General features: G+C 36.7%; 9 protein-coding genes, 2 long non-coding RNA genes, 1 other non-coding gene and 4 pseudogenes across 16 annotated transcripts; 6 read left to right on the top strand and 10 right to left on the bottom strand.

Moving 5' to 3' along the window:
* Window positions 1-498: 498 nt before the first annotated feature.
* On the bottom strand, window positions 499-10,069 carry LOC121754748 (annotated as a pseudogene).
* On the top strand, window positions 5,445-5,532 carry TRNAS-GCU. The gene has a single exon. It is a non-coding gene; the product is annotated as a tRNA-Ser (tRNA).
* Window positions 10,070-13,142: 3,073 nt separating the features above from the next.
* LOC121755350 (cytochrome c-like) lies at window positions 13,143-14,401 on the bottom strand. The gene is made up of 3 exons (XM_042150673.1): window positions 14,075-14,401; window positions 13,540-13,673; window positions 13,143-13,420 (listed from the first exon to the last, which is right to left on the bottom strand). The coding sequence occupies exons 1-3, from the start codon at window positions 14,184-14,186 to the stop codon at window positions 13,328-13,330; spliced, it is 339 nt and encodes a 112-aa protein (XP_042006607.1). The 5' UTR covers window positions 14,187-14,401; the 3' UTR covers window positions 13,143-13,327.
* Window positions 14,402-14,888: 487 nt separating this feature from the next.
* Window positions 14,889-25,674, bottom strand: LOC121755311. 3 transcript variants are annotated; one of them, XM_042150623.1, is made up of 3 exons: window positions 25,522-25,674; window positions 16,526-16,625; window positions 14,889-16,404 (listed from the first exon to the last, which is right to left on the bottom strand). In XM_042150623.1, exon 3 carries the CDS (start codon window positions 16,298-16,300, stop codon window positions 15,125-15,127), a length of 1,176 nt encoding a protein of 391 aa, XP_042006557.1. In that variant the 5' UTR covers window positions 16,301-16,404; window positions 16,526-16,625; window positions 25,522-25,674; the 3' UTR covers window positions 14,889-15,124. The 3 variants fall into 3 exon arrangements, with proteins under 3 accessions (XP_042006557.1, XP_042006556.1, XP_042006555.1); XM_042150622.1 differs by having other exon boundaries at window positions 16,526-16,618; window positions 25,522-25,673; XM_042150621.1 differs by having other exon boundaries at window positions 14,889-16,625.
* Window positions 25,675-30,593: 4,919 nt separating this feature from the next.
* On the top strand, window positions 30,594-33,832 carry LOC121755342 (ras-related protein RABD1-like). Its single transcript, XM_042150664.1, has 8 exons — window positions 30,594-30,752; window positions 30,834-30,906; window positions 31,152-31,199; window positions 31,301-31,348; window positions 32,149-32,220; window positions 32,808-32,963; window positions 33,142-33,245; window positions 33,617-33,832. The coding sequence occupies exons 1-8, from the start codon at window positions 30,739-30,741 to the stop codon at window positions 33,705-33,707; spliced, it is 606 nt and encodes a 201-aa protein (XP_042006598.1). The 5' UTR covers window positions 30,594-30,738; the 3' UTR covers window positions 33,708-33,832.
* A 467-nt stretch (window positions 33,833-34,299) lies between these two features.
* On the bottom strand, window positions 34,300-36,746 carry LOC121755340 (ras-related protein RABA2a). Its single transcript, XM_042150663.1, has 2 exons — window positions 36,467-36,746; window positions 34,300-34,954 (listed from the first exon to the last, which is right to left on the bottom strand). Exons 1-2 carry the CDS (start codon window positions 36,629-36,631, stop codon window positions 34,475-34,477), a joined length of 645 nt encoding a protein of 214 aa, XP_042006597.1. The 5' UTR covers window positions 36,632-36,746; the 3' UTR covers window positions 34,300-34,474.
* Window positions 36,747-37,836: 1,090 nt separating this feature from the next.
* On the bottom strand, window positions 37,837-39,971 carry LOC121755317 (12-oxophytodienoate reductase 1-like). Its single transcript, XM_042150630.1, has 5 exons — window positions 39,803-39,971; window positions 39,579-39,719; window positions 39,336-39,466; window positions 38,939-39,100; window positions 37,837-38,556 (listed from the first exon to the last, which is right to left on the bottom strand). The coding sequence occupies exons 1-5, from the start codon at window positions 39,874-39,876 to the stop codon at window positions 37,964-37,966; spliced, it is 1,101 nt and encodes a 366-aa protein (XP_042006564.1). The 5' UTR covers window positions 39,877-39,971; the 3' UTR covers window positions 37,837-37,963.
* An 8,066-nt stretch (window positions 39,972-48,037) lies between these two features.
* Window positions 48,038-50,265, bottom strand: LOC121755307 (annotated as a pseudogene).
* A 4,117-nt stretch (window positions 50,266-54,382) lies between these two features.
* Window positions 54,383-55,705, bottom strand: LOC121755330 (annotated as a pseudogene).
* A 1,979-nt stretch (window positions 55,706-57,684) lies between these two features.
* LOC121755356 lies at window positions 57,685-59,180 on the bottom strand (annotated as a pseudogene).
* Window positions 59,181-60,165: 985 nt separating this feature from the next.
* LOC121755361 lies at window positions 60,166-63,667 on the top strand. The gene is made up of 3 exons (XR_006040695.1): window positions 60,166-60,377; window positions 62,297-62,564; window positions 63,405-63,667. It is a non-coding gene; the product is annotated as an uncharacterized LOC121755361 (long non-coding RNA).
* Window positions 63,668-68,628: 4,961 nt separating this feature from the next.
* On the top strand, window positions 68,629-76,759 carry LOC121755296 (regulator of nonsense transcripts UPF3-like). 2 transcript variants are annotated; one of them, XM_042150601.1, is made up of 13 exons: window positions 68,629-69,092; window positions 70,573-70,679; window positions 70,881-70,976; window positions 71,047-71,145; window positions 71,272-71,351; window positions 72,181-72,291; window positions 72,449-72,596; window positions 73,445-73,518; window positions 74,506-74,950; window positions 75,156-75,254; window positions 75,333-75,466; window positions 75,552-75,604; window positions 76,100-76,759. In XM_042150601.1, the coding sequence occupies exons 1-12, from the start codon at window positions 68,953-68,955 to the stop codon at window positions 75,588-75,590; spliced, it is 1,572 nt and encodes a 523-aa protein (XP_042006535.1). In that variant the 5' UTR covers window positions 68,629-68,952; the 3' UTR covers window positions 75,591-75,604; window positions 76,100-76,759. The 2 variants fall into 2 exon arrangements, with proteins under 2 accessions (XP_042006535.1, XP_042006536.1); XM_042150602.1 differs by having other exon boundaries at window positions 75,345-75,466.
* A 3,276-nt stretch (window positions 76,760-80,035) lies between these two features.
* LOC121755291 (prolycopene isomerase, chloroplastic-like) lies at window positions 80,036-84,327 on the top strand. Its single transcript, XM_042150593.1, has 9 exons — window positions 80,036-80,294; window positions 81,022-81,245; window positions 81,428-81,538; window positions 82,002-82,055; window positions 82,177-82,464; window positions 83,014-83,205; window positions 83,305-83,463; window positions 83,583-83,819; window positions 83,905-84,327. Exons 1-9 carry the CDS (start codon window positions 80,141-80,143, stop codon window positions 84,217-84,219), a joined length of 1,734 nt encoding a protein of 577 aa, XP_042006527.1. The 5' UTR covers window positions 80,036-80,140; the 3' UTR covers window positions 84,220-84,327.
* A 424-nt stretch (window positions 84,328-84,751) lies between these two features.
* Window positions 84,752-90,160, bottom strand: LOC121755295 (coatomer subunit delta-2-like). The gene is made up of 12 exons (XM_042150599.1): window positions 90,035-90,160; window positions 89,647-89,724; window positions 89,523-89,562; window positions 88,627-88,850; window positions 88,159-88,401; window positions 87,905-88,076; window positions 86,935-87,239; window positions 86,641-86,830; window positions 86,356-86,506; window positions 85,363-85,425; window positions 85,176-85,272; window positions 84,752-85,035 (listed from the first exon to the last, which is right to left on the bottom strand). Exons 2-12 carry the CDS (start codon window positions 89,647-89,649, stop codon window positions 84,946-84,948), a joined length of 1,578 nt encoding a protein of 525 aa, XP_042006533.1. The 5' UTR covers window positions 89,650-89,724; window positions 90,035-90,160; the 3' UTR covers window positions 84,752-84,945.
* A 9,582-nt stretch (window positions 90,161-99,742) lies between these two features.
* On the top strand, window positions 99,743-107,508 carry LOC121755289 (MACPF domain-containing protein At4g24290-like). The gene is made up of 8 exons (XM_042150589.1): window positions 99,743-99,846; window positions 99,942-100,679; window positions 101,535-101,773; window positions 102,489-102,690; window positions 103,815-103,889; window positions 103,989-104,175; window positions 104,858-105,024; window positions 106,395-107,508. Exons 2-8 carry the CDS (start codon window positions 100,428-100,430, stop codon window positions 107,076-107,078), a joined length of 1,806 nt encoding a protein of 601 aa, XP_042006523.1. The 5' UTR covers window positions 99,743-99,846; window positions 99,942-100,427; the 3' UTR covers window positions 107,079-107,508.
* Window positions 107,479-109,736, bottom strand: LOC121755360. 2 transcript variants are annotated; one of them, XR_006040693.1, is made up of 5 exons: window positions 109,611-109,711; window positions 109,223-109,300; window positions 108,325-109,138; window positions 107,772-108,057; window positions 107,479-107,691 (listed from the first exon to the last, which is right to left on the bottom strand). It is a non-coding gene; the product is annotated as an uncharacterized LOC121755360 (long non-coding RNA). The 2 variants fall into 2 exon arrangements; XR_006040694.1 differs by having other exon boundaries at window positions 107,772-109,138; window positions 109,611-109,736.
* Window positions 109,737-117,734: the final 7,998 nt, after the last annotated feature.

A 117,734-nucleotide genomic window follows, 5' to 3' on the forward strand; every position in this document is an offset into this window, starting at 1 on the left:
TCTTAAATTACCCCGCACATGACACAGATCGGTCTTATTATGACCCATAAAAAATAAGGAATCACTCCAAATCTTAGCCATTAATCTCCAGATCCGACGGTATAGATATAGTCTGTATTTCTATACTTAAGGACTTATTTTGGTAGATGAAGACCCTATATATATATATATATATATATATATATATATATATATAAGAATATTTCTTTACTGTTTTTAGAAATGCTTATGTTTTTAATTTTCACTACAATTAAATTGCACAAAGAAAAAATAATTGATCTCGTGAGTCATTTGATTATATATGAATATTTTCAAATATTGTTGACTAGATTAACGAGTTAAAAATCATTCTAGTTATAAAATTAAAAAAATGTTGCCGGTCAAGGAAAAAATAAGTTATAGTAGCTGATTTTTGGTATCATTATTGTGAATACCCGAAGGAATAATGGTTTATACTGTATATTGAAGTGATAAAAGAGCTTTGAGGAGTTGCATTTTTCAGGCCAACATCCTTTTGCAAGTGTAATCAAAGACGACCTGGAAAAGGCTCCTGGAATCGGGTTCCTCGGACTGCTTGAGCAGACGAGCCACTCTGGTGAATCCATCATGTTGCTTCACCACAGCTTCTTCGGTGATCTCTTCCTTCAGTTCCGGCAATGGCAACTTATTCTGTCGTGTTAGTGCACATTGCATCGCCCAGATCGTTAGAGGTCGCATGTAACCAAGAGATCTGTACCGCCCTTCAAAGTCCCAACCCTCGGGCGTCTGGAATGCATATCTATCAAAAGAATAAACTGTTAGATCGATACTTACTCAGGATAGATAGAGTTCAGTGTAGTTACTTTATAGGTCGGATGTAGTTCTCAAAATAAAAAGGTTTTACAGAAGCGCACGTGCACACAAATGCACACATAAATAGGTATCTTAGTTTCTTGGTCAAGGACAACTCAACGTACCCTTTACCCTCATCTGCCCAGGCTACTTCATGGACACCCACTGCAGTTTTGAATGCTGTTTCTACCATATTTTCGTGGATCATGCCTGCCGCAACAGCATATGTAATCCCACTCCATATTTCTCTCGACTGCAATGTACACATATCAGCTTCTCCATTTGGAAGCATCCCGTTTGCTGCCCCTACCTGCCCATTTTTCACCTTCAATACATTGAAGTTGTATACTGTCTCAAGAGCTTTTTTTGCCTTTATTTCATCAACAATGGGTAAAAGACCACACGCTCGAGCATACCTATAAAACGTGTAAAAAAATGTGATGGAAATGAAAAAGATTACAACAGATTCTGTTTCTACAGGTGAATCACAAAATATGAGGAAACCTTTAAACAAAATTAACATACCATTGTCCAGCCAATTGATCAGCCTGGATGGATGAGCTTGTACTGCTGCCGCTGTTATCATAAATAAAATAAGATCCGTTCCACAACTTTTCATACACCTTCTTTGCTTTCTCAAACCGAAACCAATAGTAGTCTTCAGAACCCTTGTCCCCAACCACGTGTGCAATTGCTGAAGCAGCCTGCAAAGCTGCAACCCATAGGCCACCACAGTATGCACTCACACCAGTTACAGACCATGTATCGTATGTTTGATCTGGAAACCCTTCATTTTCTATCATGCCATCTCCGTCCTTGTCAAACTGTTCCATGTAAGCCAGTGCAACATAGACTGATGGCCACACTGCTCGAGCAAACTCTTTATTGCCTGTGGCAACCACATCTCGGTAAACTTGGAGGACAAACTTCGGATTCAAGTCTTTCCACCTATCTGTATTGTGAAGGTTGTAAAAGTTTAATTCAATCCATGGATCTCTCATTCCAATATCATGAGGAACAGCACCAAGAACTTTTCTCTGGACACATGTTCCGTCCTGTAAAAGTATCATCCTACTAGGATCATGCATCATCACTGCGGCAGCAAAGTCTCTTTGTATGCTGAGTTCAAGTTTGGGAAACAACATGGTTAATGCAAATGAAACATAAAAGTGGACATCATATGTATTACACATGTGATATTCAATCCCCTTCAAGGTAGAGGAACTGGCCCACATTTTCCTCTCCTTTCTGGAGCAAGTTTGTTCCGAGAGCAGAACTCATTGATGCAGAAGTATGAACATCCTGAAGCATTGATGTCATTCTTTCAAGGATGTCTATTGCTGTGTCATTTCCCTCAGTGGTATTGACTGTACGACTACTATTTGAGCCTAATCTGTCAAGTGAAAACTTTCTTTCACCAACAGTACGTATACTATGTATTGGTGGAGTTCCATCTGAAGAGGAGAAAGAAAGAGAAAATATCAAGACTTAAAGTCTATCACCCTCACAACACATACTCCATTACCCAATCACCTGTCCAAATTGTTCCCCCTGAGTTAAGATAGTACAGTTCATTGAAAAGTGTGGGCGGGTACCTGCAATAGACCATTGAAAAAAATGCCACCTTTCAAACTGTACTAACAAGTAGGAGTATCAATCAATGAAACAATAAGACCTACCATTCAGGAAGTCTCTTGTCTTCGAGAATAGGTCTTTGCCATGCTTCAATTTCTGACTCCCAACGAAAACGTTCTATGGTTTGTTGATACAACAGATAAGTGAGAAAAAGTTAGAAAATAAATATATAAACACATTAATATGATTCTTTTGACGTTTTTGCCCTTAAAAAATTTCTTAGACTGAAGGATCATAAATGAAGTTGCTGAGAGTTTACCAACAATAGCATCATGAGAAATGCTTGATGCCATGTTACCATGGGTGCCATAGAATTCAGTATAACGCCTGATAGCAAAGTTGATGTACTCAGTCAAAGTTGAAAAGCAGCATATATAAATAGGAGTATAATCAAATTAAACGAACATTTGTTTGCATGCCTGTGATAGGTTCTTCCTGCTTGAAAGTTTATTTCTAAGCAAGCCCATGCCACAGAAAATGTAACACTTTGTACAGTTCCTGCAGGAATAGTCAAAGAAGCTGTCACGGCTGCCCCAATAAGTGAACCTGGTTCAGAAGGTGTTGATACGTGTTCGGAATTTAGGTGGTCAAACGATCCACGCTAATTAGACAGGACCAGGTTAGTCTGGAAAGAATGATGATACTGAAAACTTTGAAGCTCATAATTATTTATAATCAACAAAAATACTAATGTATCTAGTCTCTTAGCTATATCAAGGTTTTGTCCTATGGCATGCGAAGTAAATTAAGACTACTTTAAGAGATGTATTAGTCACTAAAACATGATTGACTACACCACTGTATATAAGGAAACCATTGATACTGTTGATGCATGGTTTAAAAACTGTGAAAGTTCTGCAATCCTACCTCTTTGATTTCACACCACATGTCCCTTGCTGTAATACCTTGTGAGTTTCCGGATATCACAAAACACGGGCACTCTGATATAATTTGAGAATATAAATTAGTGTTTCGCGCCAAAAATGGATTTTTGTTAGAATCATTAGAAGAAATAATGAAATGATTCTGTTGATACATTCGAGTAATTAACCGTTTCACAATCCGTAAACTGGATTTATTGTCATAACCTAGATTTTCCGATAAAATAGATCTATTCAAAGCATGATTATGAGCAAACACATAAATATACTCCTGAAATATAAGTGGATATAGGAAGTCGTGTTGTTGAGATCTCTTTAGCTGTAAAGATCTTTGGATTTTCTCCATTTGAATTTCCATTTGAATTAAAGGTAGAAGATTCGGGGGTTATCAAATGATACATAGTGCGATACAGTCAAAACAAAGTATTCTAGTAAAAAGAGATACCTCGGAGACAAGTAAACTTATCAACAGATTCTCTACCCTCTCTTTTTCCATTCATTTCATTTAATCCGTACGTGTTAATGTTATAGGATAACAAGATGGTTAGAAATCTTTTATTTTTTCGACCCAATCGCTCTTTTGATTTCGGAAAAAAACTTTCTTTATCAATATACTGCTTCTTTATACACACACATCTTCATTCCATAATAGAGAATGGGAATAATTAGGATTCATTAAAAAAATAGAATCCACTTAAGTGCTTCCCGTATCGGGAACTAATTTTTTTTAACATCTAATTAGATCGGGAAATTGTTCAAATTAAGAACAGAAGCCGGTTGCTTTTTCTTTCTAAGAATTAACTGAAGCCGCAGGGCCCCTATCCATTTATTCATTCGACCCAACTTTCTTTTGTTCTGTTCCAAGAATTCGAAGAAGGTTTTGTACCAATCGGATAAGAATTAAATATCCTCGGAACTTTCCATTGATACGACATGCTATTTTTTCCATTTATTCCCTTTCAGGGTCAGTCGTGGTCTTCCAAAGTTTACCAATGGTATGGACGAATTCGTCACTTCATCCAAATGTGTAAAAGATTCTAGCCGCACTTAAAAGCCGAGTACTCTACCATTGAGTTAGCAACCCCGAGAAAATATCGATTAAACAAAACTTCAGCTCAACAAGGGGTATATAGACATGGATACAATCCGAACCAAAAGCAATTAAATTGAATTAAAACAAAGAGAAAAGCTATTTTTCGAGCTAATCAAACCGTTGAACTAACAAATCTAAAAAAAAAAGATATGCTAATCGATTCGAAACATAAAAATAAATTGATTAGATGAAAATACAAGAAATTATCAGATAAAAGAAAAAAATAGACAGAATTTTCAAAATTGATAAAACATCTCCTATCCCTTTTTCAATCAAAAAAGCACCCTCTTGTATCAAAAAAAGCATCATATGATTATTGTATACAAATGGACCTTTTGTCGAGCAAGCTAATTGAACATAATCAAGATAGGATTATCAAAGAATCATCAAAAGGAGCGTGCTGAACTTTTTCACAAGTAGATCAAAATTTAATGAGATTCGGAAAAGAGGCTCCAAAAAAGAATTTAATTGAAATTATTAAATAACTAAAGTTTTCACTGAAGAAGTTAGATATGGATTAAAAAAACATTAAAATCATAACACAAAAAATGTATTGTAGAATAATCGATAGTTTTTTTTTAGTTCGGGTAAAATATAACAAGAAAATAATTTAAATAGTATTTTTTCTTTTTGTCGTTGCTTGAATATTTTATATTCAATTGAATATAATTATAATAATAAAAGTCTTTTTTTGTTTTCAAAAAAGAGAAATCATTATTTCTCTATAATTTTTTGGAACAAAAAAAAGAGCCCGGCTAGGTACTGACCATGCCGGGTCGTGAGAATAAGAAGGACCTTTCGAACAAAATCAACACAAAGAGGTCTTGCTTCTTTTTTTTTTTTGTTCGAGTGTTGGCGCGGTCGAGTCCATCTTTTCGATTTTAGATAAAGGAAATTCCTGATTTGTGGATCTCTCTATATAGAAATAATAGAATAGAGAAAGAAACGAGAAAAAGAAAAACTCCTTAGATTATGTGTAATGTAGTAATTCTCTTTTTCATTTGGGAGAGATGGCTGAGTGGACTAAAGCGTCGGATTGCTAATCCGTTGTACGAGTTATTCGTACCGAGGGTTCGAATCCCTCTCTTTCCGTTTCCGTTGGTTACTTTATTTATTTATATTTTATATATTAATATTCTATTTTATTATTTATTTTCAATTTTTGAAAATCTTAGTGAAACGTGTGAATAGATAAAATCCTAAGAAAATTTGAAAATGAATCAAGAAACCTTTTGTATTTTATTCTTCACGTCCAGGATTACGCCCCGGATCATTAGATAGGAATCCAAAGATAAAGAGAGAAACAAAAAATATCACTACGGTATAAACGAAGAGTCTCAGAGTAAGCATTACACAATCTCCAAGATTTTTTTTTTAGAAAAAAAAGAGAATAGATCTTCTATTTTTCTACCACATATCCTATTTTGATACCAAGGAATGAGGTTTTTTCAAGAAATGTATTGTCACAAATTCATTTTTTTTTTCATTAACAAAAAAAATCTAATTTGCGCCTATAATCCAAATTTAGATATTGTGGGAGACCCTAATAGGGTTAGGGTCTTTGACTGGATGACTGGAAAAGGCTCAAAAACGAGGAAATGGGGGTAAGTCCGGTTTATGTTAACTATTCACGAATCAATGTGTGAATCGAAGGTTCATACTCTAAAATTTATCTGATTTTGTCAATTGTTAGAATTTTTTCTCGAGGAAATCATGCATTTTCTAGGATATTATTATTCCGGATCTTATCGAAAACTTACAGCAGCCTGCCAAACAAAAGCTAAGAGAAAAAAAACAGAGGTATGACTGGCATAACATCTACGATTGGATTCAAAAAAGCATAGGCTTCGGGCAATTTGCCGAAGAAAAAACTACTCGAATAAAGGGGCGAATTAATACAAATACAGATCAAACTAACGATATTAAGCATAACAGACATTTTGTTCTTGGAGATAATTGCATTTTGGTTGCATTTTTTATATCAGGAAAAAGAAAGAAAGAAAGTAAATAAGGTAGACAAAAATCCTTCTTTTTCTTTGAATCCATCCAACCAAAAATCCTCCAATTCTCAAAGGAGAATAGAAGAAACGATACTTTCATACAATATCTTAATTGAATTCTATGTAATGATCAATAAATTAAGTTGAATTCTGTATCTATATGTATCAAAATTAGAATACCGGTCTATTCTATTATTCTATAGATATATAAGATCTATATTCTATAGATATGGAATCTTTCTAGATATTTATTTGGTCTGGAGTTGACAAACAACCAATAACAATATTATTGTTTCTTAGTGTCAATTAGAAATTGAAATGGGGCGTGGCCAAGTGGTAAGGCAACGGGTTTTGGTCCCGCCATTCGGAGGTTCGAATCCTTCCGTCCCAGCACGGATACATTTCTCCATTATTCCCATATAAACCCTATCATAATATAAAAAGGAAGTGGGGGGGTGGGTAGCAGTTAATCTATATTACTTTAAATATCTGTGTCTGTTCGAATTTCATTAACAAATGATCAAGTCTCATATTATATAGTTATAGTATAGTAGATATAAAACATCTATAACAAACAACAAATAGTGACAACAGTTCCGTCTATCTGATAGATTAGGAGAAACCTTACCTATTTTTTTTCAATTTTGATTTTCGTAATCTGATTAAAAGAATCAAAATTCAAATATTAACTTACATTATTTTTTGATACATCTCATGAAAAAAAATACCTGGACAGAGAAAATGCTAAAATTATATCCAAGCCCTTGGATATAATGCATGGTATGTTGAGTTTATCCCATCAAGATTCCAGTCCCAAGACCCTATCCCAGAAGCTGAAGTTTCCCTATTTGTCCACATTTTTTACAGCAGAATATGAACTTTTGTCTTACAATTTTATTGTTTATAAGATACAATTACCACTATCTCATACGATCCTACAAGAATATTTTTAAATGCATATTCTCTATAAACAACATCTTAGGATGGTAGAATAACTTTGTACTCACTTCAATTTTTCTGGGTTCTTCGGGCACAGTACACTAGAAAACCTCTCACCATTTGTTCTCGAAACAAATACCTGTACAGAGAAAATGCTAAAATTAAATCATCATTTATAAGCATATCAAGATCAGTTTTATACTTAATAATAAAATATTAAGGTGACAGGAATGGTTTGCAGTTCATGTTTCAAGTTTTTGACATCAGTAAATTATAGCAAACACTATTAGTTTCGTAGACAGGAAATCATATCAAGATCATTTATAATCATCATTTTTCTGGGTTCTTCGGGCACAGTACACTAGAAAACAGAGAAAAGGTTTGCATTTCATGTTTCAAGTTTTTGACATCAGTAAATTATAGCAAACACTATTAATTTCGTAGACTGGTAATGAATGAAAATGCTATGATAGTTTTACATATTTCAATCTTGAGTTGTAATACAGCCCATTAATAACATCTATAATTGCAGGGATATCGCTCAAATTAATGATTAGATTATATATTAGCTCTACTGTTATAAAAAATGTAATGAATCTTCTAAATGTAAATTTAATGTAACATCAATTGTGTTAAACAGTGTATAAGCATAATTTAAGTATAACACTTACAGAAAACTGGTTTGCCAAGACAGGTTCATCTTCACAGACCCGAGGAAACAGCTGTCAATGCTGAAACTCGCCCTTGTAGTTTCTTCCAATGCTTCCAGCACTGAAAAATGTGTCAACTCATAGAAAATTAGACAACTCAGGTAAGTAGGCAGCAACAACTCAACAAAATAGTGTGATGGACCTAGCTCCACTACTGGAGATTGGGTCCATCTTTCAACAAGTGTGTGACTATGTAAAGGAGTATCACGTTCTTGTCGACAATAAATCAGAGAAGAAGCAACCTTGAGAAAGCGGACTCGGAATGTTTCTTAACGTTTAGGAAGTTATCTGACAATTCGAAAAGGTTGGCATGACGTAAAGCCTGTAAGACAATTCTTACACCCATGACTTCCAACCAATTCAAACTTCAAACATAGCAGATGGTACTTCATAGCTAGAATATAAAGGAATTGGGATGGGACAGAAGGCCACAATAAAATAAAAGTAGACACACATTGCACTTCAAAACGTTGAAAACAGACTCATAGTTAAAGGTATCATCTCATTGACATCTTTATTACCAAAAAATATCACTGATCAGAAATGAGTCAGGAATTTATCTACGATGTTATAATATAAAGAATGAGAAATAATGACAGGTATTACCCTATACCACCTAGCGGAACTCTATGGAAAGATGGAGTCGGGCGCTTTGTAAAAGGATCAAGAAATACCTCCTGCAAGAACAGTTAGGAAATACCACATTCTTCATAAATCATAACCAACATTGAACCATTTCAAGTTTTATTTCAGTTATGGGGAAACTTTACGCTGTCTCTGGATTTTTCCTCACGAAGGTGCCTCCATAGCCTATAACCTATAGGGGCCTACATAAAATAAAAGGAAATATTATTTGAAATACAAAAAGGAACTAAATTCACACATAAAGAGAGCAATGAAGCATATGCTTCCACAACTATGCACAGAAAATGAGATGCATGAAAAAGAATAAGTTCACAATAGTACCAATACGACCGATGTAGGAAAATTATGATGTAAGTTCAAAAAAAGTAGTACCATACTGATTTTCTATTTTAAGGTAAGGTCGACAGAATCTTTAGTGTTTAGTTTCCTTGTCAAAGTCAGAGATGGAGGTGTCCCAGGATCAACATTGACCTGGAAAGATAAAACAAACTGAGAATGAATCTCAATAGTAGGAAACAAAAATGAACTTGAATCAGATAAAAAAAATAACAATCATAAGAGCCCAAGTTGCAAAAGGCCTATATGGTGAGCTAAGGCAGCACAACCAGAACAAATTGGTAAATACAGTACTTGGATATGTTTAGTGCAGACATCCAACTAAAAGGTATGGTGAAACTACATCAAATGAGCAAGAACATGGATATAACAATTGTTGTAATCAAAATGAAGAGTGGAAATTAACTTAGGGTATAAATTTCCATGAGATTAAGGAATGTAATAACTTGTGCAATAAATTTCCATTAGATTAAGGCATTGCTACTTCTATTTTTCGACCCCTATCAGCACTGCCATAGCCATAGATGGAATTCTATATTTGCATATCAAAACCGTGAAGGAACTCAACAGCCAGAATTATATAGTGGATCAGGGACGTAACTTGTCATCACGCGAAACTGGCTCTCCCTCTCCAACAGCAGCACCATTTTCTGGCATATTTCCTGCAAGTATGAGCCGAAACAGTAAACTTTTACTTCGAATGCAGTAGATAACATGACCAAATACCATAACGCAGGTATTGACTGCATAAATTCATCTCTTCTGATCTCCAAAAATATCTAGTCTCTAATTAAAACCACAACAAAATATCCTAAAGCATCCTTAATTTTTTTTCGAAATTGAAGCAAACGCTGAATCTACATAACATACTCACAATGAAAACAACAACACTACAATTCCAACAACTATGGGTCGAGAATCAAACGGAAATGATTGCCGAAGCAGAACAACAGATTCAGATTGACGAATGATGAATAAAGAATGCGATGAACAGAAAATCAGAAACGCATGACTAACCAGATTGATTGGGGAAGTGCAGATGTTATTTTGCAGGCAAGCGGATTGTTTGTTGTGTTGTTGTTAGTGAGTTTCGACAGTTACAAAGTCAACATTTCTTTTGGAATTTTTATTCTCAGTGAATATTATTTGAGCAATTTTTTTTATGATTTGGAAAAATAGCAGTAGTAAAATTTGTGAGGGTGTGCCGACCAAAATTTTTACCGTAAAATAAATTGTTAATTGCCAAATGGCACACCATCTTTGACTAATTTGTAATTTCAATTCAATTTATAATACCTTTTAATGAAATTATCTTATGATTAGTAGCAAATTAGACATTCTTAATCTACTTTTTGTCATAATATATCAAATTATATACACTCTTGCACCAAAATTTGGATAAAATACATTAATAAGGAGTTCATACTTTGCTCCACAATTTAGGAAAATTAGTTAGAAGTTAATTATCAAGTTAAAGTTTGTGCATTCTTTAATCAATCATCCCATTGTTTTGACTTGGCCATTAGAGTGACTTTAACAATCACTCATTAATTAACAATCACCCAACTAATAAATTATGTTGATCTCATAAAAAAAATTTATTTTGATCTCATGAATTTATGTTTGTTAGATGGTTTGTCAATTGTCCACAACAAAATAGTTGCTAGATCCATCAATGTAATTTGCAAGAGATTATTTAGACAACAATGTAATATATACAGTATGTGATAATTAAATATTCTAATATAAATTTGTATTACTCCCTCCGTTCTCTTATAGTTAAGTCATTTTTCCATTTCGTGAAGTTTCCTCATAGTTGAATCATTTCCATATATAGTACTGCATCCGTCCCCAAATAATATGCACTTTAGGTTCGGCACGGATTTTAATGTAAAATTGGTAAAGTAAGAGAGAGGTAGAGAGAAAAAGTAATTAAAGTATTATTAGTGGAGATTGGGTCCCACTTCATTAGAGAAAAAAGAGTTTCTAAAATTAGAAAGTGCATATTCTTGTGGGACGGACTAAAAAGAAAATAATGCATATTCTTGTGGGACGGAGGGAGTAACATTTTTCTCTTTCTTACTTTACTCTCTCTTATTTTATTCTCTATGCTTTATTCACTTTTTACTTTATTCTCTCTACTTTTTTCCTTAGCTTAATTTTTTATCTATTTATTTAACACATTTATCAATCTCTTTTTTAAATTCCGTGCCGAAATGTTTCGCTTCAACTACGAGGGAAAGGAGAAGGGAGGGAGTATTAAATAGGAAGTGCAAATGTACACAATAATGCCGTCATGCCGACCTTGGGATGCCATTGGTGCATTCTAAATGGAAGTATCGAAATGCCAACATTCTCCACGTCAGGATTCATAAAGTTAATGCTTACAATAAACTACTCCCTCGACTCCGGCGGAATATTAAAATATTAACAAATCAATGAATAAATATAAATAGTAGTAAGAATCTTCCATATTAACTTAAGTACTCCGTAATTGATTAAATACAATACTGTTTCTATCTCTATGTAGTTTAGGGATATTGATTTATTTTATTATTATCATAAATAAAACACATTTAATTTCTCATCATTTATTTTATAAACGCGCATATCAAATTAATAAGTTGATTAGCAGAGCTGATAAAATAAAAAAAATTAATGTCGAATATATTTTTTAAAGTATTCATTAGTTAGGAAAACAATCGAGAAAACTGCAGAACCTACCACACCTCTGCAAAAAATGTGAATTAGCAGCTGAACATTCCGTTGCTAAAGAGAAACACTCATGTGCTCTCACCTGTTTTGAGCGCATAATTAACTTGCAATTAATCATCTACTTAACACTTAATTGTCCAAATTATAATAGTACAATTATTATCATTAATATCTTAAGTGGTTGTTTGGTTCATGAGATTAAATAATAGGTAGATACAACATGAGATAAGTTATGATGAGCCTTGTCTAGGATAGAATTAGTATTGGATGTGATGTTTGGTTGACTAGATTATGTGTAAGATAACTTTAGTATAGTGTTTGATAGATAAGATTTAATACTAGCACTAATATTTATCTCATTTTAATAAAATATTAAAATTTGATTAATTATAATTATATTTTAATAAATTATGAATTAATTTTTTTTATTTAATTAAGTAAGTAATTAGCAAATTATTATTGTTGAGTTCATTGATAAAAAAGTATGGAGGAAAAATTCAGAAGCATAAAAATTGAATGGAAAAGGATTACTGCATATACAGAACATAAAAGCATAATTATAGCATAGGCATTAGTACTTATTTAATTTTCAGCACCTCCTCCATCACCATTTCCCAAACTTATATATTTAATTTAATTTAATTAACATGACTACCCATTTTCCCAATTTTTTCAGAGCCCTTCTTCTCAAACAAGGAAACAGTGCACATTGGCTGCCGATAACAATTCACACCGACAGAATAAATCGACCAAAATAATTCGCTGCATGCTGGCGGTGCACGGCGGGGTGAAGCAGAGGTGGGAGTGAAGAGAGGTGCGACAATTTTAGTCGCAGGGGTTGGGTCCAGATGAATAGTCGCGAGATTAGGGAAAAAAACAATCAGTCAACGCGGGCCGTGATAAAAGAGACGCAGGCCGGCGGGCCAAGAGATAACTCTATAATAATAATCGAACACTGGATAATCCAGTAACTGAGACTGAGTCAGGTGGAGTAGCTGCATCCAAACCTAAGTTTGTAAATAATGGAAGTAGTGGCGACATGATCATGCGCACCTCCACAGTTTTTTTTCCCTTTTCAATGGGCTTTTGGTCTATTATAAAAAATAGTAAAGATTAGTGAACTATTGACAATATAGATTACACATTTTAGTATTGGATTAAAAAATATATCACCAGATATCTCTGGATAAATACTTAATTTTATTTAAGGTATTTTTACATTATTTTCGAACATTTTTTTTTTGCCTTTGAGCTCTTTTTAATTATGGAGTAATACATATTCTAGTCATTATATTTTATTTCTCTCCTCCATTCTCACTATTTTCACATTTTCTTCTCTTGTTATTGAAGTGCACGTGAGAGATAAATAACATAAAGAAACCAACCAACCCCTGCGATTCATGGGCAACAAACTGTTTAGCCTTATGCTCTTATTACCGAATTACTATCTAACTACTTTCCTCAAAAAAAATCCCGAATCAGGATGAAAAAGTGATGAATCTCTTAGCTATCAAAAAACGATAATCATATATGTCAGAGTAGTCAAGCAGTAGCCTCCTTGAGATATGCAACCAGATCTGCACGCTCTTGAGGTTTCTTCAGCCCCGGGAAAACCATCTTAGTTCCAGGAATGTACTGCATTAATCATCCAGAGTAGCAATCAAACAAAAACCCCAAAACAGGAACATAGTCATGTAAGGCGTAAATAAGGAGGAAGAGAGCAGATCACGTATGAAGAATCAGTGAGATAATACCTTCTTGGGATTGAGCAAGTAGTCATAAAGAGTGTTCTCTCCCCAGGTGACGGCCATGTTCTTGTTAGCAGCAGAGTAAGAATAGCCAGGGGTGGTGCCAGATTGTCTCCCAAAGAGCCCGTTCAAATTAGGACCTGGAGTTCCAACCAGGCTTGTAAATTTTACGAGTTCATAATTCATAACACAACCCCAACACACACCCATTTTCCAGCAGCTTCCATTGACACATATTTGCACATACGCTTTCGAAATCCAATGTCAAGGAGAAATGAAAAAACTGAAGCGAGCCTAATACCGGGAACGGCGTACAATAGTAATGGATTAATGCAAATCACATTCCACATACGAAATGAGGATACAGAATCATCAAATTGAATTGTGTTTAGAGGCCAGGGAATGAAACAACAAAAATATGAAACAAATGAGAGAGATGCTGACGCCAATGCCAAGACGATCCTCACAAAAAAGGCATGAGCAGCATGAGCATATATGCGTATGCAGACAATGTATGAATGAGGGGATGGTGGTGAGAAACCTTGTTTGTGGCCGGCGCCTTTCTCGGCAGTGTGGCACTGAGCGCACTTAGTTTTGAAGATCTTCTCGCCAGATTTGGCGTCGCCGGCCGGTGCTTCGCTGAATGTCGCCATTGACGAAAATCCCAACACTTTTTTTTTCTTTCTTTTCTTTACTTTTTTGTTTCTCCGGATCTAAATATAATAGCAGTAGTACTAATGTGTGGAACGTGGCTTTAGGCGGCGGCCACGCGACTTCGCGACTGAATCCACATCTATTTCTAACCGTATCTTTCTAATTTAGAATCAGAATTACATAAATGAGAAAAAGAACGAATAAGTATTCAATGTTCTTTTAATACTAGTATTATATGTTAGTAGCAAAATAAATCTGTTTGATGTGTTTAGGCTGTTAAATTTATGTAAAAAGAAAATTTCCACACAAAATAGTGCACAATGTGTCAATCCTAGAGCATTTCAAAATAATGTGTATACTTCTTAGTTCTTACACATTCCTTATTGGACATGATTCATTCAAACTTTAACAGAGTACTACTATATTTACAAAATAAGATAAACATGATTCACTATCATCTACATTGATAACATAAAAAATACTAACAAAATTCTTTCTCCACTTTTATTCCACACTTTAGTTGTGCACTATTTTGATGGATCAAAGAATATATTTTTAGAATAAATAATCAACTTTGAAGCAGTAATTAGTGTGGTGTCTTACGTTGAGATATAGTACTGTATAACAAACTCCAGAAGGTGAACAAATTTCAACACCAATGCAAAAAGAACGAAACAGAAACTTGAGAAGCATTCCAGTGGTTAGTAAAGCTGTGAAATCGTCATAACCAACCAAACTTGAAGAGATACAGATTAACAGCGCCACCAAGAAAAATACGGTGGATAAAATACAAAAAAAAGCAAACAACTATCTCAAAACCAGAAAGCAGCAAAATTAGCAATCATTATTAAACAGCTAAATCCTTTACAGACAGTACTGAGTTCTGAGTTGAGCGCAAAAATGTTTGGCACCCTGGCCCGGCCTCTCTGCAGCTAACTTAACCTTGTGCGGGAACCACCATAGACCACCCGACAAGTCTAGGCGACCCAGGTGGACTTGAATGCTGGCTAGGATTGAATAGGCTTAGTTCCACAAAAGCTGCTCCAGAGGTTTCATCTTTCTCACTAGCATGGAAAGAAATCGATCCACGTTTTCCTGAGGCAGATGAATTTCTACTTACAAGACTTCCTTCAACTGGGCTCTGATAAGCAATTAACGAACTCGTATCGTTACACTCATTACCAGCCCACCTCCTCCTAGCTTCTGTATCTATTTGCAGACTCCTCAAAGATAAAGAATCTGATATAGGAAGGTATGCAAGCATGCACATACCCACCCCTGCACAACATAAAAGGGAAATGAAAGACAGGAATACTATGACATCAAACAAAGGTGTTCCTGGATCAGCTAGGACCGACAAACCAAGCAGAACAACTCTTAACGGGAAAAAACTAGAGATAAAAAAGATCAACGTGTACACTCTCTTCTGCAAACCCTTATTGATCACCAAATGAAGAATTCTCCTACCAAGCCAAAACAAGTAGACAGTTACGATGGTAGCAAAAACACCGAGAAAGATGGTACTGAATAGAGGGTAAGTGCAGAAGGCAGTATCATGATTTGCATCGGAAGAAGCTGCTCTGATGAAATAAGAACGCAGTTTCGGATTATGGTCCTTCTTATACTTTGGTCCAATTAAGATAACTACTAGCTGAAGAATGAACAATGGAATGCAATAAACAAGAACAAAACTGGCCGTTTTCACATTCCACTTGTGACCTAACGTTCCAGACCTTTGTAGAGATGCACGGAGAAGAAAAATGAGTGTGAGAAACAGGCATGGTTCTGCGAATCCCAGGTTCGAAATGATGTATCCTTTGCAGACTTTTTCCTGCCATTCCAAAGTGAGACCATCCAATACTCTTCCGTGGTGCCTCAACAAATTCAACCGTATAATTTCACCAACGCCCAACCAAACTGCAAAGAAGATGTATGTGATTCTGATTATCCAAGGACCACTAAAATAACTAAGCTGACTGAAACCTTGCCCGAGGATCCGACTGCGGAAGTAAAATGAATATATGATACAGAACAACCCCAGAACAACCAATACAGTAACAAGACAAATCGTCACCACACCAAGTGCATCAGCGACTAATCTCGACTGGGGCATTACCCAAACCACAGATTCCACGCATGCTCTCCGCCAGCATGGACACAATAAAATCTTCTATTCAGTAAGGTATTCCACAGGACCAGCAAACAAGCCAAAAATACCTGAGAGAAATAGTTGAACACTCCAATTGACTCCAAAAAGATCATATACGTCCAGGTTAGAGATAGATTAAATGCAACTCAAGCAAAGAACAGAATATAGCAACAAAAGTTGCTTAATGACCTCAGGCAAAAAATATGTTCCAACTTCCTCCGCTACTCAGTTTAAATCCACAAGTCCAAAAGGTAATCTTTAAAGATCAAGCAGTCTGACTATCTGCAGCCTGAGCAGGAAACACAAAATCACTTACCCACAGATTATACAATAATAATAGTATAATAATGATAACAATTACTATTTTATTAAAAAAGGTGATAACAATAATGAGAATGACGCCAAAGTTAATCAAACAAAAAGAAGCCACCAACTGGAAATCAACTAGAAGAAAATACAAGCAAAGAGGAAAACAGAACCAATTGTCAATTGTAACAGTGAGATTAAGCAGCATAAGGTCTCAGGTGTCTCAGAGCAACCAACTCAGTAAAGACAGCATATGAAATTCCAATACACAGTAACGCAAATAGCAACACCTTATATGCTGAACTAACATCTGTAAAAATAAATATGAGAGTAATCAGGCATGTAATCAGACAATTGAGGACGGATATTGCAACTTATTCAATCACTAGGTTATCACATGCCCTAGAAACATTAACATACAAATCCTAGCCCTTTGTTACAAGTGAATTAGACAAAATTCTGCAACCAGATTTTCTTGCAACTTGCAAAGCCTAGGTATACTCTAGGTGGAAGATTGACAGAGCATGGAAACCTTTATATAGAGCCATCCATATAAAACAGTAATCCAGCACTTCAGCTATCAGCACAGCAAACACCATAGATGGGTTGTTTAACGGATTGCATAGGAAATTGGGGTTTTTTTTTACTGACGGGAACTCTTGTCAATAGTTAGACTCAGGAACTGCGTCTCTCGATACGATTAAGTTTGCTTTCCAGTTTCTACCCATACTTTTTATTAAAATACCTTTCACTAATCAACATAGATGTTTTAATGACAAAGACTACATTAATTTGACCACTTCCTTTGAATCTTATAATAATGTGTTTAAGATAAATTTCTGCTGCATAATATTAAGCACGAAACGATGGATGGTCCAGAAACTTCACAAAGGAATTCCACATCCCTCATTGTTATCGACATTTCATGAGGCCAAATCTGACTAAGTATCAAGTGAAATTATCCATTAAGCATCGGCTGATGTTTTAACAATTTAAACCAGGCACATAAATCTGAACTACTTCCTAAATCTGAGATAATATCCAACAATATGGTCAAAATAAATTACAAATCGACAACTCACTCATTAAGACGATTTACAAAATTCACTTTAAAATCCCTTATTTATCCTGCAGGTGCAATTCCAAGCACATCAACATGCATGTACAATCTAATAAATTACTAGTATTAAAAAGAAATAAAAAAGGAACTCAGTCTCTCAATTGTTAAGTACCAGCTTCTTTAAACAACGGATTTACCAACTAACTGTTGGTTTCTGGGATTACAAGATAACAAAACCGGGCGTAATACAACCCAAAAGAAGGAATACAAAAAAGAACTGAAGTTACAACGAAAATGAAACAACTAAACCAGTATGCTATGACAGCCGAGTCGAGGAGGCCTCTTCCCGCAAGACGAGATACGCCCCGGTAGTGCTCTCGGTTTGGCGTGTCGTCCCCAAAGGTAAAACGGCTACGTCTCTTCTGATGCAGCACCGCAATCAGCAGAGCTCCGGCGAACGGGATGGAGGAGAGGGCAGAGCTTCGACAGAAAGACAATGCAGGGAGAGGGAGAGAGCTTATGCAGAGAATGCTTGTAGGTGTGTATCCTAATGCAGTGGTATGGCTAGCCTATTTATAGGCCAACCACCATGCAGGGTCAACCAGCCATTGAAGGCTCATCATGGCAAAAACGTAACCGACGTCGGTTACAGGCGTGTGGCTGTAATGTGCCACCCGTGTGTGGAGCGTGTGGATTTCTCACGTGGCAACCGTGACTGTGCCTCGCTTGACGACGTGTCAAGCCACTTGGATTGCTGACTCGGCGGTGGTCTAAAAAGAATAGTTTGGGCCAAGCACCAAGCCCAAAGACCACCCAAAGACCAATTGTCAAGTCCAAGTCCAAGTCCAAGATTAAGATCGAGATCGAGGGCCCGGGCCCGAGGCCCGAGGCCCGCGGCCGCGAGCGCGTGCACAGGCTCGGGCTCGGGCTCGGGCGGGCGGGCGGCGGCGGCGGCGCGCGCGTGTGCGCGCGTGTGGGCTCTTTCACCCATCTTGGTCCACTATAATTATTAAGTAACATAAAGTCACTTAATTTATACACATTAAAGATGTGTTAATCCTCCAATGTGGGATAATTAACACTAGTTAATTATTCCCTAAGCTCCATCTCCAAGCTTTAATTAAAAGCTAATTATGCCCAACTTTAATCCACTATTTCTCACTCACCGGAAATCGGATTTGAGAAAGTGAATATACTACATTTACCTACGTAAAATGTAGATCGACGCTATGTCATTTAATTTCACAAAATTAAATGTCTCGTCACATTTATTATTTGGTCAAAATCCATTGACCGGGCATATTTAATCCATGATTTTTACAATCCCCCACATGAGTGGAAATAGCCGAATGCATATGCATGCAGACACAAGCTCAACCCTCGCGAGGTATATAAGCATAAGGATAGGTAGTTGTTGACTTTGAACCCTCCATAGTCGACACCATCGGATACACAGGCGGCTTAGTAGCGCGATGCTTTGAACTAATCCCCCACGGCGTGCACCGAGACAATGGTGTTAACACTTAAACACCTCAACCTCATCCGTTCTCACGTTTTGTGTCCATTGCGGTCTTGGACACCACTTTGGATTCATAAGTGCGTTTTTTATGAAGCGACCACACTTCGCACTTACGTAGGTGATTCTTAGTCAAGTACCTTGCCATACTTGGTCTCTTTGAGAATTCCATCTCTTTGAGATCCTTAAGAACCATTAAAAGTCATAGACTTAGCCTTTACCACGAGGCAAGTTCTCCAACACTCTATTGCTCTCTAGGGAATAGATATAGTTTGAGTGTTTTTCCATGAACTCTCATAGCTTAGTTGTCCCTTTGAACCAAGTTCTTGGGATCTCCAGTCATCATGGTTGGGTTACCACTATGACAATTCTTTAGTTTGTGGATTTCAAACCCATTCCCTCTAGCAACTTATTCATTTGATCACGGTTTAACCCTTTGGTTAGCGGATCCGCTAGATTATCTATTGACTTCACATAGTCAATTGTAATCACCCCTGTTGTGATCAAATGTCTCACGGTGTTATGTCGTCGACGTATATGTCGAGACTTACCGTTATAGAAACCATTTTTTGCCCTTCCAATAGCCGCTTGGCTATCGCAGTGAATCAGCACTGGTGGCACTGGCTTAGACCAACATGGAATGTCTTCAAGGAAGTTCTTAAGCCACTCGGCTTCCTCACCAGCCTTATCCAAGGCAATGAACTCCGATTCCATTGTTGATCGGGCTATACAGGTCTGTTTTGTGGATTTCCACGATACAGCACCACCCCCAATAGTAAAGACATATCCACTTGTTGAAAGTGAGTCTCTATTATCGGATATCCAATTGGCATCACAGTACCCTTCAAGCACCGGGGGGTATCTCGAGAAGTGTAGCCCAAGATTTTGAGTGTGTTTTAAATATCTCAAAACCCTCACAAGAGCTCTCCAATGCTCTTTGCTTGGATTGCTCGTGTAACGACTTAACTTGTTCACGGCACAAGCAATGTCAGGTCGAGTGCAATTAGTCAAGTACATAATGCACCCGATGACCCGTGCATACTCTTCTTGCGCAACGGGCTCGCCTTTGTTTTTGCTCAAGTGAACGTCGAGTTCAATTGGAGTCTTAACCGGCGCGCCATCATAGGCTTTGAATTTATTCAATATCTTCTCAACATAATGTGATTGTGTTAAGATGATTCCATCATTCGTTCTTAGAATCTTCATTCCAAGAATTACATCGGCTAGACCCATGTCTTTCATGTCAAAGTTTCTCTTTAACATGGCCTTTGTATCGTTAATTACTTGAGTGTTGCTACCCAAGATTAACATATCATCAACGTAGAGACACACTATAACATGACCGTTATTAGTGCTCTTGATGTAGACACATTTGTCGCACTCGTTGATTTTAAACCCATTTGATAACATCACATTATCAAACTTCAAGTGCCATTGCAATGGCGTTTGTTTCAATCCATATAGGGATTTCACGAGCTTGCATACCTTTTTCTCTTGTCCAGGTACTACAAACCCTTCGGGTTGTTCCATGTAGATTTCGTCTTCTAGTTCACCATTCAGAAACGCGGTCTTTACATCCATTTGATGAATCTCGAGATTGTGCAATGCAGCAATAGCGAGAAGCACCCGGATAGATGTAATCCTTGTTACAGGTGAATAGGTATCGAAGAAGTCATGTCCTTCTTTTTGTTTAAAACCCTTTACTACTAATCGGGCTTTATACTTATCAACTGTTCCATCGGCCTTAAACTTTCTTTTAAGAACCCATTTGCATCCTAAAGGTTTAGCACCTTCGGGCAAATCAACCAACACCCATGTGTGGTTTAGCAAAATTGAATCAATTTCGCTTTGAACAGCTTCTCTCCAATGCAGCCCGTCTGGGCCAGCAAAGGCTACTTTTATCGATGTTGGTTCTTCATCCAACATGAAAGCAATGTAGTCAGGACCAAAAGTTTTTGGTGTTCTGACTCTATTACCACGTCTTAGTACTGTATCTTTTGGATCGGGCCTTGCACGCTTGCGCGATTCAGGTTCCGCATCTGTTGATTTAGAACTAGTGGCTTCTTCTTCCACTTGTTTAGAACTAGTGGCTTCTTCAATTCTTGTCTCAGAATTGGTTGATACCTTTTCCTTATCTTTGCAAGGAAAGGTATTTTCGAGAAATACAGCATTCCTCGACTCAATTGTTGTTCCTACTGTGATAGTCGATATTTCAGACTTGTGAACAACAAATCGATATGTACTACTGTTAAGTGCATATCCAATGAAGATGCAATCAACCGTCTTAGGTCCGATTGTAACTTCTTTGGGCGGAGGAACCATCACCTTTGCCAAACACCCCCACACTTTGAGGTATTTGTAGGATGGCTTCCTTCCCTTCCACAACTCATAAGGAGTAACATCTTTTCCTTTGAGAGGGATTTTATTCAAGATATAGTTTGCTGTCAAAACAGCTTCCCCCCACATGTTATGTGGTAATCCTGAACTGAGTAGCAGTGCATTCATCATCTCTTTTAGAGTTCGATTCTTGCGTTCTGCAACACCATTAGATTGTGGTGAATATGGAGCAGTTGTTTGATGAATTATACCACTTGCGTTGCATAACTCCTCAAACGGGGCTACATATTCGCCTCCTCTATCGCTTCGAATCATTTTGATTTTACAACCAAGTTGATTCTCAACTTCGTTCTTATAATTTTTGAACGCCTCTATTGCTTCATCTTTGCTTCTTAAAAGATAAATGTAGCAATATCTTGTGCAATCATCTATGAAAGTGATAAAGTACTTTTTACCACCTCTAGTTTGCAACATCTTTAAATCACATACATCCGTGTGAATTAATTCAAGGGGTTTTGTGCTTCGTTCAACCGAGTGAAACGGCAACTTAGTCATTTTTGCTTCAATACAAATTTCACATTTATCTTGGATATCCAATTCATTAGCCTTTAGTAAATCTAAATTTACTAATCTTTTAATGGCTTTTGAATTTACATGTCCCAATCTACAATGCCACAAATTTGAAGACTCAATCAAATAAGAGGAAGTAGATGCTTTATTCTTATTGGCCAATGGCTTCGCAACACTTCGAGTTGCTACACTAAGCTTGAAAAGCCCATCGGTTACATAACCTTTTCCGATGGATTTTCCAAACTTATACAAGACAAACCTATCGGACTCAAATACAAGTTTAAACCCTTTATTAACTAGTATTGATCCTGACACTAGGTTCTTGCGGATGTCCGGGACATGCAGCACATCCTTCAAAGTGATAGTTAGGCCAGACGTCATCATGAGAATCACGTTGCCAACGCCGAGGACTTCTGACGATGCTTGATTCCCCATGTTGATCTTTCTCCCTTCAACAGCAGTGTAGGAGGCAAACTTGCTCCTGTCGGAGCAAACATGAGCAGTAGCGCCGGTGTCGATGTACCAGCCTCCCTTGTTATCAACAAGGTTAACCTCTTCAGTGACCACTGCAATGAGGTCGTTCTCATCCCAGTCCTTGAACTCCTTCTCAACGACGTGGGCTGCCGGCTTCTTCTTCTTGCTGCGGCAGTCTTTGGCAAAGTGGCCCGGTTTGCCACATTTGTAGCAGTCGCCTTCAAACTTCTTTGAAGGCTGCTTTCCCTTCCCTTTGTCGTTTGGACGGTTTGGGCGAGGGCATTTGTTGGAGGGACCGCCCCGCTCCAACAGGTTGGCTTTGGCTTCATTTGGGGTGAAGCCCTTAGCCTTTTGATCACTTTTGCGCACGTCGGCCTCAATGCGCAACTTCACGATCAAGTCTTCAAGGGTCATCTGCTTTCGCTTGTGCTTGAGATAACTCTTGAAGTCCTTCCAACTTGGAGGGAGCTTGTCAATGATCGTGCACCTTAGGAACTTATCGGGCAAGGTCATCCCTTCAGCCACTAAGGAGTGGATGATCATTTGGAGCTCTTGGACTTGCTCCATGATGGGTCGAGAGTCGACCATCTTGTAGTCCATAAACTTGGATGCTACAACCTGTTCAGTCCCTGCAGCATTGTCTATGCTATATTTCTTCTCTAGGCTTTCCCACATTTGTTTAGATGTGGTTACATTGGAGTATACATTATAGAGGCTATCATCTAATGCACTTAAAATAAAGTTTTTACATAGATAATCCCCTTTTCTCCAAGCTTCATAGTCCGCCATGACTTCGAGCCTAGTCTCTTGGTCGCTTGGCGCGGGCGGCTCGTTTTCCGTGAGGAAGTTGGCGACGCCCAATGTTGTCAGATAGAACAACATCTTTTGATACCACCTCTTGAAGTCTGATCCTCCAAACTTGGGTGGTTTCTCGGCAGGTGGCATCATTCTTGGTGCCAAAGGTGCCGCAGTTGGTCCTTGGAAGGAACCAATTCCGTTGCCCCCGAAGGAGCCAACAACTTGGTTGGGCATAGAGCCCCCACCATTCATGTTGGGCATAGAGCCCGCCATGGTCGTACCAGCCCCGAAGGGACTAGCACCCGCATGAAACCCGAAGGCCCCAGCATTCGTGTTGATCCCGAAAGATCCAACACTAGTATTGAGCCCGAAGGCACCAACACTCGATCCATTAAAGGATCCGAAGGAACCACTAAAAGTGGAACCAACCGAACCACCAAAGGTGGAACCAGTGGACGCCCCGAAGGGGTTGTCCCAAACCCAAGGGACGGTGGATGAGGCAGCTGGGAAGCCGGGAGTTGGCATCATCGAGGGAGCCGATGAAGTGTTGACCGGTCCAGTGGTCGCCATGGTGGAGGGAATGGCGGCGGTGGCGTTGGCAGCAGCAGTGTTGGATTCCGTCGACATCTCCAGCAAAAGGTGTTAATGTTTCGGAAGTTTTAGTTCAGTTTAGAAGTTCAAATTCCTTCAAAGGCAAGCTATCTCGTCTTGCGATTGTTGGTTTCTGGGATTACAAGATAACAAAACCGGGCGTAATACAACCCAAAAGAAGGAATACAAAAAAGAACTGAAGTTACAACGAAAATGAAACAACTAAACCAGTATGCTATGACAGCCGAGTCGAGGAGGCCTCTTCCCGCAAGACGAGATACGCCCCGGTAGTGCTCTCGGTTTGGCGTGTCGTCCCCAAAGGTAAAACGGCTACGTCTCTTCTGATGCAGCACCGCAATCAGCAGAGCTCCGGCGAACGGGATGGAGGAGAGGGCAGAGCTTCGACAGAAAGACAATGCAGGGAGAGGGAGAGAGCTTATGCAGAGAATGCTTGTAGGTGTGTATCCTAATGCAGTGGTATGGCTAGCCTATTTATAGGCCAACCACCATGCAGGGTCAACCAGCCATTGAAGGCTCATCATGGCAAAAACGTAACCGACGTCGGTTACAGGCGTGTGGCTGTAATGTGCCACCCGTGTGTGGAGCGTGTGGATTTCTCACGTGGCAACCGTGACTGTGCCTCGCTTGACGACGTGTCAAGCCACTTGGATTGCTGACTCGGCGGTGGTCCAAAAAGAATAGTTTGGGCCAAGCACCAAGCCCAAAGACCAATTGCCAAGATCAAGATCGAGATCGAGATCGAGATCGGGATCGGGATCGGGATCGGGATCGGGATCGGGATCGGGCTCGGGCCCGAGGCCCGCGGCCGCGAGCGCGCTCGGGCTCGGGCTCGGGCTCGGGCGGGCGGGCGGCGGCGGCGGCGCGCGCGCGTGCGCGTGTGGGCTCTTTCACCCATCTTGGTCCACTATAATTATTAAGTAACATAAAGTCACTTAATTTATACACATTAAAGATGTGTTAATCCTCCAATGTGGGATAATTAACACTAGTTAATTATTCCCTAAGCTCCATCTCCAAGCTTTAATTAAAAGCTAATTATGCCCAACTTTAATCCACTATTTCTCACTCACCGGAAATCGGATTTGAGAAAGTGAATATACTACATTTACCTACGTAAAATGTAGATCGACGCTATGTCATTTAATTTCACAAAATTAAATGTCTCGTCACATTTATTATTTGGTCAAAATCCATTGACCGGGCATATTTAATCCATGATTTTTACACTAACAAACTCCAAGCCATAAATTTGATCTGAATTAACAACATATCTACAAAACAGCGTCTAAGAGATCAAAGACCAGACCATGCAGAGAAAAAGAAAATGAAACCAACAATTAAGACGATAGTTATAAATTCGAGAACGCAGGCACAAAAGCATCCGCACATTCGTATGAAAAATTGCTAAACCTAGAAATAACCACTTCAATTCCAGAAAAAGAAGAAATTATGTAGAAAACGGACGAGAAAGCAACATAGAAACGGAAAACAGAGGAGGTGCAGGAAGCTTACGACTTGTGAATCAACGATCCAGCAAAGTAGGACGTTGAATCTGAAATTCCGTAGAAATGCGAGAAAACCCCTAGTGTGAGAGAAAACAAAATGCAAGGCAAGAGAAGGAGAAGAGAGAAGAAAACAATGTAAGGTAGGGGAGAGTAGTCTTTCAAGAGAGAGTGGGACTTTTGTTGCTGACAGGCTGTCGCCAGCCAATAAATCCAAAAATCAGGAGACAACAATTAAATAATAAGATATATACGTATAATTATAATCATAATTATAATTATAATTATGATAATAATAATCATAATCGAATCGTATATTAAAGTTACGGTGCACCTGTAATATACTACATATGATTTCCAGTTTTCTTTTTGCATAATAATTTTGCAGTATTGAAGTACTACTATTTGAATATCATAGTACTACTATAGCATATCATTTATGCAGCAAATTTGAATGGCAGGCTGTACACAGCAGACGTGTGACATGTTATATTTTCCTCTCTTAATGTAAGACACTCTTATATTTTTATAAATATATGTATCTGGTCAATATTTATTTTGTTCATTTTGCAAAAAAAACCTAGATAAAAAGTAATTTTATCACAAAAAAAAACCTAAATGAAAATATATCTATTGATCCACAAAATTGTGATGAATAGTGAAAAAGTATCATGAATATGATTACACCTTACTTTAGAGACGACCCATGATATTTTTAAAATTCAGGAACCGTTTGCTTGCGAAGCGCGTAGTTCATGGACAATTTGCGTAGTTAACTCTTTTTTCTATTGCACGATTCCACCGAGTGGGGTAGTACAAAAAATTGAATAAAGTGTTTACTAAATATCCTCATCTTTTTCTATTGCAGTGTTTATCCAACATATTTTTCTATTGCATAGTGTTATCCAACATGTTGATGATTCCCTATTTTCTATAGCATAGTGTTTATCCAACATGTTGATGATTCCACTAAATGGGGTAGTAAAAAGACTGAATAAAGCGTTTACAAATTATCCTCGTCCTTTTATATTGCAGTGTTTATCCAACATGTTGATGATTCTACCGAGTGGGGTAGTAAAAAAATATAGTAATAAAGTTTTTATAAAAGATCCTCGATAGTGAAGTAACCAAATAAGAGTTCGGGTCGATAGTGGTTAGTTTTTTTACCCTTTCCATTGGTCGATTAACCAATGGGTTGGTAAAGTCCTTATAATTGTACAAATTTTTTGCATAGTGTTTATCCAACTTGTTGATGATTCCATTGAGTGGGTAGTAAAAAAATTGAACAAAGCATTTACAAATGAACCATTTACCTCAGCAAATAACACCGTGTCTTTATATTTTACCATTTAAGTTTGAACATCACTTCAGATATGTTGATTCACAGGGACTTTGTGGTGTGTTGGCCGTCGGTGTGGAAAGACGATGAGCGCGATGAGTGATGAAAGCAAGTAAGATCAAAAAGTTTTGTTCATCAAATTTTATATTTTCAATAGTATATTTTTAGTTGATGCGTTTATCGAATTAATTGATTTACTATTTCTAAGTAATTTGATAATTGATTTAATGAGGCCAATTCGAAGTTCACCATATGCATGACTTATTTTTTTCTGACAACGAAAATATAATTAAGCCTACCACCTTTTACACTTTTTTTTTCAAATATTTATTTGGTGGTTATTGAGATCCAATTTTATATATTTAGGAAAGATTTGAAAATAGAGAGTGAGTTTGAAAATTTGTAAGATTTTAGTTCTTATTTGATGAATTTTGTTGAGACGAATACAGACGTGACTTTTCTTATTGTATTTATGCTTATCGAATTGATTTTGATTACAAGGGTTGCAAGAGACATGAAAAGAGTTTCCTAGAATGACATGAAGACTAAGTTATAAAATAATACTACTGATTTTATCATTTGGGACCATCCATTAAAATTAGACCAATTCTAATTACAAAATTATTTTACCAATTGCGCATTAACACATGTTATTTACAACTTTGTCAATTTTTTTTTACGGAGGTAGTATGAGAGATTAAATGATAGTTTTATCATTTTTAATGAAAATTTTATATTTCTACAAATTTATGATGAGCAAATAGCCAATGGCTAAAAAAATAAGGTTTGTTGACAAGTTTTAAAATAAACTCTCAGGCGTAATACTATTTTTAATATTATTTTACTTTGTCGTAGGTATAATTTTGTATAAAATGATTGGGTACAAAAATAAACTGTCGGATGTAATACAATCCAAAGGAAAACGAAGATGTATTACAAAAAAATGGAATTGCCAAATTGAATTAATAAAATAATAGAACCGTAGCATTCAACCGAGTAGAGGAAGACCTCTTTCTGCAAGATAAGATACACTCTAGTAGTGCTCTTGGTGTAGACGTGTTGTCCCCAAAGATAAAATTTTGCAGCACCGCAGATGAAACAAACTTCGACGAAATGGAGGAGACAATGACTGTGAGGATGCACAAAGACATGGAGAGTGTATATACTATGTAGAGACTTGGTGTCTTTCTGTAGAATGAATTAGTACAACTCTTTATTTATAGGTCAAGCCACTGTAGAAGGAGCCTACGAGAATCAATGTCGCCTTCATGATTGATGGATAACGACTGGGAGTTACAAAGGTCTCTCATGGAGTTTGACGGACTAATGAATCTGGACATCATGCCAAGAAAGTTCTCGATGCATCTGGATTTATATTGGTCACATGGGAAACCGACAAGAGACGTCTCCCCACATGGGAAGGAAGGGAGATGTCCCGGGCAAGCCTCCACCGTTGGTTTAAAAGAATTAAGTTGGTCTGAGACCAATACCAACGACCATGCCCAAAGAACATCCAAACACCAATTGCCAAGACTAGAGTATATGGTGCACGACGCCCGACACCCGGCACAAGGCGAGGCTAGCGGCGGTAGCACGTGTGGGCTTGACAACACTAATCACTATTCCATCTTATTCTTTCAAATTTAAGTGACAATCTATAATTCACTATTTCTCCATCACCGAAAATTGATTTATCAAGAATATATATATATATATATATATATATATATATATATATATATATATATATAGGGTTGCGTTAAAGATAGAACCATTCTTAAGTGTAGAACCTAGAACTCTACATATTTTATTCATTGGAAGAGGAAAAAATGACGGTCAAGATTAAAAACCATACATATTAGACTATGTTTTCACGACATTCCGGACTCAACATGTGAAAAAACTCACATGTTGATGGAAGAATGAATGAAACGAAGAAGAGTCCATGCATGCTTTATTTTTTCACTTATCTGCATTCACCCATTAATAATAGTTTTGGTTGTAATGGGAAGTTGTTGTGCAAATCAACACCATTGGATTAAAAGATCTAACGACCTCCGTTTGGCATTTGTTCTACGTTTAAGAATGGTTCTACGTTTAAGAATGGTTCTATCTTGATCACAATCCTATATATATATATAGGGATGTATTCATTTCCTTTTTGCATATTTTCTCCTTTTTCCTTCTTGTTCTCAGCCCCACGATTTTGTCATCCGACGGTTAGATTAGTGTCACGTGTCATTTAATAATGCAGATTTTCCTTTGAATAATGCTCATCAACTAATAATGCACCATTATAGTGTAATAATGCAGATTTTCAGTTGAATAATGCACACCGACTAATAATGCACCATTATAGTGTAATAATGCAAATCATTTGGACCGTTGATGAATGAGATCTAACGGCTCATATTAAGAAGAATAAATGATCTAAGGGATGAATAGGAGAATAACGCTCCCCTATATATATAAAAGAATCATCTAGATAGATTATTTAATTTCACAAAAATTAAATCATTTGTTATTTTTACGATCCAGTCAAACTTGGACAAGATTTCAACATATAATCTGTCACACAACTCACAATCTCACATAGGAGTGACGAAATGGGTGGCGGGTAACGGGTAGTTACCATCCCGACCCGATACCCAGCGGGTACAGGGTACCCGCTAGCTGATGATAGCAAAAAACGGGGTGGGATCGGATAGTAGGTTTTAAAGTTTTTTGGGTATGAGTGTACCCGATACCCATATGGGTATACCCGATATTTTTAGGATTAAGGTTTTGCAATTTTTTTTATTTCAATTAATTAGGTTCAAATATTTAATGCCCGATAAACTTCATTTCTACTTTTTTTTATCATATATTATAATATTATATGGATAGCACATGTACATGTACTATGTAGACTCCCACATATATAATATCCGCCATCAGAAAACTTCTCTACATTATTTTCTCTCTTACTTTACCATTTATCCATTTTAACTATTTATTATTATTTTCATAAAACGAGTGCAGAAAAGTCAAAGTGACTCCTAATGTGGGATGAAGAGAGTATTAGTTTTATAATAAAATGTGAGTGGAATGAGTTATTATAATTGAGAGTCTACCTACCATTTATAGTAAAAGTGAATCGGGACTCCTAATTACGGACATACTAAAATGGTAAATCAGGACTTCTAATGGCGGACGAAGAAAATACTATTTATATACAATTGTAACGATGAATTGTTATACACACATATATTATATACTTACACATAGTAGTGACACACATATATTAACTCAAATGATGTCAGCTGGTTTGGGTACCCGCAACTGTGGGTTCCGGATACCCGTATAATCATATGGGTCAGGAATGAGTAGTAAAATATTGAGCTTTTCGGGTTCGGATACCCGCAAAATCGGGTTCGGATACCCGTAGTACCTGTTTCGACACCCCTAGTCTCACACTAGATTAAAATTTTGGAATATAGTACTAAATATTCAGCAAATTCACCAAGTAAGATTCGGACTTTGGTATTCCAACATTTTATTATTTCTCTCTCTGTATGAATATGTGTCACGAATTGAGACCATATTTTCAAATTTTATTACGTGTTGTATACAATACAAACCTTATTTATATATTCGGTGGTCCTTAATCCAATCAGATTGCATTTTCTACAAACGATGCATCATAAAGTAAAGGATAAATTTGAGAACATATAGTATTATAGGAGTATAATAAAGTGGTAGAAAATAAAGTATAAAATCACGCATTAATGAATAATAAGTGTTTCCTTTATTACAACCAAACTAGCGAGTCCTTCTCTCAAATACTTCTTCTGACCAAACACTCAAAGCTAAGAAAGCTCAACACTTTTCGTATTCTCTCAAGAAATCATGAGTAACGAATAGTAAGACCGCCCTAAATTTTGTTTCTTGTTAGTTTTCGGTATTTTTCTTCTTAAAATTGCCTTTCCTCCCATTTTATGCAGCGATTACTTGTTCAAGCTTCTCTTAATCGGTGACTCCTCTGTCGGCAAGTCTTGTCTTCTTCTCAGATTCGCGGTATGCTGACTTTATTTGCTTGTTTGATTTGTGTAATATTGTGTGTATTAATTGCTAATTTGTAGAGAAAGATCAGTAACTGGTGTTTGTTTTGATGATTTTTTGGGGTTTTTATTTTTAATTTTATGTTGGAAAATTATTAGACCATGTTTATAGGGGCTTTCTGTGTCTTGTTATGAAATGCGTGTTTTTTCCCCATGAGATCTGTTTGCTTATGGAAATGAGTTTTGTTGGTTGATTTTTAGGATGATTCGTATGTGGACAGTTACATCAGCACCATTGGAGTTGACTTTGTAAGTTCACTTCCTATTTGATTAACTTTCTTGATTGTTGTTGCCATGAACTACTACTTAATTTGGGGTTTCGCGTGATTACGTTGTTGTTAATTTTGTAGAAAATAAGGACGGTGGAGCAGGATGGGAAGACAATCAAGCTTCAGATTGTGAGTTAAATAACATGTACAATTGTCAATGCTTGTGATTTCTCTCATTGATGAAATTTTATTCTGTTCAGCTCATTTTGGCTACTCCATGTTCTTTTTGTGTTTTATGCATCTAAGATTATCCTAAATGACTAAGCAGAAATGTGTCTGGCTTGATACTTTTTCATCCTCCATTTATAAGAAACTTGGGTGTTTATTGGTTATGTTTCTATTGGAAACTATCCTTTTACATATTATAGCCACTATTTTTAGCATTCTGTTTTTTTCTTCTTCTTTTAGAATGATATTTTGTTTAGTCATGTGAGTTTGCATAAGGTTCAATAGGTTTAAAAGAGAAAATGTTTGGTTTTGAATGTTTTATTGGTGGGTTCTCTTGAAAGAATGCAATAAATATGCCATTTTTCATAAGATGATGCATATAAATACATAAGCAGTGAGCTATGCTGAATGTGTACTGTTTCCTGAAAATTACTAGATAGACCATAGATGAAAGTGGTAGTGATGGCGCCTACTCTATTGGTCAACCTGGATATGATAATCTATTAAGATGATTTATTATACATAGTTGGTTTTGGTGTAATATTGTTTGAAAATAATACTAATAATGTATCTATTGGAGAAGGAGGCCTTGGGGCTCGCTTCTAATATCTTGTTTCCTGTATGATTATATACTAGGTTTCTTGAAAAAGGTGAATGCTAAGCAATTTAGTTTGAAAGTTCTTATACATTGTGTAGATACCCCATATAAGCTCAATTTTTTGACTCACTATGATATTTTTTCTTTATTTATGTTTATCCAGTGGGACACTGCTGGACAGGAACGGTTCCGGACTATCACCAGCAGTTATTATCGAGGAGCTCATGGGATCATTGTAAGAAAGATCTTGATATAATTATTTGTGTATTTTGTGTTTAGTCATTGTATGCAGTCATGATTCCTTCAAAGTTATATTGTATGAATGGAATGTGCTGAGTAGTCAGGTATATTGAATATAACTTTGTTTTTCCACACTGCTGGTGCATTCTGCATTTATTTTCTTCCTATTCTTGGCCCAATATGGTTTCTGACTACCTTCCAGGACTCATTGCTCCTATTATTTCTGACTCAATCCTTTACTTTGAGTGATGGTCTATTGTGTTCACTTGTTCTGATAATTGAGTGATGGTCTATTGTGTTCACTTGTTCTGTTAATATTCTGCTATCCCACTGTATTCTTGAATGTTATTATTAATCTCCACATTACCGTTTGTGACTGACTGACTTCAGTTTATATCCAGTCTATTATCAGACTTGATACGGACTCTTCTAGCTTGCTTATTTTTCCCATCAGTTGGGACTTTACAAATTTGAGCCATCTGTAGTTCTATTATTTATTCCTGTGAGATGACTGACCTACTTAGTTTATATTGAATTCTGATTTTGCTACTCAAATAATGCCTCATGTCTGAATTGTAATAGATTGTGTATGATGTTACCGAGATGGAGAGCTTCAACAATGTCAAGCAGTGGCTTAACGAAATCGATAGATATGCAAATGACAGTGTTTGCAAGCTTTTGGTGGGTAACAAATGTGATTTGGTTGAGAACAAAGTTGTGGACACACAAACCGCAAAGGTGATTATTTTATGTTAACTATATCAATTATCACATCAGCTTTCAACAAATTAGAAATGAGCACGTCAATATTGATTATAGCAAAGGCTAGTTAATCTCTTTTGAATTTATGTGATTTGTAGATCTTTCTTAGTATTTCATGTATTAACTTGCCCTGGATTGGACGGACGACTTACAGGCATTTGCAGATGAGCTAGGGATTCCTTTCCTTGAGACAAGTGCAAAAGATTCAATTAATGTGGAGCAGGCTTTCTTGACTATGGCTGCGGAGATTAAGAAAAAGTAAAGCTTCTAACTATTGATAAATAGAATTATTCTTGATCTAGCTCTTCACTGCAAGTATATGACATTATTATATGCTTTTAGATTGCTTAACGTAACTTTTTAATTCAATAGACTTGTACTTTTCGAACTTGAGGGTCTTTGGGGTTCTTAATTTATTAACCGACTTTATGCATGAAACAAAAGTGTTTTTGTGATGGGTGAAGTATTTGAAGTTGTTTCTTTTGGGGTTGGTGGCGATGGTTGTTTTTTACACTGGTCTTGTGTCAGCCGCAATTTGAACATAAAACCCCCCCGCCTATTCCATTGCGATGCCGATGTTATCTTTTTGCAATTTGTTCATTGCTTGCCTAACATACAAGTAATTACAGGATGGGTAACCAGCCAACAGCAAAGTCATCAGCGAATACAGTCCGGATCAAGGGAGAGCCAATTGAGCAGAAGAGCAACTGCTGCGGTTAAAGTGTAATATTTGTTTACTGTAAGACTGTAAAAAACTGATGACAGATAACCGTTCGAATTGTCCTTTCAGCTACTTGAAACTCAACTGCAGACCGTTACTATATCCTAACTCTTTTGTTTGTTTATTTTCTTCACCTAGTTTGTGTGCACAACTGCAAATCATTTTTTTATGTGGTAGAAATGCTCATGCCATGGAAACGGCGAGCATAGTACCAATATAGAAGCAACTCAGAATAGAAATGATAACAAAAATATTATACTACTAGTTCAAAACATAAATAAGCATACTATCTATATTCACTATAGAAGGAAATGATGAAAACACAAGAAAAAAGACAAGTAGCTCACTTCCTATTATCCGTCATTAAATGTCTAAATTTCACATATTGTTTTCATGTGGGTATAAACAGATCTATCGTTAAATATAACTCTCAACAACATTTTGAAGCACTAGAGAACATACTAAATCCTAAGAGAAGGAATGCATAGAGATCACTTCTTACTCAGTTCAAAGAAGAAAAAGTCATGGCTACATCAGTTAAAAGACTTGGGTTCATTTGAAGTTTTAAACTAAACATAACGCCTCTCGGAATAAAGAAATACTACTAATAAATATAATAACAATTTCAAAAGAAACAAAATAATCATCCACTGACATTTCTTAAGAAAGCCTCAAATATATCTGCAAGGTGTTCAATGGAGAAATATAAAAAACAATCAAAATCACAACAGAAATCGACAAATGCCAAAACAGAGAAGACGATAAATCAGGACGTCGAGCAGCAGGTCTTCTTCACGTCGGTGTCTTGTGGACCAACAACAAGAGTCTTTCCCTCTTTGATATTTGCTGCAGGCTCCTCTGAAGATAGCGGTTTCTTGCTGATTATACGGTATATTTCTGAAAGGATGGTCTGGAAGGCCTTCTCCACATTAGTGGCCTCCAGAGCAGAGGTCTCGATGAATGAGAGCCCCTCTTTTTCGGCAAAACTTTGAGCATCCTCTGTCGCAACAGCTCTGAGATGCTTGAGATCAGTCTTATTTCCTATGAGCATAATAACAATGTTGGAGTCTGCATGGTCCCTCAGCTCCTTCAACCAACGACTTACGTTCTCAAATGTGGTAGGTTTTGTGACATCATACACAAGAAGAGCACCTAGAGCACCACGATAATACGCACTGGTTATAGCTCTGTATCTCTCTTGCCCAGCTGTGTCCCATATCTGAGCCTTCACTGTTCTTCCCTCAACCTGTAAATTCGATGCTAAATGAATTCTTACTTTCTGGTCTCACTGAATTTGATGTGATAAGCAGACAGAAACCAACTAAAATTCAGTAAACAACAGCTCTACACAGAACCAAAATTCAATGTAATATTTTGAAACTGATAACACCTTGAAAGAGCTGAGTTTCATACTTATTGTTTGTCAAAAGTCCTGCGTTCTCTCTCAAGTTAAAATAACTTTTACATCTAACATCTCAGCATTAATTTTGATGCATATCATGCATCAAAGTTCAAAACAAGTTGAGGAACTGGAGTGCCCAACTACCAGACTTTGTGTAGGGACTGTTTTATTCTTGAATATACAGCAAGATAGCCTTGATTATTCAATAAGATAAGTGTGTGCCTTAATGTTAGCTACAGTTCATACAATTCATAAACATCTTTTGCTAACTTTTCTATGCAATCTGATAGTCAACCAAAACAACAGTGAGGAACAGACACAACATGATTATCAAATTGATGCCCTCTATAATTACCGCATGCATGTCGTAGCATTTTATAAATTGACAACACCATAGAGGAACATCCTCCTCCATTTTGTTTGTTTCACCCAAGGCAGAATACTGCTATGCAGCCAAAAAAAGTAACATGTCTACATCTCTTATGCCATAAAACCGAACCAAAACCTGGATTCTATATTTTACACCATGTGATATTTGTCAATTAGAGTAATGGCACAAGATTCATCATATGCAGAAGGATGTGGCTATATCTCTCCTCCCAAAATCATGTATGCACAAACATGGTCATGCGACGAGAGTTCAGAAAGAATATGATTCAATTAATTGCAGGTCTAGCTAGTTAGTGTGAGGAAATTGACATTCTTCTCCTCACACTCATCAATCTTTAAGCAATTGTTCTATTTCCTTTAACAGACCTTATGAATAATTACAAAGATCACATAACAAAAATATAAAGGCCCTTCAATCTGTCGACAATGTCATTCTTCTACTCACACTCATCAGTCTTTAAGCAATTGTTCTATTTCCTTTAACATACCTTATGAATAATTACAAAGATCACATAACAAAAATATAAAGGCCCTTCAATCTGTCGACAATGTCGAAAATCACGAGAACTTACAGACTCATTTTCCACACCCTCCCTTATATCTTATAATCCAGACAAAGCATGGAATTTGTTATATGGAACACACTTTTGATTACCATTTTCAATAAGATCATAACTTCACACAAACATTTAAACCCATAATTATTCCCAACAACACCGCACAATCGCCACATCAAGTTATGAATAAACAATACACAAACAGATCAAACCTTGTACAAATAGATAGATCTACAGGTCGAAAAACCCCCAAACAAAAATAAAGAATTCGATTCAAAAAGACGAAAATTCACTCAATTCAGCTATCAACTGACACGAGCCCTCAAGAACGCAGTTTCTTTCTCCCCTAAAATCCGAAATTAGAACTAATTACATTCTAAGAATAGAAAAATAATTGAATTTTGAAAACCTGAAGAGTGCGGGTAGCGAATTCGACTCCAATCGTTGATTTAGATTCCAAACAAAACTCGTTGCGCGTGAATCGGGACAGCAAGTTCGATTTGCCGACGCCTGAATCGCCGATTAATACTACTTTGAACAAGTAATCGTACTCGTCATCGGCTCTCCGACCCATTTCTCAGGTCAAAAACAAAACAAATCAAATCAAATCAAATCAAATCTACTGAAATTATCAAATGTTTTCCTGCCTTCGGTTTTTGGAAGTAATTTAGAGTCAGTTGTAGTGTATAAAATGGCTAAAACGCCCCAGTATTTTCTGATAATATCTAAATATGATGTTAGTAAATTTAGCAACTTTTGAAATTTAATTAATAGATTCTGATAATATATTTGTTTTGTTTTGGAATTTAATTAGGGTTCATTGCCCTGATTATGAAGTGATTATTACTCTTACTCTACCCATTTACAAAGTAATTTGGAATTATTTATATTAAATCATCCAATTTTCAGCAAATTCTTTGTTTGTACATCACCTCAAAATTTTAATTCTATCTTTGCAAACAAAAGCCTGTTTCTGGCCGAACAAAAAAATACTATATGAAATTGTGTCGCTAATGTCACATAATTGTGACTGCCTGGCACACACATGACATTAGATATAGGATCATAATAGACTGTAAATTGTTACTTTTTTTTATTAAATTATAATTCTGTACACCAAATTAACAATCTTTTAGTGATTTAGTCTATGTCTTAACTTTCAATTTCTATCAAATTTTGGTAATGAGATTAGTTACATTTAAAGTTTTAAACCACGATATGAAAATTATGCATACAAATTTTTTTATATATTTGAGCATGGGCATTTAGAGCAATTTGATACATATATTTCAAAATTTATAATAAACATATAAAGTAAAGAAGAAATGAGGAGGGGCATTTGCCCAACCTTCTAAGGGCTGGTTAGATCTTCACCATATAGGCAATCATCAATCTTTATTTTCAAAAACCAAAACTTTATCCATCAAACTTCTTGATCGAAATATTTCCATCGCTCATCGTAGTAAATTTCTCACTTCGAACTAAGAGCTCTAGATATTGTTGTTAAAAAATAAACACACAAATTACGAAAAACAATAAAGAGCACAAGAATTAGTTACCTAATTAGTTTAAACTAGATTATGCCAAGCCAGAGACAATTCACAAAATAATTTCTTATTAAAATACCATCACATTGAGAGTGTTTTTTTATGAACATGGCAAAATCCTAATATGACTCATCCCAGTACAACTCCTGATTCGACTTAATAAAAGTCATGTTGTTTGTAACATATGTAATGCAATACAGAACTCAGTAAAGTAATTTCCGTAGAGAAATGGTTTACAAACTCAGTAAAGTAATTTGTAGCATATAAATATCGAAATCCATTTGGAAAAGTACAACACATGCGTAACATATTTTCCCAAATAATCCTTTATTGATCAGTGCTAAAAAGAAGCAGGCAGGCTATGCTTGTTGAAGAAACGGATAGTCAGTATATCCAACAATAGGATCACAAGTGTAGAATGTGTTCCTGTCGTACTTGTTGAGAGGAGCATCCAAGCTATACCTCATTGGCAAATCCGGATTGGCCAAGAACAGGCGCCCGAACGCTACCAAATCCGCGCCATCTCCAGCCACAGCTGTGCTCCCCGTAGTCCTGTTGAAGCCGCCAGCAGCGATGAAGGTATTTTTAAATGCCTTCCTCATGGGGAGGAGCTGATCCTCAGCGCACCCTTCAATAACCGTTGAACCAACAGCTCGTGGCTCGATCACGTGGAGGTACACAAGGTCCCGCTTGCTCAGTGCATTGGCCATGTAGAGGCCAAGCCCATCTGGGTCAGAGTCCCCTGCCTCGTTGAAATCTGAATACGGAGACAGTCTCATCCCAACTCTTTTCGCTCCTATCTCGTCGATCACGGCTTCCGCCACTTCTAGAGCAAAGCGGCACCTGTTCTCTAGGCTTCCTCCATATTCGTCCGTCCTGTCGTTGACTTGATCCTTCATGAACTGCTCGATCACGTAGCCGTTGGCACCATGTATCTCGACTCCGTCGAATCCTACACAAGTTGTGGATCAATAAATATGAGGGTCGTTCTCTTTGGCTGCAAAATGTATCTCACGAAAGACAAGGGATATAAAAGATGATATTTTATCGCATACTATTCTTTAGGATGGAGAAAATAGGAAAATCTTATCACATCAACAATTCGTCAATTCCGTAATAATATTGTGATAAATTCAAATGAAAAAAGGGCCGCCTGGAAATTTTCTCTCAAGGAAAACTATCCAACTTATAGACATGTGAAAGAGTGGGAAAATGTCGAAAATATATGTTTTCCATCAAAGAAAACGATATGCCCCGACTGGAAATCATGTCAATCCAAGTGTTTATGTATGTATTTCATTTCAAGAGCATGATAGGCAGGGGATGACACCAACCTGCTTCAATAGCATTGCGTGCAGCCAATCTGAAATCATTGACAATACCACGAATTTCATCTGTGGCTAGTGGTCTAGGAGGAGACCAGTCTACTCCATATAGGCCAGGGGTCAGTCCTTTGTCTGTCGATGAGAGTGGAGCTTGCCCACCTGGCTGGTAATCTGCACAATCCACATTTAATTGTCATCAATCTGAACTTGCTAGGTTTAGCCACAACAAAACAAGTAACAAGGAATGCCACTATATAACCGATACAGTGTTATGCATTTCTTACTCTATTAAAATTAATGGGATATTACTCTATTAGTTAACTCATCAATATGCAAGTTACTCAAAAAGGTACTGATCAAATGGAAACAATACTATGTGCAAGCTATAAATTTTAGATCGGGATACCATTCGTAGAGACACGACCAACGTGCCACAACTGCACGAAGAAAACACCACCCTTTTGATGAACTGCATCCACTATAGGTTTCCATGCCTCCACATGCTCCTTTGTCCAAATTCCAGGTGTGTCAGGGTACCTGCATATATAAAAATTGACAGAAATTTCAAATAAATCTGAACAGCAATTCAATCATAACTAACTACTATATAAAGTCAAAATGAGTAGTATTAAAAGAAATGTATGGGTACCCTTGAGCAGTGTCCGATACACCGGTTGCTTCAGTGATAAGGAGGCCGCCTTTGGTTGCTCGCTGAGAGTAGTACACGGCGGCATGTGGCTGTGGAACGTTGTTGTATGACCGATCCCGGGTTAAGGGTGCTAATACTATCCTGTTTGTCGACACAACACCACCCAAATAATGAGAAACACACACACTGACACAAAAAAAAAGTAATTAATGAAGGAATGAAACCTGTGGGAGAGGGCGAATTCTCCCATTTTGTATGGGGTGAGCAAAGGAATAACATCAGTATTTTCAGCTGCCATAACTCTGATTTGATCTCTTAGCTTTGTTTTTGTTTATGTTTATGTTTTGTTTGTGAAAAAACACAGGACTATTTATAGTAGATGCATGAAGCTAGTGGGAAATGCGTAGGCCATTACATCATTGGTGTTGTATGTTAGTTTTCCCAATTATTAGAGGGTGCCATTTTTAAAGTCAAAGGGAAAGGGAAAGTGAGGATGAGACTCCACCTACAAATTAAAAACAGAGGCGGCGGATCAAATCAGATTCGGAATTTCAATTCTGGGAACATGGGAGCCCATTAATTAATAATTATGCATTCTAATTTATCTTATTAGCAATTTTTCATTAGAGCAGTATGCATCATCGACTTGTACAGTTTTGTAGTAGTATACTGGAGTATCTAACATTTATTATGAGGGATTGAGGGTAAAATACAAATTGGTTTTCAACTTGTATTCGTCATTGCTAGCGGCAGCATATAGGAGTATGAGTCCATATATATTATTGGGTTTTCACTGTTTTCATTTTAAGTTTGTTTTATGTCTATTTTTTCGTTTGAGGAATTTCCCTGTTTTCATTTTAAGTTTGTTTTAAGTCTAGTTTTTTGTTTGAGGAATTTCGTCGAGCATGTTGTGTGCCTGAATTGGGATTAAGAATATATGGAGAGGATTACCATCGTCTATAGGATTTTCATCAGTTTCAGTTTTCAAAATTTAACCTACCTTAATGAATTGATCTGAGTCGTCTGGCGTTGATGGCCCTCTAGAACAAGGCGGCGGGGGCAACTGCGGACTGTAGAGAGGGGGCGGAACGTTTAAGCCTTTAAGGAGGCTGGACGGAGGCCGGGGGTAGCGTCGCCGATGCTCCGCCGGACTGGCCGACAGAGGCAAAGAGTGAGAGTACTAAATAAATCAAAAACCATAAGTCTATAATTATAAATATATTTAAATTTAAATAGAGTAAAATTCTTTGTACTGGGTTATTAGCTATATGGAGTATATACCTTTTAAAATAGGGATATTGGTTAGAAAAAAAATAAATTATGGGTGTACTTCATAATTTTCAAAGTTTGTTGTAAAATTTATGAACATCATCCTATAATTTTTGGCGGAAATTTAATAGACGTGACTCTCCAATAAATCTATATCTTATTGGCGTGTTTGGCGGGAAACACCATTGTTTTTTTCTAAACGACGATGTTTCATGATTTTAGGCTGAATTGCGATTCATGGTTGTTGTTTCACAATTGATGTATTTTTTGTTTTATTTTATCGAATCAATTACTCTATTTGTTCTTTGTTAATAGAGACATTTAATTTCAGGATAAAATTTAATAATAGTGTGTTAAATGGATGGTGAATAAAGTAAGAGAGATGAAAAGAAAATAAAATGAAAAAAAAAGTTATATTTTATCAAAAATAGAAATGATTCAATTATTTATAGAAAAAATGATTTTATTAACATGGAGCGGATTGATTATTAGCTACATGTATCAAGGTCAAATTCTTCATCGTTTTTCATGGGGCATTCGATTTATGCAATTTGAATTGTTTTTTTAACCTTCATTTGATTGATGCTTTTCTTCTTCTTTTGACTTAAAACATGCATGCTATGAGTCAAATATTCATTATCGAATCCTCACAACATCAAACTAACAAATTGTAATTTGCGCAAACACAACATTTCTAGTATATAAACTAAAAAATTCATTTAGAATACTACTATAACACATGCGAAACATATTTTTCCAAAATAAATGACGGATCCAGGTGGGGTCGGGTAGGGTCGGCCGGTCCTTGAGTACCTCCGAGAGGCTCCCAAATTCGGCCGTCGACCCAGGCCTGCTCCAGCTCCGACCCCACCCTGTAGCTGCTTCGTCTTCATAGAGAAGAAATAAGGAAGAGAATTAGAGGAATAGAGTGTAGGAGGTGTGTTAGAGAACCTAGCAAAGACCAGTCGAAGGATCTTGCTAAGGTTGAATGCAATGTTCAGCAACATGAGGTGGATGGAGCTGATGGTCACGTGAGGACAGCTGGAGCACGAGAGGTGGTCGGATCAGTACAAGTGCCAGCTAGATACATAAGGAATCTACTGCTCAATCAACAAACAAGAATGAGGACCACAAAGATTCTTAGAGAGACGTGGCAATGAGAGGAGTTGTGAAGAAGAAAGATTAGTGTTTCAGTTATGTTTAGAATTATGTAATCACGTTGTACAATAGATTAGGAATGGATTCTAGATCCTTCTTAGTGTATCTATATAATCAGTTTGTATTGCAGATACATCTCAATCAATGAAACAGCAAGTTTTGCAATATGCTATTAATGGAAATCTCTTATTCAACTTTCTTCTTCACAAGTTCTCTTGTTCCTTTTCATGGTATCAGGATCTTTTTGATCCTGTCTCTCCTACCCTTTATATTCAACTTTTGTATTTTCCCTAAAATGGCAGAATCAAACGATTCAAACGCCTCATTTCCTCTATCTGCATTACCCATCTTCTCTCAAATACCACCCATCTAAGCTCACTGAAGGAAACTTTTTAATATGGCAACAACATGTGGATGTTGCAGTGTATGGCTATGGTCTCGAGGGATTCATCACTGGAGAAGCAAGTCCACCTCCACAGATGATCACAGATCCAGCCAAAGGATCGCAGATGTTAAATCCAGCATTTGTAACATGGCAAAGACATGACAGAAGAGTAGCTGGTTGGCTGTTTTCTTCACTGTCAGAGGGAGCCCTTCTTGTTGTTGTAGGCCTCAGATACGCAAAGGATATCTGGAGAGCACTGGAGACAAATTTTGTCAGTCGCTCAACTGCCAAAGTTATGCAGTATAGGCAGCAACTACAAAATCTGAAGAAAGATGGCCTCACCATGAGTGAGTATTTGGGATAAATGAGAAACTATTTTGATCTTCTTAGATCTGTTGGTTGCAGGATCTCAGATGGAGAGCAGATATTGCACATTATTGAAGGTTTAGGACAAGATTATGATCCTGCAGTATGTGTTGTGACCTCCAGATCTGAGCCTTGGTCTATTGGGGATGTTAGTTTCTTCCTGCTCAGCTTTGAATCTAGAATGGAAACAACAAGGGCACACTCCATCGGTATTGAGGGATCTCAACCTTCACTCAATTTGGTGCAGCAGCAACAGTCAGGGCAGAAGAAGGAATCGTCTCCATACTACAACAAGTTTGATTCCGGTGGAGGAAGAGGAGGTTCCAGAAACCAAAGAGGAGGCATAGGTTGAAGAGGTTTTGGCAGAGGTGGAGAAACAAAATTATTTGCCAACTGTTTGAGAAGCCATGTCACTCGGCAGCAAAGTGTTGGCATAGGTTTGAACAGAACTACACCCCACCTAAAATGCAGTTTAGAGGAAATGCTCCGCAGCAACAACAAAATTATCCTTTTGCCCACTTGGTTCAGTCGGTTCCAAGATCACCTTCTGTCAATTTTTCGGCTGGGAATCAATCTGAGTTTGGCTATGATTCTAATACTTCAACAAGCTGGTATCCGGATTCTGTAGCTACTCACCATGTCTCCAATGACCTGAGCAATTTGAACATCAGCTCGGAGTACACAGGAGGTAAAAATCTCATACTTGGAAATTGAAAATCTATTGATATTGCTAATATTGGTGAATATGTTCTTAGACCTCATTCCTCTAATTTTTCCAGAAAACTTCATCTTAAGAACCTCTTACATGTCCCTAACATCACCAAAAATCTCCTCAGTGTCTCACAGTTTGCTAAAGATAATTCAGTTTTCTTTGAGTTTCATCCCACTTTTTGTTTTGTCAAGGATCTTTGCACCAAGGAAATCGTGCTCAAGGGAACACTTCCTAGTAGACCATTCCCCAATCAAGAGAATTAATGGCTCCAATCTCCTTCCTATCCAAGAAGTCCCAGCTGTTCACACAGTCAGTCTTCCTAATGACTCTTCTAGCAGTAGTTCCAGTTCCTCTTCTAGTCTAGATATAGCCTTGTGGTACAATAGACTAGGACATCCTACTCTAGATGTTGTGAAACATGCTTTAAAGAGTTGTAATATTCATTTTGTCTAAATGAAAAATCAGTCTCTGTGTCACCCATGCTGTGTCTCAAAAGCTTATAGGCTTCCCTATTCTCAGTCAAACTCAAAATCTATTTCTCCTCTTGAGTTGATACATAGTGATTTGTGGGGACCATCTCCTTTGGTTTCCAGAAATGGATTCTCTTATTACATTTCCTATCTCTTAAAACACAAAAATGAGGTTCTTTCTGTCTTCAAGCAGTTCAAAGCCTTAAGTGAAAACCTTTTTGGTTCCAAAATTAAGATCCTTCAATCTAACTGGGGTGGTGAGTTTCAAGGCTTAACTTCTTTTTTCAGAAAGTGGAATTTCTCATAGAATTTCTTGCCCATATACACCACAACAGAATGGTTTAGCTGAGAGGAAACATAGACATATTGTGGAAACAGGCCTTGCACTCTTGGCTCAAGCCTCTCTTCCTCGGGAATTCTGGGATGATGATTTCCTCACTGTTGTTCACTCGATAAACCGAATGCCTTCAAAAACCATAAATCATCTTTCCCCTTATGAGAAACTTCACTCTCACAAACCAGACTATTCTGCTCTTAAAGTCTTCGGGTGTCTGTGCTATCCCCTCACTCGTCCCTATAATAAGCATAAGCTTAATTTCAGATCGGCTAAGGCCACATTCTTGGGGTATAGCCCTTCACACAAGGGATATAAAGCCATTCTTCCTGGTGGAAAAGTGATCATCACAAGAGATATAATCTATGATGAATCGATTTTTCTTTTCAGAATTCATCTGCTGCTCCTGAAAATACATTTTCTACCCTCTCAACACCTCATATTCCCTTTCATACTCCTAATATGCCATATCAGCATCTTCCACCACCACCATCACCACCACCACCACCACCACCACCACCTACTTCTCCTCACTCTGACCATTATGCCTCACCTTCACCACCTCATCACTCAGAACACAATGATCACCAGCATTCTCATATTGATCACTCCAACACTCTACCCTCTTCAGACAATTCAGACCCTACCATTTCTACACAGTCAAGTCAGCCTACTCATCACATGACCACTATATCCAAGTCTGGAATTTACAAACCAAAGGTTTTCTCTTTAGCTATTTCTCCATTTTTGTTCCCCAGATCTACTCTTGAGGCTTTGCTTATACCTATTTGGAAAGATGCTATGTTATCTGAGTTTTTAGCACTTCTCAAGAACAAAACCTGGATCTTGACCACACTACCTCCTGGCAAGAACTTGATTGGTTGTACTTGGATTTTTAAACTCAAGTTCCATCTTTCTGGTGTCATTGCTCGACATAAGGCTAGATTGGTGGCTCAAGGCTTCTCTCAACAGCCTGGTTTTAACTTCAATGAAACCTTCTACCCTGTAGTCAAGCCTACAACCATTAGACTGATCTTAAGTTTGGCTGTTAGTCTTGGATGGTCCATCACTCATCTAGATGTGAATAATGCCTTTTTAAATGATGATTTGGAGGAGGATATTTAGATGAAGCAACCCATCAGTTTTGAACAAGGTGGCCCACACCTAGTTTGTAAGTTGAAGAAGGCTATATATGGCCTAAAACAGGCTTCAAGGGCCTGGTTCTACACTGTTCACTCGGTTCTCATTTCTCTTGGATTTTCTCAGTCAAGGGCGGATGCCTCTATGTTTTACAGACAAAAAGGGGATGAAGTGATATACTTGCTTATCTATGTTGACGACATGGTAATAACAGGTAACTCATCTACTTCCATACAGAAGATCATCTCTCAATTAAATTCTCATTTTTCTTTAAAAGATCTCGGGGAAGTAAGCTTGTTTCTAGGAGTGGAGGTAGTAAGGACTGATCAAGGTGGTCTTCATCTATGTCAGTCCAATTATATTAAAGATCTTTTGAAGAAAGCTAACATGACGGGGGCAAAGAGATGTCCAACTCCAATGATTTCTGGTTGTGAATTGAGCAAAAGTGTTGGAGAACCAGTTTCTGGTCCGAAGTTGTATAGAAGCATTGTAGGAGCTTTACAATATACTACTATTACAAGACCTGACATCAATTTTGCTGTTAACAAGGTGTGCCAATATTCACTTTGTGAGAGATAAAGTTCTTGCAAAGGAAATCGAGTTGAGACATGTGCCTACTGCAGATCAGATTGCGGACATATTTACAAAGCCTCTGAGTAGGCAATTCCTTCGTGAAGCTAAGGGGCAGACTTGGAGTCATATCCTTAGCCTCCCTCGGATTGAGGGGAGATGTTAGAGAACCTAGCAAAGACCATTCGAAGGATCTTGCTAAGGTTGAATGCAATGTTCAACTACATGAGTTTACAATCCCTATATATACTAGACAAAAATAGAACCCCAGTTTGAAAAAATTAATACAGAGATAAATAGAATGAAATATAAGATCAAGTAACTGAATTAATCAAATCGAGAACTGTTTCAGCACATCAAAACGACACCGATGAAGCATGCTTGCGGTGAGGCATGAGGGGGGAGAGCCGGAGAGAGAGGATCAGGTGGGCGGCAAAGCGACGAGGCAAGGCAGAAAGAAAGCCGGTGCTGGAGGAGATTGTTAACTGTGACTATCTCTTCCATTCACTATCCGTCTATTAATGGATCTCAAACTATTTTTTACCCCAACTTTAAGAAACGATACATCCATTCCAGTTATTATTTATGGATCTCACTATTTTATTCTTTTTCATTTTATTTTTTCAACCAATTTAATTTAAATTGAAATTATATTTAAATGATTAAAATGACATTTTCATTGATAAAATTGAAATTCCACAATCGAAATCCTAAAATTACAATTTACAAGTGACAAGATCCTAAATCCTAAAATCGAAGGCTTTGTGGAGAATGAGAATGTTTTAGAGACAAATAAGTGAAACATACTCCCTCTGTCCCTTAAATTTTGTCACATTTTGATCGGTCACGGGTTTTAAGAAATGTAATGGAAAGTGAGTTTAAAAGTTAGTGGAGAGTGGGTCCTACTTTTATATACTATTAGTTTTATTTTATAATAAAATGTGAGTTGGAACGAATTAGTGGAATATGGGGTCCACTACCAGAAATAGTAAAAAGTGAATGTGACAAATTTTGTGGGACGGGCGGAAATAGAAAAATGTGACAAAATTTAAGGGACGAGGAGAATGGTTTTTTGGTGTAAAAAATGTGATGAATGAGATATTTATAGATGATCGTGGGATGTATTGGATGATTGAAACATGAAAAAAAATAAAAAGAAAAAAATGGTTAGTCACACATTTTCCTTTATTTGTTATACTCCCTCCATCCCAAGATAAAGGAAGCGTTTCTTTTGGGCACGAGATTTAATGAATTGATATTTAAAGAGTAGTATATCTTATTCTAACTAAACCATAATCTTTGATCTTTATTAACACACCTCCCCTTTGTCATTTGTTTTATTTTATTTTATTTCACTCATATCATAAATTAAAGTCTTATAAAATCGTTTGCCAAATGTGGAATATTTCATTTATAATGGGCTGGGAAGAGTACATTTCTTTTTTTGTTAATATGTTTATAATGTTATTAGGTGTTTATAGTTTTGTGAATACTTATTGTAATTAACAAATATTCTTAAGTATCTATATCATTATATTCTTATTATCCTCAATTTTTTAATTTACTTATTTTATAATTTATCTTCATTATTTGAAAATCTTATGTTCCGTGCATAACACGAGTGATAACACTAGTTTAGTAAACCTTGCGGTTTAGTTGTGGTTTATTATTAGCATGACTAATTAATTTATTTAAGATATTTAACATGTGCTTGTTTAGTTTAGTTGTGTTTTATTATTAGTATGATTCATTAATTTAACTTGATTATGAGTTTTATTTTATTCGTAGATCAAAAAGAGTAATACTAGTAATATTTTTTAAAGTACAAATAAATTAAATGGTATTCTTAAAAGTTAACAAAAGCATACTTAAAATAATAAAAATGATAGAAAAAACTGCATAACATATCACTAATTTAAAATAAAATATTTTAAGATATTAAAATTATTATATAAGTCTAAACAAAATATTGTGTGACGTGTTATTTATATTTTCAAAATATGGATGATCACATCAATTAATTACCATGCCTAAAAATATAATATTTAAATTGTAAGTATATAGTATTTATTTAAATATTACTTTATTCAGTATATTATTAATTATTTTTCGACCCACGAGTTCGGATTTCTGGTTCCGTCATTGATAATACTTTAGTAGTACATATTTTCTCAAAATAATCCTTTAGTAAACAGGCAAAAAAAGCATGCAGCCTATGCTCGCTGAAGAAATGGATATAGTCAGTATAACCAACAACAGGATCGGAAATGTAGAATGTGTTCCTGTCATACTTGTTTAGCGGAGCATCCAAGCGGAACCTCGTTGGCAAATCCGGATTCGCCAAGAACAGGCGACCGTACGCTACCAAATCCGCGCCACCTCCAGCCACAACTTCGCTCCCCGTAGTCCTGTCAAAGCCACCAGCAGCGATGAAGGTATTTTTAAATGCCTTCCTCATGGGGAGGAGCTGACCCTCCGCGCACCCTTCAATCACCATTGAACCAACAGCTCGTGGCTCGATCACGTGGAGGTGTGGTCCAGCTTGCTGAGTGCATTGGCCATGTAGAGGCCAAGCCCATCTGGATCAGAGTCCCTTGCCTCGTTGATATCTGAATATGGAGACAGTCTCATCCCAACTCTTTCGGCTCCTATCTCGTCGATCACGGCTTCCGCCACTTCCAGAGCGAAGCGACACCTGTTCTCTAGGCTCCCGCCATATTTGTCTGTCCTGTTGTTGACTTGATCCTTCATGAACTGCTCGATAATGTAGCCGCTGGCGCCATGTATCTCGACTCCGTCGAATCCTACACAAGTTGTGGATCAATAAACGTGAGGGTTGTTCTCTTCGGTTGCAAATTTATCACAAAGAAAAACAAGGGATATAAAGGATGGTTTTTTAGCATCTATAAGTGGTCCCCACTTTTTATGCACATTCGTTAGGATGGAGAAAATTGGAAAATACTATCACATCAAGAGTTCCATGATATGTTATGAATTTAAGTGAAAAAAGGATGTCATGGAAATTTTCTCAAGGAAAACTATTCAGCTTATAGAACATGTGAAAACAGTGGAAAATCGATGAAAATATATGTTTTCTATTCTTTTTCATCATAGTAAACGATATGCCCCGACTTGAAATATTGCCAATGTAAATGTTTATGTACTAGTACTATTTTATTTCTAAAGCATGGCAGGCAAGGGGATGAGACGAACCTGCTTCAATAGCGTTGCGTGCAGCCAATCTGAAATCATTGACAATACCACGAATTTCATCCGTGGCTAGTTGTCTAGGAGGAGACCAGTTTAGTCCATATAGGTCAGGGGTCAGTCCTTTGTCTGTCGATGAGAGTGGAGCTCGACCACCTGGCTGGTAATCTACACAACGAACATTTTATTGTCATGAAAAGAACTAGCTAGCTTCAGCCGCAGAAAAACAAGTAACAACAGCCAACAGTTAGTTTATTTATTGACTTACTGTATTTTTGAGTAGGGATCAAGGTCTCCAGCAATTACAAAGGAAAGGAATAGGACTATATGACCGACGCAGAGTTATGCTTTTCTTAGTCTATTAAAATTAATGGGATATTACTCTATTATATAACTCATCAATAGAAACAATACTATGTGCAAACGATAAATTTTAGATCGGGATACCATTATTAGAGACACGACCAACGTGCCACAACTGCACGAAGAAAACACCACCCTTTTGATGTACTGCATCCACTATAGGTTTCCATGCCTCAACATGCTCCTTTGTCCAAATTCCAGGTGTATCAGGTAATCTACATACATAAAAATTGAAACAAATTATACTGCAATTCAATCATAACCAACTATTATATAAAGTCAAAATGAGTAGTATTAAAAGAAATGTATGGGTACCCTTGAGCAGTGTCCGATACACCGGTTGCTTCAGTGATAAGGAGGCCGCCTTTGGTTGCTCGCTGAGAGTAGTACACGGCGGCATGTGGCTGTGGAACGTTGTTGTATGACCGATCCCGGGTTAAGGGTGCTAATACTATCCTGTTTGTCGACACAACACCACCCAAATAATGAGAAACACACACTGACACACAGACACAAAAAAAAAAGTAATTAATGAAGGAATGAAACCTGTGGGAGAGGGCGAATTCTCCCATTTTGTATGGGGTGAGCAAAGGAATAACATCAGTATTTTCAGCTGCCATAACTCTGATTTGATCTCTTAGCTTTGTTTTTGTTTATGTTTATGTTTTGTTTGTGAAAAAACACAGGACTATTTATAGTAGATGCATGAAGCTGGTGGGAATTGCGTAGGCCATTACATCATTGGTGTTGTATGTTAGGTTTCCCAATTATTAGAGGGTGCCATTTTTAAAGGATGAGACTCCACCTACAAATTAATATAGAGGAGGCGGATCAAATTAGATTCGTAATTCAATTCTGGGGACATGGGAGCCCATTAATTAATTTACTGTTTTTAATTTAAGTTTGTGTTATGTCTAGTTTTTCGTTTGAGGAATTTCGTCGATCATATTGTGCGCCTGAATTTGGATTAATGAGGATAAACGGAAACCAATCGGCGATTGGCAATTTCCATTTAAGAACAACACACACAAGCTACAACATCCAGATTTTAAAAAATAAAGCAACAGTAAAGACAAGATGAAATCTACATCGAATTTTCATCAGTTTCACTTTTCAAAATTCACCTACCTTAATGGCTTGATCTGAGGGCGGCGCAGTGGTGGACCGCTTAAGCCTTAAAGGTAGCGTCGCCGAAACTGCGCCGAACTGGACCAGAGATGGAGAGTGATATTAAAACTAAGAGTAATAATGGTCCATTTTATGATTTTGAACAAAAGAAAACGGACCGAATTTGGTCCATTTTAGTAATCGTTTATTTTTTTTTACAATCAACACCTATTAAATGCAATTTCAAATTGAGGATTTTTCTTCATTTGATTTAAAACATGCATTTATTATTTGAATTAGGGTGGATAAACGGTTCTCGATTATTCGGTTAATCGAGAACCGAACCGGAATCGATCGGTTATACGGTTAAACGGTTCTCGGAACCGAACCGAGAACCCTAAACCCTTAACCGATAACCGAAATTTACGCTGTTCAGGTCAGTTCCGATTTGGCATTTTTCTCGAAGTCGGTTATCGGTTATAACCGACCGGTTTGTTATCACTTAAATTCAATTTTAATTGAATTATATTTTTAATTAATAAACTTCTATAATATTTTTATACTTTTAAAAATTCATATCTATATTACATTGATTTTGCACTGTTTTATGTGACGTCACAATAGAAGAAAAATGTAATTTACTTCTAAACTTTGTCAAAGTTTATTTTAATGTGTTTCTATCATTTATAGTATCTCAAAGTTAATAAAGTGCCGAAACATTATTTTAAAATCAAGATCTCTCAAAGCCAATAAGGTGCCTAAACATTATTTTAAAAGTAAGATCTGTCATAGTCATAGCATCTCCAAGGGGAGAAGGTATATAAAAAAAGTATATTATGTATTTACCTTCTTAAAAAGTGAAATATACCATTTTAAAAAGTAACATATTCCAAAGAGAAAAGGTATATAGAAAGATAAATTATTTTTAAAAAATAAAATAATAGTACAAAATGTATTAAAAAAAACATAAAGTGTAATACCTTCTCGAATACTTTTCCCCATTTACCTCTCCCCTTATAGATGCTCTCAATAAGTGTCTAAACATTATTTTAAAAGAGAAATGATTTAGAGACATAATGGCAATGTCATAATAGCGACTATAGTAATTGTATACCAGATTTTGTTTTAGTAGTTAAATTAATATTTTGTATATTTACTTTACTATCCTTTACATTATACTCCTATTGTACTACTATATTAATTAGATCTAATTAAGGAGTATTTGTTAATGGGGTCCGTATATTTATGATGGACAATCTTCATTTTGTTTCTCTACTTTTATTGCATTTATTTATGGGTATATTTTTAAATATAAAATATTAGTATAAATTTGTTGTCTTTATATATTAACATACGTGAGTTTCTAATCAAATTAGTCTTTATAAATTTTAGTGAAAATAATTTAATAAAAAAATAGTTTTTAGTGTGCTCAATTTTTCACTTCCAATTTGATTTTATTAACTATTTACAAAAAAAATTGATTTTTCTCTCCAATATTACTATAAAAACTGTTACTAGTTTATACTAATTGATTAATTAGGGTAATTTAAATTTATATTAAGCTATTTAATCAATATTAGTTATCACATTTTATTTATCTATAAGAACAATAACTTTGATATACTCCATTATGATAAAAAAAAATATATCTATAAGAAAGTAAACGTTTTTCACAAAAATCACAAAAAAATTTATTCGCAAAAGCAATGGCTTTTACTTATTACAACTTTTATGCATAAAAATAAAATTTTCTATTCACAAAAATAGTAATTTTTATTCTCACAAACTTGTATTCACTAGAATTGTGGAATAACTTTTTATTCATTCGCAAAAAAGTTAACTTTCATCCGAAACTTTTATTTAAAAATATAACTCCATCCATTAGAACAAAATTATTTATTAATTAAAATAATACTAACTTTTATCTATTAAACTTATAGTAACTTTTGTTAGAAAATAATATTACTAAATTTTATTTACAATAACAGTATTTTACTCGCAAAAAGTAGTATTTTATTTACAAGAATAATAGAGTTTATTCATAAGCATAAAAACTTTTATTTATTGGAGTAATAATTTTTATTTCTTAGAGTTATAACTTTCAATTTAAAGAAAAATAATTTTTTATTACAATAATTCTTTTATTGACAACTATAGTAAATACATTTTATTCATCAAATGATTATTTTTTTCACAATTGTACTAACTCTTGTACAATAGAAAATTTAAATAACTTTTGTCCACAATAAACAAAAACTTTTGTTCGCAATAAAAAATAGTAGTAGTAAATTTTATTCGTTGAAAGAAATTATGTTTATTATTATTCAAAACAATAATAACTTTGTGTTTTAAACTGTACTTTAGTTTTGCATAAACAATAATTTAGTACCAACTTTTTATTCTCATGAATAATAACTTATATTTAAAAAAATGAAAGTACTAAATTTTATTCAAAAGAATAATAATTTTATATAATAGAGTAATAAATTTTATATTTTAAAAAGTTATGAGTTTTCATAATAATATATAACTTTTATTTGAAAATTAAATTTTTTTATTCGATGATGAAGTTTAGTTCAATTGGTAAAAAAATCCCCATCTATCTGATAAATCAAATGGTTTGAGTCATCATCTATCCGATGAAGTTTAATTCAATTGGTAATAAGCTTCTCATCTATCAGATAAATCAAAAGGTTCTATGATGAAAAACGACTATTGATGCTTTAAAAATAATTAAATTTATTATTTACAATAATGATATTTATTCATAATTTTTTTAAATAACAATATATTTTATTTATTACGACAATTTTTTTTTATTAATGGCTAGAATAACTTTTATTATTAAAATAGTATTATTATCTTTTACTCACAAAAATTATGATTATTATTTATAAAATTAATAATTTTTATTCATAAAAACAATTATTTTTATTTATAAGAACAATCATTTTTAATTTTATATTTTAAAAATTTTATGAGCATTTCCCATAAAATTATCCAACGTACATTTAATAATACTCTAATTAAGATTTTAAACAGGCTAGTTAAAATTATGAATATATTAATGCCAGCATGTGTTAATTAAATTTCATAATTTAAGATTTGTCTTTCTAAAACAACAATAGGGAAAATTAGTCGCAATATAAAATATGATTATAGCAAAATGACATAGGAGTATTATGGCATGTAGACATTATGTCTCTAAATCACTACCCATTTTAAAAATAAGACATCCTTCATTTAATTATCGTAGAAAAGTTTTTAGATCATTTAAAGTTTCAACTTTTGAAATGTCTAAACAAATTTATGTATTACTAGGAAATAGGAATAATATAATAATAAAAATAATAATAAAAGTAGATGAAATGTAAAATTTTAAAAGGTGAATTGTTGGACTTTAAATTATTCGGTTATTTCGGTTATAACCGATAACTGACCGGTTCTAACCGAGTCGGTTAGTTAAGTAACCGAACTAGAGATCGGGTCGATTCTGGTTAGTTTTTGGACCAATTTTTAAGGTCGGTTAACCGACTAGTCAGTTTGGTTATTAATCGAACTGACCGTTTACCCACCCCTAATTATGCCCCTCACAACAACAAATTAGTAACAAACTGTAATCTTGCGAAACACAACATTTCTAGTATTTGAAGAACTACTCCCTCCGTCCCATTAAAGATGACATACTTTCATTTTTTGTTTGTCCCAACTAAAATGACTCACTAGTAATAAACGGAAACACCTTTTTGTCTACTTTATTCCTTCTCTCTTACTTTATTCTCCACTTCACACATAAAATAAAGTTGCATAAATTCTCATGCCACCCAAGAAAGAGGTCATCTTGCTTGGGATGGCAGGGGACGGTAGGAGTACAACACATGCGCAACATGTTTTCCCAAAAGAACAGTCAAAAAATAGAAGCTATGCTTGTTGGAGAAATGGATAGTCAGTATAGCCAACAACAGGATCGAAAGTGTAGAATGTGTTCCTGTCATACTTGTTGAGCGGAGCATCCAAGCGGAACCTTGTTGGCAAATCCGGATTCCCCAAGAACAGGCGACCGTGCGCTACCAAATTCGCGCCATCTCCCACAACTTCGTTCCCCGTAGTCCTATTGAAGCCGCCAGCAATGATGAAGGTGTTTTTAAATGCCTTCCGCATGGGGAGGAGCTGACCCTCCGCTCACCCTTCGATCACCATTGGACCAACAGCTCGTGGCTCGATTACTTGCAGGTACACGAGGTCCAGCTTGCTGAGTGCATTGGCCATGTAGAGGCAAAGCCTGCCCGGATCAGAGTCCCCTGCCTCGTTGAAATCTGAATACGGAGACAGTCTCATCCCAACTCTTTCCGCTCCTATCTCGTCGATCATTGCTTCTGCCACTTCCAGAGCGAAACAACACCTGTTCTCTAGGGTCCCGCCAAATTCGTCTGTCCTGTCGTTGACTTGATCCTTCATGAACTGCTCGATCAAGTAGCTGTTGGCGCCATGTATCTCGACTCCATCAAATCCTATACAAGTTGTGGATCAATAAATATGAGTCTATTCTCTTTTTATTCCACATTCTCTAGGCCAAGTCCTACAACCTGATAAGCAGGGGGAATTGCACGAACCTGCTCCAAATAAGTTCAATCAAAATTAATTATATAAAGTCTGGATCGATGAGTAGTATCAGAAGAAATGTATAGTAGGTTAGGTACCCTTGAGCAATGTCCGAGACACCGGTTGTTTCAGTGATAAGGAGGCCGCCTTTGGTTGCTCGCTGAGAGTAGTACAAGGCCGCATGTGGCTGTGGAATGTTGTTGTATGACCGATCTCGGGTTAATGGTGCTAATACTATTCTGTTCATCAACACAACACCACCCAAATAATGAGAAAAAGTAGAAGAACTAGAAAGAAAGATGAAATTGAGGAATGAAACCTGTGGGAAGGGCGAATTCTCCCATTTTGTATGGGGTGAGCAAAGGAATAACATTAGTATTCTCAGCTGCCATTACTCTGATTTGATCTCTCAACTTTGTCTTTGTTTTTGAACACATGTAGGAATATGACATTATATAAAGGGAATTGCGTAGGCCATTTAGATCATTGTTGTTGTTACTTTTGTATGTTAGTAGTTTATTAGAGGGAGTCATTTTTGAAAGGGAAAGCGACGGAGAGACTCGACCACCAATTTAAATTCTTTTCTTCAAATGTTAGCCACAAAAAAAAAATACTCCACATGCATAAAGACATGTCCACACATTTGAACAACTAAATTTGAAAGCAACCCAGAATTACATATTGTTGTGCATTACTTTCGTTGTTTTATTGAATTTTCTTTCCATGGTTCATATTTCTTCATGAAAAAAACATGCGAATTGTGCCATAGTACTGTGAAAGACCAAACCATAGATACATAAGTAAAAAAGATAACTAGTCATTGATGCTTGCATGAAAATCCCAACCTCACTGTACCTGAACTCTATTTAGTACCAGATGCTTAATTTAGGAGTCAAATTTTATGGTGACAAAATGTAACACGATTTATTAATCAAATATGCGAACATAATAAATTGTGATCCTAATATGAAAAAGATGGATGATTGTTTGATATTGTCAAAAGTCAACAAAAAATTAGTTACGATTTAAATGAGAATAATATTGCAAGGTTATGAAGGAATATTTATTGTAAAGATTTAATAGATTATTGGATGATTGAGAAAAATAACTAAAAGTTGATATATAATTAAAAAAAACCTAAAATTTCAATTAATAAAATGGTTTCACATAAAACTTTAAATAAATGATAGAATTGATTGATATTCTAAGGTAATAGTAGTATATAATTTTGTTAGAAAGGTTCGCAAACTTATTTTTTTATAGAGAATTTACATTTTAAATAATTAAACGGATTCCACCTTTGTTTTGAATTTCAGTTTTGTTTATTGATTTTGAAAAAAAAGGTATTCGTATATTGGGTCAACAAATGAGCAGTAAAAACCGTTATTGCAAGCTGCTCTAATCATTTCACAGCAGCATTCTTTGCTTCGATTGCTCACCTTTTTTTGCTTGACCACGTATTGAAGTGCGCTACAACCCGTTGGTCGAATTGCTCATTTTTTTTCAGGTTTCCTCTCTTTAGATCTCAATGTCATAGTATTCTTGATTTTTCAAAGTTATTTGTGATTATTTCAGATTCCTTCTATGATTTTTTTCTCTTCTACTTCTCGCGTTTTTTGCTTGGGTTCATTTGTAACTTATTGTACTATCTTATTCCGTTAACTCGTTTTCTGGGTTCATTTGTCAGGTTGTTAGTAATACTGAATTTTGGTACGATGGCGGGAATTGTTTGATCATCGTGCTTTGTTGCATTTTTATTTTAAATCTGCGGGTTTGGGAATATAATTTAGTGTCATGGTGGTGCACATTTGAGAAAATAGAAGAGAGAGAAGATTAATGGAACCACTTTATGAAGATAGATTTCTCCTAAATTTATGAACTTAACTATTTGTGTCAATATCCCAATTTGGTCCGATCCTATGTGGCTCTTGCTACACGTCTCATTGTCAGATGTGGTGTGAAACAATCAAACAACGTCGTTTTTGTAATTCTAAATTTAAAGCTGAATCGTGATTCAGGGTTATTCTTTCATAATTGATGTCATTTTTTTGCTTTTGTTCTAACGAATAAATTAATTAGCTATATGAATCGACGTAAAAAATTCTTCATCGTTGTTCATTGGGCATTCGATTTATGCATTTGGTTTATGTCTTTTCTGGCTTCATCGTTTGATTTAGTATGTCTTCTCTGGCTTGCATATAAATCACAAAATACGTTTGTAAAACTACAACACACGCTAACACATTTTCTCAATTTAATCCTTTATTAATCATGCTACAAAAGCATGCATGCTATGCTGGTAAATGAAAGAAAACAAATACTATCTCACATCAGCGTAAACAGAATTGCATAATATAAATTCGTAGGCCTCTTCTCCCATTACGAATTGGTATTAGGAATGGACCCTGTGGATTTCTAACACGCTATGCTTGTTGAAGAAATGGATGGTCAGTTTAACCAACAACGGGATCAGAAGTATAGAATGTGTTCCTGTCATACTTGTTGAGCGGAGCATCCAAGCGGAACCTCATTGGCAAATCCGGATTCGCCAAGAACAGGCGACCGTACGCTACCAAATCCGCGCCACCTCCAGCCACAACTTCGCTCCCCGTAGTCCTGTCGAAGCCACCAGCCATGATGAAGGTGTTTTTAAATGCCTTCCTCATGGGGAGGAGCTGACCCTCCGCGCACCCTTGTATCACCGTTGGACCAACAGCTTGTGGCTCAATCGCATGCAGGTACACGACGTCCAGCTTGCTCAGTGCATTGGCCATGTAGAGGCCAAGACTGTCCGGATCAAAGTCCTCTGCCTCGTTGAAATCTGAATATGGTGACAGTCTCATCCCAACTCTTTCCGCTCCTATCTCGTCGATAATTGCTTCCACCACTTCCAGAGAGAAGCGACACCTGTTCTCTAGGCTCCCCCCATATTCGTCTGCCCTGTCGTTGACTTGATCCTTCATGAACTGCTCGATCAAGAAGCCGTTGGCGCCATGTATCTTGACTCCATCAAATCCTACACAAGTTGTGGATCAATAAATACCTTTAGGCCTAGTCCTACAACCTGATAGGCAGGGGGAATTACACGAACCTGCTTCAATAGCGTTGCGTGCAGCCAGCCTGAAATCATTGATGATACCACAGGTTTCGTCTATGGTTAGTTGTCTAGGAGGAGACCAATCTACTCCATATAGGCCAGGGGTCAGTCCTTTGTCTGTTGATGAGAGTGGAGCTTTCCCACCTGGCTGGTAATCTGTACATTGCACATTATCAACATTTTATTGCGTAATTATCGGTTATTATTTCCATTGATTTTGAGAATATGTAATTAATAAATGAAAATTATATGCTCGTGCATAGCATGGGTGATGATATTAGTTTATTCATTATGAGCAACAATAGTATTGGGATACCATAAGTAGAGACGCGACCGGCATGTACCAACTGCACGAAGAAAACACCGCCCTTTTGATGTATTGCATCGACTATAGGTTTCCATGCCTCCACATGCTCCTTTGTCCAAATTCCAGGAATATCAGGGTACCTACATACAAAAATATTCAATTAAATTCAATCAGAACTAAGTCTGAATGAGTGGTATTAAAAGAAGAGTATAGTTAGGTACCCATGAGCAGTGTCTGAGTTGCTTCAGCGATAAGGAGACCGCCATTGGTTGCTCGCTGAGAGTAGTACAAGGCGGCATGTGGCTGTGGGACGTTGTTGTATGACCTATCCCGAGTTAATGGTGCTAATACTATCCTGTTCGTCAACACAACACCACCCAAATAATGAAAAACACACACATAGAGAGACAAAAAAAAAAGTAATTAATGAAGAAATGAATCCTGTGGGAGAGGGTGAATTCTCCCATTTTGTATGGGGTGAGCAAAGGAATAACATCAGTATTTTCAGCTGCCATAACTCTGATTTGATCTCTTAGCTTTGTTTGTGTAAAATAAATGCATGAATGAGTATTTATATATATGCACGAGGACGAGGTTGAGGGAATTGCGTAGGCCATTACATCATTGGTGTTGTTAGGGAGCCATATTTGAAGTCATAAAGGAAAGTGAAAGCGACGGATAGACTAACTACTACGCCAAATTACACGTAGAATATTTAAGAGCTGCCGATATTTACTTTCGTTTCTTAAAATATTAGTCTGGGGTAAAAATTATGAACTCATCCAACCTAATCACGTTGTGGGTTAATCGGATGCGGACTAATCGTGTAATTCTTTTTCGGGCCAACCCCAATCAGAGTAAATTAACTAGTTAATCTGATTTAAGGAGCATACATTACATTATTTTGTTGATTTTTCTTTCCATGGTTCTTTTTCTTCCTGAAACAAACATTTACATTGTGATTTGTGTCATATGAAAGACCAAACCTTGGATGCAAAATAAACAGGTAGTAATTAACCAGTTATTGATCATGAGTTCTGGAGAATATTTTAAAGTTGGACTTTTGTACGATTTCAAGAAAATCCCAACCTCATTGTACCTAGACTCTATTTAGAACCATATTCTAGTAATTAACTAGAATATGGTAATAAAATGCAACACGATTAATCAATATGTATTTCTCTTTCCCTCTATTTAATTCCTTCTTTGTAGATGTTCGAAGGAATATTATTTCTCTCAGTACAACTGCTACAAGATTAAATATACGGATTACAGATTACTACTGGATAAATATAAAGTAACGAAGAATTGAGAAAAATAACTAAAATTCAATGTACATTAAAAAATAATCCTAGCCTCTAACAAATTTCAATTAATCAATTGATTTCACACAAAACTTTACATAAATAGAATTAATTAATTTGTAATACCACAAATACTAGAAAGGTTCCTAAATAGAAATAAGATTTGAATTTGAGTTGTTTTATTGATTTTGAAAAAAAGATAAAAAAAAAAGGGTATTCGTATATTGGGTCATCAAATCAGCAGTAAAAACCGTAATTGCAGGCTGCTCTAATCATTCCCCAGCAGGAACAAGATATTTCTCGATTAGAGAGAGAATTCAACTGAGAGAGATATGAGCGAGATCTGTAGCGACAGAGTATTCCGGCTCCTGGCATTCTTTGCTTCGATTGCTCATTTTTTTGTTTCAGGTTTCCTCTTCTTTAGATCTCAATGTCAGAGTATACTTGACTTTTTTTTGAAGTTATGTGTGATTATATCAGATTCCTTCTATGCTTTTTTTTTCTTCTACTTCTAGCGTTTAAGCTTGGCGTTAATCTGTATTTTATTTGGTATTACTATTGTTCCGTTCTGTCGTTTTCTGGCTTCATGTATCAGGTTGTTATTTCTACTGAATTTTGGTCGGTGGTGGGAATTGTTTGATTATTCTGTTTTGTTGCATTTTTTCATTCTAAATTTGTAGGCTTTCCGGATATAATTTGGTGTTGTGTTGGTGCAAATTTGAGAAAACAAAAAGGGGAGAAGATTAAAGGAATTACTTTATGAAGATAAATTTCTCCTAAAATGCTAATATCTTTCTGTTCAATATCATCCTGGACCTGGAGAGGAGTGAGATCTAAAGGATAAAATTTTATTAGATGCAAAAGTTTCATTCAGCTGTGAACAGATGAATGACATAGGAAAGGAATAGTATAGTTTTTTTTCTCATGTGTAGTTATCTGTGTAGAATATTGTTTCAGGTAGAATTTTTTGCATAATGGCAATAATTATGCATCTTATGTGTTCTGCTAGCTGGGATTGTAGATTTTTGGTTGTGAAAAATGGAATGGAAACTTTCGAGGGAGTACTGAAGCAATAGGCATTGATTTTCTCCAAATATCGCCCCCTTGTCCTAAGAGCTGTTGAAATATTCTCCAGAAGTTGGTCGGTTTGGCTAGTGCATGGACATCATTAAAGACCCTGATATCCGACCTGGAATGAGATTGGCATGACATATCTCACTTTTTTATGTGAAAGAAGTACAATAGGTTATCAAACTAAATTCCTTGTATTTGAGATCCAAGATAGTCAAATGTACAATGTACAGCAGTTTAAGCTTTATGATTTGAGGGTAGCTGTCATGGAAGTGTGTGACTGTTGGAGGTGATACACCAGTTGTTGAAGAGGTGTTTGAGATTCAGTTTCAAGAAAACTAACTAGAAAAACATGTAAGCAAAGGAATGTGAGTGTGAATCGTGATATAGTGACTACTAGTGAGTGAATGGTTGAAGATATTGATGGAGTTGATGGTCTTTCTGAGATGATGAATGTCGGGCTAAGGAAAGATGATGATGCTCATATTTATCTATCTCATTATATTTGTAGATGAAATTCATCATTAGTTCTCAGTTGTGGGGTGAATGAAACCCGACACATAAACCAATTAGTAAAAGAATCGGGAAGGCTTTTGCTGTATCACTCGAATTATATAAGCACACATGAATGGTTGAAGTGAGGCTATGTGGAACAAAAGGGCGTGCGAGAGGGATTGATGGAAGTGATTGTGATTAAGCATTTCGAGACTGAGCGAACTATTTTCTACTTTAAATAACCTTAGGTTGTATTTGATCTTTCCAACATTTGCCAGACATAAGATTAAACCAATCATCCATGCCTTGTTATGGACATTTGGTGTGTAGGGAACTGTTCGTTAAGGGTTTAGAACATGATGTCAAAGAAAGGTGAACCCTATGTAAGTTTGGCTTCAGACATGAATGGATCAGAGGAAGACAATGTCCTCTGACGGAGGCAATAATGTTCCTTTACTGGAATTGCTTATCAATCAATGTTTGATGCTTTATTTGACTACATGGCTGTCCTTGTGATATTTTAATTGAATTTTCTGAACAATCTGTTGCCTAAATAAGAATTTGATAGATATGAAGGTATAGATGTTAATTCTTAAAACATGATGGGTTTTTTTTTTCACTTCAATTTTCCCAAGTGTTTCTTCATAAAAAGTTTATTTATTTATTTATTTATTTATTTATTTTTCTTTCTTTATAGCAATCAAAAAAGTCTTGTCCTTTTAGTTATTGATTCGGAACTGAATGATAAATCTTCTATGCAGCCTATTCTGATGACTTTTCGTCTTCAAAAAATGAAACAAAAGCAGAACATCCTCGTGGTAGCAAGGGATCAAGAATAGCGATTATAAGTTTGGTGCTAGTAGTAGCTGCTCTCATATCTTATCTTCTTTTCAAATTTTGGCAAAGAAAGAAACGCGATGAGCAGTATGCTCGTTTACTCAAGTTGTTTGAGGAGGATGATGAGTTAGAGCTTGAGCTTGGTCTTCGAGATTGAGCGTCTTTTGCTTTTGTATTTTTATGTTTAATGAGGTGAGTATGATTTCTTATTTGAGCTTCTGTTGTTTAAAAACTTGTTTTGTTGTGCTTTTCTTGTGTGGATTATTGTTGCTGCTACATACCCTCGTCCAGGAAGCTGGTAGTTGTCATTCAGATTTGTTTGGATAAATGCTCGATTTGGAAAATGCTATTTGGTTTTATTAATTGCTACTAGTCTACTTCTATAAGTAACTGCCTACAAAGTTTGTATATTATTCTGTTTTTATGACACTTTGTCCAGAGCTGTTTCTAATTATCATTCCAAAATTAAGGCATATGGATGTTTATATCTTTTGTTTCTTCTCTTTGTTTTTAATTTGTGGTGGATGCATAAAGGATTCTAGATTATATTGCCGCTCTAGAATTTCAAGGACATTTTTCTACTTGTTAGCTGACAATCTACATTCCTAATTGGCATGACATATGGTGGCTAAATCTACTTGGCTGCAACTTGGTTTTCTGAGGAATACTACCTGATCATAAGTTGATGCTAGGTTTTAGGGCAAAATAATGCACTGGTTGTTAGGAGTAATTGCATGTTATGTGTGTGTGTGTCTGTTTTCTTAGTGGATTATATTTTGTTGTGTGGAAAATATTTAAATGCTAAGTTCTAACAATCTTTACCAGAAGAAAGATATGCAGATTTTGCTAGTGGCTGATTCACGCACCTAGACATATTAAATGATCATGAATTAGGTGATAGGTTTTTACCTTAGCCTCTCACAGCATGTTCCATTCTTTGGGAACTTATAAGCAGAGTGATGTTGACTGTATATTTTTTGGTCTATTTCCTTTCTATTATTGGTTTTGATTTTGTTTGCACGACTTCATCAGCAAAAATTCATGAGATACTTTTGGAGCTGAGAGGAGGGGAATGCGAACACGAATTATTGTGAAGACAGATAGTAAGATATCCCAAACACATTTGTAAAGAGTTGTATCAGAATGTCTGGGGCAGAAATTGGAAGTATTCTTTTATATAGACTGTTATACATATGATGATATACATTGTGCATATCTATCACTAGTTTGTAACTGAAAATCCTGAGTGTATATTTTTTTAACTCTTATCCTTGTGGAAAGCCTAGTTTTTGCGACTGTGGTGTTTATAATTATGGTCATAATTTTCTTATATGTCCATTCAGTGCTACCATTCCATTGCCCTTGTGTAGAGAGAGGCTATGGATCCAAATTTCATATTTACTCAATGTATATTTGTTAAAATCACAATCTATTGGTAGTAGTAGTATTTTGCAATTAGAACATAAATTACTGTTGGTAATGTTATTGAATGGAGTATTTCTTCGACATGTACAAATATGTGTGAACCCGGCATACTGGTTCTGTCAATCTGGTCCCATTTCCAAATTTTGTTACTGTACTAATGGTTTCGGCCTAAAATCTGAAAAATTAGGAAAATATATGGAGAATTTGATGATAATTAGGAAATAAACCAAAAACTCAACCATTTTGAACTGGAACTGGAACTGCCATTTTGTTTGTAGGCCGATTATGGTTCCAAGTTTTTGGGAACCGGAGCTGGCGGCATCCGTAGATCACAACAAAGAAAGTGATGCTCGTCCATGGCTCGTTGTATTCATACTCATGTCTCACTTTCGGAAACTACTTAATAGCCCTCTCATTCTTCAAATGAAAAATAGCGAAATCAAGAAATGAAAAATGGATTATATTTCAAATGTTATTATAATAAAGTATGCACGAGGGGTTAATCGATTATCTTTATTGCTGATCATTTATTTAATTTAATTTATGGATTGGGTAATAGAAAATTAATGATCGAATTTCTGGCCCCACCTTACCCCATGTGTATGAGTTGATATTGTTGAAGCATTAGACTCGTGCTAATTAATGTATAGTACAGTACTTTTCAAGGAAATAAATGGAAATACAAATTATGGAATGGAAATGAATTCACAACTTACATCATCCGCAATGGCGCCCGTCCCGGTGGACGTCCGCCATTGTGTAAAGGTGACGCGGATACGGACGTCCGCTGCGGCCTCTGGGTGATGACCTACCTACGTACGTATACATCCAAATGGCAAGTATCCATGCCCTAATTTTATTAGGAGGTCTCATTCTACCAGACACCACGGGATGTAAGGTTCCATTTATGTGGTTGAATGCGCTTGGGGATCCGGAAGAGGTGAAGACGATTAGTTGGGGAAGTGCGGCATTGGCCTACCTTTATCATTATCTGTGCGAGGCTTCCATGGATAAGAGGAAAGAGTTGGGCGGGCCTATGATCCTTCTGCAGCTATGGGCGTGGGAAAGAATGCCCACATTGAGGCATTCGTTCATAGGATCAGTTGTGCACGAGCCATATACACCATGTGGCGCCAGGTATATATCTAAGTATTTATTTATTTATGCATATTGGGTAATTTTCTTACATCAATTTTATGTATAGGTGGAAAGGAACAACGCATATAGGAAATGCTCCTAGACACTCGGTTGAGCATTACCGTGACCAAATATCTCTGATTAGACCTGACCAGGTGAATATTATTTCGGTTTAGACTTCATTTATGAACTTATTATGGAATTAATTTGGCATTTGCATTGTTGTTTTGTAGTTTATCTGGACGCCATACGCACATTGCATACTGGCTGACTACTGCAATGATGTGAATGGATGCTCTTTGTGCGAACCTACTTGGTATGTTAGGCCTATGTCGAGGCACATGAGCCTGGACGAGTGCGGCGACAGTTCAATCGGTATTAGGATATACCTCAGTATGTAGACAGGATGCTAAGGAACGCCGATCATTTGGGCAAAAATGATCGGCGTGGTAAGAAGGGCAACAAGTAATAGAAGACTTTAGTACGGCCATGGCTCAACAACTCGTTATACCTCCACTCAACGATTGTGCCTGGATTCCTATACTGCCGTTCAAGCATGTAGCTTGGCAAATCCCTAAATGACTCCTCCCATCCACCAAATACAATCTCTAAAGCCCTTCTCCGTGCATACCATGCCTTCTTATAACTGATTACCACATGAAATTTGTCATGAACAAAATTTCTTACGGCTGCGGCACTAAACTCGGCATTTTTTAGCAACTGGTGGCGAATACACAAAGCAATCATTGGTGATGAAAAGTTAGCATGTCCTCTATCATTACGATGGCCTTCACAACTATGGCGTCCCCACCACTTCCTAATCTCCCACATATCATCATGGGTAGGGCTGGCAAATCGTGCGGATTGGGTCGTTATCAGGTCAACCTGATAATGACCCAACCCAATAAGGCCTAATCTGAACCCGACTTGTTAAGGAAACTGTAAATCCGAACACGAACCCGACCTGCTACCTTCAAATCCGAACACGACCCGCACCCGACACGAACCCGTTATCGACACGATATAATATGGGTTGACACGACACGATAACAACCCGAACCTGATATTACATGATTATAACCTAATATTAAACGATTAAACCTTAATTTTTAACCTAATTTACACAATTAAAATTCGTTTTATATTATTTAAACCTAATTTATAAGAAATTAAAAAATTAAAGTAATATATATTTTTTTAAATAATAATAAAAATAATATTATTATTTCTTAATGGGTTACCAGTATCCGACCCGCATCCGACCCGAACCCAACCCGATAAGGACACAGATCCAATAAGACTTGACCCCAACCCAATAATTTCGTGCGGATTCGTGTCAGATTATCGTGTCGTATCGAAAATTGCCAGCCCTAATCATGGGCCATGTGTGTAACAGAAACTTCCCACCGACATTCATTTGTTTTTTCAGCGTCGGTCTCGCTGATAATAGTTGTCCCATCTCCTGTCCTCCCTGCTGGATATTTGCACACGGCATGCCACATTCTTAATTTGCTCTCAACCACCCTAAATTACCGGTGTTGCCTCATACTCCACATAGTAATAGCAGTCTTCACATGCAGCTTGCTATCAAATTTTGTTCTCGCATTAATCCGATATGGGTGTTCTTCATCCCAGTACATGGTACTGCGTTCATTACCAACTTCAGGTACCTCATAAGGACCACTCGGCAGTCTGCGAAAATATTTCAACGCAGTGTGAACGTATTCTGGAAGTGGTTGTTCACCTTGCACGACGAGTTTATACACTACCTCCTCATCACTAGAGTCAGCACCAGAATCATCACTTAAAATATCATCAGACGATGATGACGACAATGGTGGATCAAGGTCTCCTCGTACAACATGAACATCAGCATGCTCTTGTACATTCTCTTGAGTATTCAATCCAACATCAGCAGCTTCTGCAACATCTGTTTGCTAATTCATACCGCAATCAATGCTCATAGGTTCAAACCTCGTAGATGATCCAACACCATGCTCGACAATTGGTGGGATGAAGGCATTTCCAGCAGGCAAATACTCAATAAATAATTCAATATCCTGAGTAGAATTTAGAGCCGCATTGAACATAAACAACACACTTTCATCACTGTCAACCCCAGTACATACATAACTCGTACCAGTACCCAAGAAACAATGCCTCCATGATATATCGATGGAATGTTGATTTGAATCTATCCTTATCTTAGCATATATCATTGCAACTAATTCAGAGAATGAAACGCACGAATTCAATACGATGGAGGCTCTCGCACGAGGTGGATCATACCCAATGCCCACTTGAGGAAGTTGAACTATTCTACCACCCCAATATAAACTCGCGAATACTGGCATGATTTCTGCAAAAATATATATACAAACCAACAACAATTAAAGACAATTTTTTTCAATAAACCCTAATTTAGTAAGTTTAAAATAAATTTATCAAAACCCCTAATAATATGTAAATAAACAACAAATAAGGGAGCAATGTTGAAAGATTGAAGGAAACTTACCTAAATATGAAGGGAATCGCCAAGAAATCGAGGAAATCGCTGAGTTTTGTCTGCCTCTCTTTCTCTTTCTCTCACGTATTCTGCATATTCTGCCTTCCTGCTACTGATTTAAGCAAGTTAGAGACGCATGAGCCTCATGCGTCTCTCCCTAAGACGCATGAGCCTCATGCGTCTCTCCCTAAGACGCATGAGCCTCATGCGTCGTCTATTAAAATTTTAAAAAAATAAAAGACGCATGAGGGAGATGCGTCTCTACCTAAGACGCATGACCCTCATGCGTCGTCTATTAAAATTTTAAAAAAATAAAAGACGCATGAGGGAGATGCGTCTCTACCTAAGACGCATGACCCTCATGCGTCGTTAAAAAAAAGCGACAAAAAGAGAGACACGTGACCCTCATGCGTCTTTATGAAAGACGCATAATAGTCATGCGTCTCATTAAAAGGAGACGCATGAGGGTCATGCGTCTCTCCCAAACCCGGAACAAAAAAAAGTTCAGTACAAACACGAAATCTAAGTTCTATTCTAGAAAAAAAAGAAAAAACCCAGAGTGAAATTAAAAGAAAGAGATCATTTTCATTTCAAATCATGCATATTAAAGTTGGTGTTGTTCCACGTTTGACAATTCGCCAGCACAAATAATCAAAAGTTGTGAATAGTTTATAAGTCGTTATAAAAAAATCATATCTGCACAATTTATAATTTTTTGTGTATATACATATCCACAAACACGAGTTTAAACATAGAATTATTAAATTATGAGAAAGAAAAAAATGATCTAAGTAGTAGTATTATAATATTAGAAGTGAATGAAGTACGTACAAGAGTTTATAGTGTCGATGGAATATCAATATATCATAAGTTTTAATATAAAATTAATTGTGAGCATTATAAATTTTGATACGAAATTGTTTAAGTAATTTAAAAACTGGGACAAAATATACTCCCTCTGTCTCGCACTACTCGCACGTATTTCCTTTTTGGGCGTCCCAAGTTACTTGCACTCTTTCCATTTTTAGTAAAAATTTTCACCTACAGCCGTCATTTTTGACTTTCCTATACACTCATTCCTTAATATCCGTGCCGAAAAGGAAATGAGTTTTTAAGTTATTATTAATGGATAATTAGCCTAAGGTAATTAATAATACAACTAAACATGGGTTAAGTATTCATACAAAGTGCAGAGAAAGGAAAAAGTCTAGACTTTGCATACACGCACAAAATCCTCTTTCGTCACTCCTCTCCTAGGTTTCTTCTTCTCTCTCTAACTTTCTTCTCTGCTCTCATTCTTCATCACTCTTTCTCTCTCCTGCAATGGCTGTTCCGAAATACGAATTTTACAATTAGGGCTCATGTGGGGAAATATAATTGATCGCTGCTGAAAACCGCGTTAAGATGTAATTTTAGGGCTTTCAAGGGTTATCTTGACGGGAAATCGAGTTTGTTGCGGACTGCTTTTTTCTTGTAATTAAATCTAGAATCGGTGTTAGGGTTTTGTCGCGCATGAAGGGTCCGCTGGATCGAACGAAGGTGGTGCTGCGGCACTTGCCGCCCACGATTTCTCAGTCAAACCTCGTCGACCATATTGATTCTCACTTCTCCGGCCGCTACCATTGGCTTTCTTTTCGCCCCGGAAAATCTAGGTAAGGCTTTACTTGCGTATATGAGCATGGGCAATGCGTTGATTGGACTTGCCTTTTTCGTGGTTTGATTAGTGATTTGTGTTTAGCTCTTGTTAGGTGTGTATGCATATGTATTTTTGTGGAGGTTGTCTGTTAGGTATCTGTTGCTTAGTTAAGCAGGAATGGGGGTGGGTATTCGATTGGTTGTGTGATATCTGCAAACTTTCTGGTTCAGGTGTAGGAACTTTAGAACTTCAGATTATTGGTTCTTGTGCCATTTATGAATTTTTTTTTGGAATCAAGTTTAGTTTGTTTTCTGTCTGTTTTGCCTCTATTTAACGTTTATGTTCTGTACAATGCTGTGAGTTTGCTAATAGAAGAACTGTTGTTAACTCTGAGTAGTACTCTGCAACCACAGAAAAATATTTGGTGAGTTAAATAAAATGTGGAGGGTTCTGGTATAATTTGGTATGCAACTTTATTAGCGTTTTTCTTTCTTAGGGTGTTGTGCATTGATGAGAGATTTTATATTTCTTTGATATTTTGCTTTTGATGACCATTTAGATTTCGGAATTTAGTGCCTGTTGGTGCATTCTTTTAATGTTTCTGGGAAGGAAGCTGTCTGACTTGTTTACTGTTGGATATGGTTGTCATGGAAGGGTTATTTTAGGACTTAGGGGTCAGTGGGACCCTTGGCAATTTAAAAGTCACCACTTATTGCACATGGACAATCTTTTACCTTTTTTTTCTGCTTGTATTGTACTATGGTAAAGACTATTCTCTAGCAGTGTTATCAATCTCGTATGGCGGCTTATGGCGGTTCGCCTAAAAACCGCCACAGGGATATGGCGTATTAGTATGGCGGATATGACGGTCAATAATTAAATAAATAAAATAATACTTATTATTTATACATAATTCAAAAATTGGAAAATAACAAAAATATAACATCTAAAAATCTTAAAACAATTAATAAAGCATAAAATACAGCTCTAACATCCATGTTTCTTGCATAATACCCATTCCTAAATGCAGTACACACGCAATGTTGTCAAATGGCGTATATGGCGGTGCTATGGCAGCGCCATGTTGCTATAGCATTTCCACCACAGAATGCCATGCCATAGCGTCATGGCGCCGCCATATCCGCTATTTGATAACATTGTTCTCTAGTGAGGCTATGTTGTATTTTGTTATCATTGACCTCCACAAGTTGGGACTTGGGTGCTTGTAAGTTGTAACTAACGGGCTATAGGGAAGTGGAGGTATCAGGATTCTTAGGTTAAAAATTTATTCTCTTGGAATTTATGTTTGTCTCTTTAGTGGTCTGACTTGCATTTGGTACATAGAGAAAATTGTTTGATACGTAAGCTAGTCTCAGTCGTCGATTCATATTTGAGATGTGCCTCCGAAGCATTATTTCTGACTAATGTTCCATGTCTCACAAATAATGACTGAGTACTTAATTTCCTCTCTGAACGTTTACATTTCTTATCTGCAGCCCAAAGCATCTAAAATATGCCAGAGCTTACATTGACTTTAACAAGCCAGATGATGTGATTGAGTTTGCTGAGGTTTTTAAGGGGCATGTCTTTGTCAATGAGAAAGGTAATGTTCAGAACATTAACTAAAAAGCAGTACCCATGGTGATCTGTTTTTTTGCTATTTAGGATTTTTCCCACCTTCGCTTCTTATGCTTTGTTACTCCTATTTTTGGTTTGTTTTGACGAGTAAGACCCAGCCTTTTACCTTCGTTATGAGAATCTAAATATTTTTTTCTGACTGGGTGACCTTAATTTATCTCCCTAGGAACACAGTTTAGAACAATTGTTGAATATGCCCCTTCACAACGTGTTCCGAAACAGTGGTCCAAGAAGGATGGCCGTGAAGGGACTATATTGAAAGGTAATAATGTCTGATCATCACCTGCTACTGTATGCTATCCAATATGTTTTAATTGTAAACCAATATGTAGATCCTGAATACTTGGAGTTCCTTGAATTTCTTGCAAAGCCTGTTGAGAATCTTCCCAGTGCAGAGATACAGCTGGAGAGGAAGGAAGCAGAACGAGCTGGTCAGACTTAATTAGATGTTATTCCATGTTGTTAATGCAACAAGCTTATATAGAATAAAAATGAGCTAGTGTTGCTGGTAATATTTGTTTTTTACATGAAATCATTTGGCCTTTTTTTTCTTTTAGGTGCTCCAAAGGATGGTCATATAGTCACCCCGTTAATGGACTTTGTTCGTCAGAAAAGAGCAGCAAAGGGTGGACCTCGGGTAGGTCTTGCTACAGGCTTTTCCTTCTCCCCTTGAGAAATATTGAAGTAGAAAAATCTGTTGGAAGTAAATTATTTATTTTCCCCTTTCTGGGAGAATATGACACGATTATGTGGTGCGATTTTTGTTTTGGTGGGAAATTTTGTTATGCTTTTCCGGTTGCCCCGATCAAGGTTGTCTGATACTTCTTTTGCAGTGTGCAAGCGAAACTTGCTTTTGTAGTGTGAATAGACCCTTGTCCAGCCCTGACTAGCATGTTGTATGTTAGCTCTTAGAGGATGGAAGAAGCATCTGTGAATGCTGTGATTGATAGAATATGAAAGTTACTTAGGCAAAAAATACCCTGAAGAATAATTCCTGACCTAATAAGTTGGTTCTTGTGATTATGATGCCATAGCAACTGTAATTAGGACTTGTCATTGTTCTCAAGTTCTTTAAATACTTAAATGCTTTCACTTGAGGCAATGTTTTAGTCAAACTATTTCCTTTTTATTTGTTGATATGCTTACATTTTGTTTCTTATATACTGTCCTTCATACATTATACTTGAGATTAATGTTTCGGCTTAGATAGAGTTTTGTTGCGACTTTTCTTATTTTCATCCTTTTCTGCTCTATGTGGTGGCTTATACCCTCTGGACCGAATCCCTTGTATCTCTCATCCACAGCATTTCACTGAAATAATTTCTCGGTTGCTATCAGTTATTTTTAAATTTTTATCACTAGGTGTATGGTCACTAACTTTGTTTCTGTCACCTCTCCTTTTAGTAGGCGTGTTACTTTTTTGGTATAATTTGTATGTATGTCTGATTTGTCTTAAAATTTGATAGAGGACCGTGTTGAATGGGAAGTCATCTAGAAGAGTTGGCGGAATGCCATCTAGAAATCAAGTCTCTGGTTCTTCAAAACGAGGTTCAGAGAAGAGGACATCTACTACCATGGTAAATAGATTCTTAGATGCGATTCCTGAGACTGCTATTGATCGTAGTGTTGAGTTTCACACCCATTAACAGACATTATGGACAGTAATCCAGTTTTTGTCTTATACTGGATTTGGTATTTTACCCCTAACATCTCACTCTGTTATATATTGCACAGTATGTATTAAGGGACAGTTCCAAGATTCTGGGAAACAAAGATAAATCAACTTATTCATTGGCTCGCAAACAGGATGTTCAACAACTGAATGATAAGCCTATCAATTCAGGATCTATAACCGGAAATGAATCATTAGAAGGGGAAAATGGTATGTTCCTAGTTGCTGTACCTGGATTTCATTGACGATGACATGCTCCTTTTATGTCCTAGATTATCCAATCTCATCTTGATTTTAAATTTCTTACTGTGTAACGTAGTGAGGGATTTCACATTATCTATTTGAGTACTGAAACGCATTCTTTGTCATGGTTCCTGGTATGGTTTAATTCTTCTGATTGTAATGTTTGATTCTATAATGATTATTATGGAAAGTCTAGCATTGAGTATTAGAATACAAACGGATACCAATCATGTGCAGATAATATATCAATTCTTGCTTGATCTTACAGTGTTTTTTCCTGGCATATTTGAAAGCACTACATTCTTGGTTACTTGGTTTTTGCTTGTGAAAAGACTACGAACATATATGCTCTGTCAAAAGACTAGGAACATAAATATATACAAATGGAGCATGAATGCTACAGATTGTCTTGAACCTATTGAGTAGGAAATGAAGCCTCTTTAATATTTTTTTGCTATTTTTGATCAGTAATGTTGATTGGCTTAATTCATGTTCAAACCTGTTTGATTTAATTTTAGTGAATTGAATGCGTAACTGTTAGTGTTGGAGTTCTACTTTTCCATTGAAACGTCTTTTTAGCGTGTTTTTTATATTTCTATTTGTTTCTGGTTGGTTGGTTGATATTTTTGTTTGTAATGTCTTGTGTGTGGTGAAAGTTGATCTTCGTAGTACTTTGAGTTTTGCTCAATCAAGTTACTGGACTCTTCCAGACTATAAGAAAGATGATCTCTTTCCACTTCTAACTTCTTTGCTATTCTTGTGTTTATCACCATCTCTTGCAGTCCCTTCATGGTATGCTATTTAATTTGTTTTAGGAGGTACAGGATCCACTGGTTCTTTGAAGAAGAAAATCCTACTTCTAAAAGGAAAAGAAAAGGAAATTCCTAATGTAAGTCTTTTATGGTTTTGTATTATGGTTTGTGATTCGAGTACCTAGGAAGAGGAAATAAGTTTCTCAAGTTAGCTAGGAATTGCATATCCAGCGCAGTAGTTCTCGCATGGTTCATAATTGTATGTCCTCAACTATCACACGCACTTTACCTTTGGCTAGATACGCTGAAGTTTTAGTTCTTTTTGTGGAAACCTATTTGTATACAGGTTGCAAAGTTAGCTTTTAGGAGTACCATTAACCATTATATACTCCATTCTATACACTTTAGAACAAATTGTATCATCATGAGTAGCTTCGGTGCTTTCATTCTTATAAAATCTCATGTTACAATCTTGTATTCTCTATTTAAGGATTCTTGTCGGGACTAGGGAATGTTTCGAACTGGTCCCGGTTATTATGTTTCTAATTTCACCGAGTTCTGATTTAGATGAACTCCATTACAGGGGAGAAAATGAAATTGCTATGCGAATTGGGTATTGGCATTGCCTTTGGCTCTATTTCCTTTGATATATCTGTTTGGTTTCTTTTACACAACATTAAAGGATGGACTCATTCTGAACTTCTATTGTTTGTAGGTATAAAAGTTTAGGGTCTAGGGCTCTATTTTCAATCTTACATTAATGATAGGATAATGGTATCATGTCACGTGCCTTGCTTTTATCTTCACATTAGGAGCTCTTCCAAATTGTTAATCAAATTAAAAGTGCTATGTCTTATCATGTTAAGAGTTAATGTTGCTGTTTTCATAAAAACATTACTGTGCTTTTTCTGCTTTGATGATTCATGAATGATTGGTTTATCTTTCAAAGCACATTAATATGGATGCACCTTCAATTATGTTTGCCAATACCACTATAATGAGAATTTGCATGTTACTTTTGTCTTCTGGAGGCAAGCTTACATCTTGGATATCTGTTCTGGCCTTAGCATATCTGAAATAATAATGGATTAAAAGACATGATTTCACTTGTGTGCCTTCTGTAGGTTTCTGGCGGTTCTTTAATGCGACAGAACACAGCCTCTCCTGACAAAGCTGCTGCCCTGAAACATAATCAGCAGCGTGAAGCTAGTGGAAAGATAATCAGGAGCATTCTTCTTAGCAGGGATACTCGTCAAAATCAAACATCTTTGGGACCACAATCAGAACTGCCTATCCAGTCTTCTAATCAAGAAAGTGCTAAGAAACCTCCTCGACCCCCGAGTCTGCAATCACTTCAGAAGGATACGAATGGGGCTCCTGAGGACAAGTTAGGCTCCAATGATTTGCATGTTGTACCCACCGAGAAGCAGGAGAGACGGGGAAGGAACAAGGATAGACCTGATCGTGGTGTTTGGACTCCACTTCGACGTGCGGATGGATTACATTCAAGTGATGAATCATTATCCTTGTCTGCTTCGCAAACATCTGAAACAGGGGATCCTGCAGAAGGTGTATAATATGTGATACTATTTAATTGGATAGTTTTTTCATTTATTCAAGTGATTATTTAACATCAAACCGCTAATAAGATTTGCTTTCGGTGGTTTACTATGCACTATCCTGTCTAAAGTGATAATGATGTGTGTTCTGCTCAAGGTGCTTAGGTCTCAATTTTATCTAATATCAGGTTTATGTGATTGTTTATGCCTTTCAGGAACTCATGTAGAATCAAAACAAGATATGCTGGTCACACGTGGTGGTGAATTCAGACCCCTAGGAGGTGGCCGTGGTAGGCATTTCTCATCTGACAATGGTGAGTTTTACGTTTAAAGTTTGGGGAAGAAGTGTATATATAATTCTTACATTTGTAAGTTTCACGCTGATAGTTTAGGAATTACTGTAGGGCCTTATACGCATGGGATTCGACGTGGGTCAGCTTATGACGTGAAGGAAGCAGATGGCTCTTCCGTTGTAGAGGGGAAATCCCCAAAAAGGGGAGGTTCTTCTGGCTATGGTTCTAATGAGGTTTGTAGATTGCTATACTTGAACAACTTTTAGTCTCATCATTCAGTTGTATTGCATGCTTATATATATTTCCATAAAATTACAGAAACAAGTGTGGGTCCAAAAGTCCAGGTCAGCTACATAGTTTGGTTGCATACGGTGAGCTTCATTTTTAATAACTGCATTTCCCTTTGATTTTGGTTCTCGTCTCTTTTTTGTCAAAAACAAGACACTACTGACTCCAGATTACATAATAGTAAGTAATACCGGTTAATCTTAAATTCTAGCTAGTGTTGGGACGGGTTTTGTCTAGTTTCATGCAGAGAATCACCATCCAGTGTATACTTTTTTTTATCACAACTAATAGTTTCTGGTAGGTAATTGTGTATCAAGAATTAGCATTCTTGATCTCTGTGTCCATGAAACTAGATATGAATATGATGATTGCAGCCATATGGTATGCTGTATTATTTATGCACAATATTTTCCCAAATATGTTTTTTTGCGTAACTATCAAATATTGCAATTGCAACATCACCTTTCAAATTTTGTCTGGCTTGTACTGGGAAAATGACATTACAACTATATGTTCTTCTGGGGCCTAGCACTGAATCTTTGGTGACTGCAGTAGTTAAAAATTTGCAATTTTTGCAGTGAAATGCTTTTGTGAATTGCCATTTTGAAGCATAAATCAGGATGCCCGAGAGAATATCCTGCAAATGCAGGGTATGTGGAGAGACAGATGTGTTTTGCTTGGAAGACCATAGAGGCCTTCAGTTTTGCCTGAATGCTGCAGATGGTATTTACTGCTTGGTTGATTAAGAAATTATGATCCTAAGTTGAAGATGGTCAGGGAAAAGAGCAAGAAGTTGAGAAAGTGAATATGTCAAGCATATAACACCACCATATTGATCGGTGTCCCTTTGGTAGGTTTATACTAATTGACAAGGCTATGCATCTCCAGTTCTTGCCGTTGATTTACTGGCTATCAGGGATGATGATGACTTTCATTCGCTGAACTGTAAATACAAATCTGAAGTGGGTGTACTGCTACTGCTATATAGTATGTGGTTTTGTTCAGCGGTCTTCTATCCGGTTTCAGTAAATTTACGATTGTAGACCCTGGTTAGTACCGGGATTTACTACTGTATCCAGCTTTGTTTAAACCCAGTTGTAAGTGGTTTTAGTTGTATGACACCCAACTATAAACTTTGTATGTTGAGGAAAAGGGAATTAGGAATGACTGCCAGTGCTGGACAGTGCTTTGACCTCATTGCTTCTTGGTTTGAATGGGAAATAGAATGAGCTTTTTCCTTTTTGGGGTCAATATCAGCAATGCAGTTCATCCAACGATAAACCTAATCCCGAATTATAGAGCTATGACACAACATACTTGAATGAGTTTGTCGGTTTTGATTAGAAATAGAATGAGATTTTCATGGCATCCCTCTTATTTTTGAATCTCATAAATCAATATTTGATGGGCTTAAATAGCTTTAGAATGAGAGATCGTGCTGGAATCTTATGAAGTGACATGGAAGTATAATCCTATATTATGAATATATGTTTATACAGACTGCTTCTATACGATGCACTATGAATTATTTAGAGAAATATGCAACACTTTGTACAAAATTTTACTCAATAAAGTTTATTCCTTATAAAATAAAAGTATTGTTTAGACGTGAATGTTATCAAAACATGTCTCATTTCCAAAAAAAAAAATTTACTGTTAACGATCGTATACCTAAATGTTTGAACTAAAAATTAACAAAAAAAAATCAGAATTTGAATTTGATTAGTTATGTGGTTAGGCGTAGCTGTTGATTTTAAATCTAAACTATTTGAACATTAACATGTACTGTAGTTGAAAGGACGCAGTTTGATGGTTCGAAATTATAGGTTCCGAGAATAAAAAATTGCTAGACTGTATGAATGATCAAACCAATATTAGCTACACGCCTACATTCATCAATAGAAAATAGATAGTATCAATTTTTATTAGGATAAAAACTACACCGCTATCCACACCTACTAACAAGATTGATGACATTTATGTTACTACTAAATTATCCAAGGTATATAATAGTTTGAGTACGCTTATTAGTTACTAGTACTAATTAAGATTATATAATTACACTTTGTGGAAGATTTCCGAACTTAAATGTTTTATATACGTAACATTTTCTTTGTCTTACTTAAATGAATCGCGTTTCCCTTTTTAATACCCTCACTTAAACAGTTAAACTAATACTCTCTGCGAAAAAAAGTATGATTGTATGAATTATTTTAGTTTCAATCCCACCCTCCACTAACACTACCTGCATTATCCTCTCTTATTTATCTTATTTTACTAATTTTGTATTAAAATTCATGTCCAACCCAAAGTTTAATTTAGGAAATGTAGGGAGTGTTATATTTTCTAAATCAGAACCATCACATTTTCTATTTTATTATTTCTCCTACTTTATTTTCTCTTAATTTTATTCACAAAATAATAGTAGTAGTATTATAGTAGTAAAATTTTGTGCCGGGAGAAAATCCGTCGCTTTAAGCGGGGGTGGAGGGATTATGTACTTATCTTCAATGAAATGGCGAGAATATTGAATCAGTATGCACTATGAACCAAAAAAATCAATCAGTTTTATGAATTTTCATGTTCCCTTCATCTTTTATGATATCATATTTTGGATTGGAAAATTTTCATTTAAATCATAATTTTTCGTTGATTTGTAGCCTATCCCATAACTTATAAAGTAGGCTATTAAATCAACATTTTTGTACATTTCACTATTTTCTTATACAATTAAATGTTGGCAAAATTTATTGTGACTTTTATACTTTTCATAATTATATCTTCTTCAATTACATAATAACATCTAAAATGGACCATCATAATATTTTTATAAGTTATGGGATCGACCAGAAATCAAGCAAAATTTGTAATTTGATGTATTTTGGATTTATAACTTTCAATTTGTTTTTGCGCATTTCTTTTTAGCTTGTAATGTAAGAAAGTAATGTTTGTTAGTAACTTTTTTTTATCAAAAAGATAAATGACGTGTTTTAATTAATTTATAAACTTGTAATGTGTCATTGAATGAGATTATGATTCAAGACTTTTATTGCATTGTGTTTAATTCAATGGCGGATCCAGGAATAAAATGCCGTGGGGTCGAAAGAAATAATAAAATATACTAATATATATACTTATAAAGATACATTATAAATGAAATATCTCTATTTTATATGTACTTCTACGATATTATGAAACTGTCAAAATTAGTTGCGAAAATATCTTCTAGTTGCTGTTGTTTTTGTTCGCCATTAGCATTAGAAGAGTTGATGGAAACTCGAGATTTTTTAAAAAATGAATACTCTATCCGTCCCATAATATGAGTCACATTTGATGTAGACATGAGTTTTAAGAAATGTAAAGAATAGTGGGTAGGAAAAGTGAGTGGAACATGAGGCCCGCTTTTTTATATTGATTTTTTATAATAAAATGTGAGTGAAGTGAGTTAGTGGAATGTGAGACCTATTTACCATTTATGACAAAAGTGAAATGTGACTCTTATTGTATGACAGACCGAAATGACAAAATATGACTTTTACTGTGGGACGAATGGAGTATCTATTAATCTAAAATAGAAGGTAACTAAAATCAATAACTAAAAGTAAAAGATAGATATTACTCCATCCGTCCCATAAAAATAAATACATTTTCATTTTGGAATGTCACATAAAATTATCTCCTTTTATAGTATTTCGTAACTTCCTTTTCTAGTAGATGAGCCACATTCTCCACTAACAATACTATAATTACTTTTTCTTTCCATTTATCTCTTATTTTAACAATTGTACATTAATTTCCATTTCATTCTAAATATTCATATTTTTATCGGACGGAAGGAATATCTATTAAAATTAGGTTAAAATTTATCGGTTACTACGATAATAAAATAAATTAATTAATAAAACATGACTACAAGATGTTCAATAAACTATACTCCTATAATATAATGCACCGAATCTTTTTTTGCACAGCCTATGCTCTACGCCTCAAACCCTTAATTTGAATTAAAATTAATTTAGATTACGAGCAATCTTAGTTGTAATTTGTAAAGAAAGTATTAACCATTATAATAGAGATAAATTATTTATGAAGAAAGTATTCCCTGCATGTTTTAATTAAAATAAATGAAAAGGCCCAAACCTAAACCCACGCATAAAAGATTTAGCAGTATAAGAAATAACAATGAAGGTGCAAAAGCTGCGCGCAGCTTGAAGATGAATCATGGGGCAGAGTTCCGAACGCCGTAGGGTCGGGGGCCGTTGGGAGGAGTATTCCGGCAGTTCACCAGGGATGGCGGTGGGGTCGGCCGACCCCACTCGACCCCACCTCCATCCGCCGCTGGTGTTTATTGTTTATATACTAGACCTACACACAAATATTCAACTAATGGTGTAACGGGGTAAGTTCAATTGATTTACAAACTGATATAGCTTCGCGGAATCATTTATCAGTCTATTTTTAATTATTTTTTTTATGAGTGTGAGAAAGTGAAATGAAAGTGGAGCCAAAATTTGCATTGATTAGAAATGAGAGCATCTTGTAAAGTGGAGCACCACAAATGTATATAGCGCTTACGTTGAAGCAAGCTTCACCTCTTCATTCCCACCTTCATCTCATCCATGGCGTTGGCTACTGCTACTGCTACCGCTACCTTGCCTCTAAGGCCTTCTTCTTTCACCTCCAATTCCAATTCCAAATGCAGCACAACTAGGATCAGAATTTCAGCGCAAATTTCAACCAATGGCTCCCCACCTCTCGCCAAAACCTTCTCAGGTTCCCTCCCTCGCTCTATCTCTCTGATAAACCAATACAAATTAGTTGATTTATGTTTTCTAGTTTAGGTGAATCGTGTAAGTAACGTTTTAGCTTTACATTGAATGATTTAACCTTCATAATAGATATCTGGAAATATGATTTTGATTACTGATAAATATCCTGAAAATCTCATCATGAAATGTATTTGGAATTACTTGGACATGTATGAGAATAGAAATTTGAACGCTGAGGTACCTTGATAAGCTAGATTCCTGCAGCTCTCACAAATTGTAGGCCTGCCGATTCTTATCTTGAATTACCTTCACAAATTCACTTTTTAAGAGGAAAAACATCTTAGGATATTGATACATGACATTTGACCTATGAGGGATGGGTTGCAATTGCTAAGCAATAAAGAGCTAGAATCAGTTCAGGTTTCTTTAATCATAGAATATGAGATGATATTCTGTCTAAATTCTTGTTGAGTTATGGTCATCAAGGACCTATGATTGTCTATCATGGTTATATCTGGAGTTCCTTGGGATCCTGCTCACCCATAAGTTTGACCAGTTACTGTATCTACAAAGGTAGGTAGAACCTCGTAAACATAGTATTTATTGTAGTTGTCCTCCATTGGAAAAGTGTTACCAGCTAAGGTAGTCTTTCGTATGATTCTGTCCAAGATAAATTAGACAGGTCCTAAGTCCATGGAGACATTTTAATATTTCTGCAGATTGAATCGCAGGGAAGCCAGAGGCAGATGTCATAGTTATAGGAAGTGGTATTGGCGGACTGTGTTGTGGTGCACTCTTAGCTAGATACGATCAAGATGTTTTGGTATTGGAAAGCCACGATTTACCTGGGGGTGCTGCTCATTCATTTACAATCAAAGATTACAAGTTTGATTCTGGTCCTTCTCTATTCTCCGGTTTTCAGTCAAGAGGTCCTCAGGCAAACCCTCTAGCTCAGGTATGTTGAATTTTTTTCTCATTATTTTTTTTGTGTGAGTAATAAATAGTAGGCCCCATAATTAACAAATATATACTGGCAGTATCTAGAATGGTTAAATGTTGTGTTTGCCATGAGGTCAGGTGTCTCATAGATTTGGTTATGCTTGTAAAGTTACACTCATATTATTGGATAATTTGAAGGTCCTCGATGCATTGGGTGAATCACCTCCCTGTGCAACCTATGACTCGTGGAAGGTAATCATACCCGAAGGTGAATTCCTGTCTCGCATTGGCCCAACTGAATTTTTCAAGGTAAACATTTTTTGCCATTTTTCGAGGCATTAGTTATCTCCCTTTCCTAATTTTACTTTTTACTATCAAGAACCCTAAAAACTACTCCATCAATATTGGGATAGAGATGAGAGAAAAGCTTGTTAAGACTTCCACAATCTCTGGAAGATACCATCACGATGAAATATTGATATAAGAGATATTCTGTTTGTTTTTTGAGATAATATAAAAGCAATGATACCTTTCAGATATTTTTGCATGGCATTTATAACTTCAGAACTATCCTGAGGTTACAGGAATCAAGGTTATAATGAAAACAAATGACAAAGATGATAAAGAAAATGAGCCACACTAGAGAAAGTGAACTGTATAACCACATCTTGTCTTTAATCTTTATAATGATTACAAAATGATGTTCCCATGACCAGATCGTCAAAGTTCTGATTACAGAAATATATATGTTCACTCTTGTATTATTTTTCAGGATCTACAAACGTATGGTGGTCCAAATGCTGTACAAGAATGGAGAAAACTTCTTGTGAGTACAAGTTTTTCCCATTAATCTTTAATAAAATTTGGAAATTCAAAAGATGCTTACAGTTATGTTATACTCCTAAGTTGCCTGTGGTCCCTATATATAAACTCTATACTCTTTGTAGGATACAATACTACCATTATCAGCAGCTGCCATGGCGCTTCCTCCATTATCCATTCGAGGTGACTTGGGTGTTCTTTCAACTGCTGGTGCTAGATATGCCCCCTCTCTCTTCAAGTCTTTTCTTCAAATGGGACCTCAGGGAGCCCTAGGGGCTACAAAGCTTGTCAGGCCATTTGTGGAGATACTTGACTCGTTGGAGCTAAAAGATCCCTTTGTACGAAACTGGGTGGATCTTCTTTCCTTTTTGCTAGCAGGAGTGAAATCTGACGGTGTACTATCTGCAGAGATGGTAACTTTCGTTTTTTGTTTTTTTGTGCATTCTTAAAAGACAAGTTCTGTGCTCTTCCTTAATCTGCTCTATGTTTAGTTGAGTGGTTTTTCTGCATAACTTATTATATTGATTTTGAATAGTATGTAGTTTACTGATTCAAAATTTGGCACCGTGATCTCTGATGCTGTTTAGGGCTGGATTTTCTGGAACATACTCTGACTACTCCCTTTATGTTCTCAGAATAATATTTTCTTGAAACATCTCTTATATAGTTACGTATGATGCTAGAGTAATCTTGAATATTCATTTCTTCTAGTGTGCAATTTTCTCTTTCATGTCGTTAGCGTAGAATTACTGTGTTTTGTCGTACGTTTTCAGAGAGGAGTATTTGCAAATTATCTTCTAGCATCTCTAACATTTCATGAGAAAACTTTAGTGTTTGTTTACAACTTAAGTTCAGCTAACTATCACTAGACAATGAAGTATGGGTTAGTTGACAAGACACTTCTTCAAATTGGCATAGCATTTCTGATCATACGGACTCCCCTTGTGCTGCCCTTTTTGTAGATATACATGTTTGCAGAATGGTACAAACCTGGCAGCTGCTTAGAGTATCCTTTAGGAGGCAGTGGGGCTATTATTGATGCTCTCGTACGAGGTCTAAAGAAATTTAATGGCCGCCTGTCTCTTAGAAGTCATGTGGAGAGTATTGTCGTTGAAGATGGCCGAGCAATAGGAGTGAAGCTAAGAGGGGGACAAGTGAGTAAAAGTCAGAAAAACAAAAGTGACTGTATATTTGATGAATAGATTCTCAAATGTGAACTCATGCATTGATTCAAAATGATTTCACTTGTTTAGTTTGTTCGCGCTAGAAAGGCTGTTGTGAGCAATGCATCTATGTGGGACACGCTGAATCTGTTGCCGAAGGAAGTCCTTCCACAAGCTTACCAGGAGAGGATCAAAACGACCCCACAATGTGAATCATTTATGCATCTACATTTGGGCTTTGATGCAGAGGTGAGTTTTGCTTGATCTAGGTAAAATGTTACAGAACTTGCTTGTGAAAATGTGATAAACCATCTCCCTTACTTTTCTGTACATTGTTTTGGTTGTATACAATTGCGATGGTTGATTAGGGAATCAGCGAAGACGTAGGGATCCATCACATAGTCGTGAATGAATGGGAAAGAGGAGTTGATGCCGATCAGAATGTTGTTCTTATCTCGATACCTAGTATGCTAAGCCCCGATCTGGCACCCCCTGGGAAGCACTTATTGCATGCCTATACACCAGGAACTGAGCCTTTCGAGCTCTGGGAAGGTCTTGATCGCAAAAGTGACGAGTACAAGCAACTAAAAGTTGAAAGAAGCGAGGTAATAATGCTTTATGAAGTGTTGAAACATCGATACCTTTAATGAAGTGATAAAATGGTTGATAAATATTGATATGCAATAACAGGTAATGTGGAAAGCTGTGGAGCGAGCTCTAGGGCCAAATTTCGATCGTGGCAAGTGCGCGGTTAAGTTGGTGGGGACTCCATTAACACACCAGAGGTTTCTGAGGCGGAATAGAGGGACGTATGGTCCGGCTATAAAGGCCGGGAAGGCTTCATTTCCTGGCCACTCGACTCCCATCTCACAACTTTTATGCTGTGGGGATTCTACTTTTCCGGGCATTGGTGTGCCTGCAGTTGCCGCCAGTGGTGCCATTGTTGCAAACTCACTAGTTTCAGTGTCTCAACACTCCCAGTTACTTGATGCTGTAGGATTGTAACATTCTTATTGCTTAATTAAATTATGACCGCTATATTTATGTTTGGCTAAGATTACAAGTGAAACCAAATAAATTTAATGTTCTACAGTGACTGGAAAATTTGCATTACTTCCTGATTCGGTGCAGTCGTGGCATCAATATCAAACTTGACCTCAATCTGTTGGATACCGCCGTCAAGACGGAAGTTCTTTTAGATTTGTTGCCCCGAACACTCCCTTTCACCTTGAAGGACACTGATCTCAACACTAGTCTGACCGACTGCCACCGCGACATTCCAAATGAATATGAATATGAATATGAATATGAAGATGAAGATGAAGATGAATATGAATATAAATATGAAGATGAAGATGAAGATGAAGATGAATATGAATATGAATATGAATATGAATATGAATATGAATATGAATATGAATATGAATATGAATATGAAGATGAAGATGAAGATGAAGATGAATATGAATATATGATTATGACCAAACTTCACATCAGTAAAAACTGGGTTGTCTTCGCTGATACTGCAAGGTGCAAATTATGGACTATGCAGTGAAACTGCCATTGAAATTCCCTAATCAAAAATCTGAGTCAAATTTCACAACGAATCAACAATTAAACCTCTCTTTACTTGTATGTAGTAAATACGCAAGGGATAAAATAAAAGAGACAAATTCTTCGGAAAAAACACAGAACCCAGCAGTGTGTTTGTAGAAACCAACAGTGCAACAATCAAACCACTTGATAGTTTTCAGCAGCGAGCAGCATTCTCTGAGCATACCTAGGAGGATTACCTCCTTTCAGAGGCAAGACATTAACCACCTGCAATGGATGAAATACGTAAGAAACGGCCACAAATATTTAATAGGATCATTACAGCTATAGCTATCCTCTTCCATGAAAAATACTCAGCAAGAGATCTAAAAGATGTAGCGTGTGATGCACAGAGGACTGAAGAGAACCTGTAGATTACTGAAAGTTCTTGTAGAAGTAAAGCGCACAGAAATTGGGAAAAGATCTGATGTGTCGATTGCAGGAATAACAAATTCCATAGATCCACTGCAGGCACAACATAAGAATAATAAACCAAATCAGAAACACAATGGAATCAGATTGAAAACAAGCAGAAAAAATTCAGTGCCAATTAACCTGCGATTGGAGTTATCGATCAGCAAAATAGACCATTCCAAAATTGATTTCTTGGCATCGTACCTGCAATTGATATTCCGAAATGCTCACTGCTTACTTGATATATTGAACAGGCAATTAATTGAGAATGAACATCAGAGTACAAGCCTTAGAATCACCAATAGTCTCAAGACAATTTCATGCTAAACAGTAAACAATAACCTGGCCACATATGGACCCCATTTCTTTGGCTTGCTCATATCTCTATATAAACAATGACTGTTCTTTAAATCAATTTGTATTTAATTTCCATCCAGTTCCTTATACTCCACTTCACAACACTCAAACCAGCACCACAAACTAACAGTTTAACCTAGTCAGGTTACAGTCATCAAAGGGACCAAGCACTCACAAACCCACATGACAAGGATGGATATTGCATCATGCACAGTACAGTCATCACAAAATCCATGGAAAGCAGCCTCATTTAATTAGTTAAATAATAAGTTAATACCACAAGGCTGTCTAACATAGGGTACTTCAAGTTTGATTCTGGCTAGTTGCATCTTGAGACGACCAAGTGGGCTTAGGTAGCCCTATAAATGGGTACGGCTTGCATTAAACATTAGATAAGCTAGAAAAATTATTTTGTTTCAGGAGAACAGCCGCACACTGAGGGGGCAATACATGGTGTTACATTCCACTAATCATTATGGACCTATCTTTGAGAGACTATCTTATTTGCTCAATCACTACATCAGTGTATTTTAACTTCACAGATTAGAAAACTCTAGCTTCTGATCTAGTAGTCAACTTTTAGAGGTATCAAGTCATATTTTGAAAACAATACTAAACACAATGTATGGGAGATAGCTTTTAGATGTTTCAGGGTTTCATAGGAGTAACTGAGAAACACCAACCAATACTAACTGATACTACTAAAATACAACATAACATCTCTAGCAAGCCTTTAGCAATGAAATGTCAGCAGTAAACAATAAGATGAAACCACACCTCCAATCCCCATCAATTTGTTGTACTTTTGGTGCCTCTCTAAGAGCTGGAAGAGGAATTGAGATCACAACATTTTGCAGATCAAAACTTGGAGCTTCATACTCTAAGTTCACATAGGTGTCATTGCCAGAAACAGAAGGCCAGCAGCTAACTGCAATGACAAAATTAAGAAGTAGACCATTTACAAGATGGCATATCTTTTTAATGTCTCAAACGACCATATACGAAATTAAGAAGTAGACCGTTTAAGAAGTAGTACTTGGGTGACATAGAAGAAAAGCTTACTTGACAATGGCACAAGTGACTCATCTGCACTTTGCAGTCTCCATCTCAACAAAGTAACACCATTGCCCTGGCCAAAAGGGAACGGGCGATTTGGGTCCTTAAGACCCAATATGCTTTCACCATTGTACAAATCTTTATTTATGTTGGGGTGGGTCTTAAATATAACTCCAGGATTATCACTTGTCTCGATCTGAATCAACATCAGAAAACAATACTCTCAATAGCATTCAACAAGAAAAAGTCTTTCCAGATACAAGTGAACAACAATCAGGGCAGTAACAAGAACTGAGGTACCTGAACTTGGATGAGTCCATCCTCCTGGTTAAGTATCTGGAGTGATAACATTCCTTGCAGATCAAAGTTTTCAATACCACCGTCCCGTTTTAATGTTACATTAAGCTTTTCTTCAATACTTAATGTAACAGGGTCACTTGGCAGAGAAGCAGGTGCTTTGGACTGACCAGCACTTGGTCTCACATCTTCAACAATCACTTCACCTTCAGCCTTGAGAGATTCCAAAAACTGGTTGGTTCTTTGTGTTTTCCCAAGCTTCATGCCAAAATCTTTTGACGGAGCTGTAGCAGAGGATGGCAGACGACCTAATCATTGTAATTCGAAAGAATTAATACAGCCTCAATTCAACAAATTTACCATTAAAACAACTTCCAATTTTTACCAGTAACATAACTAACTACTGTAACATTTAGTTAAAAAGTAGTACTGTATAATAACATAATTTTTCATATTTAATACTCCCTCCGTCCCAAGATAAGCGAGTCCTATACTCATATTCCTTTTTGGGATGTCCCACTATAAGTGAGTCATTTCCCTTTTTAGCAAAAAATCCCCCCTCTTTATTCTCCACCTACTTTATTCTCTCTTTACTTCTCTACCTTTCTCTTTCTCATATTTTATTCTCTCTATCTTTAAATATCAATTCCTTAAATCCCGTGCCGAAAAGAAGTGCTTTGCTTATCTTGGGACGGAGGGAGTAGTATTTTTTTAACTCAATATAAAAACTAATGACCAACTTGTATCAATAGTGACACGTTGAACAAAAATAACACTAACCAAGAAGGTGAACTCAGAAAATGCATTTTAAAGTATGCTGAATCTTTCGCTAATTTGTCTCGATAAATTATTCCTTTTAGCTTTATTCAAAGCTATATCATCTTCATAAAACTTGTTAGAGCATCCTGATGATACAGGTCAGTACTTCCAATACAGATTATCAAGTAGCTGCAACTTTTTTTAGAGGGCAAACCTTTCTGCTTAGAGAAGGAGTCCCCTTCGATGCTTAATCCAAAGCTAGAACCACCTCCAAAACCACCATTGCTGCTAGATATGCTAGTGTCACTGCCAAAGACACTGTCTATTCTTCCAATACTTGATTGCAATGACATAAATCCTCCCTTGTCACCTCTATTCTTCTCAATCTATATAGAACATGTAATTAATTAATCGATCCATGGTATATGAAAAATGACAAACAGAAATTGAGCAACAATGAGCATTTACCTTGCTTTTGTCAATCTCACTAGCCTTTTTTTTCATGATATCCTTGGTTTCGTTGATTTTACTTTGGAGGACCAACTTGTGTAGTTTCTCTTCATGACTTTCCATTTCACAATACTGCTTGACTTGTGCAACTGTGACATTTTCCTTGTGTCCCAGTGAGATAACTTCATCAAATGCAAAAAGAATCTCAAAAGCTGTCTTGCCAATGCCTTCCTCGTCTAAGGAATAAGAGTATTCAGGCACCTGAGATGGTTAAACAATGGTACAGTTTACAATAATACCAAGAAGGTCAAAATTTTCTAAAAATAATTGATATTATATATGATAATGACTTCAAGTGATGAAGATTGAAGACTACACCTACAAAATTAAGACATATATGGAAGACCAAGTGGGATACAGAATATGAACATACAGCAAACTCAGAATCTAAGATCAATAAATCCAAGCCAAATAAAGAAAGGTTACAAGTTTAGAAAGTAGTCTCAGTGTCTCCAAATCCTCAAGAATGTTACTCTGCTTATTTGTAACAAGAAGTAGATAGAGGGTCTCTATTGGCTGATAAACATAGCGGACATTCTCAGTCTCAACATAAGTATGTTGTTTCCCTGTTCCCACCAATTTGGGGAAAGCTGCAAGATACCCCTCAATTCGTATACGAGACATGTCCACAAACTGTCTCGAGACAAGTGCTGTAAAAGATACAAAATCACATTGTAACATATGCCCATTGTTCTAATAAAAGGAATGAACATAATCAAACGTGAATTGCTAAAAAAGCTGAGCAGCATAACTAAAAATCAAACGTGAACATATAAACATTAAAAAAGGCGTGTCATGAAAGTTCAACAGAAGGCACAAGGACCATAAAGAAAACTTTATAAACAAATGTATGATAATTGATAAGAAAAGACAATGCATGGAAAATGCATATAGGTATGAAACAAAATGGACAGAACCAAATTACACGACAGATGTAAAAATAACTAGGAAAGACCACAAGAAGGCCAGTACGATAAAATAATAGATGAAGTATGTGCAGTCCAAACCAAGAAAACAAAGTACTTAATAAATATCGATGTCCCTGTCAATCGATTCTGCAAACAGACATATTAATTAGCATGCATGCATAATCATATTCATGTTCGCCTAATCATTCTCGAATGTAATGTTCTAGCAGAGGGCTTTTAGGACAGACTGAGATCATTACAATGCCAAAGAGATTTTTCTTACATTCAGCACGGGCATGGAAAAATAGCTATAACAACTAAAAGCACTGACCAAAGATAGCATCCTCACATATCCAACTTACATATTCAAAATCAGGAGAAGTAATACATGGAAAAAAAAAGTTAGGGGCCTACCTTTGCCCGATTTACTTATGATGGAAGCCGCTAGTACAACCTGCACCGTATAGATAAACGTCAGGAACACAAATAAAGCAGATCAAAAGGAGACTCAAACAGAAAAATGTCATAGAAAACTCACCATCTTGTTTTCTCAATTTCACCACCGGACACTAATCAATATAAACGTGAAACAACAAGAGAAAAGCCCCAACAACACCTACAAAATCACAATTGAGCCTTCAAATTCGCAGAAGTACCAAAATCAAGTGGATTTCAGGGAAAAATTGATAAATACACACAGCACGCTAGCTACACAATCACAGGATCTAGAAGAAGATCCAGATCCGACGCGATGCAACTATCTATGTTTCAAATTCGTAGAACGTACGGATACGTGAAAGTTCAGATTTATAGAAAAAATGGTGCGCAGATACCGCGGGATTAGAGTGCAGCGAAAAGGAAACAGAAATCGGAGCAAGTTTCGAGCGGATCAACCGAGAAAAACTCCAGATCAAAAGTTACGTTACCTGAAAATTCACAAGATCCAGATCAAGCGAGTACACTGCAGAGTGCGATGCATGAATGAATTAATCGCGAAGCGAGGGGTATATGTATATCTGGTTAGTTTGGCTTGGACTACTCACCATTTGAAAAATTAGTCTTTTGCAAATCGCACCCTTAGAATTAGATTTAAATTGTCATAATAATCATTAAATTTTAAAAAAATAATCACTAAATTAGATTTAAATTGTCATACTAATAATCACTAAATTATACCATGACTTTTACACCTTTTACAATTGTTCAATCATGAAAAATTTCGTGTGTTATTTGTCTGGATTTATTTATGAAAACATACATGTGAGAAAATTAAAGTCATATGTCAAACGACGTTGTTTCAGTAGCTAATGTTTTGTCCATATAGTACTTTATGTATGTTATATCATAGTAAATAATTTCCCTTACATATGAAATTATGTGATAACTGAAAAATTACCAAATTATAATATAATCGATTATTTTGACAAATTACGGGATTGACGAAAAATTGACCAACATTGGTAGTCTTTCCTTCAATTTGCACAATTAAAAAAATTAAAAATAACCGGCTAAAAATATCAATGTGAAACCGAGAAAAAAAATAAATGGGACATTAAATTATAGACATACCGAAATAATATACTATTATTTCGTGAACGAGAAAATATATCGTGTAGACATGCATTGGATAACAAAATAAAATGTTTTAAATATATTTTCAAAAATTCAGAAATTCTTCTTCACGCTTTTTAAAAAAGATTGTGTTAGAGTTTTGATGCAATTGTAATATTGTATTCATTTTATTAAAATAAACCATATTTAATACTCTCTTTATTCCATATTCAATGTTTTAAATTTTTATTTTAGAACTTCTCTTATATTTTATTTCACTTTTACTATTTATTGTAGATGAACCTTAAATTATGTGCTCTCATTTCACTTATTTTGAATATATAAAAGCACGATCCAAAGTATACTAATTTTTTCTACTCACTTTTCTTTATATTTTTTAAAATCATTGACGTATGGATGAGCAAAATAAGCGAATATTCGATCTGAACCAAATCAGAACTTAGTATTTGGTTTGGTTTTTTGGGTTCGGCCAAGTCCGGTTTAAACTTTTGGCAAATGTCGATTTTCGGTTTAGTTTGGATCGATTAAAATAACAAAAAAAACTGAATTTCTTTTTAATACTATTATACTTATAACATTATATCCAATTTACAAACTGAATACTTTAAGCAAGCTTCATCTGGAAGAACAGTATTTTTTAATTGATTTTATAAAAGTTAAAACAAAGAAAATATTATAGAATTAGAGGAGAAAAAACTAATTAGATGGATAAAATAAGGTAAAAAGAAAAATTCTAGAGATTTGATCTTACTAACTTTAATTTATTGACATATGCTCAAATTAGAGCTAAGTTATTGATAACATAACTTAAAAAAGACAGATATATGCTCGAATTAGAGCATAGATGAGTCTCGGGTCTCTCGGCATTGCCTCAGCAAACCGTTGGGCGTCATGTTGCTCAACCGCTTGACAGCTCAATGTCGGTCAGTTCCCACACGGTTCTTTATGCATTACTTCTTATTTTTAAAGTCTATTTGTTACCAAAACTCAATAAACACACAAAACAATTAAAAATAAATAATGTGTAATAATATACCATAATAGAACAAAACTGGTCAACTGTAATAAGCTCTAAAAGCATGTAAGTTCTGTGTTTACCAATCTATAGTTTTTTTTATTATTCTCAAATGTTGTATGTTACCCGGAAAAATGATCGAATACAAAAATTGATCTCAATACAAAATCCAGACCAAATCCTAACCATGAGATTTGATAATCTAATGGTTAACAATTATATGAAAATACGGAGGGTCGTTATTAAGAAGTTTTAGGTCATATTATAAATTTCAGGTTTGCTGTCATGTTAAGATCATTTTAGACCATCCTTACTATAACAATCTAAAAATAAATTAACAATGACCTAAATATGACATTCGTATGATTGGTTCTGTGTTTTTGTATTAAGATTGATTTTTCCATAGATAAAACCCATTTTAGAGTCAAATTAGAACTTACTATGTATTTGTGTTTGTAGGAGTTGCAATTTAATTGGTATGAATTTAATTCTAGTGTCCAGCCACATTATATTCAACTTTCTAGCAGCATGTCCGGTGCAATAAAACGAAAAATAATTTTCAACTCCCACAAATTTACTGGGAGGAAGGTATATACATAATTAAGTACTATAACAATTACATATGCTTGACTGAGAGAGTTGCATATTTTGCCGCTTAACCTGAAGTGTTCGAATCCCCATTTGTTTCGAATTCTTGCATATATTGTGGTTTTTAGTTTCAGAAAACTCATTTTGTTTGCTTCCTATATGTTTGTTTTAGTTTCATCGTGGAGTTATTCGAATGGAATTTAATAATACTAAGAAATAAACTTTTAGATTAGTAGAGAATGGGTCTCACCTCAATAGAGGAAAATTGTTTCCAAAATTAGAAAGTGCATATTCTTGTGGGACGGACTAAAAAGGAAAGAGTGTATATTCTTGTGGGACGGAAGGAGTATGAGTGAGGGGTTTAGAGCATCCACATCCATGCTCTTGCCAAAGAGCATGCATGTGGGCCCAGACCCACATTTATTAATTTTTTACTCCCAGCTCTTGCCCACATGTATGTGGGCACAACACATACATTCATGCTCTTCTGCAAGGACATGCTCAAGGGTCCCACCATTCCATTATTTAATTTAAATACTTCAATTACTAAAAACATTTCTTCAATATAAAAATACATTAAAAATACTCGAACTACTATTACAAATTAAAAAAAAATAAAAATCACATACTTAAAATCCTAAAAAATAAAAATTACATACTTAAATCCTAAAAAATAAAAATTACATAATTAAGATCCTACAAATTAAAAACTACATACTTAAAACATAAAAAAATACCTTTGTGGAAGAATATTCTATCCCCATTGTTTTTCAGAGACTCGTATCATTGTCCAATGTGCATCAAGTTGCTCGGGAGACATGTGAGTTGAGCCAAAAAGGCCAACAACAAGTTGGTGGGCGGTTGAGGTGGCACAAAGGGAGCAGGAGCGGGAGCGGCGCGACGGCGGTTGGCCGCCTGTTTCCTACCTTGCGGCCGACGTTGGGAACTGCTCGGGTCGGCGTCGGGGCTACCCAATTAGTTGCGGCAAGCTGATTAGCCACCTCATCCGAGCATAGGGATAACGACCTCGACCATTTGTTAGAAGAGCTGGAGGAGGATGATAAGCCTCCCCTATACTTCGGATGCGTACGCACCTCCTGCCAAGCGTTGAGGTACTTACATGGTTTGTAATAATAAGATTGATAGGTCGTCATGGCGGCACTGATGATGCCGAGCTCGCTCTTGCCGCTCCCCGCCAATGTTGTTCCTGGAGGTAAATCCCCTGGAACTTTGGGATTTCTTCGTTGGCTCTGAAGATGGCATTGCGCACCATACTCTCATTGCGCTCGATGGTTCTCTCCGGTCAGGTGGCATTGTACTGGCGAGAGACGCCGGTGCGGACGTGAGGTCACCGCCACGACCCTGAACACGAGTACTACGAGGAATATGAGTAGGAGGAGTTTGGGAGCCGCCGCTCCCTCCCGATCCTTGTTCGGGTGCCCACCCGTATGTCCCATCAGGGGCATCTTGCTTGTCCACCGGGTAAGGCCGGTAGCCACCCGGAATTTGAGAACCTTGGGTTTGAGGAGGGGGGTGAGAATTCCGTTTCCAGACTATGGAATGGTGTTGGGCCGAACCATTCGTGGTTCCAACCGCTGGAGTCGGAGGGGTGATCGCCGGAGCCGGATATTTTTTTTGCAAGAGTGAAAGATTGAGAATTGATGAGAGAATTTAGATGAGAATTGTATAGTGTGGTGGGAATTTTTTTGTGTGGAAATGATGGTATTTATAGATGAAAACGTGAATTTTGGGTAAAAATAAATAAAAATAAATTAAAAGTGGTGAGAAAACGGATAAAATTTATTGGGAAGTGGGAAAAATATTTTTTTAATTTAAAATGATTTTTAAATTAAAATTCGATTTTTTTTAAAAAATAGAAAATGCCAATGGCTATGCCGTTGGCTAATGGAGTGCTACCAAGTCGCCCTGCTCAGCAGCATGGACGTGCTCGATGTATCGAGCAGCGCCGTGCCGTCGGCAAGAGCACAACGGCGGATATGGGTGTGCCGCGCCGTCGGCACGGACGCCATCCGTCAGGGAAAGCACGGATGGGGATGCTCTTAGCCCCTCCCCACTCCCACTTGGGTCCGCCCATGTCCACAACTTATTTCAAAATGTAAACTCTCTCGTTCTTTACTCAATTTTCTCCTTTTCTTTCTTACTCCCCCCGTCCGCCATTAAATGTCTCATTTTTCCTTTTTCGTCCGTCAGCCAATAAATGTCTCATTTCACTTTTACTATATTTGGTAAGTGGCCCCTACATTCCACTAATTCATTTCACTCACATTTTATTATAAAATTAATATATAAAAGTTGGCTCCACATTCCACTAACTTTTCTACCCACTTTAGTACATAAAGTCAAGCAATTTCTTAAAACCCGTGCCGGTCAAATATAGAACATTTAATCACGGACGGAGGGAATATTTTTTATTCCCTCTCTCATACTTCACTCAATTTTCCTTTTCCTCTCCCTGTCTCTGACTTTACTAATTTGTCGCTAAAACTCGTGTCGTCCGCAAATAAGACTATTTTTTATGGACAAAGAAAGTATAATATCATTAAATTTAATTTTGAAGTTATCTTATACTACAATATATTTTTTTAAAATATATTGTATAATCTATTTATTTTTCCATTGAATTTCATCGTGATCTATAATAAAAAAAATATTAGAAAAAAGAGCCAAAAGGTTTGTACTATTATGATTTACAAGTTATGGATAGATGAAAATCGCACATATTATCCATTTTTCTCGTAGCTTTTGGAGACGACAACATCGAAAATACCTTACAATCGTGAATTGTAAGTTGGACTCCCAGCATTAAAATCCTGACTTCGCCACTGCATGAGTTTAATTTCGAACCATAATACAATTTCATTCTTAGAGCATTAGCAATGGGGCGCCCTAAAGCCCGCCCTATGCACCGTCACGTCAGTATTTTATCCTCCTACCCTTCCACCTGCAGCGGGGCGCCCTATAAGCCGCCCTAAGCATTTTCTTTATTTGAATATTTAAATAACTACAAAAATTGGAAAAAAACATTCATTTCATTTAAAATTAATACATTACAATACAAGTTAAAAAAATACGCATTCTCAACGACGACGGTTACGGGCCCAAACTTCTTCAACCATGTCGTTCATGAGCTGAGCATTGTCTTGTTGGTTGCGCATTGAGGCCTGTCTAGACAGAACCTCATTGAAACCCGTCGATAATCCTCGAGAATGGGGCGCTGTCGCCGTGCTGAAGCTAGATCCACCTTCATCATCGGCCCAATCGGTGACGCTTCCACCTTCGTGTTCGACTATCATATTGTGCAAGGTTATGCACGCATACATGACATCGGCGATGACTTCCTTGAACCAGAGACGCGCCGACCCTTTCACTATTGCCCACCGTGATTGGGGCACACCAAATGCCCGCTCCACATCCTTCAGCGCCGCCTCCTGCTTTTGCGCAAATAAAACTCTCTTCTCACCCATTGGGCAGCTGATCGTCTTCAGAAAAACAGGCCACCTTGGGTATATGCCATCGGCCAAGTAGTACCCCATGTGATATTGGCGCCTGTTGGCAGTGAACTAGATGGCCGGACCGTTGCCATTGCATTGCTCGGTGAAGAGGGTGGATGAGTTGAGGACGTTGATGTCGTTGTTCGACCCGGCTACACCGAAGTAAGCATGCCAGATCCAGAGCCGAGCCGATAGTCAGAGACGGCTTCGAGGATCATCGTCGGTTGGCTGCCATTGTATCCACTAGTAAATTGGCCTCTCCACGCCCTCGGACAATTCTTCCACTCCCAGTGCATACATTCGATGCTCCCTAGCATCCCAGGAAAGTCGTGCGCCGTCTCGTGCATCTTCATCAGGCCCTGACAATCTACAGCAGTCGGCTTTCGCAAATATGTGTCACTGTAAGCCTCCACAACTCCCCTACAAAATCTCTTCAGGCACTCGCGGCCTGTTGTCTCCCCGACGTGTAGGTACTCGTCGAACATGTCCGTCGTGGTGCCGTAGGCCAACTGCCGGAGTGCAACCGTGCACTTCTGCAACGGCGTAAGTCCGGGTCTACCTAGGCCATCTTCCCGATACTAGAAGTATTCATCAGTGACTCCAACGTCTGGACAATGCTGAGAAAAAGATAACGATGCATTCTAAACCGGCGGTGAAAAACAGTCGGGCCCCACTGTGGTTGCTCGGCAAAATAGTCTGCAAATAGACGTTCGTGAGCTACGGCGTGTTCGCGGCGGACAAATGTCCGACGTCGAATAGGCCTGGGGATCTGCTCCGCCGCCGCCTCCTCCTCGCGCTGCATTTCGGCTAAGCAATCCTCCATTGCGTCATTGACGGCATCGAATAAGGCTCGCGTCAAGGTCCGACTAACGCCCTCAGAGGTACTCCAGTCGTCGTCGTGGTTCATTTTTGTTTGCGAGAGATTATCGAAATATTCGTATGGAATGTGAGAGATGAGAGAAATATTCGTATGAAAAATAGAATGACAAACGAGGTTTAAATAGACAAAAATTCGGAAAAAAAAATGAAAACGCGTTGCATCATCCGCGTCGCCCACAATGGGCGGACAATGCCCTATCCTCTGCGTATCGTCCGCAGAAGATGCATCGGGCATCGTCCGCGCACCCACAGTGGGCGGACGATGACGCACCCGAGGCATCGGACGGCGTATCGTCCGCCCCATTACGAAGGCTCTTAGGCCATCCACAACGCTGTTCCTATACCATTCTTATACCGTTCCTTAAACCACTATTTGAGGGCCCCACTGTACTTCTTTACTCCATTCCTTAACTAAGGAACGGAACCTGCAACCCTTAACCGTTCCTTAACCGTTCCTTAAATTACTATTCATTCAATTTCATTTTTTTTATTTCCAACCCAATTCAATTTAAATAAACACACTTTAATAAAAAACAAACACACTTTATTAAAAAACACACAACATTAAAAAAATTCAACTTAAACTTAAAAAAAATAAAAAAAACACACAATTAAAATCCTAAAAAAATAAAAAACACAAAATAAAAAACACACAATTAAACGTGGGAAGAAGACGCGCAAAGCCGCCCTCAGAATGTCGGCGCCCGAAGCTCCGCTTTGGTAGTTCGCCGCTTCGGCCGAGTAGATGCCGCAAAATTTTTTGACCTGTACGTCGACTCGGCCAAAGTGAGCACGGAGCATTGTATATTTGCGCTTCCGGGCCCCTTTCGGCTTAGCCTGGTGGTAGACATCACGGACCTTTTCCCAGAAGCACTTGGCGGCTTGTTGGTTCCCGACGATGGGTGTACACCGCCTTAGTTTCTTCGTTGTTGTACGGATGCCGGCCCAGATCCTCCAGTTCCTCCTCCTCCTCCTCGGGTGCCTCAGACGCAGCCCTAGAGCTTCCACCGCCTCGGCTTCCTCCCTGGGTGGGTTCAACGGGGATATCCTCCCGAATCTGGGACAAACCCTGAGAAAGCCGCGAGCCGGGTGGTCGAGCGTAGGCATCCACATCGAAAGTGGGTGGTTGGTACCCACCCGACGTCGCCGACCCCTAGGTGCCCTGCGTCGACGACCCGGAACCACCAAGTGTGTTGTACATGGTCTCCCAATCGCCGAACGCGTTGAGATCCCACCCACCGGAGCCGCCACCGCCGTAATTCCCGTCGCCGGACATTTTGTGAAGGAGATTGAAATAGAAAATTGGAGAGGAATTGATGTTGATTTAGGAAGAGTAGATGTGTAGTTGTATGTGAAATGTAATAAATTAGGTGTATTTATAGAATAAGAAAATAAAAATAAAAATAAAAAAATTTAAAAAAAGTTTAAAAAACGGTAATATTACCGTTAATTTTTTTTAAAAAAATCATTTTTTTAAAAAAAAAAATTAATTATTGCGTCATCTGCTGACGTGTCCCACTCGGGGGCCAGCTAGTGGGAAGCACGCACGAAGCGGGGAGCGCCACGTCGCCCCAGCGCGTGGCGGCACAAGCCGTGCCGCGTTACGTGCCGTCGGCACCCGGCACGGAATGGGAGCGGAATGGTGCGCCGCAACGCGTTCCGCGGCGAAACCGTTCCGGCGGAACGGCACGCGGAACGCCGGCGGCACGCGTTGCGGGTGCTCTTAGGCAATATTCATATCCAAAGCTAGGATGATAGGAACAATGCTTGTATTTTCATTATTGTTTAAATGTAGAGTATTTACTTTTGCTTCGCATGAGTTTCAACTTTCAACTCAATTATCTTTGAAAAAATATTAAACTTTTTTGTAAGAATTAGATAATCGTTACCTTCTTGTTGTTCGACACTGGTAACAACTAGTCAACTTGTACATTTGATCTTGTATTATTGCAAGATAGTTGTAATATGATGGACATTTATTTAAACTCGAGTGATCATTTAAAAATCAAATTATGAGTCCTAAACTTATACACCAATATTATATACTCATATTTATTTATTTTATAATATACTTTGCCTCATTTTACTGTGTGAGTATTCAATTTCATTTCTAACTTTTATAAAAAATCATTTTAAAGTTAATTGCTTTATTCAAAAATTTAAATTCCCAAGCTGATTATTCTAAAGTTTTATCGAAATATACTCCATTAAGATCAACTAACATAAATATCACATCATTCTGTGGCAACAAACAATATATTTAATACTTATTTAAAGTCCACAACAAATTTTATATATATAAATATTTCTTCATGCATTTTCATTTTTGTCAATATAAAATATACGTATATCTAAAGTGATAGCAATTTTTATATCTAAAGTGATAGTTATTTGTACTTATTTCGGTACGTTTCTTAACATTGTCGTGAGTCATGTATTATATACACAAATGCTTAAGTGGTAGTCTTCTTCATTATGAACACATCACCGTTTGGTCCGATATGAAGCCGTCATATCGGAATGTGATCAATTACTTCTACTACATAGGCTTGGTGGGTAGTTGCTTGAGTTCGTTGTTCGAACAATATGTTAGCACATATTCTAGCTCGTAACTCCTTTATGTTTCCTCCTTTTTATGTTTTGATCTTTATTTTGGATTATATCGTTAAATACTTTCATTGTTTTCTCAAATTTTTTTTTTCTGTTATGAAAACATTCAGTTAAAATTGATCCAGACCAAATATATGAAATTTTTCAAAATTTGAATTTGAGACGAACCAAAATTTAAACGCAAACTTGAATTTCGATTTAGTTTGAATTGGGTAATAAAATACTTGATCACCCCTAATTCAATGGGCTCAAAACTTTTTGAGTCACATTTAAAAAAACAATGTTGGATGTAAAAATTAAATTGATCCTAAACAGTTTAACCACTGTACTCATTTTGAAGCATTTTAAATTTATAAATGAAACAATATCTACATAATTTCATTCCAATACAGTTCAAAATTTAAATATGCATAACTCAATTAGTGCTAATAATAAAGCATAATGTAATTATGTCCAACCCAAATACGGATAATCGTACACATGTATTATGTTGAAGAAGCTCCCGTCTTCCTCTAGATCTGAGCTTCAGTCTAACCTCACTGCGAAAATCTAGGGTTTCAAGGTTTGCTTACCGAGGAACTCAAGCTAGCTAGGTTTTGAATCGCCAATTTTGTAGCTCGCAGTGTTGATTTTCTTTTCCTTTTTTTTGAAAAAAAGGTATGCTGTGCCGAATCCCCTACGTTGTTCCAGTGGAATAGCTAAATTTCTTTTTGACTCTGATTTTCGCTGTCCTAGATCTGGATGCTCGAAAACTGTTGAGCAATAATCACAGAGCTTGTGAAATAATATCTTGTTATGGAAATCGTGCTCAAATAAGAAACAAAATATATTTAGATATGTATGTATGTGTCACTGCGTAGTCAAACTTCGTTGGGAGTTTCGAGCTGAATCGTGCGTGGTTGAGAAATTCCAGGTTGATACTGGAAGGTTTGGTCATGGGAGTTTGGAGCTTAACTTGGGAGGTTACAATTCGTTCTTTGCTTTCAGTTGATCCAAGAAATTAGTATATAACCCCTGCAAGTTTTTGAGAAGCTGTAGTTGCGATTCGGATTTGTTTAATTACTTGCTTAATTTTGACTGTGAAACGGATCAAGTTAAGTAGAGGTATGTGGGTTTTGAGATAAGAAAGCGAGTGTGTGAAAGATGGCGCTTAAGCTTCCTGCTGTAGAAGCAGCTAAGGTGGCTATTCAGTCGATTGGTCGTGGATATGATATTTCCTTGGATCTTAGACTAAAGTATTGTAAGGGAGATTCACATATGATGGAGATTAATGAGGATCAGTGTCGGGAGATTATTCTTCCAGGTGGAACCTCAGTTGCTGGTGTTTCAAAATCAATCAAATGCGATAAAGGAGAGCGGACACGATTTCGTTCTGATGTTCTGACTTTCCAGCAGGTTGCTTACATTATTATTTTTTTGTTTGTTCAGTATATATAAATTTGTGTTATAGATGCACTGAATTGATTTGACCCTTTCTATAGAGAATTTTGTGATTTGAGCTCTGAAATGTCAGTTATTTGGCTGTTGAAGACGTGCGAATGTGTGATACACTTATCTAGCTTTGAGTCATATCATCCATTGTGTGGTTCTTTGCTAACACTTAAGTCATGAAGTTCACTGTTCAGCTTATACTGTATCTAGGGTTGGGAAAAAATACTGAAATACCGGCCTTATCGTACCGAAAAAATATCGAATATACTGAACTTTTGGTATACCGTGATTTTCGGTACGGTATAATACCTTACCGAAATCTTTCGGTAAGGTAACGGCATGAATTTTCATATACCGCGGTATACCGCTTCATACCGAAGTTCGGTATGTACCGTAAAATATAAATTTAATAGTATAAAATATATTTTATATATTTTTAAAATTATAAAATTTATTGTGAAATATAAATATAATTATGAATAAAATATATGTAATATATACATTTTTTAAAATAAAATATAAATAATATTCTAAAAACTCAAATTATCTATTTTCATTGATGTTGAAAGTAAGGTATACTGTAAAAGTACGGTATACCGAACTTTGGTACGGTATACCAAAAATGAGGTACCACATCGGTATGGAAATTGGTCATACCGAAAATTTTGGTAAGGTAAAGATATGATTTGTTCGTATACCGAATTTACGGTGAAGTATACGGTATGGTGGTTTCGGTAAGGTATACCGTACCTACCCACCCCTAACTGTATTTATGTTCGAGTGTATCAAAAAATAACCCATACCTTCACATTCCCCCAGATGTCAGAGCAATTAAATCAAGAGCTGTCATTGACGGGAAAAATTCCTTCAGGGCTCTTCAATGCAATGTTTGAGTTTTCTGGTTGTTGGCAGAAAGACGCAGCATACACCAAAACTCTTGCTTTTGATGGTATGTTTATAACACTGTATACGGTTGCACTAGAAAAGTCTCAGATGGTGCTCAAGGATCATGTGAAGAGAGAAGTTCCATCATCATGGGAGCCTGCAGCGTTGGCAAGGTATGCCTTGGGGTTACCTTCTTTAAAAGACTTTAGTAAACTATACATTCTATTGCTTGAATCTCTCCTGACCTATCTGTGTCTAGGATGCTTGCATGCCTACGCCTGTTTTTTTTTTTCTAATGTCTAAATGCTTAAGAAGTCTCTAGTAAATTCATTATTATCCTTTTATCCACAATATATAACGTCTACTTAAAGGAGGGGTAGTGGTTGGAGTCAACAACAATACAAACCCATTTAAATCATAACAAAATCACGCAAGAGATTTTCCATGAAGATTTAAGACATGAATACTGAGTTCCTGACATGTGGCGAAGTCCTACTTTCTGGTTTTATTTTCTACTTTTGCTAGGATAACACGAACTGAACACCCGGCCATTCATCTGACAATTTTGAGCATGCATCTTATCTCCTTTATAGTTATGGATTTGTTCCTTCGTCTAGTAATTTGCAGGGTACTTAAAGTACACCCAAACTCTCAAGCAAATAGAGAGTGACTATTAGTTATAGGTCAGTACTTGATTTTACTCATTTGCCAGCTCATTAGTTCTGCTTTAACAAGGTAGTAGTTCTAGCAGGTGTTGTTCAGCTATAGTAAGATTAAGTAGTCATTTCTGAGATACCAAATACTAATAACATTTACGTTACCTGTTCATTTTTTAGTGTTGCAGTTATTTGTAAATGATACTACTGTTGCTGAACTCCCTTTTGCTAGGTTTATTAGCAAGTTTGGGACTCACATCATTGTGGGTGTAAAGATGGGCGGGAAGGATGTAATTTACATGAAACAGCAGCATTCCTCATCACTTCAACCTGCTGATGTGCAGAAGAGATTGAAGGTGATGGCAGATAAGAGGTTCTTAGATGCAAATGGACAAAATGAACTGGGTTCCGAGCAAGTATACCAGTCTGAGAAGGTTTGAACCAGTTTAGTTTTTCACTTATAATCTACGAAAATATCCAATTCTAAACTAACCGTGTAGTGAAAAAACAACCTTAATATCAAATTGCATACTCGGCACTACTTTCAAACTTCACAACTTTAACTCCACTTATTTTTTGCTTTTTTTTTAAAAATTTTTGGTGCAAATTAAGCATGGTCATTTTTTGATGATCATCTGATGTGCCCAACATTTTTATTTTCTGTTCATATACATACCTTGGAATACATGTCCGCATGAAAAGAGGTTGGCCACGTCAAATCTGACCACCAGAAAAGCATGCTTAAACTAAACCAAAATTGAAAGTGGTGTTATATTTGTGAAAGTTTTCACATTGAATTTGCATTTGGTGTGAAATTTTGGTGCAATAACTTAAACCTTACATATATTTATGTGATTCATATTGGGTACATTTCAGCTGACACTGATGAAATGCTATGAGGATTAAGAAATAAATTAATTTAAGTACAGTTCCTGAATTGATGTTTCTTGGCTAAATTAGTTTTCATCTGAAGGAGTATATAGGAAGCTTGATGCTTATTACCTTTCTAATTTACGCGGCAATATCATAGAGTGAACATCACTGCAATAGTTCTTCGTTACTGTCTATCAAGCAGCATCAATTGTAACCGGTCTATCTCTATGGCATCCATCCTTGTGAATGTGCTGGTCCTTCCCTTAATAGGTTATTAGGTTTATGTTGACCTCTAAATAGTGTCTTTGGTTATTCAATATAATCGGTGTCTTAAGCATTCAGATTATGTATCCGGGTATCCCTACCTTTTCAGTGCATGTACTCTTGCATAGTTCCATTGATTGAAGTTTCTTATTTCCTTTTTCTCTCTTAAAGATTGTAATATGAATTCTTATCATTAAATTGTCACACCCAGTTGGTTTGGTTTTATTTATTTTCCTTCATGGCACTGTTTCTGATGGATGGTTTATATTACCCATACCAAGAAAAGTCATTGGATCGCTTTGACTCTTGTTGCTTAGGTGATAGATAATTTCTCCATTATTGTCTAGTTTCGTTGATTGATCCATACTCTTTGTTTACTCGTATGTTTTTTTGTTTTATATATTATTTTTTTCTCCTTCAGTTTGAAACCAAGGAGACACGGACACGGCTCAGGTTTGCAGATACTGGCGCATCAAGTTCGTATGCATATAAAGATGTACACTTTTAATCTTTCATGCCGCAACCTCTAGTTTTTTGCTTTACTTTTAGTCTGTACAGAAATATATTTTTTACTTTACATTTTGCTGAATGATAGGATATTGTTAGCATGTGCAAAAGGAGAGGTGGAAGTGATAGCACAAATTTGAACCATCAGGAGTGGCTGCAAACAGTTTTAAAGGAGCCTGATGTTATTTCTATGTCCTTTATCCCAATAACATCCCTACTAAATGGTGTTTCAGGAAGTGGCTATTTGAGTCATGCAATTAATCTTTATTTGCGTTGTGAGTGATCTATTATGCTTTTATTTTTTTTAAAATTTCAATTATAGTTACTCTAAGAGGAAATAAAGTCTCCTTGGAATGTTTCTCTGTTTCTTTTTGTGGGGCATGGGGGCAGCATGATAAGCATATAGTTAGGGAACCCTTACTTAACCCAAAACCATGGTCAAAGGTAAAGGATTGACTCCCCCACTCATATGCTATTCCACACTTTCATGTGGAATCAATGTGGGATTTGTATCCCTCTTTCAAAGCGGATGTCCACGGATGGCACACACTGGGTGGCAAACCCAAAGCCACTGGCCCACAATCCATTTGGTACCCCTTGGTCCCACATTTTCAGTAGCACCCCTTGGTAGCCCCTTTATGTAGGCCGTCCGTATCCACATTCACGCACCAATTGGTAAGCATATAAGTTAGGGAGCTCTCACTTAACCCAAAACTATGGTCAAAGATAAATGGCTGATTCCCACTTGTATGCTATTCCACACCTCCATGTGGAATCGATGTGTGATTCGTATCAAAACATCATATCACAGCATCATGTATTAGGACTCTCACTATGAAAAACTTCTGGCAACCTGACATGTTTTAGTGCATCTTCATGTGTGGCAGTATAGCTCGTCTGAAGCATTTTTCATCATCTTCTTCTTCATTTTTAAGAACAAACTTTTTGTGTATGCAGATAAGCCACCAATAGAAGAACTCCATCAGTTTCTAGAGTTCCAGCTTCCTAGGCAATGGGCACCTGTATTCAGTGATCTTCCTCTTGGTCCTCAGCGAAGACAGCAAAACACAACCTCCCTGCAGTCTAGTCTTATGGGCCCGAAACTTTTTATAAATGCCACAGCGGTAAAGCTTCTTTTTCCTAATTATTTCTGCCTCTAGTTCAGTGAGACTTTGAGTTTGTGCCACTGGTAGCCTATCTATATTATGCAGTGTAAATTGCATTTAATGGGAAAGATATTCAGTTAAAGGTCAGAAGTTACGATCCTCTCATCACAAAACTGTTGATTCTCACCTGCAGTGGTAATTAGAACATGAATTAAGCAAAGTGTTGTGATATGGAGTGAAAGGCGGAAGTAAAACAAGAACTGGGATTCAATAAATATAAAAGAAGAACAATCCTCCAAAGAGGCCAAGATAATCCTCCGAAGAGGCCTACGGTTGATACCGTCCTAATGCACTTTATTTTCCGGGATATCTAGCTCTTCTAAAGAGGAGCTATTTATAAGGATCAACCTATAGATAAACAAAGAAACAAATCCTCAACATTTAAAGTAACCTTTCAACAATCTCCACAATAATGAAAATAATCTCAAGAGATAATGAAGATTATTAGCTTGATCTCTATCAATTGTAATCTTCAACAATCTCCATAATAATGAAAATAATCTCAAGAGATAATGGAGATCATTAGCTTGATCTCTATCATGTTGCTGGCCAAGTTGGACATTTAATAGTTCCTTGGTGTGGTTGGACTCGTCTTTATACACCTACAGAACTAGTTTTCCTTTGCCCTCACTATCTATTACTTCTATTAAGCGTCGCTATGCAGTCACTTCTCTTACAGATTTTAGATTTGCAATTTCATTCTATGGTAAGTAAGATATTAAAAAATATACAGACATATCTTTCGCCTGTATTTATTAATGTTTGGTTCAGGAGGGGGGGGGGGGTGAAAATTTAGATACCGTAGGGTTTTTTGACATGTTGCTGATCTATCACGATTGAGAATTTAGTACTCAAATTGTTGGTTTAATTACATGTTGATGGAATGAAATTATTATACTTGCTATAGGAAACAGAATTAGTTGTTTTATGATTTTAGTATTCTTTTTCCTTGATTTTTACGACATAGCTTTTTTTCCATATGCATATGTGAGATTTATTCCAGAACATAATCCGGTAAGTTTATCCTGCATGTGGTGTATGTATGAGTTCATTTACTTAGCACTAGTTGACTTCTTTCCCTCTTCCGAATGTTGGTTATTTACATTTCCTAGTGAACTGGGAATGATTTCCTATTACTTTTTCCTTGCAAGTTGCAACTGAAAATATAATGTGATGAAATACTTAGGGACCCTATTAAGGATTGGGTCAAGTAGTATGTTCAGCATGCTTAATGGTTACCGACTGTCTTCTTCTGCCCAAAAATGATTTTCCTTATGTGCTCCCCTGTAATTTAACAACTGCTATTTCCATCTTAACTATTATTTCAGGTTGATGTGGGTAAACGACCTGTAACTGGTCTGAGATTGTATCTTGAAGGTAAAAGAAGCAACCGCTTGGCTATTCACTTGCAACACCTCTCCTCTCTTCCAAATATATTCCAACTTGAGGATGACCCAAGTGGCAATTTTCGCCAGGAATCATATGATCGGAGATATTACGAGAAAGTACAATGGAAAAACTTTTCCCATGTATGTACGGCTCCTGTTGAAACTGAAGATGAACTTTCCATAGTCACTGGAGCACAATTGCAGGTTGGGAATTATGGATTTAAGAAGGTTCTTTTCCTCTGTTTACGTTTCTCGACTGTTAAAGGAGCTGTTTCAGTCAAGTATCCAGAATGGGATGGATCCCCTGGGTTGACACGTAAATCTGGACTTATTTCAACTCTAATTAGTCATCACTTCACAGCAGTCCAGAAACCACCTCCCCAGCCGGCTGATGTGAATATTAATTCTGCTGTGTACCCCGGGGGCCCTCCTGTTCCCACCCAAACTCCCAAACTCTTGAAGTTTGTTGATACGACAGAGATGACAAGAGGGCCACAGGAACCGCCTGGCTATTGGGTTGTTTCAGGAGCAAGACTTGTAATTGAAAAGGGGAAGATCTCACTTAGGGTCAAGTATTCGTTACTTACTGCCATTCAACCTGACGATGATGATGAACTGGAATAAGATTTGTATAATAACTTAGAAGTCGACCAATGACATTGAAATGGACGGTTGTTATATCAGAGCGGCTGTATCCACATCGAGACCTCACAGATGACGAGCCACAAAGTTCCGTAGAGTAGAAGATTTGAAGCTGGGGGAAGCGCATCCATTTTGAACTTGAGATGTTACTTGTCCCTGTCTTCGTAATCCTTGTATCAATATGGTTGTTTTATGTAGATTCCAAAATCAGGCTATCTACATAAACATTGTGGGAATGGTTCCCTAGTCGAGTAGGAAAGTATGCTGCAAGAGTATAAAGTAAATTTATGTGTTGGCAGCTCGCATTTTTTTGATACTACTTATGTAAGATGGTTTGTTTGTATAAGTTTGTTGCATACAATTAGAAGTTGCTGAATTTGTGTGGTGCAATCAAAATTTGTAAGCCATTAAATCAAGTGGTGTGTACAAAAGATGCCAAACTGAAGTAAGCTTTATTGGTTGGTTGGATGAGAGAGAGAGTGGGAGAGCCAAATCACTCTCCTTCCCTTGGCAGAGGAGCAGGTTGAGCAATAAAGCTAGGATACTGCTGTCCTGGCATCACCACTGAGAAATCTGATGCATATGATGTCTGTACCTGACATCCACATGCAAGAATTACAATCTCGCTCTCAGTTGTTGACTATGAAGAAGAAGAAGAAGAAGAATGGTGCTTACTGGGTGATGAGGGGGCTCAAGCTTGTGCATTTGTGTTGATTCCGTCTGCGTAGAAGAGTCTTGCTGGGAAGACGGTCTGAATAGATGCTCGAAAATAGCCATAATGAGAAACATCGAAATCAAGATGGCCGTTGCCACGAACCCGAAAGAAATGGCATTCATGGATGATCCCAAGCTTTTCCATGGAATTCCTTGTCAAGAGACTCACTACTACTGTACACATTGTTCCATGGCATTTGCTTTGCTCTTCCACTGTTCAACTCGTTCATACCCTTCCTTTCCTCTTCTGTTAATAAACAATGAAATACATGTTTCTTTTACCCATTAAAAGCAGCAGAAATGGCCATCATACTATATATACATCAACATCAAACTGAAATTTATGCATAAATCTGAAACCACTAATATGCACTTCTCTTTTTTTGCTACTATGAATTATATGAAAACCCAAGTCTGGAATGAAAAATGACTTCTTCAAGATTGTGCAGCTGTGTCTAGTTAATTGCATACACAAACTAAAATAGTTAGTTTATTTTATAAGTAATGTACATACCTGAGGAAGAAGATAACCAGAGATAAAGAGGGAGATTGAATGAAGCAGAAGCTTCACATTATTTCTGATTTCTATGTTGAAGAGAAAAAATAGATAAAGACAAGTAAAGCTTCTTTTGTCCCCAAATTTCTTCTAAAATCAGATTCTTCTAAAATCAGATTCTTTTGTCCCCAAATTTCTTCTAAAAAAGCTGAGCAGCATAACTAAAAATCAAACGTGAACATATAAACATTAAAAAAGGCGTGTCATGAAAGTTCAACAGAAGGCACAAGGACCATAAAGAAAACTTTATAAACAAATGTATGATAATTGATAAGAAAAGACAATGCATGGAAAATGCATATAGGTATGAAACAAAATGGACAGAACCAAATTACACGACAGATGTAAAAATAACTAGGAAAGACCACAAGAAGGCCAGTACGATAAAATAATAGATGAAGTATGTGCAGTCCAAACCAAGAAAACAAAGTACTTAATAAATATCGATGTCCCTGTCAATCGATTCTGCAAACAGACATATTAATTAGCATGCATGCATAATCATATTCATGTTCGCCTAATCATTCTCGAATGTAATGTTCTAGCAGAGGGCTTTTAGGACAGACTGAGATCATTACAATGCCAAAGAGATTTTTCTTACATTCAGCACGGGCATGGAAAAATAGCTATAACAACTAAAAGCACTGACCAAAGATAGCATCCTCACATATCCAACTTACATATTCAAAATCAGGAGAAGTAATACATGGAAAAAAAAAGTTAGGGGCCTACCTTTGCCCGATTTACTTATGATGGAAGCCGCTAGTACAACCTGCACCGTATAGATAAACGTCAGGAACACAAATAAAGCAGATCAAAAGGAGACTCAAACAGAAAAATGTCATAGAAAACTCACCATCTTGTTTTCTCAATTTCACCACCGGACACTAATCAATATAAACGTGAAACAACAAGAGAAAAGCCCCAACAACACCTACAAAATCACAATTGAGCCTTCAAATTCGCAGAAGTACCAAAATCAAGTGGATTTCAGGGAAAAATTGATAAATACACACAGCACGCTAGCTACACAATCACAGGATCTAGAAGAAGATCCAGATCCGACGCGATGCAACTATCTATGTTTCAAATTCGTAGAACGTACGGATACGTGAAAGTTCAGATTTATAGAAAAAATGGTGCGCAGATACCGCGGGATTAGAGTGCAGCGAAAAGGAAACAGAAATCGGAGCAAGTTTCGAGCGGATCAACCGAGAAAAACTCCAGATCAAAAGTTACGTTACCTGAAAATTCACAAGATCCAGATCAAGCGAGTACACTGCAGAGTGCGATGCATGAATGAATTAATCGCGAAGCGAGGGGTATATGTATATCTGGTTAGTTTGGCTTGGACTACTCACCATTTGAAAAATTAGTCTTTTGCAAATCGCACCCTTAGAATTAGATTTAAATTGTCATAATAATCATTAAATTTTAAAAAAATAATCACTAAATTAGATTTAAATTGTCATACTAATAATCACTAAATTATACCATGACTTTTACACCTTTTACAATTGTTCAATCATGAAAAATTTCGTGTGTTATTTGTCTGGATTTATTTATGAAAACATACATGTGAGAAAATTAAAGTCATATGTCAAACGACGTTGTTTCAGTAGCTAATGTTTTGTCCATATAGTACTTTATGTATGTTATATCATAGTAAATAATTTCCCTTACATATGAAATTATGTGATAACTGAAAAATTACCAAAATTATAATATAATCGATTATTTTGACAAATTACGGGATTGACGAAAAATTGACCAACATTGGTAGTCTTTCCTTCAATTTGCACAATTAAAAAAATTAAAAATAACCGGCTAAAAATATCAATGTGAAACCGAGAAAAAAATAAATGGGACATTAAATTATAGACATACCGAAATAATATACTATTATTTCGTGAACGAGAAAATATATCGTGTAGACATGCATTGGATAACAAAATAAAATGTTTTAAATATATTTTCAAAAATTCAGAAATTCTTCTTCACGCTTTTTAAAAAAGATTGTGTTAGAGTTTTGATGCAATTGTAATATTGTATTCATTTTATTAAAATAAACCATATTTAATACTCTCTTTATTCCATATTCAATGTTTTAAATTTTTATTTTAGAACTTCTCTTATATTTTATTTCACTTTTACTATTTATTATAGATGAACCTTAAATTATGTGCTCTCATTTCACTTATTTTGAATATATAAAAGCACGATCCAAAGTATACTAATTTTTTCTACTCACTTTTCTTTATATTTTTTAAAATCATTGACGTATGGATGAGCAAAATAAGCGAATATTCGATCTGAACCAAATCAGAACTTAGTATTTGGTTTGGTTTTTTGGGTTCGGCCAAGTCCGGTTTAAACTTTTGGCAAATGTCGATTTTCGGTTTAGTTTGGATCGATTAAAATAACAAAAAAAACTGAATTTCTTTTTAATACTATTATACTTATAACATTATATCCAATTTACAAACTGAATACTTTAAGCAAGCTTCATCTGGAAGAACAGTATTTTTTAATTGATTTTATAAAAGTTAAAACAAAGTAAATATTATAGAATTAGAGGAGAAAAAACTAATTAGATGGATAAAATAAGGTAAAAAGAAAAATTCTAGAGATTTGATCTTACTAACTTTAATTTATTGACATATGCTCAAATTAGAGCTAAGTTATTGATAACATAACTTAAAAAAGACAGATATATGCTCGAATTAGAGCATAGATGAGTCTCGGGTCTCTCGGCATTGCCTCAGCAAACCGTTGGGCGTCATGTTGCTCAACCGCTTGACAGCTCAATGTCGGTCAGTTCCCACACGGTTCTTTATGCATTACTTCTTATTTTTAAAGTCTATTTGTTACCAAAACTCAATAAACACACAAAACAATTAAAAATAAATAATGTGTAATAATATACCATAATAGAACAAAACTGGTCAACTGTAATAAGCTCTAAAAGCATGTAAGTTCTGTGTTTACCAATCTATAGTTTTTTTTATTATTCTCAAATGTTTTATGTTACCCGGAAAAATGATCGAATACAAAAATTGATCTCAATACAAAATCCAGACCAAATCCTAACCATGAGATTTGATAATCTAATGGTTAACAATTATATGAAAATACGGAGGGTCGTTATTAAGAAGTTTTAGGTCATATTATAAATTTCAGGTTTGATGTCATGTTAAGATCATTTTAGACCATCCTTACTATAACAATCTAAAAATAAATTAACAATGACCTAAATATGACATTCGTATGATTGGTTCTGTGTTTTTGTATTAAGATTGATTTTTCCATAGATCAAAACCCATTTTAGAGTCAAATTAGAACTTACTATGTATTTGTGTTTGTAGGAGTTGCAATTTAATTGGTATGAATTTAATTCTAGTGTCCAGCCACATTATATTCAACTTTCTAGCAGCATGTCCGGTGCAATAAAACGAAAAATAATTTTCAACTCCCACAAATTTACTGGGAGGAAGGTATATACATAATTAAGTACTATAACAATTACATATGCTTGACTGAGAGAGTTGCATATTTTGCCGCTTAACCTGAAGTGTTCGAATCCCCATTTGTTTCGAATTCTTGCATATATTGTGGTTTTTAGTTTCAGAAAACTCATTTTGTTTGCTTCCTATATGTTTGTTTTAGTTTCATCGTGGAGTTATTCGAATGGAATTTAATAATACTAAGAAATAAACTTTTAGATTAGTAAATGCGTAAATAAATCATATCTCCTCCTTTCATGAAAAAATGATCTCATTTTTGTCATTTTTGGACAGTGGTGAACACAGAAATATTTGTTAATAGGGGCTGAGGTTTTTAAATATTAATTTTAAGAGCTATATTTTTGTGTAATTTAGATTATTTGAAGGGGGTTTTATATAATAATTTACACTAAATTTGATTAAATTAAAAAAATATAAGTAGAAAAATGTTACAAAATTAATACTCCCTCCGTCCCCAAAGAATATGCACTTTGGGTTCGGCACGAGTTTTAATACAAAGTTAGTAAAGTAAGAGAGAGGTGGAGAGAAAAAATAGTTAAAGTATTATTAGTAGAGAATGAGTCTCACCTCAATAGAGGAAAATTGTTTCCAAAATTAGAAAGTGCATATTCTTGTGGAACGGACTAAAAAGGAAAGAATGTATATTCTTGTGGGACGGAAGGAGTATGAGTGAGGGGTTTAGAGCATCCCCATCCATGCTCTTGCCAAAGATCATGAATGTGGGCCCGGACCCACATTTATTAATTTTTTTACTCCCTGCTCTTCCCCAATAGCACAACACCCACATTCATGCTCTTCCGCAAGGACATGCTCAAGGGTCCCACCTTTCCATTATTTAATTTAAATACTTCAATTACTAAAAATATTTCTACAATATAAAAATACATTAAAAATACTCGAACTACTATTACAAATTTAAAAAAATTACATACTTAAAATCCTAAAAAATAAAAATTGCATACTTAAATCCTAAAAAATAAAAATTACATAATTAAAATTCTACAAATTAAAAACTACATACTTAAAGCATAAAAAATACCTTCGTGGAAGAATATTCTATCCCCATTGTTTTTCAGAGACCTCGTATCATTGTCCAATGTGCATCAAGTTGCTCGGGAGACATGTGAGTTGAGCCAAAAGGGCCAACAACAAGTTGGTGGGCGGTTGAGGTGGCACAAAGGGAGCAGGAGCGGGAGCGGCGCGACGGCGGTTGGCCGCCTGTTTTCTTCCTTGCGGCCGACGTTGGGAACTGCTCGGGCCGGCGTCGGGGCTACCCAATTAGTTGCGGCAAGCTGACTAGCCACCTCATCCGAGCATAGGGATAACGACCTCTACCATTTGTCAGAAGAGCTGGAGGAGGATGATAAGCCTCCCCTATACTTCGGATGCGTACGCACCTCCTGCCAAGCGTTGAGGTACTTACATGGTTTGTAATAATAAGATTGGTAGGTCGTCATGGCGGCACTGATGATGCCGAGCTCGCTCTTGCCGCTCCCCGCCGATGTTGTTCCTGGAGGTAAATCCCCTGGAACTTTGGGATTTCTTCGTTGGCTCTGAAGATGGCATTGCGCACCATACTCTCATTGCGCTCGATGGTTCTCTCCGGTCAGGTGGCATTGTACTGGCGAGAGACGCGGGTGCGGATGTGAGGTCACCGCCACGACCCTGAACACGAGTACTATGAGGAATATGAGTAGGAGGAGTTTGGGAGCCGCCGCTCCCTCCCGATCCTTGCTCGTCCACCGGGTAAGGTCGGTAGCCACCCGGAATTTGAGAACCTTGGGTTTGAGGAGGGGGTGAGAATTCTGTTTCCAGACTATGGAATGGTGTTGGGCCGAACCATTCTTGGTTCCAACCGCTGGAGTCGGAGGGGTGATAGCCGGAGCCGGATATTTTTTTGTTGTAAGAGTGAAAGAATGATTGAGAATTGATGAGAGAATTTAGATGAGAATTGTATAGTTTGGTGGGAATTTTTTTGTGTGGAAATGAGGGTATTTATAGATGAAAACGTGAATTTTGGGTAAAAATAAATAAAAATAAATTAAAAGTGGTGAGAAAACGGATAAAATTTATTGGGAAGTGGGAAAAATATTTTTTTAATTTAAAAACGATTTTTAAATTAAAATTCGATATTTTTTTTAAAAATAGAAAATGCCAATGGCTATGTCGTTGGCCAATGGAGTGCTACCACGTCGCCCTGCTCAGCAGCATGGACGTGCTCGATGTATCGAGCAGCGCCGTGCCGTCGACAAGAGCACAACGGCGGATATGGGTGTGCCGCGCCGTCGGCACGGACGCCATCCGTCAGGGAAAGCACGGATGGGGATGCTCTTAGCCCCTCCCCACTCCCACTTGGGTCCGCCCATGTCCACAACTTATTTCAAAATGTAAACTCTCTCGTTCTTTACTCACTTTTCTCCTTTTCTTTCTTACTCCCCCCATCCGCCATTAAATGTCTCATTTTTCCTTTTTCGTCCGTCACCCAATAAATGTCTCATTTCACTTTTACTATATTTGGTAAGTGGCCCCTACATTCCACTAATTCATTTCACTCACATTTTATTATAAAATTAATATATAAAAGTTGGCCCCACATTCCACAAACTTTTCTACCCACTTTAGTACATAAAGTCAAGCAATTTCTTAAACCCGTGCCGGTCAAATATAGAACATTTAATCACGGACGGAGGGAATATTTTTTATTCCCTCTCTCATACTTCACTCAATTTTCCTTTTCCTCTCCCTGTCTCTGACTTTACTAATTTGTCGCTAAAACCCGTGTCGTCCGCAAATAAGACTATTTTTTATGGACAAAGAAAGTATAATATCATTAAATTTAATTTTGAAGTTATCTTATACTACAATATATTTTTTAAAATATATTGTTTAATCTATTTATTTTTCCATTGAATTTCATCGTGATCTATAATCAAAAAAATATTAGAAAAAAGAGCCAAAAAGTTTGTACTATTATGATTTACAAGTTATGGATAGATGAAAATCGCACGTATTATCCATTTTCTCGTAGCTTTTGGAGACGACAACGTCGAAAATACCTTACAATTGGACTCCCAGCATTAAAATCCTGACTTCGCCACTGCATGAGTTTAATTTCGAACCATAATACAATTTAATTCTTAGAGCATTAGCAATGGGGCGCCCTAAAGCCCGCACTATGCACCGTCACGTCAGCATTTTATCCTCCTACCCTTCCACCTGCAGCGGAGCGCCCTATAAGCCGCCCTAAGCATTTTCTTTATTTGAATATTTAAATAACTACAAAAATTGGAAAAAAAACCTTCATTTCATTTAAAGTTAATACATTACAATGCGAGTTAAAAAAATACGCATTCTCAACGACGGCGGTTACGAGCCCAAACTTCTTCAACCATGTCGTTCATGAGCTGAACATTGTCTTGTTGGTTGCGCATTGAGGTCTGTCTAGACAGAACCTCATTGAAGCCCGTCGATAATCCTCGAGCGTGGGGCGCTATCGCCGTGCTGGAGCTAGATCCACCTTCATCATCGGCCCAATCGGTGACGCTTCCACCTTCGTATTCGACTATCATGTTGTGCAAGATTATGCACGCATACATGACATCAGCGATGACTTCCTTGAACCAGAGACGCGCCGGCCCTTTCACTATTGCCCATCGTGATTGGAGCACACCAAATGCCCGCTCCACATCCTTTCGTGCCGCCTCCTGCTTTTGAGCAAATAAAACTCGCTTCTCACCCATTGGGCAGCTGATCGTCTTTAGAAAAGCAGGCAACCTTGGGTATACGCCATCGGCCAAGTAGTACCCCATGTGATATTGGCGCCTGTTGGCAGTGAACTCGATGGCCGGACCGTTGCCATTGCATTGCTCGGTGAAGAGGGTGGATGAGTTGAGGACGTTGATGTCGTTGTTCGACCCAGCTACACCGAAGTAAGCATGCCAGATCCAGAGCCGAGCTGATAGTCAGCGACGACTTCGAGGATCATCGTCGGTTGGCTGCCATTGTATCCACTAGTAAATTGGCCTCTCCACGCCGTCGGACAATTCTTCCACTGCCAGTGCATACAGTCGATGCTCCTTAGCATCCCAGGAAAGTCGTGTGCTGTCTCGTGCATCTTCATCAGACCCTGGCAATCCACAGCATTCGGCTTTCACAAATATGTGTCACTGTAAGCCTCCACAACTCCCCTACAAAATCTCTCCAGGCACTCGCGGCCAGTTGTCTCCCCGAAGTGAAGGTACTCGTCAAACATGTCCGTCGTGGTGCCGTAGGCCAACTGCCGGAGTGCAACCGTGCACTTCTGCAACGGCGTAAGTCCGGGTCTACCTAGGCCATCTTCCCGATACTGGAAGTATTCATCAGTGACTCCAACGTCTGGACAATGCTGAGAAAAAGATAACGATGCATTCTAAACCGGTGGTGAAAAACAGTCGGGCCCCACTGTGGTTGCTCGGCAAAATAGTCTGCAAATAGACGTTCGTGAGCTACGGCGTGTTCGCGGCGGACAAATGTCCGACGTCGAATAGGCCTGGGGATCTGCTCCTCCGCCTCCTCCTCCTCGCTCTGCATTTCGGCTAAGCAATCCGCCATTGCGTCATTGACGGCATCGAATAAGGCTCGCGTCAAGGTCCGACTAACGTCCTCCGAGGTACTCCAGTCGTCGTCGTGGTTCATTTTTGTTTGCGAGAGATTATCGAAATATTCGTATGGAATGTGAGAGATGAGAGAAATGTTCGTATGAAAAATAGAATGACAAACGAGGTTTAAATAGACAAAAAATCGAAAAAAAAAATGAAAACGCGTTGCATCATCCGCGTCGCCCACAATGGGCGGACGATGCCCTATCATCCGCGTATCGTCCGCGGACGATGCATCGGGCATCGTCCGCGCACCCACAGTGGGCGGACGATGACGCGCCCGAGGCATCGGACGGCCTATCGTCCGCGCCATTACGAATGCTCTTAGGCAATATTCATATCCAAAGCTAGGATAATAGGAACAATGCTTGTATTTTCATTATTGTTTAAATGTAGAGTATATTTACTTTTGCTTTGCATGAGTTTCTAACTTTCAACTCAATTATCTTTGAAAAATATTAAACTTTTTTTGTAAGAATTAGATAATCGTTACCTTCTTGTTGTTCGACACTGGTAACAACTAGTCAACTTGTACATTTGATCGTGTATTATTGCAAGATAGTTGTAATATGATGGACATTTATTTAAACTCGAGTGATCATTTAAAAATCAAATTATGAGTCCTAAACTTACACACCAATATTATATACTCATATTTATTTATTTTATAATATACTTTGCCTCATTTTACTGTGTGAGTATTCAATTTCATTTCTAACTTTTATAAAAAATCATTTTAAAGTTAATTGCTTTATTCAAAAATTTAAATTCCCAAGCTGATTATTCTAAAGTTTTATCGAAATATACTCCATTAAGATCAACTAACATAAATATCACATCATTCTGTGGCAACAAACAATATATTTAATACTTATTTAAAGTCCACAACAAATTTTATATATATAAATATTTCTTCATGCATTTTCATTTTTGTCAATATAAAATATACGTATATCTAAAGTGATAGCAATTTTTATATCTAAAGTGATAGTTATTTGTACTTATTTCGGTACGTTTCTTAACATTGTCGTGAGTCATGTATTATATACACACATGCTTAAGTGGTAGTCTTCTTCATTATGAACACATCACCCGATTGGTCCGATATGAAGCCGTCATATCGGAATCAATTACTTCTACTATATAGGCTTGGTGGGTAGTTGCTTGAGTTCGTTGTTCGAACAATATGTTAGCACATATTCTAGCT

The sequence above is a fragment of the Salvia splendens genome, chromosome 11 (genome assembly GCF_004379255.2).
Source record: "Salvia splendens isolate huo1 chromosome 11, SspV2, whole genome shotgun sequence".
Taxonomy (NCBI): domain Eukaryota; kingdom Viridiplantae; phylum Streptophyta; class Magnoliopsida; order Lamiales; family Lamiaceae; genus Salvia; species Salvia splendens.

What these genes read in the sequence shown, in the direction of transcription:
- LOC121755350 (XM_042150673.1), bottom strand. Translation starts at nt 14,186, where the DNA reads ATGGCGACATTCAGCGAAGCACCGGCCGGCGACGCCAAATCTGGCGAG. An exon ending in AGGCGCCGGCCACAAACAAG is followed by an intron (nt 13,674 to 14,074) that starts GTTTCTCACCAC and finishes TTGGAACTCCAG; the next exon opens with GTCCTAATTTGAACGGGCTC. An exon ending in ACTTGCTCAATCCCAAGAAG is followed by an intron (nt 13,421 to 13,539) that starts GTATTATCTCAC and finishes TGATTAATGCAG; the next exon opens with TACATTCCTGGAACTAAGAT.
- LOC121755311 (XM_042150623.1), bottom strand. Translation starts at nt 16,300, where the DNA reads ATGCCCCAGTCGAGATTAGTCGCTGATGCACTTGGTGTGGTGACGATT.
- LOC121755342 (XM_042150664.1), top strand. An exon ending in AGACAATCAAGCTTCAGATT is followed by an intron (nt 31,349 to 32,148) that starts GTGAGTTAAATA and finishes ATGTTTATCCAG; the next exon opens with TGGGACACTGCTGGACAGGA. An exon ending in GAGGAGCTCATGGGATCATT is followed by an intron (nt 32,221 to 32,807) that starts GTAAGAAAGATC and finishes GAATTGTAATAG; the next exon opens with ATTGTGTATGATGTTACCGA.
- LOC121755340 (XM_042150663.1), bottom strand. Translation starts at nt 36,631, where the DNA reads ATGGGTCGGAGAGCCGATGACGAGTACGATTACTTGTTCAAAGTAGTA. An exon ending in TCGCTACCCGCACTCTTCAG is followed by an intron (nt 34,955 to 36,466) that starts GTTTTCAAAATT and finishes TCGAATTTACAG; the next exon opens with GTTGAGGGAAGAACAGTGAA.
- LOC121755317 (XM_042150630.1), bottom strand. Translation starts at nt 39,876, where the DNA reads ATGGCAGCTGAAAATACTGATGTTATTCCTTTGCTCACCCCATACAAA. An exon ending in TGGTCGTGTCTCTACGAATG is followed by an intron (nt 39,101 to 39,335) that starts GTATCCCGATCT and finishes TGGATTGTGCAG; the next exon opens with ATTACCAGCCAGGTGGGCAA. An exon ending in ACGCAATGCTATTGAAGCAG is followed by an intron (nt 38,557 to 38,938) that starts GTTGGTGTCATC and finishes CAACTTGTGTAG; the next exon opens with GATTCGACGGAGTCGAGATA.
- LOC121755296 (XM_042150601.1), top strand. Translation starts at nt 68,953, where the DNA reads ATGAAGGGTCCGCTGGATCGAACGAAGGTGGTGCTGCGGCACTTGCCG. An exon ending in TTTCGCCCCGGAAAATCTAG is followed by an intron (nt 69,093 to 70,572) that starts GTAAGGCTTTAC and finishes TCTTATCTGCAG; the next exon opens with CCCAAAGCATCTAAAATATG. An exon ending in CAGCAAAGGGTGGACCTCGG is followed by an intron (nt 71,352 to 72,180) that starts GTAGGTCTTGCT and finishes AAAATTTGATAG; the next exon opens with AGGACCGTGTTGAATGGGAA.
- LOC121755291 (XM_042150593.1), top strand. Translation starts at nt 80,141, where the DNA reads ATGGCGTTGGCTACTGCTACTGCTACCGCTACCTTGCCTCTAAGGCCT. An exon ending in AGGCAAACCCTCTAGCTCAG is followed by an intron (nt 81,246 to 81,427) that starts GTATGTTGAATT and finishes GATAATTTGAAG; the next exon opens with GTCCTCGATGCATTGGGTGA. An exon ending in GTGTACTATCTGCAGAGATG is followed by an intron (nt 82,465 to 83,013) that starts GTAACTTTCGTT and finishes CCCTTTTTGTAG; the next exon opens with ATATACATGTTTGCAGAATG.
- LOC121755295 (XM_042150599.1), bottom strand. An exon ending in TGAGACTACTTTCTAAACTT is followed by an intron (nt 88,402 to 88,626) that starts GTAACCTTTCTT and finishes TAACCATCTCAG; the next exon opens with GTGCCTGAATACTCTTATTC. An exon ending in CAAATTGATGGGGATTGGAG is followed by an intron (nt 85,426 to 86,355) that starts GTGTGGTTTCAT and finishes TATCAATTGCAG; the next exon opens with GTACGATGCCAAGAAATCAA.
- LOC121755289 (XM_042150589.1), top strand. Translation starts at nt 100,428, where the DNA reads ATGGCGCTTAAGCTTCCTGCTGTAGAAGCAGCTAAGGTGGCTATTCAG. An exon ending in ATGTTCTGACTTTCCAGCAG is followed by an intron (nt 100,680 to 101,534) that starts GTTGCTTACATT and finishes ACATTCCCCCAG; the next exon opens with ATGTCAGAGCAATTAAATCA. An exon ending in GTTCGTATGCATATAAAGAT is followed by an intron (nt 103,890 to 103,988) that starts GTACACTTTTAA and finishes GCTGAATGATAG; the next exon opens with GATATTGTTAGCATGTGCAA.